At 41.7% G+C, this 129,071-nt stretch overlaps 5 protein-coding genes across 13 annotated transcripts; 4 read left to right on the forward strand and 1 right to left on the reverse strand.

Annotated features, from left to right (window-relative positions):
- Positions 1-4,786: 4,786 nt before the first annotated feature.
- On the forward strand, positions 4,787-40,360 carry N4BP2 (NEDD4 binding protein 2). Of its 8 annotated transcripts, none has more exons than XM_032108516.1 (19): positions 4,787-4,813; positions 9,048-9,162; positions 9,452-9,624; positions 12,273-12,615; positions 14,415-15,645; positions 16,465-16,589; positions 17,739-17,827; positions 18,811-18,887; positions 20,672-20,827; positions 22,102-24,407; positions 25,795-25,880; positions 26,592-26,634; positions 27,638-27,873; positions 29,259-29,377; positions 30,697-30,835; positions 30,941-31,123; positions 33,305-33,473; positions 35,285-35,408; positions 36,185-40,360. In XM_032108516.1, exons 4-19 carry the CDS (start codon positions 12,396-12,398, stop codon positions 36,228-36,230), a joined length of 5,349 nt encoding a protein of 1,782 aa, XP_031964407.1. In that variant the 5' UTR covers positions 4,787-4,813; positions 9,048-9,162; positions 9,452-9,624; positions 12,273-12,395; the 3' UTR covers positions 36,231-40,360. The 8 variants fall into 8 exon arrangements, 7 of the variants coding, with proteins under 7 accessions (XP_031964407.1, XP_031964408.1, XP_031964406.1 ...); XM_032108517.1 differs by lacking the exon at positions 4,787-4,813 and adding an exon at positions 5,242-5,648; XM_032108515.1 differs by lacking the exon at positions 4,787-4,813 and adding an exon at positions 5,379-8,472.
- Positions 40,361-46,231: 5,871 nt separating this feature from the next.
- On the forward strand, positions 46,232-69,247 carry RHOH (ras homolog family member H). 2 transcript variants are annotated; one of them, XM_032109967.1, is made up of 3 exons: positions 46,232-47,165; positions 47,675-47,766; positions 64,589-69,247. In XM_032109967.1, the coding sequence occupies exon 3, from the start codon at positions 64,808-64,810 to the stop codon at positions 65,381-65,383; it is 576 nt and encodes a 191-aa protein (XP_031965858.1). In that variant the 5' UTR covers positions 46,232-47,165; positions 47,675-47,766; positions 64,589-64,807; the 3' UTR covers positions 65,384-69,247. The 2 variants fall into 2 exon arrangements, with proteins under 2 accessions (XP_031965858.1, XP_031965857.1); XM_032109966.1 differs by lacking the exons at positions 46,232-47,165; positions 47,675-47,766 and adding an exon at positions 48,644-50,607.
- Positions 69,248-81,818: 12,571 nt separating this feature from the next.
- On the reverse strand, positions 81,819-85,272 carry LOC116444675. Its single transcript, XM_032110317.1, has 2 exons — positions 85,088-85,272; positions 81,819-84,623 (listed from the first exon to the last, which is right to left on the reverse strand). The coding sequence occupies exons 1-2, from the start codon at positions 85,254-85,256 to the stop codon at positions 83,746-83,748; spliced, it is 1,047 nt and encodes a 348-aa protein (XP_031966208.1). The 5' UTR covers positions 85,257-85,272; the 3' UTR covers positions 81,819-83,745.
- Positions 85,273-86,140: 868 nt separating this feature from the next.
- On the forward strand, positions 86,141-88,115 carry LOC116444676. Its single transcript, XM_032110319.1, has 2 exons — positions 86,141-86,481; positions 86,923-88,115. The coding sequence occupies exons 1-2, from the start codon at positions 86,352-86,354 to the stop codon at positions 87,837-87,839; spliced, it is 1,047 nt and encodes a 348-aa protein (XP_031966210.1). The 5' UTR covers positions 86,141-86,351; the 3' UTR covers positions 87,840-88,115.
- An 8,665-nt stretch (positions 88,116-96,780) lies between these two features.
- Positions 96,781-105,740, forward strand: CHRNA9 (cholinergic receptor nicotinic alpha 9 subunit). The gene is made up of 5 exons (XM_032109209.1): positions 96,781-96,839; positions 99,988-100,147; positions 100,956-101,110; positions 101,769-102,301; positions 103,615-105,740. The coding sequence occupies exons 1-5, from the start codon at positions 96,781-96,783 to the stop codon at positions 104,169-104,171; spliced, it is 1,464 nt and encodes a 487-aa protein (XP_031965100.1). The 3' UTR covers positions 104,172-105,740.
- The last annotated feature ends 23,331 nt before the right edge of the window (positions 105,741-129,071 follow it).

Raw genomic sequence — 129,071 nt, forward strand, 5'->3', positions numbered from 1 at the left:
TACTGCAGTGATACCAACCTGTTATTTCAGTTAACTATGGAATCGATAGCTATATGGAACAGAAGATCAATATCCTGCAAGTATAGAAGCCAGATATGGAGCTTCTTAATGGAGATAAAAACCAGTATTCACTATGCATTTGACTTGAGGAGGAGAAGAGATAGGTATGTGAGTTACTCGGCACACATTTCTTTTTATAAAATTTCTCCCTCCCTTTTTTTTTTTTTTTTCCTTAAGAAATTAAATTTCTACTTCAGAAATCACATCCTAGCAGAGAAGAGTTATCTTCTGTAGAAACACAAACTCTAAGATCATGGACAAAGTAATATTAACAGGAGACACAGGCATTCCAAGAAGCCAAGTTAAACATCTTAAATCAGCATTAAGGTAAATCAATTTTAAAAACTGGGAGGAGTAGCTAACACTCTTTAGTTTCTGCAATGGTAAATGCAACCTAAAGCTGGCAGCAGATTGTGGAAGGCTCCTTAGGAAGAGGGTTACAGCATGGAGGGACTGGATCAACTTTTATGAAAATGATTTCTGCAGTGACTAGATGAGGGCTATTTTCATCTCTCCTTTCTGAAGGAAGGAAAAATCTGTGACGGTTTGGGGCTTTAATTACATATATTAACGGTCCAAAGTAAAGTTCTGAATAATGATAAAAACTTTAGCTCCTGGAAAGATAACTTATTTCAGATTTACTGCAGCAGGCATTAATTTTTAATGCACACTTATTCCTCAGGCCTTTTCCTACAGTATTTATTATTGTATATTCAACATATTACTGTAAGTAATAACAAACCTTTAAACCTGGCAAAGTTAAACATCTTTCTTGCCACACCACTACACTCTTCAAGCCAAAAGTTTAGTGGCAAATTGTTCTTGCAAATCAAAACCTTTTTTTTTTTTTTAACTATAAAGACACTTTGAATGTACAAGAAAGGAAATCACAATTTTCTGAGTAGACGTAGGCTGTATATAATTAGAAACATTATAAGGGTCTGACATTTCCTTGTTTTATGGCTCAACTCCAGTAATATTAATATTTTAATGTGATTTATAATAAAAGCAAAAACATACTAAAGTATTTTTACTTTAAGAAGGCAGCACTGAAAAAACTAAAATGGAAAATCTGTTGTTAAAGTATTCAGCGAAGACCAGACTGAACACTTTAGCCAAACAGCACAGATTACATGCTGTATGTTCAAGCCACTCCAAGTAAAAACAAGCCAAGTGTAGACATAAGGAGAGGCAAAGGAATGGAAAAAAAAAAAACCCAACCCAAACCAACAGCATATATAATAGGTGATTATGGTGTTGTTTGAAAAAGTTGTGTGAAAAATCAAAAAAAAAGGACACAAATACTTGAAAGAGCCTCTACTACAGTGATTATGATTTTCTAATCAAAAATCCCTCCTATTTAAATGAAATCCCTCCTATTTACAGTGTTAACTGTGGTAGTGAGAAATCTGCCAGTGCCCAAATTAGTATCGGTATTTTCATGGTGTCAAATACTGTAATATGTACAACTGCCAAACAACAACATAGTTTCATGCATCAAGTGCCAGCAGCAACACCCCTCTAGCAGTGCAGTTTAATGGAGGCTATCACACTAGAGCATACTGCAAACCTCTCTCTTCCTCTTTTTTTGGCAACCTTAAAAATATAAAGACACAGTCATTACACTGGCATTTACATGACCTATTTTTCCAAATGTATGATTAACACATTACCAGCATCACACCCTTAAAGAAAAACTATTTTGTTTCTGATACTTGTCCAGACACTGAACACATGAAGTAAGGAAACAGCTCCTTGAACTGTCACTTGACACCACACGCACACACAAATTCCAATCAAGGCAAATTTTCCTCCAGACTTTTTGACACGTACAATAGCAGTGTAGTGAGTAATTCTTTCTTTTGCTTTTGTGAGCCATGGCAAGAGACAGCTTTTTTGAGGCTTACGAGCACATCCTTTGGATGAGTATGTATAGGCTTTATGTATTGTATTAGAAGTATAAATGTTCTTGTTTATTTAAATATTGCACACTATATAGCTACAAGGTAAGTACTGAAGTGGCAAAGTCACAGGCAAACTAGCCATGCCTAGATCAATTTATTTCCTAAAACATTAAATGTTTTGAATACGAATTTCAAATTTTTTTACATTACTTTTATTGAGGAATACATACATTGAGTAATCCTACATAAAAAACTAATTTACCTTTCTGTTGCTGTGCTACCAAATAGCCAGCACTTTGGGATTGTGATCGCTACGAGCTCTAGACAAATTACCCCAAGCAGCCTTCTGCAGTTTTCACAGGACAACTATGGTGGGCTACCCATACGTACGTAGCTCACCCTAAAACTAGCTATTATTTTTGCACCTGCTTATTCATTATTGGCATTAAAATTAAAAATTACATCTATAATGGAAACAGTTAGGTCCTGGTGGCAGGAGGAGGCTTTCCAGGCCCTTAAGAAACCAGAATGGGAATACCTGTAATTGAGACACCAAGCTGGCTGTGACTTCTTGGTCTTTCTTGTGAAGCATCTAAGATAAGGTGCTAAATAAGCAGAACTTTACTAGTCTGCTGAAGGCCACGTCTTCCATGTTTCCCTCTTTGAAAGAAAATGAAGGACAAATGAGTCTCAGGGATGCCACCTCCTCTGAATGGGATGAATCACACTATGAGGGATCTGTGGGATGGGAGACAACCTTGCTCCCCTTGTGGAGGACCAGACATAAGCATGTAAGCATGTTTTGCCTCAAACATTCTGACTGTTTTGACAGGAAAGTTATGACTATAAAAGAGGGTCCTTTGGAGGTGGGGCTGTGCTGTACAGAGACAACTTTCTTTTCTGACTTGAGACTCATGCTCAGTGTGCCTGCATCAAGACGGGGGTTGAGTATCTCACTACAGGGCACCTCACTACAAGGAGCTCCAGGATCACCACAGACCTCATTTCCTGGAGGGCTCTAAAGGGCTGACTATTGCATGCATGAACGAAATGGTGCAAAAATCTGTTTTACATAAGACATGTGTACAAGATAAACTATAAAAAGAAGTGGATTAGTCTGTCTCTCCCTCCTCTCTTACCCCCAGGGAACTCTTTCCCCTCTCTTACCAGGGAACCTGAAATGTTGTTAGGACTGGGAGCATATTAAATTGTGACCTTGTTAGCCCTGAAGTTTGTTGTGGGAGTTAGCAGCTTGTTGAAGTTTGTTGTAAAAGTAAAGGACTCGTTAGCCGACACTTTTGAGACTAAATAGTGGACTATTTGATGGAGTTAAGATGATTATACAATAAGACATAAGAGTTCCCTGACACATGAATTGGTGTTTGAATTTGGTGATGAATTTGTTCATCGTGATGAGAAGTTATAAAGAACTTTTCCAAGTGGGTCATGACATCCTGTCAGGAGGGAAAATGCTTCTCCCCTTTCACGGGAGTGTCCCATTTCTGTTCCCTAGGAGGTTCACAGCAGGACACCCCCAGCAAATGTCCTTCTGAGGCGTTGTGCCCTGATGGGAGGTGGCTGCCTCCATCTGGCAGGGAGGTATCTCAAGACAATGGGGCATAGAAGTCCATCTCCTGAGAATTGGATGTACAAGCATGAAGTAGTGGAGACCCTGCCTCTTATCTTGCTGGGACAGGCAGGGAGACAGAGCTGACAAGGATGCCTATGGCAATGTAATGAAGTCCTATTCTCAGACACCAGTAACGCATAAACTTCATATGTAATTTTCCAACTATATTCTAAAGCCCATTTGGTGACTGTGAAATTTCTCAGATCAACGAACTTCTATAAAAACTACAGAAAAATTCTCCCAGTTAGAACCATCTTGAGTGTTGTTTGGGTTTTTTGTTATTTTTAATAATTTTATTTGAAGAGCTCTGCCCCTAAAACTCTTTTGCACCTTGTGTATCAACACGTGTCAATAAATTCAAAACTCTTGTTCAGATACTTAGTCACCTTTCATGGTGACTTCACAGCAGTTCTAATTCAGGGCTACTTATCATCATCTCAGTCCGTCAAGAGCAGATCTCTTTTCTTTCTGCCTATAATCTTCCACTGTCCATCTCCACATCAAGTGTCCATTGCTTGTTGCAGATAATGAAGACCTCTCCTCCTAATCAGCTGCTCCGTTGCAGTTAATAACTTCCACAGCAATCATTGATGCCAGATCCCAGCAGACAGTCCTCAGTTTCCTTAAAACTCTCAGTCTCGTCCGCCGTTTACATGCCAGTTCCCCTTCAGTATCAGCCTACAGACCCACGGGATCATTCCAGACTATGGGACCTATCTCTCCTCAACGCTAAAAATTGCTTAGTAAAACAGGGCAGCAGCAGCAGAAACTAAACACTGATGCTTTCTGTTACAAGTGTGAAACCTCTCACTACACAGCTGAGACACATCACCCTGCTAGCTTTCGGGGACCCCCCGCTGTTCCTGACCTCACCCCCCGTACCATATCCAGCACTGCAGCTCCCACCGCCGCTCTGCCCTCCCTCCCACGCTAGTTTCCAGCCGGCTTCCGGGGCGGAGCTGCCCTCAGCCCTCAGCCCTCAGCCCTCAGCCCTCAGCCGGCTGGGGCGGGACCGTGGGCCCCGGGCGGGCAGGGGAAGGGGTGGGGGCGGTGCGGCACCTCCTCCCGGGCTGCGCTCCCTTGGACGGCCGGTGAGCGGCGCTGTGTGCCCGCGGCGCACGCCCCACCCGAGCCTCCCCTTCCCGCGCCCACAGCCCCGCGGCCGCAGCCCCGCGCCCGCCGCCGGCGGCAGCGAGCGAGCCGAGCCGAGCCGAGCGAGGTAACGGCCGGCGGGGTCTGGCGGCGGGGCTGGGGAGGAGCTTCGCCCTCCCCCCGCTGCCGATAGGGCGCGGACCTGTTCGCCGCGGTCTCCCGGGGGCGGGAAGCGGGCGGCCCCCGCGGCGCGTCCCGTATGGCAGCGGGGCCGGGGGGCCCGTCCCCGGCGTCACTGCAGAGGAGTTGCCTGCGGGTCGGAGGGGAGGCGGCGGGGAGGGGGCTGCGCGGCTTGACCGCCCGCCCGCGGCCGGGCCGTGGGCTCGGGTTGTCGCTGGCGAGAAGCGGCCGGGGCAGTGTGGTCGCGGGCGGGCCCCTCCGCCGCCGGGCTGGTGCCGCCGCTCGGGCCTGCTCTTCCTGTGGCCTTCCCCGCCGCTGTGATGAGCGCCGCGGTGCTGGCGGCCTGTCCCCTCCACCCGCGGCGCCTCCTCGCCCGTCACCGAATTGGTGGCCGGCCTTCTGCAGAAATCCCAACTTCTGCCCTGCCGGCAGCTGTGGCCGCTGAAGGAAGGGTCAGGGCTAGCGAGTCGGTGGAAATGCTTCGGCCGCCTGCCCTGCAGCAGACAGTGTGGAGTGCTCGTGAGCTTCATCTCGTGAAGAATAGAGCCCCGCGAGATAAATTCGCCCCGTTCAAAATGAAGTCAAAAGATTCTAAGTACTCTAAGAGCTTGTTCGTTCTTAACAGCCGAGAACCGCTGAAACGTGTTTATCGTGAGGTTGTTTGTGATCTCCTGAAGCATAGTATCTCTTCGTTCTTTGGACAGGATTTGCAGTTTTGTTGATCAAGTACCATAAGGTCACTGGGGCTTTGGAGGAGCCTGACTTCAAAAGCGGGCAAAAAAGTACATATTTACTAGTACTTTTCTTAACTCCTGTACTGAAAGACTAAGGATGGTGTGACTGTTAAGAGATACTTAAATGCTGTTTTATACAGTGCCTTGACAAAGTTTAGTCTGTATCTTAGTCTTGCAGTAGAACCTTACAGTGAAAAGTTGAGAATAACTCATATAGAACTTAATCAAAAGAACTCCAAAAGGAGCAAAATTTTAGATAACTTGTCTTTAGTTGTGATTTGAGAGCCAACGATTGAAATATAAACGGAGAAAATTACAGAAAGGCAGAAAAGTTAAATATGGTATAGGCTTGTAACGTTGAAAGTTTTAACCCTCATTCTTCCCGGCACAGTCACCCTGACTAGGACAGGGCTTGCTGTGTCACAACCAGTGTCACATGGTTGCAGCACGTGTTAGCAGTTTGGGTTCCTCTAGACTATGTGAAGAGCTAGTGAGGGAAATTTAACAGCATCAGAGCACATCTTAAAATCCTGTATTTTATTTTTTAATAGGCTTTTTCTTACTGTGTCTTGGTTTTTGTTTCGTTTTAGCTGTGGAGTTGCCCTCTATTTCTTGTTGCCTTGTTTGCACTTTAAAAAAAAAAACTTTAAGATTAATGCATTTCATCTGGGGAAGCCACTGATACAGAGGGAATATAAAAATGTTGCATTAGGGACTTAGGGGGTTGTTGGTCTGAGGTGTTGCGCAGTCTGTTGTCTTTCACTCCTACCTGTGTACTGATCTGTAGTCTGTGCTAAGTGGCTGACATAGTCAAATTATTATTTCAGGAATGTTTACAGAGCTAAATTCACATGCAGAAGAACTCCATTAAAAATAATAGTCCTTTAATTTTAAGAAGTTGCTGCCTTTGTTTTTCATCACAGAGGCTCTGCTACTCTAAAAGCGTCAGTAGGGCATTAATTAGCTGTCAGTTATCCTGCCTGTCAGAATTGAGTAGGGCTGAGTTTTGAGTAGTCTCTGGAAGCATGGTGTGGGCAAGTTGCAGCTCCAGGGCTGCCGGACTTTTCTTTCCTCTTTCCAAATACCTCTCTGTGATTTATAATGCGGAGTATGAATAAAATCTTAAGCAGTAGTACTAATGTTAGGTGTGGAATTGCAGAAGCTTCAGCATTACCACAAGTTTCATCTTCGTTTCAGCCTGCGGCATTGCTCTGGAGGTCGGGCATAGGTCACAGCAACACAGCTGGGCTGTGTGGAGTCTTCACTGGGGGACAGCCCAGGTAGCCCAAGAGCTCTGCATCCTGGAAGGTCTCTCCTCAAAGCTGAATTTGCCATGGGAAACCCTTTCTTCAGCATGCTTTAGAGGGCTGTGAGTTGTATGGGAGAAGGATGTAGGAGGGAAGCTATTAAAGGATCAAATATCTCTAAACTTCCCTAGAGGTGGAAAGACATTTTGCAGATACTGTTCTGAAAAAAGCCCACAAATGCAAAACAAAAAAACCCCAAAACCCCCCAAACAAAAACAAACAAAAAACCAGAAAACACCCAAGCAACAACCTTTCCACCTAAACAAGGAGAAAAACTGGTTGTTTATTTTTTTTCTAGTTTGTCATGCTGCATATCACACTCTTCATAATACTATGTCCTCTTGGGTTTTTTTGCCAAAATCCAAGCTTTGTCCTTCAGCACACAGCAAAAGGAAGGTGGCTACAAAAGTAGTTCCTTTCAAGCAGACCTGGTGGTGGAGAATGCACTCACTGGTGGCTTTCCTCCTCCTGCATCACTGCTTTAATCATGTACATCCAGCAGATTTGCCTGTCTGTTTCTGGGAGGTTGTGCTCTGTGGAGGGCCTCTAGCAAGATCAGCTTCATGGCTTGAAAGGAAACTCCGTGATGTGGAGTTTGACAGCTTCTGTCACCTGTCAAGCACTAGCTGACTGCCACTGCAGGTTGACTTCTCCTCCTGACGTGGCATGTGCAGAACAGGTTTTGAGTCCTTCCTAGCAAACAGGGCTCTCTTCTTCCTGCAGGTTGTGTTTGCTTCATAAGCATCTACTTCAGATGAATTTGTGCTGGTTTTGTGCTCTTGAGTGGTGTGTGTAGTTGGATGAAGTTTTTGTTTTGTACTCAAAGGAATACTTACTTTTTGCAGCAGCTTCAAAAGTGTCTGTATGACCTGGGCCAGACTTAAAAATCACAAAAGTGGAAAAAAATCCTGGCAGAACAGATTGAATAAAGCAACCATATGCAAGTTAATTAGGAATCAGACCTATTTGTCAGTGTTTTGCACTTCAGCTGAATTTGATATGAAAAAGGAGGACCTGTGTTAAAGCTGTTGAACTAGCACAAGACCTTGGAGCAACCAGTAGGAATAACATGGAGTGGAAGAAGGAAAGAGTAGAAGAGATCCTTGAAGTATTTCCAGAAGCACTGTCTTTAGCTGGCTATAGATTTTCACTTTGAATAACAAAGTGCCCTGTTCATTGTTGACTGCTGGCAGAAATGGAAGAATGCAAAAGGCTCCCAAACCATCTCCTTTGCTACTCCTACACTTACTAAGAAAAATCTGCTAGAAGACATTTCCTTTTTTACCTTCTGGTTTTTAGAAGGGGGACTCAAACATTGTCCAAAAAAGAAAAGCTTCTTGTTTTATAAATGCAGCTAGAAAGTCAAATGAATTGGTCTCAGTTTGATTTCATTGGCTGCTTTTCCTCTTGTGCTTGTATTTAAATACTTGTTTTCCTCTGTTCAGGAAACCTCAAAGTGCAAATGAACAAATGTGGAAATGACCTTTAAAAGGTTGTTCTCTAAAATCATTGAATGGCTTTTCAGGTTTTTTTGGCATGGTTTTTCTGAAGTCACTTTTTTTCAGGTGAATAATTTTCTATGTCTGCAGCATGTCCTTTATTTTGTAAATTTGGTTTCTCACTATCAAGTTCTTGCTTAAGTGAAGTGTGGTTTGTATATTTTGACAGTTTTTAATGCTTTGGAGCAGTGGAATGAGGTTAGATGTAAAATGTGAGATGGGTATCTCCATTTCTTTTGAAGATTATTTGAACCATCAACTTGTCATGTTAGGAATGTGACAGAATAGTTGTTCCAAATTCTTTACGTAATTTAGGTGTACATGTTCCTTTTGGTTTTGGTTTTGGTGGTTTTTTGTGGGGGGGTTTTCGTTGTTGTTGTTGTTTTATTTTGTTTAGTGGTTTTATTGCTGTTTGTTTGGGATTTAAGTTTGTTTGGAAGCACAAGACTTGTGGAGAGTGAGCTGTAGGTTAATATGTACACTGGAATTAAGTCACACTGAGTAGAACTAACATCTTTGGTATGTACACAATGGGTTAGGAGTTGGCAGATGGTTTGATGAACGGAAGTGCAGTTCTTTAGCATCAGTAGAGCATTACAAATAAGTGGTGTAAGTAACATAATCTTATTTTGATGTACCAGGTTTTATTTGCCTAATTTCCCACATGATGGAATGAATCTAGTCTTGACCAGCATGGATATGTAGACCTTTTCAAGATGGTTAAGAACTGTGGTGAAGAACCAAGTGGAATGACAAGTGAGGAAATTTATGTTTATTTCTAACTAATTCTGCTGCTGTGTTATTTCTTTACCTGATGAAGTCAGCTTTTTTAGATAGGAAATCATCTAAAACTGAAATCAAGTAGGTGTTCTTATCCTTAGGAAAATTTACAGTTGTGCTTAGCTTGATATGTTGGGTACTTATTTAAGATGTTAGCTGTCCTTAATCTACTCAAACCAATTAAATGTATTACTCAGTGTTAAAACTTTGCTTAAAGTAAGCAAAATACAAATTTTGATTTGTATTCTGGTTATTCCTTTGTCAGGAGGACACATCCACTTCTGCTGACATCCAGTCTGTATGTTAGAAAGTATGGTTTCCTGACAGAAGAGTGTATTATAGTTTTTAACAGCAGATCTTTATTAAATATGCCATCAGTGGTGGTTTTGGAAAGATGAGAAAGGACATACTGTGGGGCAACTCAGTGAAGCTAAAAATGTAAGTTCTATGCCATTGCTATTTTATATGTATTACAAATAGATTTTTTCCAGTCCCAGCACGTAAGTATAAATGTACATGTGTTGGTTTGGTTTTTTTTTTAAAGCGAGAAGATTCTCGTGGACATTATGTGATAAATATTTTATATAGTTTGAAATTAAGAAATTGTTCAAAAACCCCAAAAGCAAACTAAACTAAAAAGCTGTTGCCACCCCCAACCAACCAAAACCAAATCAACGTCTTTTATATGTATGGAGTTAACTACCTTAAAGTATTCAGAGAAATTTAAAAACATATATGGATCGGGCAGCTTTGTTCATATTGTTTGACTCCTGCATTGTGTCAAGGCTGGAGACTTCCTCTGTCCTTAAAAAAATGAAGAGAAGTAATACTGATTCAAATTTGCCATTTGAACTTGGTCACAGTTAAACCAGAAGTCTTACGCTGCTTAATGTCTTTAGTAAACATTGAGTATTGGTTAGAATACTTCTCTGGTCTGTTTGCTTAAAAAATAACGCCTTGTAATGACTTGGAAAACTTATATTTGCTGCTGATGGTTTCCTAATGCAATCTCTTTGATTTAAAGAGTTTTGTGAATACTTTTTTTATTATTATGAATATGACAGTCATTTAGTATTTTTCTTCCAGTGTTATGTGTGTTCTGCCTCCTCTTGAATACTACCTGTTTGCTTCTCTTCCTATACTTGAGATGTTATGTGTAATAGGACTTGCAGTCAGACCACATATTTCAGCATGTCCTTACAGGATTGATCATTATAAGAGAGCTGGATTCAAACACTGACAACACTCGAAGTGTTCTGCTTAAAGTCTATTGCTGCACGGTAATGTCAAGGTGCATGAACAACTTTTCTCTCTTGCAGGATTTTTCCTTTGTCACTGAACCTCTTTTACTGAGGAACAATCACAGTTTTTAGCACTGTCAACATTGTTTAAGTTAGGACAACCTTTTCTACTGGCTAGAGGATGAATCAATTAGATACAGAAGTTTGAAAAACAAGACTTGCTGTAACTTTTATTTTGATTGTTGGATAATACTTCATGACAGTAAAGAATGATGTAAGGATGGCTAATCAGAGAGGTGAACCAAAATAAGTGTGAAGAAAAAACCAGCTGCACTTGTCAGTCTGCATTTTCCACTATGTTTTCTCCTTTATTTTTGGAAGTCTGCTTCTTCCTTTTCCTGTGTATTGTTTTCATAGTCATGCATTTCAGACTTCCTTGACCTCTTCATTGTTTCAGACATCCGTCTCGTTTGTCTGTTTAAAGTACATATACACATGATAGAAACTCCTGGGATCCTAGAGTTGTCTGATTTGCTTTCATAAATTTCTATGACTTGAGAACATAACAATCCACATTCTGCTGAATGTTCCATCTCTTGCTTGCTGGAAGAGATTGATAGAGGATAATGGAGAAGTGCTGTTTGAATCTGGCATTGTCGTTTGTGTGCCAGTGATCCAGGGAGGGAAGGAGTAAGTGAAAATGGAAGTGCTGCCATTGATCTATCTGCACACGTTGAATTGATCATCACTGGCACAATACCTGTTTTACGTAAAAACAGGTATTTTATGGCCTGCTCAGTAACTGTTATTGGTAAATAGTGACTCTTTGCTGTAATTAATTCCAGATTTCTGAGCCTTACTAAGGTTTTCTAGTCTTCTGAATAATTATTGGTAAGAAATATAATTTGGTTTATTATGATCATCACTAGAACTCAACAGAGCTTTGATATTGATATAAGGAAAAAAGGGAGACCATGCCCCACTCCATGCCTGTATTTCAATTAATAATTTCTTTCCTTTTCTCTACAAGATTAATGCAGTATTAATTCTCTAAAAGATTAATGCAGTTATTGTAAGTGGCATAATGTTTCAACTCAATGTATTCAAAGGCTTCATGGCGTAAGTGTGGACACTTCTGGACAGAAGCCTCTTCTTGCTTTATGGTTTATACAGCTGTAAAATGTTTTTAACAATTAAAAAAAACTCCACACAAGCTGAGGCACTTCTGGATGTCACTTGGTTCAACCCAGCAATCAAGTCACGCAGGAGTGCCTGAAGTAGGTTACCCAAGCTCCGAAACAGCCCGGTTCAAGCAGGGCTGTTTGACCAGGTTTTGAGAATATGTGGGGTTGCAGACTCCACAACCTCTCTGCCAGTGTTTGAACACTGAAGAACTCCTGTTTATTCTTAAAATATTGTGGATGGGGGGAAGTCATGAAAGACTTGGAAGATTTGGCAACTGTTAATGTCTTCCAGTACTTTTGTAAGAGGAGTCCTTTCTGAATGTTAACAGAATGTCAATGGTCCATAATGTTAACTGGTCATCAGTAGCAGAGAATTATTTGTGAACTGGCTGCCTGGCACTGCAAACTTTACCTTTCTGGATTTCTCTTTTAAGCTACATTTTATTTGTCCTCTCTTCCAGATGCAGATTCAGTGTCTAGTTAACTGGAAAATAAGGCTGCTCTAGCTGTCAGCCATTTGAAAAGATAAAAGACAGACATCTAGAAAATGCTTTCCTGTATGCTTCTGGGTTTTTTTTTTATCTTTCAGCTATCTAAATAGAAGACACAAAAATGTGGTTGTGTATTTTATTAAAATTTTGTTGTTTCTTTTTTATTCCAGGTCTGCTATTTCTGTTTGGTCTACCCCAGTCAGGAGAGCTTTTTTTTGTGATTTTTAAGCTTGGTGCTGTCAGCCCCATGTGAACAAACCAGAACAAAAGCACGCTGGGTATTAGAAAACAAAATGCCACGGAAAAGGAAAACTGGTGGGAGTCCTTCTCAGAAGAATGGCAATTCTGACGGAACTGCTGCTGTTGCTGTATCCCAAGGGGACCCAAGCCACTTAGTGGCACAAGCAGTGCATTATGTCAATAAGGAAGAGCTCTTCAATAACATGTCAGAGATGTTTTCTGACCTAGATCCTAGTGTGGTTTATATGGTTCTGTCTGAATGTGATTTTAAAGGTAAATAATGTACAGCTGACAGTTAAGTTTTGTTTCATGTGCAGATAGTTCTTAACTAGTGTAACTCCAGGAAAGTTGGTGTGGGTGTTGCAAGCATATTTGTGAGTTTAATGAGTAGGTGAGTAATAACATTTTGAAATTTTACAACCATGTAAGATTCTCCAAGTTTAACAATGTTTCTGTGAGGCTGGTAAATGGAGAAGTGTGCTCCATACATGGAGGTGCTGTTTAGAGTGGATTGTTCTGTGACACAGAGCAGGTAGTGGTGGAGTTGTGAGGAGAATCTGGTTTTTCCAATTAGTTTCTGTGCCATATCTGCAAGATACCTAAGCTGTTTCTGCAGGAGGGTATTTTATGTTCTAGATCACAATTTTTTGATGGTATGCCGTATATGGCCCTGGCAGCATTTGCTTTTCCTTAAATACTTGAACTGAGCTTTTGTTTCGCTTTTATTTTGCATTGTCATCTTGTCGTGTCCACTGAGGATTAGTTTCTGCAGGATAAATTCTGTTTGCCGTATTGACTTCTCTGCAGGCTTGCTTGAACTGTGTTTCTTTCTCTGCATTCTGCTGACCTACATATCCACCTCTGCTGGCAGACTATTTTCATATTTATGCCCAGTCCCTCCCATTCTTTTGTGGTTTTAAAATTCTTCTATATGCAAGTTCACTTGCTTATGATAAAAGTACCGCATGAGGTACTGGATAGCAGTGTCTGAGGAGTTACTTGTCGGGGAATAAGCCATATATGGAGCATTTTAACCAATCTGTATTCATATGATCAGGTGTGATTAATTGAGATTATTGTAAGAATATTTGCGAAGAAGGTAGATTTTGGCATTTTTTTATATGTATGAAAGCTAGGTAGCCATTAAAAGGACTCTTTTTATTGCCTAAATTGTACAGAGTTTATAACTTCATAACAAATGTGGAAGTGCTGTTACGATTGTTGCTCATTTTGAAATTAAATTTGATGGAATTACTGATTCATGCTTCAAACTCTTAATAAGATTCACCTTTATCATCATAACAGTTTTATCTAAAGCTTATTGGAGAATTCAGTAAACAGGTAGAGTTCATAGTCTTGTACTGTTAACAGTAGTTTAAAAATGGGAAAGTTAGCATGTTTGAGTGCTAGTAAGTTGTTTTCATACAGTAGAGAAGCTGGAAGGATGACAAAGGTTTTGTTTAATACGTGCAGACAGAGTCATACTTAAATGAATTTTTTGGTACACTGTCTTTGAGGAAAACAAGCTTAGCTTTAGGGCTCAGATGATGTTTCTGCCAGCTTTTCATTTTTTTCAAGTTGATCCCTGGTACCCTCTGCTCCATTTAGTGGCTTTACGAAGAATTAATGCAGATACTGGATTTTTCAGGCTCTATTAGATAGGACATTTTTTAGTGGGCCCTAGTGAACATACTTTGCATACTTCTATCTCTCATCCTTTGTAGAGTTTTTTGTTCATTTTACACTATTTCACCTATATGAGATAGATTAGAAATAAGTATCCATTTAAACATGCAGTTCTGATATCTTTTCCAGTTAAAATTAGTATTAGACAGTATTTCCTTAGTAATTTTTAAGTTTACTAGGTTGTTATTTTTCAATATGTCTGTATTGAGTTCTGCCCTTACTTCTAATGAGAAATGGATCAAGGGAGTTTCAGAAGCTGTGTTTAAAGATGAATTGCTGAACTGTTTTTGGTTGTTTCTTTAGTTGTAATAAATGCTTTTCAAGTAAAAAAATTGCATGTATGTCATTAGCTGACCATGCTGTATTCTGTTTATCTTACCCAACAGTAGAAAATGCTATGGATCATCTTCTAGAGCTGTCCACCCACGCCAAAGGAGTAGCATCTTCAAAAACCTTGGGTTTTGATTTAGCATCATCATCATTACCTCTTGTAAATCAGCAAAGATCTGTTGCAAATGAAAGAATGGGGGAAAGTACTGCAGCACATAGTAGTTCTGGAGCAGCAATAGAAACTATTCTGTCACCTGGTGTGCAGCTGACTGAAGAACTGAATTCCTTAATAGAAACTGCCTTTCAGAGTTACAGTTTGAGCAATGAATTGCCTAATTCTGCAAATGACCAAATAGTACATGAGCACCCTGTGGAACATGATGGTTTTACCGAATTTCCCGAGTGGGAAAAATCTGATTCGGTTTGCAATGTCCTACTTTTTCCACAGCAAGCAGAGACAAATAATGAGGTTTTAGAAAACTTCTGCTGTTCCCAGCTGCCAGTGAGGCAGCTGAGCATCCAGACAAGCTCACCATCTGCATCAGACACTTTTGCACAGATACTGGAAGATCCTGGTTTGTTGGAAATACATGCTGAACATGATGTAGCTTCAGAAGTATATAAACAATCAAATGGAGAAATATCATGTGAAAATTCTGATCAGACACAAGATACTGTTTTAGATCAAAGTAGTGTGACTGCTGCTTTTGGTGGGTCCTCCCAAAGATCTATGGAACTTGGAGTAGCTGTTACAGGAGATTCTAATTCAAGGTGCATGGAGCAACACGAAGATGCAGTGACTGCCTTTAGCAGCTACCAGACTGCTTCTCTTCCAGAGGCATATATCTCTCCTGAAACATCCAGTTTCAAAACACAAAAACCTGCAGATACTCAGCAAACTCAGCAGGGTTATAAATTAAATTTTTCTACACCATCAGGTCAATCTCAGCGACACTGGAATCTCATGGCTCCTGTGTTTTATCCATCCAGTGGAAGTCACAGCTTTGTAATTCCTGTGGCTGCCAGTCCAGGGCAGTGGAGACCTATTTCTGACTGTAGAACTTCGGAAAAAGGACTTTTTCTTTCCTCCCCAGTGGTTGCAAATGCCTGGGATGGCAACCCTTCTCTGAAGGTATGGGGAAATCAAGATAGAAACTCAAAATTGAGCCTCTCGCAAGCACAGCAACCACGTGTTTGTCACATGATGAGAAAAAAGATGCATCTTATAGGTCAAGTACTTGTTCTTCTCAGAGGTGTTCCAGGATCAGGAAAATCATATTTGGCAAGGTAGAACATTTATATTGTGAGCTTCTAAAAAAATTAATCATGTACAGGATTTAGCACAGGCAGAGAATTTTCTGACACTTGTAAATAGTTAGTGTAAACCCAAATTGCCAGGTACACAGTACATGCAGTGTAATGAGTAATAATAATTGCTAAGAGCCGAGCTGCTTGCAGGTCCTTGACCTCTAGTGGAAATTGAAATAGAAGTGATGAGCTTTAACTTCTATCACTGAACAAAGGAGTTTGTCAGCAGAGCATCATTGCTGTAGTGTTAGGTCTGCTGTATTCAGTCACAGTTCATTTCTACTGTTTCCTCTGAATAACATTAATGGAAATATGCCAGCTCTTTACAGGCAGAAATTCCCCTTTCACTGTGTGACTTCTTTTGTATATGTGAAGCTTCTTGGGGGGAATTCTTGATTTCTTTCCTTACTCTCTAAAAGTCTAAACTGAACTTTGACTCCTTTGACTGACACCTGAAACATTTGATGCGACTAAAACAGGGTATTTGTCAGTGAGAAAGTATGTCACTACATGTAGATGGAAAAATACCTCCCTTGTTTTGAAATGAGAGACTTGTAGGGAAACTATATCAGGTCTCTCCTCTAGATAATCTTCAGCCTTTGGAAAAAAAGGAAGGAGATTATTATAGATCATATTTGCTTGGAGGTTGATTTTTATTTTCTCTTACCTAAATTTGCTGCTTCCATTCTAAATAATTTTGGTTTTGTGCAAGAGACTAAAAAAAAGTATGTATGGTAGTAGATATTGGAGCCTGGGATGAGAAGGGGAAAAAGCTGTTTATTTCTTGATCTTTCACAGGAATTTGCTTGAGGATAATCCAGGTGGAATCATTCTCAGTACTGATGATTACTTTTACAAACATGGACAATACCATTATGATCCTGATTGCTTAGGGGAAGCACATGACTGGAACAGGAAACGAGGTGAGATACAAATAATGTACAGTTCAGTGCTTGTGTGCTGTTTAAAAATCTGCCTGTCTTGTAATGCCTGTGTTACATGATACGCATTTATGCCATCACTGAAGTAGTTTTTAATATGTATGGAAAAAGAATATGTGCATAAACTCAGAAGTCATCTGTTCATTGTGTGTTTTGCAATTAGAAATGCCAGTGTCTTTGTTAAGAGTATGTTTTGTCCTCAGGTTTTATCATGGTATGTATTTTGGGTAGTGACCCATTTCTGGAGTGGTTACCTACACCATCTCCCAGAAATACTTCTTCTGAGATGATCCATAATATGCATATGCAGTAAACAGATAATACACAGATAACTTCCTGCTCTTCATTATCTTTTTTTTCTCTTGTACACTAAATTGTTGTTGAATTTAAACAAAATGCAGAATAGAATAAATGATTTTTTTCCCCTTTTCAAAATCAGGTGGGGTTTTTTTTGACAGTGACTTGTGCTAAACTCACCATAGAACAATTCTTTTTAAGCTTTTACTTGCTAAATTTGAACCATGATCCCTTTTCTGCTGTCAAATTCCTACCAGTGGAGAAATGAATTAATAAATGTGGGATTCAACAAGAACTGTGATTGTTCAGACACATTGTAACATGGCTACAGAAACATGGTGCTGTGTCTCAAAGCTAGTGATTCTATACATTTCATTACTGTGTATTTAAATTACAATAATTCTTTCGGTTTTTCATATTTTATACAGTTTACAGAGTGGACTAATCTTAAGACTGTTATAAAGCCAAGAATTTTGTATGCAACAAAGAAGTCCACTTTAAGGTGATCATGTAGTTTTTTTAGTTTAATTTACTGATTGATTAGTCATCTTGGTGCATTTTACATCTGCATTTTCATTCCTTGATTATCATACATACATTAATTCAAAAGCTAATGCCATACCTCAGTAGCTTTACATGTGAGGGGGGGATTTCTGAAATAGAGGGCCTTGAAAGAGATCAAGCTATGGCAAGAGTTCTTCACACAGTGGTTAATCATTATGGATTATCTATGTAAAAATATAACAAATTCAGAGAATGAGTATTAATATTATGTTCATCCTATTGTAATGAAATTAATTGTATCACACTGTTTTGTACATGTATATTTTTCAGCCAAAGAAGCATTTGAAATGAGAATCTCTCCTATAATAATAGACAACACAAACATACAAGCATGGGAGATGAAGCCTTATGTTACTCTGGTTAGTATTACAATTTGACCAATGTGAAGAGATTATTGGCTTGGCATGGCAACAACATATGTTTTAAAATGGGAATGTCTGTCTCAGTCTAGCTGCTATTCCAGAAGGAAGTCTGGAGTAAAAAAAAAAAAGTGTTTCATGGAATCATGTTACCCAGTGTCATGTTGTGTGGGTATCTGAGCATTAACCTGGCCTAGTTACCAAAAGCCAAAGCCAAGTTTTTTGTCCTTGGAGCCAAAAGTTAATACTGTTGAGCAAACGGAATTTTGTTCCTCTTCTATATGATCAGTTATATTAGAAACTATTTAAAAAATGTAATCAACGCTAATGAATGAGTGATGTGTGATGCTCTGTGAAACTCAAAAATTCAGCTTCATCCTAAATATGACGTAGAGGCCCATACCAGTTGGAGGCTAGAGTTACCGAATATTGCTAGCTTGCTTGAAGTTCTGCAGATTTACTTAATACTTTTTGTTGAAGTGATCACAGCTTTTCACTTAATAGTTTCTAAATGGGCATCAGCACTTTCAGAGTCTAGAGCATATTTTGCTATTGATCATTGACCATATTGGTTGGTTGTTAGAGCAGCATTATTTCATGAAATTGGTTCTGATTAACTGAAATAATATGTTGGAAAAAGTATTATAATGTAGATCTGGGACTTCTCCTTACCTGTTAAAGAAACACAGCAGAGAGTGTAGTACATATAACTGACAGCTTTTGAGCAGATACTCTACAGAGAAGACACATCATGGCACACATATTTAATTTTACAGTAAGAGATACATATACATGTTTTAAAAAATCTCAGTTTATATAAACTAAATTAAACACTGAACAAAAATGTTATTCCAAATGCTTAATAGGTATCAAAAAATACAAAAAACAGCTTTGAAGAAGCAAGCTATGCATATTGTGTGCTTTGTCATAGAAATAAGAAATGGGTGATGTGGCTTGTTCTGTTTCGTGTCTCTTTTACTCAGGCTCAGCAGTTCAAATACAAAGTAATGTTCCGAGAACCAGACACATGGTGGAAGTTCAAACCAAAAGAACTTGAAAGGTAAGAATGTAAAGGAAAATAATATATGAGACAGTATAAGCTATGATTTTAAAAAAGGTATCGCTTATTACAACGGCTAGTGAAGTAGCAAGATATCTGTCAAAATTTTTGTGATAATAAGTAGCTTCTGAGTTTGGTTTTTTTGATGATATTTTGCGGACTTTCGTATGTATTACAAGATCTTTTGTCACTTTAGTTACATGCAAAAGGTGCTGTTAGCAATAGACATTGTGACATTTTCATTATTAGAGTTCTTTGCATTTAAAGTATAGTGACTGCTCCTTTGGGTTCCTGAGGTTGCAAAAATTATGTCAGGCTGGGGCTGGTTTTGCATCCCGGTCTGTTGCTTTAGTTGAAGTGTTTCTCCTGTCTCTGAATTTAGGGCAATCAATACCTCATGGCCTGAGAGAGACAAACCTCTGTGCATCATCATTGTTGCTTAGCTCTTCTTTAGCAGGACCTTTTATTACGTAGGACTGAAATAGGCAAGACATAAACTCTACGTAAGTGAATAATAAAACACAGGAAAATAGAATGAGAAAATTGGCTAGATGCCAGGTTCAAATGTTATGATCACTGTCCAAAGTGAAGGTTTATGTCTCTCTGGGGAGGGACTGCAGCTATTTAATGTCCTTTTTATGACTTGGATGCTGGGACAGAGTGCACTCGTATCAAATTTGCATGTGATACAGAACTGAGCAAGAGTAGTTTATTCAGGCTTAAGAAGAGATAATTGAAGAAGAATGATACTGTTGTTTTCAGCTACCTTTTGAAAGGTTATAGAGAAGATTAAAAAGAATTGTGCAGGGATAGGACAAGACAAACATCATCAAGTTGGAACTTTTGATTATATAAAAGAAAAAAACCCAGCATTTACTTTGAAGTGGTTAGGTACTGCAAGAGTTTGCCCAGGGAGCTTGTAGACTTTCAGTCATTTTGGATATTCAGAATCGGACATGACAAAGCTCTGGGCAACCTGATCTGGCTGTACTTCCTCTGAGTAGGAGACTGAAGTATGTGACTTCCAGTTGTCCCTTTCAACAGAAGTTATTTTGTGCTTTTATAGTATCTGTTGTCATCTGAATTTGCATGTTTAGTTTAAGGTTGGCTGCTTTTTAAGTGAGGTAAGGTAGATTATTTTCCTTCTTAAAATAAAAGTCAAACCTTTTCTTCTGTATTTTCAATTTCTGTTTCACTATGCTTAGCAGGATTCACTTGTTCTAGGTGGAACTGCAGCAGAACACAGTGCTAACTGGTGCTTAACAGAGTTAGTGAAAGTTTCTGGCCAAAGGGTGTCAGGAATAATAGGTAAATAGGTTTTCTTCAAGGCTCAACGAGTTCTTAGTTTAGCAAAATCAAAGAAAGAAGACTGAATTCAGAAGCCTTCTGTACCCAGTTAAATATCCTGCGTCGCTGTCAGGATCTGATACAGTGTGTTTTCTGAAACTTACTTGAAGAAGATACGTTAAGAACACTTAGATTTTAGTATTATGCAAAACATCCAACTGCAGTACAGGGAGACCAGGTGGGGTGGAGAAGTGGAGCAGCAATTTTTCTGATGTATCCTGTTTGGAACTCCTTAGTGCACTGATTCAGAAAGAATTGCTGTTTCAGAGCTTCTCTTCTGGCTCCCTGAATTCTTTGGTTAGTCTTGCTATAAATGTATTAAATTATTATTACATTATTATTAAATTATTCTCTTTTGTCATTGTACTACACAAAACTGAGATGTCTCTTCTTTTTTTTTTCCTTTTTTTTTTTTTTTTTTTGTTTTCAATTCATAGGAGAAACATTCATGGTGTGTCTAAAGAAAAGATCATAAGAATGTTGGAACGGTATGAGCGCTGCCTTACTGTTAGAACAATATTGGATTCTTCAGTTCCAGACAAATCAGAAGCTGCTGGTTGGAGTGAAGATCCTTGTCAGGAGGAAAGCCAAAGGTTAGATTCTTTCACTGGCTTTGTAGCATCAAATAAAAGGGTAAATATTTAGCCTTTTAGCTTCTTAGAAACAAAACCTGGGTAATAGTGTCAGACTGTGAATGCATTAAAAAAGATAGTTAAGTAACAAAAAAATCCCTACATAGTTTTCTTAATTTTTAAGAATTTCAGGATTTTCAGAAATGAGCAGTCAAGGGATCTAGTCAACTTTCCAATGCTTTTGAAAGCCTCCCATTATGGCTGTGTTACTTTTCAAGAAGCCAATCTTGACTTACTTTCTGTTGTTTTAGAAATGTGTTGTTGGATGTGTGTTATGGATACAAAGCACTAAAATCTATAAGTTGCTTTTTAAAAAAATGTAGTCCCAAATAAAAGCAAATTACTGTTTCCAAATTTCTATGTTGATACTAGATTATATCTTTGTGGTTGAAGGTGGATTCTTTGTGCAGTAGTAACAGGTTACCTACTTGCTCTTCAGTCTTCAATTTAAACTTGTCTAGGTTTCCGTTGGTTGTATCCACAACTGTTTTGTAGTTGCCAGTCTGGATCGTGCTGTGTATTGTAATGCAGTGTTGTGGCTCAGGAATGGTACTCCCCAGTTCAGTGCTCCCACTGAGACTCTCCCAAACCACACGCTGCTCGTTCGCGCCCCCTTCCTCTTCCCATTCCTGCTTCAGCAAAGACATGAGGTAGTATAGAATAACCTCCGGGTTCTGGCCAAAACTAGGGCACATAGGAAGTCAGATTTTATTTCAGTTATTATTTCATTTGGGTTTTGCATGTGTGATGTATTTGAAATGATAATTAATGGAACGTAGTTGATTGTGAAAAACGGTTTGACAAGAAAAGGCACATTCTCTCCTAGTTAATGTCTAGAGTGTCTTTAGCATCAAGCCAACAGGAGAGAGCAGCAGTCATTAGATAGAAGTATATTTACCAGACTTGCTGATCTGAATGAGGAAATGTCTGGCAGCAGACGGCTTTCATACAAAACCCTGGAAATGGGATGAGGGGGGAGATTGATTCCAGAGAAAGTGTTCTTAGCCCTTTGCTCTAGTAAGAAGGGATACTTACGAAAGAAAGTTCATCTTCTCTCCTTTTTTTATTGAGGAGTGTTGGAGTTACAGCTAAGTCATAAATTTGTTTTTCTCTCACTAGAAGTAACTAGAAGTAACGAGATTAAGCTCTCTAGTTCTAACTGGAGTTAAAAATGTGGACAAATGCTTTAAGAAGGTTTGAAATGGGTTTATTTTTCATTCCAATTTGTCTTTCAGAAAGAGAGAGGGACATTCTGATGTAAAGGAAGAAGAATGTTTTGCTTCTGAGGTGGAGCCTTTTGAGTTAGCTGAAGTTGATAAAACTTCTCCCAGTACTTCTGTAACATTAGAAAGTAGTTCTGATCCTGAGCATTTTCAGAAAGAGGAAAAAGAAATGGAAAACAACTCAGTGGAACATAATTCTGAGAACAGCACTGTTCAAGATGACTTGGAAGTTAATTTATCAGATTGCATCAAAAAAGAGCTGCCCTTGGAGAAGAAAGAAGAAAAGGGATTCAAAACAGAAAAAAATACTGAAACAGAAATGGATGAGGTTGATGTGATCCCAGTTGAAGAGACTGTGAACTTACACACAGGTGGAGCTGAGGAACACAGTGATAACAACATTCTCAAAGTTCAAACTGCAGTTGAACAGTCGGGCAAAATATGTACGGAACCAGAACCAACACAAACTACTAACACAGTGGAACCAAGCAGTTTGGCTTTTGACACATCAGGAAAACCAGAACTACTAAACTTCCTGGGTGACTGGCCTGTGGAACAAACAATGGGACAGAGAGTCAAAAGATCTAGAAGACTAGAAAAATCTCCTCTGAAGAGTGATAAGGGAGGTGAAACTCCCAGTCAGCAGCATTCTGAGATAGGTAAAGAGCAAGTAAGCCTCCCTAAGACACGTGCTGTTGAGAAAGGACATGAGGAAGAAAATCCGCCCTATAGCTGTGACTCTGTTAGTTCAGATAAAGTTACACCAGAATTGCAAATGTTAGGACATTGGCCTGTCTCAGCCTCATTAGAACAGAGACAACAAAGGTCAAGGAGAATGAGAAAGACACATTTAAATCAGTCTGATGAAGATAGAAATACTGAAGGTGACATTAATATGAATGCTCTTGAAACTGTTCATGTGATTCATGGGTCACCTGTGAACACTGAAGAGCAACAAGATACAAGGAGTTTGCCTATGCACCAAGAGGAAAGAGTAGCTAGTGAAACAGTAAGTGAGGAAAAAACCCAGGAAAGTAAGAGAACAAGGAAACATCACAAATTAGCCCTCACTTTTACAAACAGCAGCTTGCCACATCCCAGAGAAGAGGACCACTTGTCTAAACTTGATGCAGCAGAAGAAAAACAGGACACAAACTTACGTAGGCAAAAAAGTAGCCATTCACAGACTGAATCGCAGGACTTTGCTCTCCTGTGGAGATTAGAAAATAAAATGCTTTTTCCTGAGACAGCAAAAGTGTTGCATGGCAGGCTAGATGGTTTCAAACCCAAAGACATAGATAATGCCTCAGATTCCCAGGAAAAAATACCCTATCGAGTTACATATGATAAAAGTACATTCGTGGAGGAAAGTGAGCTTATCAATATTGATGAGTCTGAAGAACTAGATACGCTCTGTAAGCTCTTTGAGTCTGTTTCATTTGAAGCTCTGAAAGATCTGTATGAAAGATGTAACAAAGACATAGACTGGGCCACAGGTCTGCTGTTAGACTCTGATGAAAAGTTACGTAAAGCTGTTGATACTGAATGCTTTCAGGTAAGTGAAGCTGAGCCAGTGGTTGCAGACCTTGATTTCAAGGCAGGTACAAATGATGATGAGAATCTCAAAGACTGCAAGCAAACCCCACAAGTACTTGGGACTGGTGATAGCTTTGAGGTTTCAGAAGGCAAGAACTCATCACTCAGCACTGCAGAAAGTAGGGCTACCAAGACAACTGTGACAAGTGCTGGTGCATCTGAGTCATTCACTGCAACCTCATTGGATAATTCAGCGGAACTGAAAAATTCTGTGGATTCAGCCCCTAGAACTGACACGAGCAACTCAGCAGCAGGTGTCATTGAGCTGTCCATTTCAGGAAAGCAAAAGGGAGAGAGTGAGAGTCCTCTTGAAAATAAGCCATCACTTTCACAACTTGATGCAGGTTTGCCTCTTGATCCTAACACAACTTCTACCAATTTAAAATTTGAATTAAATAATGAAAGTGACAATAACCCTTCAGAAAGCAATGCAGAAAATTCCAAAGGGACTGGTTTGTTACTGGAAATGGATTGTGCACCTCTGGTTGGTCCTAGAAGCAATAAAGAACTGGAGACTGATAAAGAAACTCAGGAGAGTTCCAGGGAGATATGTGATACAGAAGAAATTGAAACTCCAAGTTGGGCTGCAACTAAAGCCAAGAGACAAAGCCCTATACCAGCATCACATGCAGCCTTAAGTATAGATTGCCTAGAACTAACACTGCCTCCTGAACTGGCACTCCAGCTGAAAGAGATATTTGGACCTGTTGGCATTGATGCAGGTATGATGTAGTTATATACATGTTTTTATGAAAAAAAACTTATTTGGGTAGGAAGCCTTTCTTTCTTTGCCTGTGCTTTTTTCCCTTCATGCTTGATTTTTAGGGAATAGATTCTCATAATTCTTTATGGTATTCTTGGTTGTTGTTGTAAAGGCAGAAGTGAAATTGAACATGGCATAAAATATAAGTGCAGTAGTGCTACCTTCTGCCTTTGTCTTTTTGTACATGCACATACTTCAAAATAAAAAGAAGATATGTTGACTTACTTGCATTCTGAGCAACAGGCCTTTGAGCTTATAGTCAAACTCTGAAGAGATATTTATGTAATAAGGAATATGCCAATTGTGGCTGATTAGGAAAGAAGAAAGGGGAGAAAACCTTTTGGCATCAGTTAAGTTGGGGAACAAGAAAATGAATGGTTAAGGGAGATGAAGTGTGGCTGTATACTTAAAAGATGACAACAGACCAGTCTGCTGCCAAATTATGGTTAAGGAAGCCATAAGCAGCTTGAATATGCATCTCAGAAGTTAAAGAATGATAGAAAAAGGAAAAAAGAAAATAGAAGGAATATACAGCTTGATGTTTTTTCTATTTTTCCCCACACTTTTCCCTTTTTTTCTTGTTTCCATCTTTGATCTTGAAGATTACTTGAGGTGAAACCCTGGATACCTGACTTATTGGTGGGTTTGACTGCAGGCCTCTTTGCCTTACATGCCTACCTCCTCAAGAAAAGTGTGGGTTTTATAGCAGGAAAGTGTTATATTGTGTCTGAAATATGCCCTATATTTTTATTTGATGTGTACATACTTCTTGCTTTTTTTATTTTTGAAAGGGTGAGAAACACCCTTTTTAGGAAAAAGAGCTTTTATTATGATACCATCATAATTTTTGCCCTTTCCTTTAGAGTTAGGGGGATGCTTGGAGTTTGTTTCTCTGAGTCTGTGTGTTGGAAAGGAGGGATGTGACTGTTGTTGGGCTATGGTGGGTATGTTGTAAAGGAAAGCAGTTGCCGTGTGGATTGCAATGGAATAGGGGGAATCACAAGTTTGTGGATGAACCTGTTGTTTTCAATTAACAATGGCTTTGTAAAAGAAGGGTCTGCTAGAAAAACAGAAAACTGGAGGAAAAATACAGTCATCCAGGTAGTCATATTTCAAGAATATACGGTTAATGTTAACTTGTTTCTTTCCTATGTTTTCGGAGCATCTGAACACCCAAAAACAATTTCTGTAGAATGCTTTTTTTGTTCAGAATTTTTTTTTCACGCATGACAAGTTTATGTAGAATCTCCAGAGTTAAAATTAATGAGTCTAGGCTACTGTACTTTAATTGCTTACATCAGTTTTATAGAATGCTTTTAATGAATATATTCTCTTTGTTCCACAAGGATCACTAACTGTTGAGGATTGTGTGGTTCATATTGATCTGAATTTGGCAAAAGTGATTCATGAAAAATGGAAAGAATCTATTCTGGTCAGTAGATTTCTTGCTTATGATATGGTGTGGCATGCCTGTATTTTGTCAGACCATTTGTCTCTGTATGTCTTGGTCTAAAGATGTTATCTTTGCAAGAACAATGATAAAATATAATAGTAGTTTGTAAAATGTGTGGAATATATCGGTATGTTGTAAACATTGGAGCTATTGAAAGACATTTTAAGAGATGTCATGAGTGCCTCATCTTGGAAACAAGATTCTTTAAAAAGAGGGATCGTAGTGCACAATTTCACTACAAGATTGATGAAAAATTCCACTGGCCAAAAATCCTTATTGTTTTGTTAACCTGTAAAAAGAATTAGTTTATGAATTATTCTCTATACAAAACATCTCCGTGTGCAGTAATTGAGATGAGTTCTCTAACCTGTGTTCCTTCCCTTCACAGCTTTCTGAAATTTGGAATGCCTTTTGGCAAAATTTTTGTTTGGTTTATATAATTAAGGCTATGAAGTCTTAGCAGCGGGGCACGTTTCTCTGGTTTGATGTGTTTTAATCTGGCATAATTCTACCTTACATATTTCACTTCATAATTATTTTTCCTAAATATATTTCTTTTAAAATATTTAATCTTTGAGAAGTGCTATGAGACCTTATTTTGAAACTGCTTTAATTAGATGCTAACATTTGCAAAGTTTTCCTGCAAAATTCAAAACGTACAACATTCATGATTTTACTGTTTTTATTTAGAAGCGTCAGAGGAGAGATGAATCATGTAAGTTGTCTGCAGAAGGTATGTTGTGTATTTCTCTTAATTGTAAAAATACTTAATTTTCCATTATAAAAATATTTAATTATTTGAAACTTAAGGTTGCAAATACTCCATCTGTTGAAAAATTATGGACTTATTTATTAAGCTAAACTTTATTGCCTTTGGATCCATTTACCAATCTCTTATGGAGGTGTGGGGGAGGGGAGGGAAGTTAATTATAAGCAGACTCACTAGTTCCAGATAAAGCCTATAATTTTGTGTCATTCAGAAAATTTAAGAGAAGCTCTAGCTGAAGCAGACAGCTGTTTGGTAGGACTTCTGTAATCTTTGTGGCAAGAAAAGGAGCAGGCAGGAAATTACTAGCAGAGTAAGATTTCTGCAGGTGAATAAGGGAGGTCAAGAATACAACATTCACATGTTGGTCTTGTCAGAGATTATTTTAGCAGGAAGGTGGAGGCCTTGTTCAAAAAGTGTTAACATCTTTCGCAGTCTGGTTTTCATTCGGCTCCCAGAAGAAATGACCCTCTGGCAGAACCCCACTGCAGATTTGGATTGCAATGTGGGTGCAAACTCTTCACTCAGTGACCAAACAGTGCTGTTGCCATTAACTCGTAGAGGCACAGAACCAGACTGTTCAGCATCTGTCCTTAAGTTGTAGAAGAAAGGCAGGTAAACATAATATGAGTCAATGATTCTTTTATGAAGGCAAACACCCCCCCACTTAATGTATGTGCAAGGTAGTTTACAGCTGTAAGGAATGTCTTAGCACTTGAAAATTTGGTGAGGAAGTCTGATCGTTTTGTTTCACAAAATAGATAAAGATGATCAGACAGTCTTTGGAAAATGGAAGTGAAGAAGGTGAAAGCAATGTGTTGGTTTCTGTTTTAGCATTAATAATCTTGTTTTAACAAAACTCAAACTGTATAGGTTGAAGAACTTGTCTTAATTATTTTGGCATTACATGTATATATATGCTAATAAATGTTTTGTCACCCTACTTTTATTGCTTTTGAATGTCCTACAGTGATTCAGCAGATAGATACAGATGACTCAGAAGCGCTGTTATCTCAGAATGCAGACAGTAAAATACAGAAGAAAAAAACGAGCTGGGCTGCAGACACATCTGATGATATACAGACGAAAACCACAGCAGCATCAGACGTTTTTCCGTTTATGGATCATTGGAATGCTCAGATTCAGAAAGTTTCTCTCAGGCAAATAATTTCTGAAGAAATGGCGATGCAGGAGAGACAGGACCTGGTATGGATAGCACCAGTTTGTTATTGTTGTTTAGATTGATTACTGTTAGTGAAATAGAGTATGTCTTATTTGGTGACTCAACCCTGTGCTGCTAATAAGAGCTTGAATTTGTGAGACAAATGCATGCCAGTTAGTATTGTTGATTACTGTGATACAGGAGTTTGCTTGTGGTTGATGGTCCTTTTGATTGTTTCACAAACAGACTGTGCTGCATTTCACTATGCAGGTTAGCATTTGTGTTTGGTTGAATTGTTTTTTGATTGCTCAGCTAAAACCAAAGATCAGTGTGATCTTCCATGCTTTTTATTGTGACTGCAATACCAAAAAAAAGTTCTTGGTTTCATGCCTTGTTTGTTTAGAAGTGTACTGAATTGGTTTTAATATTTTTTTTTGTAAGGAGAACCCACAACATGCCTAAGAGATGAGACATTAAAATAAGTACTGGAGGTTAATCTCAAACAAGTCTCTGTACCCACTTCTCAGAAAACAGTAAATCTTTAATAGACTTTTACTAGTTCTTTGTTTTCCACACAGAGTTCCCATACCCTGCCTGTTTGGCTTGTGCCTGATACTTCCCTATACTGCCCCACCGATGTTCAGAACAGGCGTTCTTATTTGTAAAAGTCTCCGATAAGCAGCTGTCCTAAAGTAGAAGAGCTTTGAACTGGTGTAGAAAGTTGGATGCATTAGCCTGTACTTTGAAAATGGCTTGTGGATTCTTTCTTTGAACTGCATGTATGTGCCCTACTGATAACAACTACTGTCATGTCCACAGCTTTATTTTCAATTTCGATTGATGGAGCTTGACTGTATTTTGACCACTTTTTTCCTTTTTTAAAAAAAATCTAAATAATTTGAATGATCAGTCCAATTTATTCTAAGCTATAATTATGTCATCTTCTCAGATGACTTCACAAATTAGAATAGTTATTACAGACACAGCTTCAGATACACCAGACCAAAATTGTTTATGCTGCTTAATAATAAAGTGTTGTTTCAAACCCTGGCCCTCAGTATAGAGAAAAGAGGTGGACTTTGCACAAGCTTAGTACTGGACTAGATGGACTAGCAGGGAATAAATTCCAAAACTTAAATCCCTCCTAAAAACTTCTTCTTTTACTTTGTCCAAGTTATGAGGGAGCTCCAGCTGCATTACTTCAAAAGACTGCAGAGTACTGCAGTGGCGTATAATACAAGTCACCTGTCCGTACTTTATGCTGATCAGTGTGGCAGGCTGATATGGCATGTTGTCATTGCTGTGGGTGCATACTGAGTAGATACTTTTTAAATCGTAACAAATAATGGTAAAGTTAGATTGGCTCCACCTTTACTGTATTTTGTTTTAATAGAGAACTTGTAATATATTTCTTTTGTCTTCTGGGTAGAATCGTGTTCCTTCTACAGCTAGAAAAGACTGTGCTGCTAAACTAAAGGAGAAGCAACTTTTTGAGATGTTTCCAACTATTAATCAAAATTTCTTAATGGATGTCTTCAGGGACAACAAGTAAGAAATCTTTTTACTTCTTTGTAAAAATGGTACTCAGTAACAGTTACAGTCGTAAATATTGAGAGTTAAGATACTACTAAAAAATGGCTTTTTCCAAACTAGCACTTTTTGTTAGCCTAAATAAAGGCAAAACTAGCTGGTCTTAAAGGTAAAAAGGGTATAAAAACTCTCAGTTTAGACTCATTTCTTTTTAAAGGGGAATAGGCATTGTCTTTCACTGGGAGAAGAATATCTCTGGCTACTGACCACTGACTCACTGTCAGTGGAACTGCGTATTTTCTCTAGAGCTGAGGTTTAAATCTAGTGGGAGAAATTAGTGGGTGTGGTAATAGTCAATTCACAGAAAATGGCATCTGCCCAAGAGGAAAACACTACCATCACCTGATGTTACCTGTGAGTACTTTCCTGATTACTACAGCAGCTCTGAAGGAATGAGCCATCTCTCCATCTCTTCCTGCTGACTTTCTCCTTCTCTCTCCTGAATTATATTTCTGGGATATTTGTCTGCCTTCTTAAATCCAAGTTTCTGAGAAGTGAACTTTTTTTTTCGAGAGAAACATCTTTTTTCATCCTTGGCCATTTGAATGCCAGTCTCTACATGCGGGTTTGCCTACCTACTTGTCAGTCATGCTGCTTGTTCAAGTTGTTATAAAAATCTTTCCTGTTTTAAATATATCCTTCATCCATTTCTATAACTCAAACATTTAACCATCTCGTTTTTCACATTATAAATTGTCTTCATAGTATTGCCTTTCCCAAAGTCTGTCTTTACTTTTGATCAGTCTCCTCTTGTTACCTGACTAAACAGCAAGGATAAAGAAGAAAAAGGGCTTATTAGAAAGGTGATGGCAGCTGATGTCTTACTTAATTAAATTTGATAACAAAATTTGAGTAAAAATACAAGGATTCATTAGGGTTTCAGGAAACTGAGCTAGCTTTAAATTAGTTTGAACTATCTAACCCTGACCAGAGAAGATTTAAGATGAACTGTATTATCCAGCCCAAAGAGCAGCATTTATTAATGTGTCTTTGATTAAGGTAGGATGCAATTTACTTTAGTATGTCATCTTGCTTTTAATGTTCAAGTGCTCCTCAGTTATGTTTCAGTCAACCAAGACTGCATGTGTGTTGATGCCGGTAATGCCCTACTGCAAGGAGTCTGCAAGCCTTTCTGCAATAAGCTGAAATATTCCATTCCAGTGTTTATTTTCATTGTAATCTATTTCTGTAACAATATCAAGGTTTGTAATAATTTAGATAAATATAGCAGCTGTTAATATATTTCTAAAGTCACAGATTTTATTTATCCCTTACAGCTACTCTTTAGAACAAACTGAACAGTTTCTGAACTGCGTTCTGGAGGCAGATCCTGTAAAAACAGTTATAGCTCAAGAAAATGTTCAGCAAAATGAAATTGTTTCTTCCAACAATGCTGCAAAGAACCGTGAGAAGAAGGTATTGATATATTTTTTTAAGCCATAGTTACAAACATAGCCAAAACTGTGCTAATGAAAACACCCTACAATGCATCCGTAACATCAACAATGCAAATTCCTACAGGCAAAAAGTAAGGAAGAGGATGAGCCTTTAAATGAAATGTTTCAAGACTTTGAGTATCCACAATATGATGATTTAAGAGCAGAAGCTTTTTGTCACCAGCAAAAGAGACAGGAATGTTTGAAGAAGGCTGGGGAGGCCTATCGCATGGGTATGAAGCCTGTGGCAGCATTTTATGCGCATCAGGTAAACAATAATACTGTGCTTTTTGTCTGAATTTAGGGAGGTGCTTAAACACTGAATTGGAACTGATAAGGAAAACATCATGCCTACTAGAGTTGCTGAATTTGGTCGCTGTTCCCTGTGTGTTACACTGTAAATAACCACAAGTAAATTCTCTTTCACTAGTAATGATATTGGCACAGGAAGCTAACATAACCAAATTTGGTGCAAGATGTCATGAAAGGTCTAGTGCTTAGTCACACATGCTCCTTTGTCCTAGATCTCTCTCACATCACATCACATACTTGTAAACACCAAGATTTGTGTCCAAGTGGTCTGGCCAGGTTCACTGGAGTGTAACATGCACTGCTACAAACAACGTTTTTTTTGAATCATCTGTGTATGTTGGTGCTGAACTGTTTTTAGACACATCTTCTGTACTTTATAGGAGTCAGACAGGTATTAAGATGTCATCTTTTGCTTCATCCTCCATAAATCTTGGGCAAGATTGCTGCCTGCTGTCTTCGCTTCTTCATTCTGACTATCTTTATGGCTACAGTCTGTCTTGGGTTGGGATAAATGAGGTGTGTATGTCATGCTTTTCACGATACATCTGGTTATGGAGTGTAGATGTGCTGCTGATCAGTCTTGTGTGCTCTGGCCTTGGAGCACAGGCTCTCTGGTCTGCATTCAGGCACATTTCTTAGTATGTACCCGTTTGAATACTGCTGATCACTGCTGTTGATCATACTCTTGGTTTTAAGTATCAACTGTTCTTGTAATCAAAGTTCCTCTACATTGGTTTCTTGGTGCCTTCACAGGAGACTCCTCCATTGACACCACTCTTAAAAATTCTGTTACAAATATCTTCAAAGGCTGTAGTTTTTCCCTGATCTAATAGCATATAAAAATTTCATAAGAATTCACATTGTAGAAGCATCTAATTCTAAACTTGAATTGTATTATGACAGAACAAAAATGTAATAATAAATAACTTGAATTTGCTTATTAAAAAAGTTTTCTTGCAAGTGGTATAACTCTAAATGTTTAGATTGTTACTGTGCATGTAGGAAATACTGATTATCAATCTTTATAATGAACCTTTTATGTTCTATATTCATATATTCTTGAGGTTTTGAGAGATTCAAAACAAAGGTGTGCAGGATTTTAAATAGAAATATAATTTCAAGTCCTGTCTTACTTTTGTTCTTATCCATAAGAACAAATACAATCTATTGTAAATAAATTGAAATTTATTTATTATATACTTTCTTTTAGGTAATAAAAAGGCAAACCAAGCTACCTTTATTCATAAAAAATACTTTATGCTTGATGGCCTTTGTCTTGGGAATCCTTTGCAAGTGAGTTACAGAGCTGCTGTCTTTGGTCTGACACTAATGCACTTCAGATAATCCATTTTAAGAAAGTTTAAGACAGACTGTCACTTTTGTTCTCTTGAGCCTTTGTCAGTCCAATACCTGGAGTTAAAACTTCCATTCCTTTTCAGACTGTGCCTACAGATCTTCAACGACATAATTTGTTGCTTCAGTCTCTCAGATACTATCATTGCAAGGTTCACAGGAAGGAGTTGGTACTTGTTCACTCTGTAAGGTGACCGTACTGCTCTTTGCCCTCATTCCAGAATGGACTTACTGACCTTGTCAGTCATAAAAGATGCCGAAAGTATTAGAAGAGATTATAGGCAACTATTAAAAATGTTTACCCTTGTCTTGACTGAAATTTCGGGAATGCATTCGGGAGAATTAACCTCAAATAAAACAGTCAGCAGGTTTATCTGTTGGGCAGTTTCTCTGACACTGTTTCACGATAATTTTAGCAAAATACTTGCAGAAAATAAATATATTGTTAGGAAAATAAATCTGCAAGTCAGCATGGAGTGTAACTTTTTAGCTTTTGTAAAGACCTTACGATTTTTTTGCCTTTTCTGCCTTTTGTTTCTCCTTGTAAGGCTTTTGTTAAAATGTCGTCTTTGTGCCAGCTTTGAGTAGTTTCTCACAAACAGATTTCATGAAATCTTCTTGTGAGTAGGTCTTACTGAGCCTCTTGCAGAAGTTCTGCTAGAATTATAAATTTTACTGCTTCAAACTTGAACTAAAAGCACCCTGCCAGTGCTGTCATTTTGAAACCAGTGTGGAGCTTAGATTATTTCTCGGTGTATAATAGTCACTGTGCTTATGAATAAAGGGTCGGCTTCATGAGCAGAAGATGAAAGAAGCCAACCATGCTGCTGCTGTGCAAATTTTTGAGAGAATAAATACTTCCTTGCTGCCTATGAATGTGCTGGATTTGCATGGTCTCCACGTGGATGAAGCTGTGAATCAGTTGTCCAGAGTGCTGCAGGAAAAAAGTGAAGGTAGGGTTTAGGTAATAATTCTTGCCTCCTAAAAATTATTCTCATTTTCTATTAAGAAATCATGATACATGGCAATATTAGAGGGAATGAATGTACTTTAATAACATGTATGTTAAAAACAACTAGGCTTTGTGTTGTCTTGTTTTCAAAGTACCCCAGTGGAATTATTTTTCTTTGACATGACAATGATTCTTGTTGCTTTCTGTCCTCCCCTCTCCCCCTACTTCTTTGTAAGTCGTCTTCTTCCTTCTGTTTTATCTTTTTTATTATTATTATTCTTATTGAATACTTGGGCTATCCTTCCAAACATTTTTAACTGAGGTAATGATGCAAACATATGTGTCACCATTGCACTGCTTTGTCACAACTGTGTTGCTTTTATAATCTTAAAAGAAAATTTACTGTGTTGGAATTTTAACCACAATGATATTGTCTTCAACTTCTACATGAAAGTGTGTGATTTGAGCTACCTTGCAGAAACTTCAGTATCAGTTTGTTCACAACATCTCTTGAGATCAGAATACTGCTGCTTCCAGAAATGTCACTTCATGCAGTTTTGCTTGAGGGCTCATTTTTTCTCATAGTGTAGTGTTCAAGTACTTCATGACTGTTCATGCTGTAAAAAGAGACATTTTCTGCATTACTAGTTTACCCTCTAAATTTAAGCACACTGGGAATGCTTTAATAAGAAATTTTTCTTATGCAAGGTACTGCTGCACAAACCTGATTTTTTGAATCAGCTACTCCACAGAGTATAAATAAAAATGTTCAGTGAGGCCTTAGATAACTCTTTCTTTCAATATGCATCAGAGAGAATTAAATTCCATTATCTCATGCTATTCCTACAATGACATTTGTGTAATTTAAACTGTAGCCTAATGCTTTTTAGAACTAAATTTCCAGAGCTGCACTTAAAGCAGGAATCCTCAAATTGATAGTAGGGGCTCTCTGTTTAGTCCATTCACCTAAATTTAAAAAAAATTAAGTTAATGTCACTGTACATACATGGGAAAAGGATCAATACTGGGAACTTTTTTGCAGGCAGAATTAAAAGTAAATAAATATAAAACCTAAATAAAGTTATGGTGGGGGGAGAGTAGTTGAAGAAAGATGTCATGTGAACTGATAATTCCAAACTGGCAAATCTTGACTTGTTGTGAGAATTCAATTTAGTTTATTTTTTTCCTCTTTTTCAAACTCTTCATCAGTTTAGGTTGCTGTTATCTCTGGGAAGATAGCTGTTTCTTTTGTTAGCAGGGCTAGGTGCTCTAATAAAACTCATGGAATGTGTTGATCTGTTGATTTCCATGCTTCAGCATAGCAGAAGATAGTCCAAACAATGTGACATAAGTGTCAAAAACTGGATTTATATTTTCTTTCTTGTTCATTTCTTTATTCAATAAAATCTTATTTCTTTATTCACATTAATTTAAGATAAAACATGAAACAATACAGAAATACCACTTAAAAATTCAGTATATTACACCCACCTCTTTTAATTTTGCAATTTATATCACAGGATGTAAATTCCAATTGAATATTAGATGACAGAAACAGTAAAGCTTCTATGAAATTAGAAGGATTTTGTGATGATCACAATATGTGTATTGCAAGCAATCTAGATTTGAAGAGTTTGACTTTTTCAAAATGGGGGAAAATTGCTATTTGTCTCTAAAATATACATACCAGCACAGGAAAACAAAGCTCTAAATGACTAGTGAGAGTTTTCAGAAGAATGCATGGAAGGGTTATACTGAATGCCAAGTCTCTGCTGAGGAAAATTTTAACCGTTACAATTCCTGCTGTTGCAGAGTACCAGCAGACTGGTGGTAAACCCTATCTCAGTGTTATCACGGGAAGAGGAAGCCATAGTCAGGGAGGAGTCGCTCGCATCAGACCAGCAGCTATCAGATACCTCACAAGCCACAACTTCAGGTGAGTTTAGATTTTTGTTACTGATAAATTTTTTTCTTAACCCACATTTAACTAACTGAAAATTGAAGTTTAGTTTTAGAATACTGTTAAACTACTACATAGATTAGGGCAGGTCCGTTGTTTCGCAAATCCACTGCAGTTGTGTAGCACCTATTAAAGGTTAGATCTTTTCCTCTGAGATAGTTTAATTATTTATTTAATTATATTATTTAATTAATTATTTCCATTCAAGATGGCTAGCTTTACTGTGAAAAGTTGTTAATCCTGCTTTTTGTTGGTTCCCAATACTTGCATTTGTGCTCAGTTTATGAGGGATAGCAATTTAGCACATCTAGGCTGGCATCAGTGTGTTTGCTGCTTTTTATATAGAGCAGTGTAGGAAGGTGAGCATGAAGGTGAGACTCAGAAATAGCAATGACTTCCCATTTCCTTGTTACCTTCTACAGAATACAAGGGTGAAAATCCATTTTGAAACAAGAGGGAATGAAAGGGGAGCAGGAGTAGAGGAACAGAATGAATATAACCAAGAATATTGAGCAGCTTTTTTTTTTTCTCAAATCTTCATCTTCATCACCTGTTGTCAGATCTTCGTAACTCCAGACCCTGTAAAATCCTCCTTCAGAGTCACATCCGAGGACATAATGCTGATTCCCTGACTCTCACATGCACACATACTTGACTGAGAACCTTACCATTTTCCATAAGTTTGATGAGAATTGAAGGTGATGGAATTGCATATAGTTTACGTGTTCAAGCTTCCTTTTCTTGTTTCATAGGTTCACAGAAATAAAACCAGGCTGCTTGAAAGTCATGCTGAATTGAGGAGTTGTGGAAAGAGGAATATAGAAACTGAGGTGTCAGATGACTGCCAGATAACAGAAAAACCCCACGTTTTGAACAACTGCACTGGTATTTTGTAATCTGTTTTAAAGGATGCTATTTTATTAGAAGTAGTCTCAATTTACAGCAAGTGGTTTTGTCAGTACGTTTCCAATAAATTTTTGTGTGGAATAGATCCTTTTTTGAACCTGCAAAAGGAAGACACTTGAAAGGATTTGAAGTCTCAGAAATGCAGATTAAGAATTTCACTGAGAAATACTGATGTTTTTAAGGGAAGTTAGGGTACAGTTTTTAGTATAACTGTCTTCTTAGCATACCCAATCTGTCTTCTGACCTTCAGACATTTTGACTGCTGTGGCTTCTGTATTTTTAAAACATATAACTTGTACAAAGTTATTTTGTAATTCAGAACTTTGTGCTAAACCCTTCAGAAGAGCAAAAGAGACGTTGAAACTGGGCAACATCTGAGTGCTGAGTATTTGCAGGTTTCTTCTTCTGGTGTCTTTTTAGTGGTTATGTTATGATAGGTTGACCAGTTCTATTATCCTTACTCCATTCTAAACTTCTCCAGACATTGAAGGAAGGTGCATGTAAGGCCTGTGCATTAGGGCCAGCTGTGTGTTTGGTAATTTGGCAGATTAAGTGTGATCAGTTAAAGGGAAAGACACAATACTGTAGTTCAGTCTCTTGGAGATCCACCTACTGGATTAAAATAGTTGCTTACTTTGTGGCTTTTTAAATGCAGCAAATGCAGTACCGTTTCACTTTACAAATGTCTAATAGTGATGTTTTCATTCTCTGTGTATTGTTTGGTGATTTCCTTGTAGAAAATACGATCATGAGACATTTCTAATGTATTTTTAATATCAAAGTGAATGCTAATATTGCCGTAGTAATTTCCTAACTGGACAATCTGGGAGTACAAAAGTTACTCTGATTTTGGTGGTGTTGCATCGCCATCTAGAAATATCTGTGTAAAAAACCAAAACAACACTAAAAAAACCCCAAACAAAACCCTTCAAAAACGAAATATAAACATCTGTATTTAGGCAAGTGTTTCCAGTAAACAATCAGAACACATTTTTAATAGAAATTATCTTCTAGAATGCATTGCTATTTTTATTTACATCTTTGCCTCCTGAAAGGCATATGAATTTTTGTTGTAAGAATTTTTCAGAACAGGTGTGAGTTGTGTATTAGGAATAATATTAATAGATTAAGGATTAATGTGAGAAGTTTTTTAATTTTTAACCACTTTTCAGTAAATTTAATCCAGGAACTACATGCACATAGAGTTTGTTTATGAATCCATATGTGTGTGCAAGTTCTGCAATTTGTATGCATGAATACTAATAAACAAAGAACTTCTGTGAGAAAAGCTGTCCACAGAAATAGGTTTCACATGAAAATGTGTCCGTATAAGTTGCTGACAAGCTGAAAGACATGATGTTTCCTGAATGTATCTGTATTTACTCTTAATACATATACAGTGACTATGATGCATGGTAGACTTAAAAATGAGTTTGTCATGCTTCAACAGATACAACAATCATTTCCTGGTGATTTCAAGTGGAAGAATAGCTTGAATAATACTTAATCAAAGGGACTCTTTCTATAATAATAGACTGCCATAATAAGTTTTATATTTTTAAATAGTTAGCTCATCTGAATTGTGTCCTTTCTCTGTTTCCTTCTCTCTGCGCTGCTCTGGTAACCACTGGGTGAAATACAAAAGATCTGTGGTCCCCAAACAGCACTAGCAGAGCTGTTTCTGCTACTGCATGATGTCCTGTGTGGTGAAGCCCACACTCCATCCTCTGTGACAGTGCCTACAGTGGGCCGAGATGCCATTTAGGCACTTGACCTCAAGACAGTAGTTCAGACTATCAGCTGTACAGGGTTGCAAATGCTAGAATTGTCTCAGCGGAGCCAAGATCTTTGTTTTGGACCAAGGAACTTCCTTCTGCTCCTGAACAGGTTTTCCTTAGTGCTGCTGTTTGTAACAAATGGAGTTACAGCTCTCTGGGACAGCTCTTTGCAGTATCATCCCTGTTGGTTGGCGTGAGTGGCTGTTGTGTATTGAGCTGCTTGGGTGCCCAAGCCCTACAGAGATGTGCCTGTAAACAAGGAAGTGCCAACACTTCTGGTTGTTTTGGGAGGCAGCCTGATTCACTCAGCATATTCACACCATTCCCAACATGGACAAAGACAGCTTACGTTTTAGTTCAAAAGACAAGCAGAAAAAGTTGTCGCCTTGCCCATCTGTTCATCATAATCTAGTTGACAGCTTTACCCTGGAGATATGAAACACAGCTTTTTGCCTTCTTCTGGCTTAGCAAGTGGATGATGTTGATGATGGCACTTGACTCTCACTTCCCAGAAAATGTTCTGACCAATGTGCACAGGAGTATTTTTGAAGTCGCCACTTCCTGAGCCTCTGTCAAAATTACCACTGCAAGCTAAAAGTGCAAGCTTAAAGGGACAAAAGAGATTAAAGAATTCAAAATGCATAAACAGTCTCTGGAAGTAGGCTAGGACTTTTCAGAAAGGAGCTGTTCCTGGTGAGCTTCAGTGTCCTTCTGTATTATTTTTTCATCTCTTAGTCCTGTTTGGATAAATACATTAAAAATGTTCAGGGTAAAATCGGCTCTACCCAGTGCTAGGAGAATTTTCTTCACTCTGTCAAAGTCAGCAGAGAAATACACAGCTCAAGAGCAGTTTGGAATACTTTTCTCTCTTCTCCATTTCATTCACCTTTGGGGTACAGGTTGAGGTTCACAAACACAGTCTGAATACCCTGCCTGGTATAGATTGGTCATTCACCTAGCATACATTGTTTGACTACCAGCTGAACTTTGATGGCGATGGTGGCTTAAAATCATAACGCTGGCAGAACCAATCTTGCCTCTATTGAAAATAGTGACAGAGCCTCTATCAGTTTCAGCAACTCAAAATGAGGCATTGCAGTTCCAACTCAGAAAAATAGAATGATCCTCTGAAGGATCTCAAGCATGTGCTTAAAAGCTGTGCTGAGCTGGATACAGAATAGATCAGAAGATCAGTGCACAGAGTGGAAATAAGTAGAGTTTTATTAGTAAGGATCTTCATGCCTTCAGCTACTTGCCAGTATTCCAGAAAAACAACACTGGAGTTCTTGTATTTCTCTGACTGGTTTTATAATGTATTCTGGGATTAATTCTTTGAAATATAATTACTTCAAAATGGTATTTCGAAGTAGGTTACATTTTAGAAGTTCCAGCCTTCTGTTGTCTCTTGCAGTTACATTGGTGAGAATCCATGAGAATCTTGAGGTATCGTGTAAATTCTGTATTTTAAGATACTTAAAATAGCAGTATTGCCACCAGCACTCTGAAATAATGTGCAACTCTTAAAATACCTATTTTGTGTACCACTTTCTATTCTATTCTATTCTATTCTTCAACAGCATGTGATTTGTGACAAATGGTAGCCTTTAATATGTGACTTTTGGTGTCTTCTTTTACAAAACATTTTAATAGTTATCCCAGGTTTTAATTTAGGAGAATTATCATTTTTTAATGTACAAAATTAATGCTTGTGTAACATCGATGAGTGATCTTAGAGTAAAAAAAAGGCCAGAGGTGCAATGAAGAAAGTTGTCTGAAGTAATGTGACTGCTGAAAAGCATTTCAGTTGATTGTGAAAGTAGTAGGGCAAAAATGTTATTTTCAAAAATATTTCAGGATACCTTAACAATAGCTTAATGACTTTGGCTTTTGCTTTTAATATCATGTGGTACATCCCCCCTCAAAACCCAACCAAAGGCCAACTGTTCATGCTATTTCAGCTAAATAAACTGCAGAGGATTAAATTACTATATGTGAATATGCATGTGAAAAAACCTAGTATTGCACCTACCAATTGTAAAAGCTGTTAGGACCAGTACATTGGAAGATACAAATTTCTATTTTTAAATTAAAATTTAAAAATGATTTTTTATTTGTATAAAGTTGTACTTTTGCTGTTAACTATAATTTTGTTTTTTACTGAAATAGTTTTGTAATTTGCATTTAGAATTTCTAATGTGAAAAGGAATTTACAAAATCTAGTTTAATAAAGGACTTTTGCCACAAGTATAGCCTTCTGTCTTTCCTTGGAAAATTATGTTTCAGCTTGTATCAAATTTTTTCAAATAGTAGTCTTGAGTTTTGCATGAAAGCCACTTGCTTGGCTTCAGGATACCATCTGTAGGGAGATGAAGCAACCATCTGCAAGCATAAAAAGGAACAGATTTGTGGCCTGAATTTCAGTGTTGCAAGTGGGAGCTGAATGCTCAAATTACTGAAAATGAGGGTCATGGTTTCAGATTTTTTTTGGCCTGAAGTAGCTGAAGAGATGCTCTTCTAGGCCAGCTTACTCGTGAGAGAGTGAGAGCAGTGGTGTATGTCAAGGGGAGGGGCCAGTCTGACCACTGGAACAATGGGAGTTTGGGGGAGGGAAGTGTTCTGGATAGACCTCATTTAGCAAGAGCCCTTAGGTCAGGGGCAGTTAGAGGCCAGATCCTGAGGAAGCACAGTGTTGTACCGTGGTGGATACAGAGCTAGGAATCCTGGCTTTTCCTAAGCCTGCCCTGTTCTGGTCAGGTGCGGGTTGTTTCCTGTGCATTGTCCTGGAAGTGTGGAATGACACCCAAGACCAAAGTGCTGGCTGAAGTCTAACCTATTTTATTAGCTCAGTTTCAGGACAACTTGCTGTGACCCGAGATGACTCGGGCAAAATCATTCCTGTGGCTTCATTGCCTTGCAGCTTGGCTTGACTGCAGAAACAAGTCAGGCTTGTGCATTTCCACAGCAAAGCCGTAACTCATAAGCTGTTCAAGAGAGCAGGGAAAACAGGTTTTGGGAACACATGAAAGCTTGGCAGATGCTGGTTTAGATCTGACATGGCTAATCCTGAACCACAGTTATTAGGCCACAGCACTGGTAAATGTCTGGTTGGTTGTGTGCTCCTTACGTAGAGGACTGCCTGCTCTGGCAGTGTGGCTGAAGGTCCAGCTTGGACCAGATTGGTCTCTCAAATTGTGATGTTTTAAAGTGGAGGTGCCATTGCTGGACTTGCCTTCTGTCTGGTGCAGCTTAACTCCTACCCTTGCTAAACAATCCATCCTGACTTACCAGCTTCTGTTTCAGTTCATGCCCTTTTTTCCTGAGTGCTGGGATAGTCTTGAGCACCCTTCTGCTTTTAGCTGGGAGTTTGCTCTTCAAAAGCACCCTGGGGATTTCTCCCTATTTAAATAAGAGCAATAGGATACTGTAGTCTGTCCTTACTTAGGAAGATTATTTTAATTTAAGACCGAAAACTGTAGTGTGGTAAAATAAAAATATGGCTTGAGACTAACAGGTTTTTAGCTCAAATTAATCAAGCATAATTAAATGTGTCTGCTGGTGGAACATGTCAGGTAGCTTGACATTAGGTGGTGCCCTTGCCAATGGCACAGAGTGATAGTGGCAGCAATTCTTACTGTGCCCCTACCAGAGCAGAGTTGTTTCTCTGTATGACAGGTGCTAAAGGATGTTATTACACATCACGTGCTGTTCGTTTCTTCCTCAGAGGGAAAATACTGTATTTGGAGTATTATTTTGGTGATTTTTTTCTTCTTTACAGATGGGTGGGGTAGAGTAAGTTTTCAAAATGTACTTACTGCTCTGTGCTAGAGATGGGCAAGACAAGTTCATTTTTGCACACAGGTTTGAAGATGGTATGTCGAGGTTTCTCCATCAGCTACCCTGGGTTGTTTTTTGTAGATTGGATGCTTGGACAGATCAGTCTGTTCAAAGACTGACACAAAGGCATTGTGCTGTCTGGTGAAGTTCACTGCCACCGTGGATGTTGCTGGTGGCACAGTCTTCTTGAAAACCCTGATGGGGAAGGACCCCCTTGATGTTGGTTGACTTTCTCATCATGGGGGCCTGGCTGTGCTAGCAGTGGCTTTTCATTAGTTGCCATGATTAAGTTTCCTTTTTCCTACTGACTTAAGTGGCTTCTACATGGCAAGGATCAGGGAAGCAGTGTCTTTGAGGAGAAGCTCAGAGAACCTTTCTGATGAACACTGCCTGTGTTTGTCCTGAATGACAGTTAGGAACTTCAGAGGATCCAAGAGTCTTCATCACTCTGGGCCAGCCTGCCCTGTGTCCGGGACTGCTGGAGAGCCTTTAGGTGCTGAATCTGGTCTGCAGCCTTCCTCTCCCACACCTCAACTGAAAATTCATTAGGGAGAGATGGTGAGGGAGCCTAGAGAGCATGAAGATAATCTGTAAACTGTAAGAACATTGGGAAGATCTATGGAGGCATGTGGATGGGCCATGCCTGAGAGGCCATACTGCCAGGTGCAGGCACAGGCCCTGAAAGAGCTGTGGGGGAGGCTGGCTGCTGGATCCAGGCAGTGCCAAGAGACTGCTGTGATGAAGAAGAAAGGCCTGTTATAGCATGAGGGACTTTATGCTGGAGGATGGACGGTAGCACAGAGTAAGGGCCTGGCAGTGAATTGAGAGGATGGCAAACAGTAGAATGGAGCTGCAAAACCTGATAGGAAAAGTTGTTGAGTGGTGAGTGGGTAGTGCAGAGGTGTCCAGAGACCCTGAAGGGCTGCAGGACCATGTTACAAGGAGCCCTGCATGGGTGGGGCCCTACTGCTGGGGCAGCCCGTTTCCCTCAGCTCCAGCAGGGCAGTGCTATCTATCCGAACCAGCCTCTCAAAGCAGCCTGTCACTGGCATACACCATTCAGAGGTCTTGCTGAATTAAATGTAGTAGATAGGGCTCAGCATCCTTGTTTTGTACCGTTCAGTTCTTTTAGCTTTACTTATGTAGCTTTCATATTTTAAGAGTGCTATGCAGATCTTTGTCTTGACTGAGAAAAAAACTCTGTTGCAGACTTTGTGGGTGGGGTGAGGAAGACTTGCAGTTTTGGTGATTTTTGGTGAACAAATAAGGGACTTTTAACATCCATTCCACAATGGACATTCTGAAAATCCCTGCCTCTTCAAAGGCTGAGAAAAGCAGCTACATATGCCCAGTGCCACCAGAGGCCTGAGACTCTTATGCTATCATGCTGTGTGATCTTTAACTCAAGCTGTGGCGGAGGAGGACCACAGGATAAAAGCCACCAACTTGCTTTCTTTCCTTCCTATTGTCTTAAGCTGCTTTGTGTCTTCTGTGTTGTGTTGGGTCTAAAACTTGATTTGGTACTCCTTGTGAGTAGGGAACATTTTTTCATATGGCCCAGAAAAAAACTTACATGACTTGAGGAATGCTAAAGTAATAGCAAAATATTAAATGCTGATGCATTTCCTTGGTGTGATTAGGATGTGATATCTCTAATTTTTTGGGGCAGTAAAACATTTGAGTGTGGCAGTGCTGCAATGATAGTTGTTCTTTCTACAAGCTTGATAAGCAACTGCATGGATTGGTGTTATTTTTGTGTTATCTTGAGAAACAGGACTCTCCTTCATAGACATCTGTGGCTAGTCATACACACTGGCCAGGAAAGCAAGCAGTGGAATCCTCTGCCAATGCCACAGATTTAATCAGTTTGGTCTGTAAATAGAGAAATGGTAGCTCCATGAAGTTGGTCTGTGGGGAAGCTCTCCATAATAGTGTTTGCTCCATGTCAGCTAACTCACAAGGCATTTGCTTGGATTCCTGCCTCTAAAATCAGGGTAATAGTAGTCTTCCTTCCCGTGTGCCCCTTCTTGCCTTTTCAGATTATCTCCTTTTACTGTCTTGCAGTGCCATATAGACAAGTTTGGGCATTTATCAAGATAGCCATGTAAAGTAGCTACTTTGATATGCTGTAGAGAGAAGAACATCCTCGGAGGGATGATGAACTCTGCCTGGCAGGGGGGCTTCCCCAAGACAGTGCTTTGGGAGCAGGTCAGGGCACCTATGTCAGGCCTTATTCTGAGCCTTATTTTGGGGTGACATTTTCATGTTTATGGACTGGAAAGGAGAAACTGGCTGGTGAAGCAGAGAGCCTGAGACTGAGCAGTATAAGTATCCCTATCTCCTTCTTCGAAGCAGGAGCAAGTGTGAAAAGCACATTCAAAACAAAACTGGCTGCTACCTTCAGATTGCTGAGTTTTCCAAGGGGAACTCAAATGGCTTCTGCCATAGCTGGGCCAGGAGGCCTGGTTTGTTTTCTTTCCTGACAAGACGATTGCACACTCAGCAGCACCAATGGGCAGGGCGAGGCCGCGGGCGCGGGGCTGGGGCTGGAGCAGGCGCTGGGGAGCAGGCAGCGGGGAGCAGGGTGTCCGCTCCCGCCGTGGGTGTGGGCGGTGTGTGCTTGGCGATTCCTCCGGGCCCGGAGCCGGGAGCTGTCCGGAGCGGCCGCTTCCCGGGGCGCGGAGCCACCGGCGCTGAGCGGGGGCTGCGGGAGCAGGGGAGAGGGAGCCTCGGGGCGGCTGCAGCGGGGCTGCTGAGAGAAGAGGCTCCCTCCGCCACTTCCCTGCTGCGACACAGCGCAGCCCGGCGTCTCCTGGGCAGAGCCAAAGGAGGAACCTGCGTTTCCCTCGGCGCTGGTTCCCGGCGCCAGCGTCTGCTGGCCCGGGCAGCCGCCCTGGGAGCCCCTTGGCGGCTCTGAGCCCTGGGCCAGGCCGCAGGCTGGTCCTGCAGCCGGGGCAGCCTCAGGTGGAGGGTGGCTTCACAGAGAAAACAACTGGAGCCTCCTCCACGGTTACAGCAAAGCCATTGGCGTTAGTTTTGCATTAGATCCAGGTGGGGGAAGGAAGTGTGAATGTCCCCCGGGAGAGAGAGAACTGCAAAAGTTAGACAGTTTAGAGAAACACATGTGGGTTTGCATGTTCTGCATGTTCTCCCTTTAAAAATAAAATAAATATTAAAAATTAGGCTTTTTTTTTCACAAAGTAAGCACACTTCCTATGTGTTGTTTATAACTCTGGTGCTAGACATAAGCAACAATTATCTTTATAATTATCATCTAGGACAGGAGAAGGGCTTGTAGGGTTAAATACAGTGGGTATCAAGAGTGTCATGGTTTACTTTCTGAGCACTGCACACACCATACTATTTGAGGCAGACCAAAATCAGAGCTGAGCGAATCTGAGAACAAAAAGGAACAGTGGGTATCAAGAGTGTCATGGTTTACTTTCTGAGCACTGCACACACCATACTATTTGAGGCAGACCAAAATCAGAGCTGAGCGAATCTGAGAACAAAAAGGAAATCAGGCAGTGGGGACAGGAACAGCTTCTGCCAATTGGAGAGGTCTGCCCTCAACCCCAGGGCTGCCCTGTGAGGTGGCAAATGTCTTCCTAAAGTGCCAGCAAAAAAAAACCACAACCAGGCAAACACAGAAAGAATCTTGTTCCTTCAGTAGGGCAGATGGGTGTTTTGGAATTAGGACCTGATTTGGGGGAAGAAGAATGAATTAGTTCTTAGACGTTGAAACAGGTTGCCAGGGAGGCTGTGGACACCCCAACACTGGCACTGTTCAAAGCCAGGTTGGCTAAGGCCTGGAGCAAGCTGGTCTAGTGGGAGGTGTCCCTCCTCATGGGCTGGGGGGTTGGGACTGGATGATCTTTAAGGTCCATTCCAACCCTTAAACATTCTATGATTATATGATGTGACTGCTTTTATGCTAGGCTGTCCCAGAATGAGAAACAGGGTAGTTAAGTAACCCTCAGTGCAGTTCCTAAGCACGCTTCACTTTCAAGAAAGGGGATGTAGGTTTTCATGTTGCTCTGGAGGAAAGCTCTTCCTGTACATTGTCCACCTGTTCTGCGCTGACATCACAGGAGGAATTGTACTAGGAAGTTAGGACACTGGATTCTGTGTATCAGATTCCAAGAAATCATAAAGTATGTAAGTGTTAGTTTTGTCACAGAGCACATGTTGCTGACAACCTAATCTCAAGAGAAATATCCCAGAGAAAGAGCTAATTAGTAACCTCTACACAGTGGGGAAACATAAAAGTAATAAAGAATAGTTCTGTAGTTGAGATAGCAGAAAGCTGTGGTCTCAGAAAGTGGGGAAATCTCTGCCTGCCTTCCCTCAGAAGTGTATGGGTTTAATGTATGGAGCTGCATCAGTCTTGAAAAGAGGCTGAAAGAATGGTGATGACCACACCCAAATCTTGGTGCCAAACCCATGTTTGATCATTGTTTGCACAACTCAGGGTTCTCTATTTTAGGCCTGAGAGGTCTGTGCTGCTCAGGCATGCCCAGGTCTGAGTCGCCCCATGCCTTGCACCCACCTCAGCGCTGCACCCAGAAGCTGGGCAGCTCAGGGCCAAATCCCGCAGAGGACTAGTAGCTGGAGGGCTGCTCTGTGGCCACCTGAAGCCTAGGGCAAGCCTGTCACTGAAGGGGAAGAGGCAATGGTGCGGGAAGGGGCTCAAGAGCTGAGCTGAGTTGGAAGTTGAACTTTGTAACTCAGGAGGGAGGCAGGAGAGTCCACAGGGAGAGGGTGGCATTTCAGGCATGTTTCTTCATTTAGGCTTCCGTGTCAGGCCTGCTCCACTGTGAGTATTCTGGAGGGCTTTGACTCACCCTCTGAAGGCCTCTAGTCCTGCCCACACAATGTGTCAGGAACCTGCCTCATGCTAGATTTTGAGTTCTGTTTTATTACCACAGACTTCAGTTTGTGCCACTTCACTACCAAACCTGAGGAGTATCTAACCCACAGCATTAGGTTGCTGAGGAACCAAAGCCTAAGCTCATCAAGGCGTAGTAAATAGTGTGTGAGAGTTTTACCAAAATCCATATAGGAAGTGCTTGTGAGACTGCGTTTTCATTTCCTCTTTCAGATTGAGTGCTCTTGCAATGAGTAATGCTGCAGAAGTTACTGTGCCTGGTCTGCTTTAGAGACTCTCTTAGCCATGCTCTCTGCCATGCTGTGAGGAAGCCTCCTTTTTGCTCAGGTATCTGTTCCTGGGAAGGGAATGGCTTCACCTCCAGGTTGAAATGTGTCTGGGCAACCTACCTGATTTCCCCTGTACTGCCTAGGAACTTGGGGCAAAGCAAATAGGCACATCCCCGTTTTCCTAACACACAGCTGGCATCTTGACCGCATAGATTTTTCCTGCTTCTGTTTGAAAATGATACCAAAAAGGAATTAGGCTCTTTTTTCACAAAATAAGCATACTTCTTCTTGTGTGTTGTTTATATATCTGGAGCAGTGGCAAGATATAAGCAATGATTAACTTTATTTTGTGTAATTTAATGATCATCTATAACAGGAGAAAGGTTTGTGGGGTTAAATACAGTGGGTATCAAGAGTGCCATGGTTTACTTCCTGAGCACTGCACATACCATACTATTTGAGGCAGACCAAAATCAGAGCTGAACGAATCTGAGAACAAAAAGGAAATCAGGCAGTGGGGACAGGAACAGCTTCCTTCCTTAATCTCAACTCCCTTCCTACCATCAGCAGCTGTCTTGTTTCTCCAAGAGGGACAGAAAGCAGTGGATTAAGAAGAAATACGACCTTTCATTGAAGATTAACCCATGTCAAGACCCTGGGTAATGTCATTTTATAATTTCTTATAAACCCTTAGTTACCTGTGGTTTGAGACTTTATTTTTTGCTGTCAGCCTACTTCTCAATGCAAAAATAAATTGCAAGCCTTAATTCCGCCCCCATAAATATTTTCCACAACAAAGTGCTTGTTTCTGGAAGTCCCAGATAATGACTCATAATGAGTTTTTTAAAAAGGAGAAGCAATGTATTTTTTAATGTATTAACTATTCTCTCATAGCCAGATGTTCCCCTTCATTGCACAGCATGAAGAGGTGAAAAGAAGCAGAAAAACTGCAGTAAGAAAGACAAAAAAAATCCCCAAAAGCCAACCCAACAAATAACCAAATATCAAGAGAAACAGGTCAGGTGTCAATTTTACACCTAACTTTGGAATTACCTACATGTGCAGAGTGCATGGAGCTGAGGGTCTTTTGTTGGAGTTCCAGGTCTCTTGGAAGTGAAATGATGGATCAAATGCGTGAAGCATGTGTATTACTAAGAAAGGTCTCAAATAAATAAAATTCAACTATTTTTGGGAAGTTATTGGGTCAAGATCATTCAGAAAATGTACTGGAGGGACATGGGTGGAAATCAAGACATGTTAGAACATGTTTCTTACTGTATGGTTTTGTTTCTTTGCTGAGTTCACTCAGTTCAATAGTTGTTTATGAAGTATTTTACAGATGGATGCACTCTTTTTCCAAAATGCAAACTACTTAGCCAGATGGCTTCACATCTGGATTAATCTCAGCACAAAACAGAGAAGAGTAGTTGCATTTTTAAGTATCTGCTCTCTGTAGCAGACCTAAAATTGGTGATGATCATGAAAGGCATTTATATCGGTATAATTTGCAAATAGTATTTATTTCTCTACTTCTGACAGTTCTGAATGTTTCTGATGGAAACATTTAAAAATGTTTGGGTGTCTCATTTGCTTTATCACAATTGCAATGGAAACTTACTGCCTGATTGCTTACGCTGGTATTGGGAAACCCAAACCCTGTTAAAAACGGACAAATACATATTTAATGTGAAAATGAAGAAACAGAAGTTCTCACATAAACTGGTGATGCACTGAAGCCCCTTATTCAAAATCCTGTCTCAAACTAAAAGGAAGTTTGAAGATTTTAAGAAGATAGGATTCCCAAAATGCCTTCTGTGAGCCTTCCTTACCTTCATCACTGTTGATAATTAACTGAATTAATTTCATTTTATAGGGAAATGAAACAAAGTGATTCCCCAGCCTAACTGTGCAGCACTGCTCTGCAAGCTTTGCATCAGCAGGTTTACAGCATGTTTACACAGGCTATATTCTTTTTATATTTTTGGCACAAACTGCCTTTCATCTACACATAAATTATCTTTTTGTTTCCTTTTTGCTTTATCTTGTAAATTATTCTGTTGGTTTTTAATCTTTCTTGGAAGCAATATGACTTCATCTTGGAATGCATTGTACTGTCATAATGTTAATGTGGACCAATTAATTAGCTGTCTTCAGAGAGTTTCCAGCCTGCAAGGAACATAAAATGCATGGCTTTAGATCTGGATCAGGCAGTCTGTTCCTACTGATTCATGGCTGGAGATGGTCTGAGATAACTTCACTGAGCCCAAAATATTTGCTGAAAAGGACTTGGTTTCCACTTCTGTGCTTCTGGGTTTCAAGGCTGCTTGGGAAGCCAGTGCTCATGCCTCTGCCCCCGAGCTCTCCTGCTATGCCGGTGAGCTTGGGCTGCTTCAGCAGAATGGGACAGGAGTGCCCTCCCTGCATTCTGATTGCCTGATCATACACAGTGGACAACCTCTTCTGCTGATGGCTCCTAAAGTATAGACCATAGACTCTTGAAATCCTGAAACTACCATCACAGCTTTGCTTTCAGTGTTGTGGTAGTAGTTGTGGTAACTGGAAGTGGTGAGAATCTGGCCAGCTCAGTTTGTCTGTGCTGGGAAAGGTGGAAGTCTCAATGTCTGTGGTCCCTCCACCTGCTCAGCCTCCTTATGCTGGTAAAAAAGAGGACATATATGCTGATAAAATGATATTACTGATCAGTCTTGACCAGTGCTTCAGAGGAATCCTCATTGAATGACAACAAAACCGTGTACACCTATGTTGAAGTAGCCCAAAGTGCCTGCCTTGGGTTTTTGCACAAAGTCAGCTAAACATGCATACTCTGCAGGCAGGGCCGTATTCCAGGCTCCAGAAGAATATCCCAGGTGTTGTTCCTGCTACCGGAGAGTAAATTGCACGTAGCCGTGCTGGGCCGTTGTTGATCTCCTTTTCTGCTCGCATGTATTGAGCTGCTGGGCTGTGCTGTGCCATTATTCCCTGAAGCAGGGAGGAGGGAGCTGGAGGAGCAGCGGAGTGCAAAGAGAAAGCTTCCTGCAGCCTGGAGGGTTTGCCTCCCTCCCCCGTCTTCAAGGTTTTTACATCTGCTCCCATAGTCACCAAAGAGAGAAAGATATACCAACTCATACACCAACCCACAACAAACCCACACAGGCAGAGCTGCGAAGCTCTCACCAGGAAGCTGACTTACGCTAAACCTCTTCACTCTTTCTCGTCACGCTGCATCTGGGTCTGCTGTCACTGCTGCCTCCAGATGAGCTAGACCCAGTTGCCAGGACTACTCTGGCCTGTATGCACAGGGGTCTCTGGTTGCCTCGAGAGCTTTTGGGTTTTTTGTCCTCTCAATAATACAGTTGTTCTAATCTGCTAAAAAAGAAGTCTATCTGAAAAAGCCAAGAACACAGAATACCACTCTTCTTTTTTTCTTCCCCTGTCTCATCCAGGATAGTTGACTTTCGTAACGTTTATTTTCAACAGCCTCTTTCAGCTTCCTGCCTCTGGTGAGTTCATTGCATTTTCTTTTTTTCTAGGAGTCTTAATGTGAATTGATATTCTGAATCAAATTCAGTATACTTTTTTTTACTTTTGTTAATTGCTTTTATTAATAAGTTTGTGAAATTGGTTTACATAATCAGTTTTACTTTTCTGTTAAATACCATCTGTTAAATGCTCGTATTGAGATAAACAATTAAACCCTGGTCTAGATCTTGCATTTTGTGGATTTTCATTTGTTCCCGAGGTTTTTCTTCACTCCAGCGTAAAAAGGCCTTATATAAAGTAGAAAGAGGGGTGTGATGGGCTGTGCCATGACAGTTTCTTCCATGTTAACTGATATAAGAAAAAAGAAAAAATCGGAATTGCTCTCAAGATGGTGGATCTGATTCTGATGCTCTTTTCTGTTGTACGAACTATGAACCCAGGAGTGATAGATGTGTAAATCTGCAGCACTTCAAGGGATGGTCTTCTTCCACTTCTGTGAAGTACATCATGCTTATGAGGAAACTGTTCTGCTTCATCTTAAATATTCCCAAGCAAATTTAGGTGAAGACTTTATTGTGAAAATTTGAGAAATAGGTTTTTAGGACTGGAGTGAGATTAAAAATATTTTTAATTTGCTGACATATCTGTGGCTGGCTCTGGCTCCAGCAGCTGCCTGGTCCTGCTAGGTCTAGTAAATGACTGTGCCACATTCTGAGATGGAAGGTTTCCATCTAAATGGCCACGTCTGTAACAACTTGTGTTCAGGTCACTCCCACGGCTTCTTTGCTTTCTGAGCCTACTGTGGCATGCTTATGGTGTGGGGTCCCCTTACAGAGCAGTGTGTGTGTGTGTGTGTGTGTGCATGCGTGCACATTTCTGCACACCCATTTCCAGATTCTGCTCACAAAACCTGCATCTTATGATGTTCTTGTGGTGATGGAATGGTCTTGTCACATTGCCCATGAGATGCAGTTAATCTGAAAGGTGAATGAGGATAGAGCACGCTGAGGCTGGAACAGTCTCTCTGACACAGGTCCCCGCAAAAAAATCTGAATGTGGATTTAAGATTTTCTAACTTCTCCTTTAAGCTGTGTTTCTACCTGTGGATAGGACAGGAGTTGAGCTGTGGCATCTGGCAGAGGCCAGCTTTAATGAGGGGTTTATCCTGAAGAAAATACTTGCAGAAGAAAAAGGTAGGGTAAATGAGATAAGTTAGTTGTGAACAGGCACATATGTCAGCAAATTTTGGTGTCTGTTGCTGTTGGAATAAGGTGGGATAGTGCTTTATATGTTCCTGCTTCAAATTTCACATTTTCAACCCCACCATTTAGATCAGTGTGTGGTGTGTTTGTGATTTTCCAGTAGGAAGGACCATATGTGTACACTTACTTGACTTTAGAATGGGGTTCGATGTAATTTTTCAGAGATCGATCTGAAGATCTATCATACAAATGAAGTCAAATCTACTGGAGAAAGTGGGTACTGACTTCATGTGAATACCACGTTTGAGACTTGGGCAGTAACCGCGGGGTCGAAAAGCCACGTGTGCACTTGCTTCCGGCTAAGTTTAGAGAGCAGGCCTTAGTGAGGCATAATACCAGGTTTTACATTCCCTAGATTAGGTGCTGCAAACCAGGAAAAACTGTAGGTTTGTAGTTATAGAGAATTGGTGTTTTTATAAGTAATCTGTACTCACTAAGTTCCAGAGCAAAGAATTAAATTTTAAAATGTGTTTGATTTTCATGTATAGCAAGACAGAAATTCATAGCCCATCAGCAAGGCAACATGGCTGTAAATTACTGTCATTTAATCCCATTTTAAGATAAATTTACTGTGCCAAAGCAGTGTGAAATCAACTCATAGCAGAAGAGCATCAGGCCTCAAAATTGATGGTAAAGTCTCATTGCTGGTAATGGCTGCTAGTGCCAGTGATTTTAGGGAAGTGATCGCTTCTACAGTGAGGGGCGAGCCATATAAATCCTCAAAGAGGTAAGTGGGTGATCTGCAGCATACCCAGAGCACACAGGAAATGAGCAGCCAGCATGGTGGCGGTCTCGCAGGCTGTGCCCGTTTTGTACAGCAGTGGGTCTGCACCAGCGGAAGCTCCTGAGGAGCTTTTCTCAGTGATGCTTTCTGATAATCAGCCAGGAGGATACCCAGGCAAGGAGATGAAATTCTGCTGTTTCTCCTCTTGCTTTTGCTGTGCAGTTCTAGATGTATAGCAGTAGGTGGATTAGGCACTTTAGTGTTAACGATTTTCTGTGAAAATTACCTCTTCACCCCCCTTTTTCTTTGTGAAATGTTGATGCTGTGATTCTATAGTTTTCCCTAAGAAACAGTAGAATGTTACTGAATGCACCATTCAAGTGATTAATTTGACATTGACCATAAAATGAAAAATTGCAGCTTTTTCTATAGTGCTTTTGATTATTGTTTGAAAAGAGATAAAAGAAGTAACTGTAAAACGTAGCTTTTTCAAAGTCTTGATGTAACATTTTAGACATCACACCACACAGCTTAACATCATTCCCAAATTAGGTTCTCACTTTCTGGCTAGTGGTGTGTGGTTTTATTAAATTCACGGTTTTCAAATGTTTCCAAGCTATGATACAGCTTATAGCTGAAAGATATTTTGAGATAACCCCAGCATACCAATTAAGAAAGGAAGTTGGCTGCAGCTGTCTCAAGCCCACTATTAAAGCATTATGGCCTTAAAATACTGGACAGGATCACACAAACACAACAAAGCAATGTAGCAACAAAATTTTTGTGCTGTAGCCTACCATTAGCTCTTCTCCACAAAACCAAGTAGAATTTCATATTTGCTTAGCAGAAGTTAGTTGTCCTTCAGTTTTTATGTCAGTGAAGGACTAGAAAAGGTTCCCAATCCAGCAGAAGGATCAGTGGACAGTGGAAGGGGGAGACTTTTGGAGCTTGTGAAACCTCTGTAATGCAGCAGTGAGAGTACTGGAAGTCATGGCTATAAAAGCTTGGCATATCAGGTCTAATATGAGCAGCTGGCAAAGTGTCAAGGAGCAATAATCCCAGCAGTCCCAGTCTATCACTGCTGACAGGGTGGCTGAAGGTTAGCTGGGAACATGGTCTGAGCACTTAGTGCATGCATGTATTCCTGACAGAGCAGATACAGGAATGGTTTGTGCCCAGCCTTGCTTGTGGCCGTGCGCTGTGTTTATCACAGACCCTTATCATTCCCCTCCTGCACAGTTGCCTGCTGCTGTGTCTGTGCTGTATTGCTTTCACACGAGGAATTGCATTTGGTCTTTGGTTACAGAAGGCAAGGAGAAGTGTAAATTCCTGAGGGATGAGGGTGGGGCTGAACTTGACATGCTTGTCTTTACCTGACAAAATGCATGAATCTGCTGGAAACCACACAAGGATTCTGCTATGGTTTGGAGATTTCCCTACGGGGAGCCATGGTGACCTGTCACATGGGAAAGACACAGCATGTGCTGGAAAAGGAGCAAACACCTCTCCTGGCAGAAGCTGGCACAGTGGGCTGTGGTTACGTACTGTGCATGATTTCGCTTCTCACACACAAGTGTGAGCGTGGAGTACCAGTAACTGACACTTGCCAGCTTGAGGTTGTTGTACCATCTGGTCACAGCTCTTCTCCTCATGAGTGACAATGTGTTGCTTTTGAAAGTTAGACTGATTTAAGTCAAAATATAGATAGAACTGGATCTCCTAATATAAAAGCGTGAGACCAAGACCCCATGGTAGGTAGGCATCTCTTTTGGTTGTCTCCTGTGCCATGGTCATTGAAAAAATATGAAACCTCTCAAACTTACAGGAAAACTGTTCTTTCCTTTCATTGATACGCATGCCAGTGGACACACAGTCTTCAGCTTGCCTTTTTTTTTTCCATCAAATGACTGTGCGTAAAAACTGGTAAAGACTTTGGAGTTCAAAATTACTGAGGTACTGATATACTTAAATTAATTTATCTATTAATTATATATCTAATTATCTATGGGCTTTCATTTTTCTCAATATAAACATATATTATGAAACAGCTGTCATAAAAACCCTGCATGTTATTTCTTTAGTTTCCATCAATTTAAATGCAAGTTTTTAAATTCCCATCTCTTTCAGTGGAGTTTTAATTCTGGATGAAAACCTGTTGGATAAATTATCTCTGAGTTTGAATCAAGTCCACCAGGATTCAAAAATAAAGCATGGGAAATGTTCTCATAATGTTCAAACATCTTTCTCCTAAAATATCTTTCTTTTCATATGTGTGATCATTTTCATTCAAAATATGTAAAAATCAAGAAAATCAAGGAAAGCTTTCTATGCTTCCCACTGAAGAATTCTGCATTAAGATTTACCGTATTGTGGGGATTTGCATGATCTTTAAACCAACTGAAAGCCAAGTAGATGTCAGCTATAAATATATGAAATGGCTTCTCAAAATACTCAGCTGAAGAATGAGTGAGAAGGATTTATGTATTAGTTTTGGTTGTACAGTCTTTTCTCCTCTTAACCTATTCCATATGACCCGCTGCTGTCTGCAGTATTATATGTTTTATATAAAGGTGGCAAGAGATCAAGGTCGTAATGGAATCAGAGAAAAGTAAAGAAAAACAGGCACTAAAATATATATTCTGCTCTGGCATGTGGTTGGTGTAAGATATAAACCAGTGTAAAATCTGAGCTACCAGGTGTAACTTGTGCTAATTCTAGAAAAAATAAAAGGGAAGAAAGCATGTTCCTTTGAAATTGGCTTTTAATCATAACTATGCATGGAACGTAGGCAGTTTGATGAAGGCAAGTATGCATGCCCATTTATTTTATCTAATTTAATCTGCTACAATTAAGGAATTCTAGAGAGGCTGCATGGTGAGAAAAAAAAATTCCTGCTTGTACTGTAGATATGTATTATCTCTTATTTTATCTGTGTGCTGGATATAGTGCATGAATACTGAGTCATGGCATAGATTGTGAAAAGCAACTCCTTTTTTTTTAATTTATAAAACAAAAAGATAAAAATCATAAATCAACAAATGCAGGATAAGTTATGATCATTTTATGTTTTATGTCGCACCTGCTACTTGAAAAGTAATTGAAATTATTTCTAAGCAAGCTCTTCAAATTTTTAACATTTTAATGTACATGTGTGCATACAAAATTTAAGGATGATATTAAAGATGGCAGTTTTCCACTGTGTGAAATCTAGACTATGATTTTAAACACTTGGATATATACAGAGATAAGAAAAAGGGGTTTGTTGCTGGCAGTCTTAAGGGGGAAAAGCTAAAATTATCAGGGAGTTTCTGTGTTATAAAATAAATAACCAACCAAATTATTGTTGCTTCCTTTGCTAGCTTTGCTCATTAACTTCAGAAGTTTAATATTCGTCACAGCAAAACAAACAGCGACATGCAGTAAATATGAGTTCTTCCTAAATTAAAAATAAATCAGTACGTTTTAGCAAGAGGTCATTATTGTGAACTGTTTGATCAACTGAAATATCATTATTACTACTCAAAACACCTGTACATCCAACACTTTATTCTTATCACAAAATATACAAAAATAATCTTCCATGGAACACTGGCTAATTCTATTCTAACTAACATTTTCCTCCTCCACCTTTACCTCCCACTGAAATCAAACCTGTGCAAATACATAACCTAATGATTAACATGGAGAACCTCCTTCTTCTCCCACTGATACTAGGGGGAGAAGATCTAGACTTGAGAATCTCCTTATTTTGTGCTAGGTATTTTAGAAAATCAGAGCAAAGTTAAACCTGAAGAGACTTCTGAAAGTAATGTTGGAGATCTTGCAAGGGGTCTGTTGAAGAAAATGTACAAGTGGTAGGCCAATTTTTTAAAGACCTTTTAACACTGAGGAGAATGTTACATCGCCTGTATCATTCATGTATTAGCTTTTAGCGGGACTGTTACTATTGATTACTTTGAAGTGTTTAAGAGAGCCAGTCAAGATGATCAGGTAGTGTGCAAACAAGGGAGAGAAGTGCAGTCCTACCCCAGGTTAGAGCCAAAGCACACAGAAGTCAGCCTTCTCCTCTGCAATGGGCTCGGCACAGGCTCTGAAAGAGGGGAAGCCTTTTTGCCTGCAAATGCAAGTGCATATATAGAGTTGCCAGTTTATTTTAACAATTTATTATGTTACACATCTGCAGGATTTAATATAAATCCACGCATCTCCTTAACGGCAAAGCACTGTAACATATTGCAAAGGTATGTCTAATAAATGTAATGGCTGCATACACAGCAGAAATGTAATAGTTTACAATGGGTGACTATGTAATTTTGTATGTAAAACTCTTATCCACTAGATACTTAGGTTATTGCAAATCCCCATTTAGCGCAGCAGTAATCTCTGCTTATGTGCGTACAAATACACGTATACCTGTATGTAGACCGCGGTCAATTCAATAATGCATCCGTTTGATGCAAAATACGTATGCAGGTTTTCAAATGATGGTAACATATCTTGCCCACAATTTGTTGTTTCCTACAGCAATCTGTAGCAATGTGTTTTGCAATGAATTAGTATCAATGTGTCCATATATATATGTATATGGACATACATGCATGTACGTAAGGATGCAATTTTTTTTGTACATGGATGTATCGATTCATTATTGAAATAGTTAGATTTTAAATATACACTGATATATTTTCAATATTTTTGTGTATCTATATGTGTACATATACAGTTCTATGCATCCAGTCTAGCAAATAATGCATCATTCTCTGAGAAATTACAAATTATTATTTAAAACTAAGAGATGTTAGTTGTGTATGAAAGAGAAATGGATACTTCATGATGATTATGCCCATGTCTGCAGATGGTAAAACAAGAACAAGCAGAAATAGAGAGTTTCTGGAAAGAAATCACAATCATTGTTGAAGGTTGTAAATAAAAGAGTACTTCAACAGCCAAAGAGTATTTCAACACCAAAAAACATTTTGGGAGATTTCGAAGAGCTAAATCTGTAAAAAAAAATCCTACAAAAATATGTTGTAAATGTGTTTTTGATTTGTCTCAAACTGTTTTAAAAGAGGATGTGGCATGAAAAATTTGAAGCGGTTTGAGGCCCAAAGCTGCAAACATTTCCCCATGTCAGTAATTCTACACACACAGTAGTCTGATTGAAGTCAATTAATGAAATTTTGTATTTTGTATTATCAAGGCTTCAGTTTGGCTACAATGCAGTTAGACTTGCTGAAAATTTGCTTTTGACCTCTAAGTTATTCTTAATAGAAAAACTGTTCATAGGTACGTGTGATAGCACTGCAGTCAGCACCCAGCACTTTATCCATGTTCATCTGCAAGTGTATCTGTATCCCCATCTGGACCCAGAAGCAGTTCTATGTCAGTGGTGAATATATATGTACATATATATGTGTGTGTGTATGTGTGTGTGTATATGTGTGTGTACGGAAACAGCTACTATGAGGGAAGGCAGATGGACAGATGGTTGATGAACTTCTGTGCTCGAACGTACACGTGTGACATTTGCACACCAGCTGCTCCGTGTATGGCTGTATCTGTAGGGAAACTCAAGAATTTCTTCTCTGTTTAAGAGCAGAGGAGAAAAATTAGCACAGAAAAGGGTGGGAAAGAGAGGTGACGTATCCAGTATCTTGCAGAAGGAAAACACTAGGCTTACCTAACTTCAGGCATGACATGCCACTCCATTTCTGATGACTTTGAGGATATTGGATCAGACTGAGAATGTTTTATGAGCTGGTTCCTCTGTGAAAGGATTACTTTCCTACACTTGATTTACCCAAATTTTAATTTGGAGATAATATTTATACATGGATCCCTTTTGAAAATGCCCCATAATGCCATGAATGCCACGAAGTCTGTAATTTACCATGTCACTCCATAAACATATGAAGAAAAATTACTTCAGACTAATGGCTTGAATCTTAAAGTGGGTACTTAGCATTGCCAGATCTCACTGAGTTCTATTTAGAGATTTAGGATCTCAGATCAGTACATGAGAGTCTTACAGGCTTCTCGTTGATTTTTGGAGTGGTTCTGATAATCTGTGCTCATGTTTAATTTGTAAATTGCTGAATCAAGGTGTGATTAGCCACAGCAAGAGGGTTCTTGAAGATAAAATAAATATTTCTTTTGTCTAACTGGATAATTAGAATGAGAGTTAAATAGTTTTTCTCAGCGACTATAGTAAATTGAATAGATCTTTAGTTGTGTCATAATCCATTGTTTATATATAGATATTATTATAGGTACTATTACTGAAGCAATGAAAGCAATTTTTTAAAATTTAAGATAGCTCATTAAGCAGTTTTCTGTGTATAAATAAATATGCAGTATAAATAAATGTGCAGTGTGTGAGCATGTGTGTAAATATGTACATTTTGATATATGAAAAGCTTTCATCCCTTTACTAGGACTTCACATCTCATTTAATCTTGTAAATAACATTGGTCTGTGTTTGTTGTTGTTTTATATCAAGATTTCACATTCTCAATATGAGGGAATTTCCTTTAAATCTGATAACGTGAGTTCCCTTGCTAATAATAAAGTCGACAAGATTACTGAATATTTGATCATAAATCCTTCTCTTCATTTGCAGTTATTAAAACTGCCAGAGAAAGAAACTGAGGTATTTTCAGGTGTTGTCTTGATCCTGAAGTGATTTTTTGCAAAGGCTTCTAAGAAAGTGGTTCTCCATTTTCTCAAAATTTCATAAATTAGAAATTAAACCCAAAATTTAGTTTTGTATTTTTTTCAAAACAAAATGCAGAAATTTGAAAACATGGACAGGATTTCAGTTTTGTGAATAAGGGAGTGAAAGAAAAGAATTCCAAGTTTTTATGTCTGCAAATTTTTTTTTTTTAAATTGTGGAAGGAGATTGTTTTTGAGATGACGAGACATCCTGGCTTTGATGTTGTTTGCTTTTCTAACTTTAGAAGGGCATTGCAGAAATTATTGTACTTAAGGATAAAACATCCATGTAAAAGCTCTCATCCAAGCTTCTGAGCATCCTTTCAATTCTTTTAAATATAAAAGCACATTGAAAGATAATCTGGCAGTTAATCTGTCAGTATTATAAATATATCAGTCAGCTGAAGTATTCTGCCAGTGAGTAACCTGCCATCTTGCTCTTGGGCCAAGGAATAGAGATGGCCCCTGTGGTAGCTGGCTTGGGAAGTGAATGAGTTGAATGGAGATTTTTTGGTGGAGTAGTTTGGGGAAAAGATGCAGCACCTTGCAAAGGTACAGGCTGTGAGCCAGTTCTCCTTCATGGCAGTGGTACCACCACTGAATGCCACTATGGACTGGAAAGCTGACAGTCTCTGAGGTGGTGGGAGGCTGATTGTCAAGACAGGGCTATAGATCAAATTTGTCTTAAAAGAAGTTAAAAACCAAGAGACAGCTAATGCAAATGTCAGAGAATCAGCTTAATGGATGCATGACGGGTACAGCAAGGGGCCATTTGCTTGCAGACCAGCTGTAGTCTCCAGCCGGACTGCAGCTGATGGATTAATTTTCAGGAGACCTATGCTTTGGAAGTAGTCTGGAGGTTTGTATCTGAATGGAGCAAGTACACCTCATCCACAGAGCTGAAAACAAGGTAGTGTGACCTTGACAACCTGGTGATCTAGCAGAGCGTCCAGACTGGAGTCACAACAGTCATGGTTTCTGTGTCACAGCGGCTGTATCTTCTGGGTGCTGTCACTAACCAGGCAACAGCATCTCTGCCCTGTCTTGATTCCTGCCAGCTTTCCTCCTCCTCCCTCTCCTTCTGCTTGCAGGAGTTGTTCCCAGGCCCTGTCTGTGCCCTGCAGTGCCCACTGTGCCCATGGAGGTGAAGGTGTAAAGCTGCACACTGTTCTGGTCAGTGAGGGTAGTCTTTGTGCCTCCTTCCTCTCCTCGAGGGCCTATAACTAAGGGATGCAAGGAGAGTTCTTATGTATCTGTGATGCAATTGGAAGGAGCAGTGATTACAATCAGCACACTGGAGAAGAACTGTAGGCACTGTTTTGCAGACCCCACTTCTGTGTGAGGTGGGACTTAGAAGAGTAGGTAGGCAAAGACAGCATGTACATTCAAGCATTGCACAGCAAGTGGAAGTCTCTCCAGTGGTTTTCAACCTTTTCTATTAGTATAAATGTTTTTGTTTCCTCGCCATGTCAGATCTCTTCAAGAACTAGTATACACAGTGCTCAAACTGAAATACTAGCCTGCTGTTATCCTAATATAAACAGGAACTCCACTGAGATGTAACTGAGGTAGGGAGTGGATAATAGCAATAATAGTTAGCATGCTAACTGCTTTAACTCTCTGAAGCTTTTTGTGATTGCCTGATCTAAAAAGATGGCTGTTTGCCTGCATGGTTTGTTTACATATGAGCTAATTCTGTTCAAATTCCAGCCTACCTAAGGGTGCACTATCAGTATCTAAGATAGGTTTTGAAATTAGAAGTTCCTGACTGTTTTTATTTTCCCCTATCATAAGACACTGTCCATCCTCTGGAGATCTTTAGCCATAGTGAGTCATGCTCACAATGATTTTATAGTAGATGCCAGAGATATTCTTGGCATAAATGAAAATCCCATTTGGTTCAGTTGATAAACTTACCCTTTTTGATACACCAGTCTGGCTTTCCTTTGTTGGTAGAGCTCTTTCAGCAAATACCATACTAGTTTTTCATGGGATGTATATTCACTTGAATCCTCTACCTGGAAAGGGCTCAGTGCTGCTGTGCCCTACTTCCCATCCCATCACATTGCGGGTTGGTAACCTCACTCACCTTCTCCGTATTGTATTCAGCCATGATCAAGTGTGAGGCATTTTACCTGCCTGAAGATTGCTGAGGTGCAGGTCAGACACTGCCAGAGAGTGACTGTTGTAGGGCTTCTTGTGCTAGCATCATCAGTGAATCCACACTCTGTAACCACACACTAGTGCCAGGGTTCTGTATTCCAAAGACAGAGGGAACCAAACCTGCAGTTTGCTAAAGATCACTATTCAGCATGACCACACAAGAATAAGACATACATTCTTACACCTAATGATTTTATAAAAGGTCTTACCTCATTATTCAAATAATATCTTCAAATATTCAAAAATTCAAATAAAGTTGTTATGAATGATGAAAGCATAAACCAAAAAAAGCATAAAAGAAGATACAGGTTTATATATTGAATTCCAGATACAAATTGAACTTAATAAAGTCGGTAAATTTTTGAAAATCAAATTGTTGGAAGAAAAAAACAATCCCTCAGCAGCTTAGACTCCATCTCTGATCTGTGATCAGAAGGTTTTCTGCAGTCTTGTAATGGGTGTAGCACACTGCACTGTTGGACCAAGACAGAATATGAGAGAAAGGGACCAAAACTTTTGCAAATATTTATAAAACTGGTTGTATGCTGCAGCACAGAAGTGCCCAGTACTGTCTTTATAGGACACTGCTTTTTGTTGATGTTTAATCAAGCTTTTTCTGTCCATTGAGGTGAACTTGCATAATTATTTTAATACTATAATACTGCTCTTACTGTGAGGCTGCCACAAGGACCAGCTATGTGCCTAATTAAAGGCACATATTTAGTCCCACTTGTATATGGAGACACACGAATGGTTGTGAACAAATGCAAGATCAAGGCCACTGAGGGCAATTTGTCCACAGGATCACAATATGGGCCTTGTTATATACCAGGGTTTTTTTATTATTCATTGGTGGAATGTAGAACAATATCATTTGCTTTGAAAACAATTCTGCACTGTCACAATGGAATATTTCAGCTTTTGTTACTGTCTGTCAACTAGCCATATTCACTAGTCCTTAATATCTCTTTCAGTCTTTAATCATTTATATTCTTTCTTTCAAAATAGCAAGTATAATTGGACCTGGTAATCAACAAGTTGAGTGCCAGAACAATCCTTTTATCCATTTTTCTTTGTTTTTGGCATTGATGAAATTGCAGAAGTCATGCTTTGGACATCCTTATTTTCTCCCACATTCCAATATGCACAAAATAATGAACCTGAAGGCACTAAGGACTGCTTGCACCAAAGAAATGTTTGTTCTTAAAAAGATGCTTGGTACATGGAAACTTTCTCCTGAGAGTATGCAGCTTTATCTGAATAGGGTGCTATTGTCTTTTGGTGAATTGAGGTGTTTTCAAAATGTATTGCTGACCCAATTTTGAAGTAGAATACTCTGAAAGAGAGATTAGGATTCATATAAGTAATAGGAATGTTCATCATACATATGCTTTTTTAATTTTTCATAGATGTGTTTTGTAAATGTCTCATTTAATTCCCTTGAGAGCTTGTTTGGAGAACAGAGAAGGCGAGAGAGTGGAGTTAGACCTAATGAATCTTTAAAAGCAAATTTTCAGCTGCTGCCACTAAAACTTAAATTAATGGAACAGCTTGTTTCCCGGCAGCCAGGAATGTTGTGAAGCAGCTTAGCCTCCATCCCACTTCCTAGAAGTGAGCGGTGATGGTGAGAGCGCGGTCTCGCTGGCAGGCCAGGAAGCGCCGTCTGTTGCAATGACTCCCGTAGATACCGTAACTCAAGTACGCACAGGCCCGGCCCTGCAGACTCAGGGCCACCTCTATAAAGCAGCGTGCTCCGGCCACACATGTTCTTTCAGCCGGGCATCTGGTGGGAGAGATGCAGGTGTGCCAGCAGCACAAGAGGAGGTAGGGCACGGCCTCACTACAAAATGAAAGCAGGGCAAATAGCAGTTGTCAGTGCCTGTAAAATGTTCTCTCTAAGCTCAGCTAGCACTTTTCCTTTGTTTTCCCCCCTTTGTGGAGTAAGCCAAAGCTTGGAGTGTACTAGAAATAAAGGGGGGGGGGGGCGGTGTTTGTGGTGTGTTAGGGTACTGAAAGTGGAGAGTGTTACAGTAAAATATAGTACATGTGTTTTGTGGCCATCATTAATTTCTGTGCAAATAGCCTTCAGCTGTGATGTCTCCCTACATATATGAAGGAAACAGAAATATATTATTTATGTAACAAACACATGACATTTTGATATTATGCAGTGATACTTTTTTTTAATTACTCTTGTTCATCAGAACTAATTTGTCTTCAGTTTTGCCGTTAGTGATTTTCGGAGCATCTTGTGTGTCACCCTGTGTGAGCAGTGAATCTTGCACACAGCTAGTGGGGAAGAAACAAATGCTTTCAAAATAGGAAAATTTGACTGAATGCTGGCAGGAGCTCAAAAGCAATTACATACTCTGAAGAGTACTCTTGGTTCAGTTTTACAAGAGAGTAAATGCCAGGACAGTTATATCCCCTTCAAATGAAATTTTGACTGGGGCAAGCATCAGTAGTGGGGCTTTCTTTGGCTTGTGCTTCTCGATTGTTGAAAGCAATTTGTAAGGAAAAAATTAAATTAAACTCTTTTTGGGTATTTTTGCTGTGAATCCCTTCATTGCTTTTGAAAATTGTTCGGGTTCAGCTGACTTGAGATTCACACCTGAAGTCTTTGCTTTCTCGTTGTCACAAGTGGTTCTGTGTTACTGTTCCATATAGGATTGTTTAAATAGTCAAATTGGTTAGCAAAGAGCTTTTTTTCTCTTGAGTACCTCTAGAGAGCATGGGTATATTTTCAAGGGAATCTGAACTGATCATTTAAGGATTCAGGATTCTGTCAGTCTTCGTGAAAGTCAGAGGCAGGGAATATCTCACAGCATATTAGTAGCGGTTATACCAAAGTTAAATTAATTTTATCAGTCTTTAGACAATTGGAGGGAAAAAATAGTTTGTGTCAGTGGAAAATGGCAGTGGTGGTAAGACTGTTAGCTCCTGTAGAGCAGCAAGAAGGTTATTTACATGAATGGCTGTTGCACACACAGCCATCTGGGAGGAAATGGCAAAGTTCATCATCCTCAGTAAGGGACACTTGCCATGGCTGTCCAAAGATGTGTCCAGGCATCTTTATCTTGATGAGGAATGGTTTATTCTCTGTGGGTTATAAATGTTATATTTTATTTTTACTCTTCCAGAAACATCATTTGACTTACTGAAGATTTGAAACCAACAGAGTCATGTGGGAGAAAATGGAATTTTAGTCTCAAGTGACAGAATCAAGTCATAAGAAGCAAAGAGATTTGTATGGTTTCTCACTAAATGGAAGTTATATAGAAGGCCTCTAAGACCACTGCATCTCTTCATCCCACTCCTGCTGCACAGAGACGGTGCTCTTGGCCTTGGACGTTAATAAAATGCTGGATTCAATCAAGTGTGTTCTGGTGGGAGACTCTGCAGTTGGGAAAACATCTCTCTTGGTACGTTTCACCTCTGAGACTTTTCCAGATGACTACAGACCCACCGTGTATGAAAATACCGGAGTGGATGTCTTCATGGATGGTGTACAGATTAGCTTAGGTCTTTGGGACACATCTGGCAGTGATGCCTTTAAAGGCATTCGCCCCCTCTCCTACCAACAGGCAGATGTGGTATTAATGTGCTACTCGGTAGCAAACCACAATTCCTTTCTGAACCTGAGGAACAAATGGATCAGCGAGATCCGCAGCCATTTGCCCCGCATCCCCGTCTTGGTGGTGGCCACTCAGACTGACCAGCGTGACACGGGTCCCTACCGTTCCTCCTGCATCAGCCCGATAGATGGAAAGCGGCTCGCCCAGGACGTGCGAGCCAAAGGCTATTTGGAGTGCTCTGCCCTCAGCAACAGGGGGGTGCAGCAGGTGTTTGAATATGCTGTGCGGACAGCGGTCAATCAAGCCAAAAGGCAGAACAGGCGGAAGCTCTTCTCCTTTAATGAGTGCAAGATCTTTTGAGGACTGTCAGCAGTGGTTTTGCTTATGTTTGTTCTTTCTGTTTTCTCACAAAGATACTGCAGCAGAGAGAATGGGAGGTGAATCAAAGGAGGGCTTCTGGCAGGACCACAGTGCAGGTGCCTCTTGTGAGACAGATGTGCTCTTTATCTGATCCTCTCCCCTCCAAAACACATGGGCGCTATCTTGAAAAATGAAAGGTGCATATCCTTATTCACAAGCCTGTGTTTGGACTTTGCTAGCCTGGACTGGAGCAGGCCTAGTCTGGAGATCTGCAGATAACAGCTGTACTGATTTTGTTTTTGTTTCTGTCAGTGTTCCTCAGTTGTTGATTTGTCTGCATCTGCATTTATTTAATGACAAACTTCTGCCTGAATCAACCCCCACCTCTGTCCATGTGGATTTTTTTTACTTAAGAACTTCGTATATAAAACCTAACCAATGTGTATTTTATTTAGACGACTCTTGTATATATTGTTGTAAAATCCCAAAAGTTTGGTTTAATATTTTGGAGGTTCTCCCTTTAGCTAACCACAGAAATGAATTGTGCTATCCATGTAATAAATGGCCTGCAGGCAAGCCTAGCACTTCTTAGACATGCGTCGGTCATTGTGTAACAGCCATCAGTATGTCCAGCATAGGAGTGATCAAAACTTAATGACTTTTGACAGCTGTCCTGCAGTTTTGTGAGATCTGTTACCTTAGTATGTTCCTCACCAACGTGCTCAAAGATGGGAAATTAATCTGATTCTTCCTAGACTTCAGTGGGTTGCATCCTCCGCAGGGCTTGCAGACAGGGTTGGTTTAGACATATGGTTGGGCTGGCAGGAATTAATCTGTGCTACCATCACCTCTGTTGTCCCTGCTGTAATTCTGGAGGCAAAAGATTTCAGTCTCCAGAGATGGAAGGTATTTTTTCATGAGCACTTAAATTCTCACATATTTTTAGCCCACTTTTTTTTGAAGCAGTGGTTTTAGTGAAACCAGTCACCTACATTCGTAAAAGATTGTATACAGAACAAGGTTGCATGGGTGTCTTTAGAATAGCTAAATGACTTTTTTTTTTTGAGTTTGCATGCTAAGTATAACTGCCTAGGTTGTATCCAAGTAAGACTGAAACAGGTTTTACATCCTGGGGAGCCTGTCACGTCTAAGAGTCAAATCCTGATGTATGTACTGGGGCCAAGTTACCCTCCTGCACAGAAAGGCAGGCTAAGGAGATGTGAACTTCAGGTGTGTAGGAGAACTCTGCTAGAAGATGTAGTGGGCTCAAGACACAATGCTGTACATTCTTTGTGAATTGCGGCGGTTCCCTCTTCCTTGGATTATCTGTCCCCTCTGTCCTGCACCCTCTCTCAGGTCTTGCAGATCTGTCTCATCCCAAGAGAATTTCTTAGTCCAGCAGGATTTCCTTTGTCCCTTTCCCTGTCCTTCAGCTAGCTCGTAAATAACCTTTGAGGGGCTTATAGCGTGGTGCCATAAAAGATGCCACATAGCACAGTAGGATTATCTCACCTGTGATGTAGTGAGCAAGTATTTACATTGTGGGCACCTTGAATACCAGTGGGGCATGGAATACCTGGTGCTGTGATTGTTCCACCAGCTTCTAGACTGTTGAATATTTACCACTCATCGACCTGATTGTAAGGGAGGCTTCTGATCATAAAAATATCCTGGTCTCATATGAAGTTTTTATATCTTTAAATCTTTATTTATTTAAATCTAGCCTTAAATCTTTACAAACTTCTGTACCTGAGCACACAAGACAAGGACTTCTGTCATCATCCATCTTTCCTGAATTCTTCTCTTTCCTACTTCTCTTTCTGCTCAAGTGTTGATTTGTTCCTGAAACACTAAAACTGACATATTTGTAAAAGAATCTGAATGGCATTGTACTTGTGCAGAGTTACGCAAGTGGCCAGGTGTTTGCGGTCCTCGGTTAAAAATCTTTTGGCTTTTGGGAGAAATGCTTCTACATGTCAACTCTTGCAGCGCCTCTTCTCTGGAAGTCTTGGGTTTTGTAACCCTATTTAAAAGTAGCTATTGTTACTGTTTGAACATTAAAGATTGCATGCAAATGTCATGTTATGAATTTTCCGATCTGTTACAACTGGAGACATTTTTGTTATGTTCCCCACTCCACTAATGGATTTAATACCTGGTTTCAACTATTTTTAAGCCATATTTTTTCCAGAATGCTCTATTCAATTGTCTTTTTTTTCCCTCAGTGGGTTAAAGTTTGTTTACAGCAGCTCATGCTGACATTTTTATGTGCTGAAGAGCAGTAATCTCCAGATGAGAATGCTGTGTTGTGGTATTTGCCACAAAGTGCCACATTCAGGCACCAAAAGGCTCCACAGAATTGTTATCACAGACGAAGCCAGATAAAGATGTGCTCCAGAATCACACTGTAACTGAAAATCTCATCTCATCTGTCTTAGATTCCCGAAGCTTGTTACTGTATGTTACAAAATGAAGAAATCGATGTCTGCTGCAATTCAATGAAGCCAAGTGGATAGGCTTCCTTGAGATGCCTGAACTGACAATACAGGGCACACATGAAATTTAGGGATGGCTTGATATATTCTTGATTGTTCATTCTAGAGCCAGTGCAAGGTGTGAGGCCACTGAAAGCCAGCTGATTTTTAAAATCAATTTGGAAAGAGTATAAAGTAATGGGGATTTTGGTTTGGTGCTCTGTGAAAAAAGGGTTCAGATTTTCACAGCGTGGTTATTTTCAGACTCTCAACGCTAAAAGGCACTTTTCACTAGGAACAAACTGTGAAGCACAGATATTTTAGTGTCTGTAATTATGCAGTTTCCCCTGAGCTATAGAACTGATGTGCTCAAAAAGTGTGGCAACCCCAATACAGAGGTTGAAATCTAGACACACCAGAACTCAGATGAAGATTTGGCCAAATGGTATATTGGGGTTTGCAGCTTGCACAACTGCAGTCCTGTTGTCTGTAGTGGGAAAAATGAGGGACTGCCGAGGTCTCCTGTGAAACCCTTCCAGAGTGGTTTTCCTTGTGTTTACTTGGGTAACAGGGTCCCTGGGTACTGTTTAAAGGTTAAAACCTGGTTCTGGTATTTAAAGTACATTAAAAATGACACATGTGAAATTTCAACTTCTTCTGCTCTGAAAAACAGCAAAACTAAAAAGTGTACAGCCTTGTCTCAGTTGGGTCAAGCTTTCAGCTGAGGGAAGAGACCTTGTTCAAATATTGTCCTTCTATCTTCTCAAACTGGTCCCTTCCAGTTTGTTATTCTGTTGCTAATCTTATTTTTGCTTGCTATTAAAATAGATGTTTTTTTAAAAGAAGGATTATTTTAAACACAGATTTCCCAGGCTTTTAAACTTACTTGATACGTAACATACAATATAAATACTTTCTACAAGTAAATAGAAAAAATATGTTTCAAATCATTACTCTTGCCCCTCTAATTTTTCAGATGGAAAATTATTCAAGCTTACTAGATATAATTGATATTGTTTTTCCTGATTTTTGCAATTAACAGTTCGCAATTTTTTGTGCAATTTTTGTGGGTACTCTGCGATTACTAAAGTCTGTGAACACAGACTAGCTGATGCTTGTGTTAATAAAGAAAATGTGTTTAAGGGACTCTATATATGGCACCATTATGAAGGAAGCCACCAGAGGGATCAGACATGAAGGAAAAGGAAATGTCAGCACTCTTGATATCTCAGCCTTTCCTGTGTTACTATGGCATTTGAGTGAATACAGCCATTAGAATAATTTCTAATAAATGGGGCAATCCATGTCTTTTTAGCACTTTTCTCATAGTGCTTTGGTTGCACACAGCTCAGGTTACTATAAAAGAAATAAAAAGCTTCATTTCATAACATCAGAACACTTGTCTGCTCTTGCCTTTGTGAGCAAGTTAACTACCTTAATTAACTTAATTAAAAGTCAGATCAGCCTCTTCAACAAGCCAGATATGACCACACTGGGTTAGCCAAACTGCCTTGCTCTGAAACGACAGTAATGAATTTTTGTCTCTGGATGTTAGGAAACATATTTTATGTCTCAGAGATTTCCTTTACAATGGTAAGAGCAAAACATCCTGACTAGTTACCAGTGTGTACCTGTCCTAGATGACCTATATGCCCTTTACCTTGTGCTCTAAGCAGCCAGCTATTGAAAACAAAATTCAGAGAGAAAACAACTTTTGTGTGTATCTAGGTGTTTATATTATATAGCTGCTTAACAACAGCTGTGGTGGCCTTTCCACTGGCGTGGACCTCTCGCTCCATTGTGATGTGACACTGCAGCTGCTGTGTGTCAGCGAGGTCCGTGTCACTTGTGAGGCAGGAGAGCATCACCACGAAGCTGCCCTGTGTTTTCAGCAGGACAGAAGAGATGCTCCTCGGGACTCGTTTTACCTGCATCATAGGCAATTGCCTTGCTCTGCAAACAGACCTGGCCCTGCCTCAGTCAGACTTCTCTCACTTGCAGGTGGCCTTGCAGTAACACATTTATTTTATGTGCCATTTCTAAAGTCAGTGTCAGTGTCCAAGTCATTGCTGAGGCCTGGTTTCTGCAGCCACTGTTGGACTGGTAGCTGGGCTGGTAGTTTGGAGGGGGGAGGAGGGGGGATGTCTCAAAGCACTGCGCTAAACCCTATGGCACTTGCCTTCCTGAGTGTGGGTAGCTGGCCTCCAGCCTTGCATGAGCTGTGAGTCAGTTACTAGTGAACAAAATAATAGCTATTGCTGCCTTTCTGGTTATGAAGGGAATGAGCGACACATCTGTCTCAGGTCTTTCACAACCGCCCTACAAGGCTGGCAGGGGGGTTTCTGTCGTTGCTCCTCTCACCCTGGGTATGATTCATACAGGGGCGGAGCAGCAGGGCAGGGGCCTCTGTGTGGTGGTAGTTGTTTCTGTCTCTGGAAAAGAGGAAGGAAACGACGATTGGTGTCTTCACTTGGTGTGAGGTGCTCACTTGCCTGCGTCCGCAATGTTTCTGAGAAGTCTCCAGTGGGCACCGGCTCCCACAGGCACCCCAGCAGCTCTGGACTGTGCCTCAGAGGATGCAAGCTGATCTGGGACAACTCTCACGCCAAGACCTGGGCATCTTCCCTCGCCCCCTTGGCTGCCTTCCCAAAATGCTCCATTGCTGTTCAGGTACCACAGAAGGGTGAGACTTTCAAAAGAGACAGCTTTGCTTTGAAAACCAAGATCCCTTGCAAATGTCAGCTGCCCAGGATGTGGCTGTGTCTGCTAGCTGTCTGCTAGCCATAGACAGGGCAGTGGTGGCCGAAGCTGCACAGCCAGTCTCAGGGTGTGAAAGGAGAGACCCAAGGCTGATACTTCTCAACCTGGCGGATGAATTAAGTAGAAGCAGCTGGAGGGAGATGTGTCTTATATGCCAAACCTCTTGTAACACATAAGCACTGCTGCATTTTCTCTTTCTTCGAAAACTCAGGTTTTTTTAATATATAAAATGCTTAGTGTCTTTCTGGCTATTACCTTATCACTTCCATTTATCTGTCACTGTGACGCCAGATCTGCTGCTTAAAGGCCAGTGTTGCAGTGTTCAACACAGCATATGTCTGAGGAAGCATTAAAGGTCACAGGATTCCACAAGAGCCTAATCTAGAACTTCTTATGAATCCTGGGCATTAAAATGTATACAGATATTTTAAATTATTATCTTGTATGTGGAATTAGTGCTGGTATCTAATCCATCATAGAATTATTGACCAACTAAACCAGAGCTGCAGCCTTGGCTCATAATTAGGGCTTTGGCTTAGACAATGAACTTTGCTGTTCAGTCCCACCCCATTTGGGCAGTGTTTGGCCAAAGCACGATCAGGTCAGTGGGGAGCTTGTAAATTTAACCAGGCTCTGGGCCAAGCCTGTGTCTGCAGCTGGGTGACATCTGGGCAAGCCAACAGCTCCAGTGGTCCCCTGCATGAGATGGACACATGGCAGTGACCTTTTTTTAAAGTGCTTTCAGATTGTGGTGCTGGTGGGTACTTTTGCATTTGTCAGGCTTGTCAGATGTTCCTGCTGGCAGGTTTGACCTGCAGAGTTTGCTCTGAATGGGTCTGTAATGCATGTTACGGGACTAGGGCTTTCCAGCATTTCAGTTCACTGAAGCCACAGGGAGCAGGTAAGCATAAGGGACAGAAGGAGAAGGGACAAGATATAACAAAGAAGTAATTGCTTTACTACTTTAACAGCTTGTAATTAACATAATGCCCTTTTTAATTTTACAGAACATCAGTATGGGATGAGCTAACATCTCATTCATCAGTGATATGTTTAGAAATTCAAATTCTTCCTGAGAGGAGTTGTGCTGAATGCTGGGAAGGTAAGTAGAGAGAATGTCCCTCCACAGTTATTCCTATCCCTCTTTTGGAGCATGCTCTTACATTCCCTGTAGTGACTGGACTCTGGGCTGGATTGATCTCAGTGTGTGCAACAGGAACAATTCTTACAGCCCTTTGTGATGGTAAAGATTTTTTTCTGTAGAGGGAGCAGTCAAGGGTACTCATAACAGTCTCAGGCTTACAATGCAGTACAAGACACAACTTAAGGAGATTAACTCAAGGAGAGGAGCATGTGAGTCTGCTCCATGTCCTTCCACAACTTTCCACCTGGCTGCCAAGAAAAACCGATGCACTGCCCTTGATTTGGAGCATTCTCAAGCTTTTGGCTCTCTATTGTGCAGCAAATATATCGCTGTTATTTTTCCCTGAATATCCACAGACATTCAAATAAATGGGGCATCTTTACTGCAGATATTTCCCTCTTTCATAGCTGACACATGCTTTTGGCTCCACTACAGATATGTCACAATGTAAACTTTTAGTTTACCGATGAAGAAATCCCATGAGTCTTGCCTAGCAAAAAATTGCAACTTTCCCAACCACACCCCATGAAGAATAGCTACTTCTGGTGCAGTTGATCTTTGCGATAGGTGACAGCCAATGCTGGTGAGTTAAGTCTTTGTGAAAACTGCACAGAAGAGACTGGAGGAATATCACTGCATTGTATATTAAATATATGAGTGAAATGACTTTGAGCTGAGAGCAGAAATAGCATATGTATAGCATTTGCTATAACAAATAGCAAAAGAGAGAACGTTAGGAAAGATCCAAGCCAGAAGGGGTCGGTTAACTGAGTTAAAAAGACTAAGCCCTGACTGTGGATCTGGGACAAATCACTCAGGGAATGCAATTGAACAATCCAGAATTAACAGGGCATTCACCAAGCATAGAATCTTAGATGTGTGCAAGGTAGTGCTCTGTATGGTGCCTATGACAGAAGAATCAAAACAATAGGAAAACTGAAGCTGAGACAGGATGCATGAAAAACCCCTGCCTTTAACTTCACAAAAGCAGTCTGCCGAGCTGCATGTACCATGACAAACATGAGAAGACTATTGGAATTGCCAGGCACGATGAGTGAAATATAGGACAGCAGTGAACCATGTCATGTCATTGGAGTCTGCAAGCACTGAGAGAGAGACCCTGGCATGGGAAGAGGAGGAAAGCAAAAGCCTGGAGCTCAGAGATGCTTTCACAAGAGCAGTGAACAAAGCTGCAGGCAGGGAGATGGGCTGAGTCAGCATGAATGTGAATGGAAATTACATTCATTTCTGTACAGTGCAGAGGTATGTAAGCAACTGTAGTGCTAAAGTAACCCCTGAAAAAATCCCTGGCCTGTGGAAAAAAGTGTTATGCCAGGGCCTCTGAGGACTTGCAGGTGCTAAGAATATAGGAAATAAAAGTCTTTGACTGGATATGGGGGTCCAGAGCTGCTAGTGCTCTGTTAAAGTGATGCTTGTATTTTCTGGTGGGAAATATGGACAGCGAGACTCTGAAGCACGACCCTGTTTCTGGTCTTGCCCTTGAGCAGACACAGGTTTACGGAGAATGGAGCCACACTTTCTCTGAAGCCCAAAGAGAAGGAGGTGATAAATCAGCCATTTTGCTGGAAAGGTCTCCCAGAAGCAGCAGCCTGAGAAAGCCAAGCTACAACCAAAAACAAAGTAGAGGAACTGTGTCAATATCCAAGGCGGCAGCAATGGGTCCACAAGGCCTTGTGACATCCCAGGGGCCTGTGGCAAGACCATGTCTGATGGCAAGGCTAACAGCTTACTGTTCCCTGTCTTGGCTGGGATGGTGGGAGTGGGCTGAGAATGAGGGGTGTAGAATTACAGGCCTTTGAGGGACATCATGTGGCCCATGTGGACAGAGGGTGCCTGAGCTAAAGCCACTAGTCCTGAAGCAGGAAGCTTGTGCCTCTATTATATGGTACTAAGAGATGGGTTCACCTCAGTAGCAGGTCCCACTTTGACCTGGTTTTAACAGGGTACGATGGGCTTTGGGACTGGGCTGCACTCAGTGGAGTGTGGCTGGAGCACCAAAATTTTCAAGAGAAGCTTGCCAGGATAATACAGCAATCACAACAAGAGGTAAAAAAAAAAAAAATTGAAGTAAAATAATGACAAGTTCATTGCGTGCCTCCATTGTGTGCACACCTTTACATGAAAGCAAGCAGCTGTGAGGAACTTTGCATCCCTGCAAGCATCTTAATGATTTGGTGCTTCCCATTGGGATGTGAGTGAAGGAGCCACAGCTGGATCAGGCAGTGACTGTGGTGGACTGAAGTCTGTTCAATCCTTGTCCTCACAGGTATTGTGCAGGACAGAGGGAAAAACGAGAGACAGAATCAAAGACCAGCAGGGTCAGACTCAAGTCTGCACAAATAGGTTTTCTGTCACTACTTTTATTTACTGGCTGTGTAACTGAAGGGAACTGGAAACAGCGTCAAAACATCAGCTAGGTAGATAGGATTGTCACTTATGGAGAGCAGTGCAGGAACTCCGTTTTTCTCTGTGGATTGAGGACCAGGGCACGGTGGCTCGTGCCAGACCTATTTGTACTCAGCTAAGAAGCGGAGATGTGGAAAGTTGTCATGTGCCTCATCACACCAGCTGGAGTGTGAAAACATCCATTGCATTGGACAACGCAGTCATATTGCTGCTTCTCTGTGAGGAATGAAGCTTGGCCTAGGGAGCCAGCCTGTAATACCATGCTTCCCACTGACCATGGCCAAGATGCTTGGAGAGCCAAACACTCCCTTATGAATTTCCTCTGCATTCAACTCCTGAAGGTTTGTTTGGGACAAAGACCTACAGGACTGAGGTGTCTCCTGCTTATGTGGTGACAACATTCTGGGTTTGAACCCATTAGCAACATAATGTCAAAAGAGCAATATGCCTTTCTTCTTGCTCCCTGTCTGGCCAGTTAAGCACAGCAGGTTCCCCCATCTGTTTCAGTCCAGAGGCCTCCGCTGTTGATCTTCCAACATGTGCAGTACAACCCTTGCAAAAACATTTTCCCTTCGCAGGCTGAATGTGTGAAACAGATCACTAAGAAGCAGGCCTGCATCTTGTGCCTCAGTGTGCTCCAGGTCAGTGAGAAAGCTCCCTCTTGATGTAGCAAATATTGATCAAATTGCAAAACCAATTTAATCTGTCAGAGGTGCTGCTTGGACATAGCAAGGCTACTCCCTTAAGACAAATATAAACTCAGACACTTCTACAGTGCAAAGAGGGTTAGGGTCACAGAATGAAAAATATCATCAAGCTGAAGGATAGAGATGATGCAGTCTGCTTAAGCTGACACAAGATGGATTTTGTGATCCTTCTCCACGCCCTTTGTAGGGAAACTGCAATACCGCTGGCAGTGTAATGAGAATTCAGTCACCTACCTGTGCTTCTGGGAGCTCAAGTCTGAGTCAATTCCTGGATGATCCAACAATGCACAGATTTAGCATCAATGGCCACAAAATTAAGCCCAGAGTAAATGGCACAAACAGGAATAATAATTTTTTCTTTCATTGAAGTGTCCAGCAGTTTGTTTAGCAAACTGTTTTTACTGGGACTGAGTACTTTTAACCTGCACTGAGTTTCAAATTCATGGACAGCTTGCACTTATTGCAAGGAATAATTTAGAGTTTTGAGGTGTATATGGTGTACTTAAGGGGAACTTAGTTCAAACATATGTAAAATAAGCTTACTGGGATTGTCTAGCACACCCTGCAGATGGGAACATCTGAAGAGCATTAGGTTCATAGCTGTGCCAAGACCACTTTATCAAAAAGTAGTGAAGAAACAATAACAGCAGCAGTGGGTGAAGGCTCTAACAATGAGAGGAATGTAAGGATGTGGTTTGCTCTCAAGAAGGTCTTCAAAGAAGGTAGGAGAGGGAAGGAGAGGAGAAAGGTGGGCTGCTGTAAGCAGAATGGTAGGAGCTAAAGTGTAGCGAAAGGAAATAGCTGAGGCTGTAAGAAGTGAAAAAAGTTACTGAGAACTGAAGAAAGCAGAGAAGAAACCATGTGGGCTGAAGGGATCTTTTCCTCAGCCCTGCAGTCCTGTTTCAACAAGGTGTGTCATGGTGTGGCTTGCAGCGCAAGAAGGTATTTGAGCCAATTTATTATGATGTTCCTGCTAGGAGAAGACCAATGTGATATCCCAACTAGGAAAACATTTGAAAAAAAGGGGCAACATAAGGAACAACCTGCATTTGCTGGTCAATTTGAAGGACTCTTCAGTGAGGTCAGTCTGCCACGCAGGAGAGTGCAGAAGGACATCTAAGGCCACCCCCAACCCAGCACTCCCAGGCAGAGTTAAAGGCAAAGTTTAATATGCTCCCTTAAAAAAGCAAAATTTGCTTTTTACCTGCACTGCAGCAGGCTGAGACACTCATGCATGGCCCCTATGCTGACCTCCCTACCTGCTCCTCTCCCAAACCTTGTCTAGGCTCAGGGCACGTGGCCTTGGCTCAGGGGACTGTGGTACAGGGGATGGGAGGAAGCGCCCCTTGCCCTGTGCAGCTCTGCCCGGGGGCCAGGAGCTTGGACCTGTGCCCACAAGAAGAAAGACTGAGCTCAGGAGCGTGTGGGGTGGCTGTTTCGGTGGTGCTGGGTCAGGAGGGCTGTAGAGAGAGGACAGAAGAACATCTGTGAATGCCCTGGGATGTGGGGAGGTGCCAGAGCTATGACAGCCAGTGACACCAAGTGGCAGCAGCCACAGCACAGTTGTGTTTGTGGCCGTGAAATTGCTGATATTTTCCTTGGTGCTTTGGAGCCTGCGTATTTAATACAAACATTATGGAACTGATAGGGAAGCCCAAGGCTTAGTGGCCTTGGGTTGCTAAAGGAAAGGTCTCCAAGATACAACCTCACCCAAAGCAAGTTTTACTTGCTTACATCTTACTTAGAAGCTTTTCACTCTGCTGGGACTGGAGCTACGGGTTTGCTGCCTGGGTTTGCTGAGGAGCAGCCTGCCAAGCATGCAACCATCTCATTTGTTGAGTGATCAGACTAAAAATCACCTTGTGCCTAACATAAAGTGACACAGAAAGCAAGCCTTCAGAGCATGTGCTGTAGGACTGGCACTCTCCTATGAAGTCCTGCAGATGTTAAAGTGACCAAGTGGCTTGTGGTGGCACAGGGTCCCCTTGGAATATGAGCTCTACATACCAATGGGGTTTTTGCAGGGTTTGCTTTGGCACAACATTACTCTGAGCATAGCTTAGAGCAGAGCTGCTGGCCCAACAGGTGGTGTTTCAGCATGTTTCAGATCCATGTGCCCAACTGTGTAGCACTGCAGAAGTATTGTCAGGAAAGAAGCATTTGCAGAATTGAAGAAACGTAAGATTAGCAATCAGCAGCTGTAGGCAACGTGGTCATGGGCTAGTGTTCTATCCTCGGCTTGCAGAAGTGGTCTCATGGGCTCTATCAACACCAGCCGTTTGCAGATGTGCAGCAGCGTGGGCAGGAGTCTGCTTCTGCCTCCCACCACTCCTCCAAAAAGCAAACCCAGAGGAGTAGCAGAGATAAATAGGTACTTTCTGACATACGATTCCTTTGGTCTGTTCCAGACATTGGTAAGGTGAACCATGCCCCAGAAAAGCATGCTGCTCAGCTGTAAAAAGAGTCTAACAACTTGCTCAGCACATCGGTGTCCATACTGTGATATCTGAAGGTGGGGAGATTCATTCCACCCTTGTCTACAGGACACTGGTGCACAGACCACAGCACAGCTTCTGGGACCCTCCCTGCCTTTTCTGACATGGGTCTGGTGAGTCCTGACCACAGCTACTGCTGCTGTGGTGCCTCTGTGTTGCAGTAGAATGAGTGAAGCTGTGTTTCCCAGGGATAAGTGTCTCAGAGGTGGATGAGTCCAACTCAGATCATAGCTTTTCACATTTCCATTATATTTTAAAGATCTGAGTATCTCTGAGGTCTTTTTGTTGCTCCGTTGAATTTAATTGAAATTTGCCAACGCATGAACAGGTTATTGGAGAGAAAACAAGCAGAAAGCAATTACATCAGCCTTGTTTTCCTATGAATTGAGGTGAGTAGAGTGATCACCTTATTTTTGTGCTTAGTCTGATCCCTAGGGAAAAATCTTTTCAAACACATTATTCTGCAACATAATACATGATTGAGACACTGCTATTGAAACTGTGAGCAGACATATAACAGATTTCTGCTTGCATTTACACCTTATTTTATGTTACAATGCCATCAAGAGGAATGGAGGCACTCGTCAGTTACTGTTTGTCTTTCTGAAGTTAATTGCGCTTTAAAGGGTTTTTTTTCCCCACCAGAGGCAGAACTATAACCTGCCAGGAATGACTTTGTGAAAGAAAGCAGCATAAAGGTATGATCATCTGTATTTGATGTAGGATCAAATAAAACTTGTCCTAGGTTACAAAGTAAGATGTAACCAATAGTATGTATTCTATGATCATCTTCACAAGCTGTTAAAGCAGGTGGGGCAGCGTTTGTTATCTCTCACCATGACTCATCCCTGATAACTCCCTCCAGGGGGGCTGTCTCTGTTTAATGGGCAATCAAGGCCCCACTGCAGGATTCATAGAATTGCATCATCCCACTGTGGGATACTGTGCCCAGGGGGAGCAGCCAAGCATTCCCACCTGGATATAATCCGGGGTTTTGGAACAGCCCAAGTAGCCCTTACCTGCTGCATTCCTAGAGGGCAAGAGCTACCACTGGACCTTCAAGTGAAGACCAGAGCCTTCTACAGGATCACTGCTTTCAACAGGGACCACTTCATCTGCACTGCTACCACCACCTTGACTAATGGGGTGTCAGCTTTTATCCTGATTCTGTCAGTGTTCTTGAACTATTGCATTTATTTTAATTTTCCTATTAAATTATAATTCTGATTTGCGATCTCCCATTGGTTTGTTTTCAACCTAGTACAAAACTCAGAGGAATTAGAGACAAAGATATGTATGTGGGCCTTTGGAGTATAAATCTTTGGAGTTCAACTTCTGCATCAAGATCACAACAGGGATATTCTGCCCTGTAGATTTGAGGCATTTAATCTCACAGCAGCCACTTCAGAGCTTTCCTGTCACACGGGGTATAAAGCTAGTTGTGATGACTTGATGTCAGATTTACGATTTAGTGAGACAGGGATGGGGTGTGAGAGATGTGCAGTGTGAAGGCACAGCCTGATGCTAATGCAATGAGTAGAGCCCTCCCTATTTAGCTATTCTCCCTCATAAAATGGTCCCTGTTAACTTTGCAGCTGGAATTACACCTAGAGAGAAACCCAGAGTTCATTTTAGCACTGAATTAACAGTGACATTTGTCTGCTCTTGGATTTTTAGCCATGATGTTTTTCTGCCAAAGCAGATGTGTTATAAGTCTAACCATTTAAATGAAGAATTGTTCATCAATTACTCATTAAGGTTAAGACTTTAAAATCTTTCACTACATGGTGCGGAGTGTTTGGGCAATCACCCTTGAGTATGTCCTTCTCTCTCAAAGGGAATGGAAATTATTAAACTCGGCACAGGTTTAGTGAGCTGCAGCATGGAAAGAGAGAGGCTCTGACACATCTACTCTGCAAACAACCGCATGAGACTGCAGTTTCACTTTTTGATGTGGTCTCATTACAGAAGAGTGTGCCAGCTGAAATATCAAAATGAAATACTATTCCTTTTACCTGGCTAAGCACTTGGTAATTTTACTTGAAGTTCTGAGGGAGGACAGCTGAAGCTGCTGCAGTGGGCATGATACCCACAGTTCAAGCAGTACTTTAGTCCATAGTACCTTCACGGAGGAGCTGAGGTCTTGCACCTGGTGTCCTTATCCCCTTCGTGGTGGAGAAAGAGAGGACAAGACCTAGATTTAGGAAGGACTAGGTCTTGTCCTCTGTGGTCCACACACATAAGAAACTGCAGTGAAATAGGGAGGCCTCTGCAGTCTGTGTGCCAGATAATGTTTGCTATATAAAATCTTCGGCGAGATTAGGGTGTGCTTCTATGCTTTTATCAGAAGGCTATAATGAGAGAAGAAGGGGCAGCTCTCAGATGCAGAGTCCCTCTTTTGATAGCAGAGGAACTTCCCTTTCCCTTACTGTGTGCATCTGTAAACCATTATGCTGAGCTGCTGCTAGGATGTGAGAATGGTTTTTATTATAAGTATGCCTAGTATGCACTTATAAATTATATTAATTTTGGCATCTTTCTTACCTATACTAAAAGTTACTAACAGCAGTCACAGGACTCTGGCTGCTGAACAGCTTCCCTGTTCTGTGGTCTCCAGCATATCCTCTTACTGCAAATTGTATTCTCCACTTTAACATTCACTAGTCCTTACATTAACCTTCTCCTGGAGTATTTCCTGGATGATAATTTCAGAACAAAAAGTATTTCACTGAAAAATTTTTTGTTGCCATTCTCAGCATGTGTCACCCCTCCTTCACAGATAAATACCATTGGGAAGGTGGTGAGATGTCACTGGGTTCAAGGTGATGAAAAATCATCTGTTTGACATAAATTAAAGTGACCTGGAAGTTTCTGACTTAGCCTGATCAATTGCAAGTGTACATCTCCAAGTCTGAAGATAAGACTCTTGGCTCAAGAGCCAAGACTGTGTAATCTTACTCCTCGTTTGAATTTTAAGTGCTGGTTCTTACCTAGGATGAGAAGAAACACCATCATATAAATGGATATCATATAAATGGATAGCTCTGTGAAAGTCTGAGTTCTGCACTAAAAAATAGTTGGCTACTGGGTCCTTTTATCTCCCACTTAACAGGAGATAATAGATCCTATTCAGTGGGAGCCTGACCATTTAAAAAGGAGTTAAGGTATTATTCTATACCACAGAACAGAGATAAGGTACCCCAAAATAGAGACAGGTAATTCGATTAAAGGATGTGTGAAAGTTTTATCTTTGCCAGGGAGCTAACCGCCTCAAAGGACTCAATCTCCATTGGATTAGACCACTAGTAAAACAAAGTTTACTTTGGAGTAAACTGCTTGGTTACAAACCTCTGGGTAAATGCTCTTGCTCTTTGATGAAGTGTGAAATCATTTACACCTTTTTGCCCTATATTTTGCTGAGTAGGAGTGTGTATGCATGGGTAGTTACCATGGAATAAATGACATGCTGTAAAGTCACACTGTCAATTAAATTTATTTACATGCCCATGCTTTTAGCCAGAGAAACACCCTGTTTCTGGATGGTGGGTGAGGAGAGGTGTGAGGAAGATGCCTTGTCAAAACAAAGCTGCTTCTGTGCACACGTACTAGGAAAATCAAGTGGGTTTGAAACATTATGGTCACAAATCGTGTGCCTGCAGGCTTCCCCATGGTCTTGGCTGTCTCAGTCTGCCTCAAAGGCAGCACGTGGGGTCAGCCAAGGAGAACGGGAAAGGGAAGAGACTGCTGGCAGAAATGGGAGATCAGGTGTTCAAGGTGATATCTTCAATTCAGGTGCCAACACCCCAATTAAAATTGATAGACACCCGGATCCCTTCTTCAGGGTTTGTAAACACAAAAAGAACAATAAAAAATATTATTGCTGGCTTCTGCAGGACAAGGTGGGGAAATCTTGTGAAAAAAGAAAAAATCTGGGCTCACATCAGTGCTTACAGTATGGTTAAAGGTGTAGTGGTAGGCATGCTCCTGAATCTTTGGGCCAGGAAAGATTCTTTCTTTGTTTTCTGCACTCACACTGGGCTTGGCTGTGCTCTGCCTGTGGGAGTATTACCATGTGTTGCAACACTAGATTTTTCAGCTTAATTTTGCTGCTTAGTTTTCCTCCAGCAGTCTTCAGAAATCTTAATTTTTCCTGACTCCCTGATTGAAACGAGACAGGTAGTGACACTTCTGCTCAGGTTAGTATGAGCAAGCCCAGCAATGGGGATGTGCTCAAGGGGCTGAGGAAGGCTGGGAAGCTTTTCCTGGTTAATGAGAGCTGCTGGCAGCACCCGATGCACCACCGCCCTAGCCCAGCTTTTGCAGCCACTGTCACAGAAAACTAAGTAAATGAATTGTGGGTTTGGGTTTTTTTCAGCTACCTTCTTTGGGTGACATTAAATACAGGGGTTAGTGGTGGGTGTTAAAATACTCTCCTGGTTCTGGAGCTTTTTCACAGGGGCTCAGATAAGGTGGGTGAGTTTCTTGTGTTCGGTGCCGATTGGTGAATAAACTCAAGTATACTATGTGGCTTAACCACAGGGACCTGTTTTCTTTCTCTGCCGGAAACACCTGCCAAAAAGGCTGTGTTCACTTGGGCTGTACAAAGAAAAGCCCCAAATGAAACTTCCAGCCTTATAGCAACAGGTCAGGAGGTGATACTCAGTACACTGGTTTAAGGTCAAAGCATCTCACTGTGCCAGCTGGATATGAAAAAATTATGGCTGTTAATTAAAACAGAATATCAATATAAAGGAGCTATTGATGCTTTCCTTTGCATAATTACCAAAGAAATACCCTTTACTCTTACTGAATTGGCTAAATTACAAAAGAATACCGTTGCACTCAGAAAGAGTACATATTTATTATCTCTCATATTTAGAGAAACTAAATATGTGTGGAGAGTCTCCCTTACATGAGGAGAGTGATTTATGCTAACAGAAACAGAACCTGAGGGTAACTGGGGACCTGGGTGGGGTTTTCTTAACCACAGGAAGTAAGAGCTCCCTGGTCCCTCACCCAAAAAGCCACCTATTGGTCTGTGGGGTTGAGTCCCCTGGAGACAGGCGATCCAATTGCCATAGTAACTTCTAAGGATCAGTTGACTGAAAGTGTACAAAAGGCTGCTGGTCCCCCAGTAGTGCATCAACACATTCTGGAACCTGATCAAGGCTCCCTGATGACCGTACTGGTGGATCCAGAATCACATTCATGAATATGAGCGAGATGACTGAGACTCAGCATCACAGTGTGCTAATTCTGCAACAGCTTGTAGTAAAGCTGTAGAAGGGGAGCTACCAAATGTATGCCAGGGAATTAACAGATTGTTGTCTACTGTCACAGCTCTGTTTCTGCAGAGTGAGCTTCCTCTAAGTAAAGATCCTCTTGGAAACTAGCTGGAGGACTGAGGAGTGCAGTATGATGCTGGCTGTTTTCTGAATACCTAGTTGTCACCTAGGTAGCTCCTGAACATGCTGATGTGAAGCACTACACAGGATGCCATTACTTCAAACACCCTTATGTATGAAAGGTGACACTCAACCTTGTTATGATTGTGCTTCTCAGATACTAGTCATTTAATCAGTGTTAAAAGTCTAGCAAATGCATCAATTACAGAGTGAGGGTTTTTTGTGTTAGCTATGTCTTTATGTCCTCTGCCACTTTTGAACTGAGAAGGGCCAACTTTGATATGTTAGCCATGCTTCAATTAAAGGCTACTTTTGATCAGTATCCAGGTTTGATACATCCTTTCAAGAGGGATTAGTGAAGGATCCTAACAATTGTCAAGGGGAAGGCTTCTGTAGGTAAGGAGACTGAGACTGCAGCAGCAACAGGTGAGGTTGGATGCAGCTGCTATGGAGCTGCAATTTGGACAACAGAGTTCACTGCTGGTGTCACATTATCACCAGCTGTCAGTTAGCTTTACTTCTCATCACACTAGACAGTAAAAAGAGTGCAGGGTTGTAGCAAGTTACATTGTCACCACTGCAATGAATGGCCTTTGACCAGGGGGTAAAAAAAAAAAACCAACCTAGAGAAGTTCTTGAAAGAAAACACCATTTAATGTAAGATTACACAAGGTCAAAATTCAATCAGAACAAACATGCTGAATACCATATGCACTGCCCCATAAGTCCCAGTTTTAGAACCATGACACTTCATTCTCAATACCACCACAGGTGTGAAGTCACCCTCCACTTATTCCTCCCCTTCTCTCTAACTTTACAGAGCACTGAAAATTTAGTCTGTGAAAAGCATAAAATTTGTGAATTGCAGAAGATACCCCCTACTATGAAAGTGCAACAGATAGACAGAAGTATGTCTTTTTCAGAATCTTCACCACCACCTTGCCATTCTATTAATCACTTTGTGGGGATGCCCATGAGATACTGCTGTTATGGTTCCCCAGCCAGAAGGAATGCACGCCATACTGGTTTGGAGGAAGTCCAGCAACCCTAAGACCACGGCGGAAGACAGCGAGGAACTCCCTCTTTGTCACAGCCAGACTATTTGAGTGCACAAAGAGAGGGCCCTCTCCCTGTGGCCGTGCTGCCACATAGATACGGAGAGCTTCAACGGGACATAACCACATCTCTTTACATAATCTTAGTTGGACCAAATACCTCTGCTGGCCCATTTGAGATGTATGCAGAAAAAGGTTTGCACTCCCTTCCATCAGCTGGAGGTCACTCAAGTACAGGAGCTCTGGCTGTGCTATGTTTTGCTGATTTGCCACCATCTCTTCTATATGGAGTACACCAAAAAAAGCTACAGTAAAAATGGCACGGAACAACATACACTCATAAGGAGAGCTACACACAGACTCCAGAGTTCCCAGGAGAAATCGTAACACTTCAACTGTTACAGGAGAGTATTCATCATTTGAACAGCGAGTCCTGCGTTTCAACCTTGACATCATGGAACAGATAACAGGATCTGGAAGAGGATCAGGATGATCTACCATTCTGGAGATGAAAGACAGTCCTTTCATGTACATTATTATTTTTGTGGGAGGCACATTCTGGGACTCCATGGCAACCAGAAACTCTCTCAGTTGTTCGACTGGAATTGGCCAGACTGCAGACAGAGCCATGCCTTCTCTAAAAGAAAGAAAGTTTTTCAGGCCTTCATGGTAGACTTGCCATAAGTGGTTGTCTCCCGAATCCTCCAGTAACAGCAGAGCCTTCAGGGGCCAAGGGCCAAAGGAATGCTTATCAGGAACCTGGCTGAGCTTATCTGCTGAAAGAAAACCATGTTAACAATGGCAAACAGAAGCAGATAGAAGTTCCCTCCCTTTCAACATGCTTCAGCCTTTACTTGAACTTTTCTGAAAAAAGCCTGCCCATGCATTCTTATGACTCTCATGAGCAGTTTCCAGAGCCAGAGCACAGAAGGATTACATTCTCAAAACCCATAAACCCCCACCCATTTGTCTCTTTATAGGAACATCTCAAGCCTGGTGACAGATCTGACACCCTGTTGCAAGGTTTCTGTGACCTCAGACCTCCATCAGTGGGCGCAAGTGGCTGGGAGTGACAAAGCCACCGCAAGGTAACAATATATTCAGGAGTGCACAGAGGTCTCAGAAGTCTTCCAACAGTGTGGTCAGACCCCATGGAAGAACCTGGCAGGACTCTACCCACCTCCTCCACCACTCAGCCGCCCCCCGGCCCTCCCTGCCCTGCCAAGGGCACACTCACCAGCTCCTTCCCCACCGCCAGCCTCCAGTCTACTGGGACCCCGTGACGTGGTGCAGCCATCTGGACCACACGGCAGCCACCCCATACCGGGCTCCTGCCGCAGCAGTGCCAGCAGTGCCCAGAAGGGTGAAGGGGAAGCAAGCAGATCGATCCTTCTTCTCTGCATCATGAACAAAACAGCAGCCACGCAGTGAGAAGCACAAAACAGCAACTCCTCAGTGGTGCCACTGTGCTGCCCTTTTATACCTTGGCCTTTTTATCCAAATTGGAACGCCCCCTTTATGTGCCCTTCTGCGACTCACCCCGAGCCTGTGCCTGAGGGTCCATGCAGGGGTCCTCCTATCCTGCTTCCTCCACTCTCTGCCCACAGGTGTGCGGGGGAGTTACCTGGAAGATGGGGCGTCCAATAGCTGGACACTGCCTAAGTGGCCTGTTATCGCCTCCACTGTGCTGCAGCTGAGGGCTAAGGAAGGAGTAGAGGGTGTGTCTGCAGAGGGTCTGTTTGTCCTTGGCCCTGTTCTTCTCCCCTGCCAAAAACCTGTGCCATTTTGTTACTAAAATGAGAGAGCTGGCAGCAGGGGAAGGTACAAACACATTACAGGTCTCTATGATGGCCAGGAGTAATGGTCAAATCCTGAGGGAGCGGGAGCTCCCCGGAAAGGCGGTTGCTGGGGTCCCTGTACAGCTGTCTTCAGAGGGAGACCAAAAGCTCAAGCTGTCGGCTTGAAAAATCTTAGGATTTTTCAGGGATAGCTACTGTGGAAAGACAGCTGTCTCGTTAAACTGTGCAGAAGCATCTCAGTGCATTGCCTGTACTTCTCAGCGAAGGAGGGCTGATGAGTAAATCAGAACGGAGCCAGCTGCCCTGAGCTGTTCTCTACCAAAGCTTGAAACCAAGTCTTGCTGAGTCCAGGAGAACAACTGGGAGGTAACACAAGTACTTATCTCTCCTCTTTCCTTATCTCTAAATCCAGTCACATTCCAGACTCTGGCGGAAGACGTAATAAACGACTGGACGTTTCACACCTTCCAGTTCTCAGGCCACTCCCGGCTTCGCACCCTCTTCTCGCATCGCCCAGGGCAGCGCTCCGGACCTCCGGGGCTGTTCTCAGAGGAGGACGCTGCGGGCGGCCCCGGGCCTTGAAAGGGCCCGTAGGGCTCAGCTCTGGCAGTCCTCGTTCGGGGCAGCCGCTGCTCGTCCTCCTGCCATGGCCTGCGCTGCCCGCGCTCCGGCCGCGGCCTGCCGCCCGCGCTCTTCTGGGAGATGCTGGCGCTGCTGGCCCGGGAGCCGGGTATGGAGTGGCTGGAGCTGAGCCTTGCTGGGCAGGTAGTCACCTCCCCGCCTCGCAGACGGGAAGCACCGCGGAGCGGCGGGGGCGGAGCGGCGGGGGCCGGTAGGTGCGGGCCGGGGCCGGGCCGCTGCCGAGGGGCACCGCATCGCCGGCGGCCGTGCCTGCTACCGGGCAGGGAAGGATGTCTCAGGGGAGTTTTCCCTCCTGGGCTGGGAAATAATGTTACCTACTGGCGGGAGTGTGCTGTGTGAGCTTTGTTGTTGTAATTTCTGTGAGCCGTCTCTTGGTTTAAAAACTGATTTTTATTTGTCTTCTCTATTACTACTCTGCAACCACGGAGTGTTACCACATCCAGTGCCTGATATCTTGCTTGCTTCTCATTTGAAAAATATCTCCGGTGCAGCTGTGTGTGAGTTGTCTATCAGATAAACTCACAGCATTGTCTGGAGGTGTAATGCGCTCAGGAGTACTGTCTTTATTGCTGCTTAAGTAGTGTGCTTGTGCCTCTTGTCACCATATGCTAATGTGGATCTTCTCTTGTAGGAAGCGAGATCAGTTGTCATCAAAAGCATTTATTGGGACCTTGTCCTCTGAAGACTTTGTCGTTGCTGGAGCACTCAGGGGATAATAGGCTTTGGCAGGACTACCTCGAAGGACTGAAGAAATTCCTCGTCTTTAGGGAAAGCATGGGAATGCCTGCAGCCTGGCCAATTCCAACGGAGCAAATTAGAGGATTTTTGGCTGTGGAATCTAATTATTCCTCTTCGAAGACACTCATATACATGGCAGCACTCTCTTATTTATCAAAATTGACCGGTAACTCTGATCCTCTGGAAGATCCTATAACCTGTTGCATGGTGACAGGGTTGAAACGTCGAGCGGGTATCCTGAGGGATAAATACTTGCCTGTAACAATTGAGATGTTGCGATCTCTCTTAGGAGCTCTGGAGTCTGTGTGCATAACTCATTATGAATGCTTACTGTTTCGTGCTTTATTTACTGTAGCTTTTTTTGGAGCACTTCGAATAGGAGAGATGGTGGCAAAGCACCGTAATGTACTACAGCCTGAGCTGTTGTACCTGAGTGATCTCCAGCTGATGGAGAGGAAAGTGTTGCTTTTTCTGCCTTATTCTCCTGTGGATCAGGAGAGACATGTCATCAGCCTGGCGCTGTCTGGAGAGCCATGGGTGTGCCCTGTTTTGGCCCTCCGGAGCTATTTGACAGCTCGTTCACAGCTGGAAGGGCCACTCTTTGTGCACTCCAGCTTTAGGACTGTAACGAAGAGAGAGTTCCTGGCCGTTCTCCGATGTGCCCTGCGCCTGCTGGGGCTGTGTCCGGAGCAGTACGGCGTGCATTCCTTCTGGCTGGGGACTGCTGTCACTGCTGCGCGCTGCGGGTATCGCGGGGAAGATGTCACTCGCCTGGCAAGATGGCCCTGTATGACCCCAGGAAGATTCTAACCGTGGAGACCAACAGGAAGATAGAAGCTTATCTTCTAAATCGTCTCCTTTATGTAGAGTCAGCTTTTAGTTATATAGTTTCTAGCCTTTGACAGGACTTTAATATTAACACCTGAAATTAATTTTGTACCTCACAGTTGGGTGATCCTAAGTTCACTCAGAACTTGCTTGTTCTGTCTGTATTTTAAGGTGGGGGAGAGTGTCAAACCTTTGTGCATAGACTGCATTTTTGTCTTGTATGGTATGAGATAATAAAATACTGCCTTTTAAAAAACAGTTTCTGCCTACTAGTACTATTGTTGCTCTTTACTCAGAGGAAATCATAATCTTGGCTTTGAGAGCAAAGAATGTCAAGCAGACTCTGAAGTTTTGAAGAAAAACTTCTGAGCTTTTAAGGTAATAGTTGTAAAGAAGAAATAGTTAAATGGTGTTATCTTTTGGCATAGCTGTACATTTTTAACACTAACATGACACTTAGGTCAAAGGAAAGCTACATTATTAGCCAAATAACAGACACCAAAAGATGATCTTTTTAAAATGTTGATCATCATAAGATGTTCAAAATGATACCTTTTACTGTTTAAATGGATGACAGCAACTTCTAATCAAACTCTGCCTCTGAAAAGATTTCATTTAATCCTCTAGACTCAATTCCCTCTGAGCATAATTAGCTTAATCAGTATTTTAAATAACAAAAATAGCACATGGTTCACCTAACAGTTAATGATTTCCTTAGGATGTGATACTTACTGTCTTTAATTTGACCTTCTTTTTTCCTGAATTTAAAGTTACTTTTTAAAATTGAATTTTCAGCCATAACCATAAAGTACAATGGCTTGAGTATTTCTAATTTTGGTGTTAATAGCATTTGTAACACTTTGATAGCCTGTGGTGGAATATATTTTTCACCGTATGGCTGGACTGGGACAGGAGTTGGTGAGTCAGTCAGTCAGTCCTCTCTCTGAAGACTGTGGTGAGCAAGCCTTTTTTGATCACCCTTATTACTACCGCTGCTTCAAACCTGGACTATGATTATCACTCAACAGGCTGGTTTTGTGTCTTGCTCTGCCCTATACCCTTTTCTAACAAAATTCTGGGCAACAGAAAGATGGGACCTAGATGAAATTTAATGCTAGCTTGACCTCCATGTGGATAATTAGCCATGATGTCTGAGACTTCTTGTTTTAGTTGAAATACACCCTGTCCATGCAGGGCAGCACCTATCTACTACTGACTACTGTGCATGGTGTTGAGTTCACTGTGGGAGTTAACTACAGTGCAGCAACACTTCTGTGGTTATGCTGATATCAGAGATATCAGCTAAAAGGTCAGCTAAAATCTATCTTTTTCATTACTTCGCTTTGTTCACTTGAATTGCTTGCTTGTACAGTAATTTCTATTTCTGTGCATGAATTCTAAGTGTAAATAGAGCTAAAGTAATGCAAATGTCGCATCTCCCCAGGAGTTATTCTGAGGTGCCCACCAGCTGCTGCTGCTTGTTAGACTGAGCCGATACTTAGAACATACCTACAGAAAGAAGTGTTTTGTGCTCTGTGGAACCTGGGTTTTTGCTGTCCCACGTGTTTGTGATGTGTCTGCTCACTGGCTTGTGCTGTATCTAGGCAGGCCAGTTTCTAGCACTGTCTGTTGCCTTCTGTGAAAGGTCTGTGTATTGGCTGTATGTGGCACGGGTTTAGTACTGGTGGGAGGGGGCACTACGAGGGTGGCCTCTGTAGAAAGAGGTAAAAGGGGCTGGCCCGTTCATATTTTTGTTTCCCAGTACCCAAATATTTTAACAGTGAATGTGCCTGACCATTTAACTACCTGCTAGGACTATTCAATTTAATTGATTTCAGCAATAAATTGTGCTTCCCAAATGGGGATACAGGAAAGTTTTTTTGCAAGTATTTTAGGAGTGCAAATAGTTGTCCTAGCAGACAGGAATGGCTGTATTAGTGCTTGCACCTTTAACATAGGTGCTGTTTTGAAAGCTTTTAGGTAAGTCTGTCTTCTGGGGAAGCTGGTATTTGGCAAATAAATGCCATGATGATCAGGAATACCGGGAAAACGAATGCCTGTCTTATCTGTAATTTCTATGTCTCTGATACATGAAGCAGAAAAGAGAATTACCTTTGTTCTTATTTCTGCCTACATTCTGTAGCTATAGCCAGAGCTTTTGATCTTGTACCCCTCCTATGTGGAAGTAAAACCTCAGAAGTAGCACCTCCTGCCCCTCCTCCACTGTCCTGGGTGTCTGCAGAGTTGTTCCTTTCACGTATTCTCACCCTTCTTTTCTCTGGCTGCAATTACATCTGCACAATAACTTTCTTCCTTCTTAGATATGTTATCACAGAGTCGTTACCGTCATTTCTAATTGGCCCAGGCTTGGCCAGCAGCACGGCTGTCCTGGAGCCATTTGGCATTGGCTCTGCTGGACATGGGGGAAGCTTCTGGCAGCTTCTCACAGAAGCCACACCTTTAGCCCCCTGCTACCAAAACCTGTCCATGCAAACCCAATATACTAGTTGTTTTCATTTAGCTGTTCTAAAGAATAGAAACAGAATAGATAATAAGAAGGGTATTATACTTTAAGTTGTAAAATGGGGAACTATTCCAACTCACATTTTTGCCTAACATGTTAGTTAATGGTTTCATGCATTTTTATCATGTTAGCAGTGAAAAGCTAAGCATACTTACTCCAGAAAGAGCTGAAAAACTCCAGTAATACTGATGACTCTCTGCTGTGGGAATTCACTGTATTACATGCAGATACTGGTGAATCATTCATATGGAAGCTTGAACTCTTAAAATTTCTAGAATTTATAATTGTTGAATTTAAGTAGTTAGACTCTTCAAGAATAAAGGGGAAGCAATAGAATCATAGAATCACAGAACTGTTTGTGTTGAGACCTTAAAGACCCTCTTGTTCCAACCCGCCTGCCATGGGCAGGGACACCTTTCACTTGACCAGGTTACTCAGAGCTCCATCCAGCCTGGCCTTGAACACATCCAGGAATGGGGCATCCACAACTTCTCTGGTGAAACTCTGGGAGTACCTTACCACTCTCAAAGTAAACAATTTTTTCCTAATATCTAATCTAAACCTACTGTCTTTTAGTTTGGATCCATTCCCCATTGTCCTGTCACTACATGCTCCTGTAAAAAATCCCTCTCAATCTTTATTTTAGCCTCCATCTGGGTACTGGAAGGACACAATTAGGTCACCCCTAAGCCTTCTCTTTTCCAGGCTCAACAAACCCAGTTCTCTCAGCCTTTCCTCACAGGAGACGTGCTCCATCCCTCTAATCAACTTGGTAGCCTCCTCTGGACTCACTCCAACAGGTCCATGTCCTTCCTGTGCTGGGACCCCAGAGCTTGATGCAGGGTTCCAGGTGGGGTCTCACCAGAGCAGAGCAGAGGGACAGAATCCCCTCCCTGGCCCTGCTGCCCACGGTGCTCTGGATGCAGCCCAGGACATGTTTGGCTTTCTGGGCTGTGAGTGCACATGGCTGGACCATGTCCAGCCTCTCACCCACCAGCAACCCCAATATATTGCCTTGAAATACTGGCAGAAGAGAAAGAATGATAGAACTATGTGTGTCACAAGTCCCATGCTTTTTTCCTTATGTATAGCTTCCCACAAAGAACAAGTCAATTATCCATCAGTCCAGCGTAGACTGTACCTCAGTCATTACAACCACTGGATAAGGAGCAGCTGTCTTGCATGGCAATGTAATATGCTCCTTTTGTTAGAGCCCAGGAGTAAAGCCAATATGGAATTTGTTGTTATAATTGTTCCATGTTCTAGCAATGCTCTTATACTAGCTCTTTTCTACTGGCTTGAGGAACTGGTTCTTGTACTTTTATATACATTTCCCAAAAGCTGCAATAACTGCAGGATGACTGTAGGATAGTCTGACTTCTCATAGTTCTGTTATAGCTATAAACTACACTAATCCCTCTTGCATTTTGTCCAACATCTTGGTTCTGTTTCAGAATAAAATGCACTTCCTTAAGCTAAAGGCAGCTGAGCAATTGGCAAAACTACTTCACAGCCCCCTGCCAATTGTTGGCAGGCAAGGAGCAAATGTTTTCCAAAGCACACAAACCAATCAGATAATATGTAGTTACAGTAGTAATTTAATGTTAAAGCACTTTTTTTTGGCCTTAACATCTTTTATACCTCATATCACCTTCCACAGTACTTGAAAAATAGCAGCTACTTAAGCCTGTAAGATTCAGGTCAGTGTTGTAGGCTAACACTTGTAGATGGCAAATCTTATGTCTTTATTGGCAAAATAATTTTTTTCAGCCCACTCAACCAATGAAAAGATGTTCCTTGATGGTGGCTCCCTGTATTACCACTTTAGCTTCTTTTTTTCCCTTGGAAGAACTTAATTTCAATACATTCGTTATGAGTTGAAAAGAAGAAAACAATATCATGTCTTTGGACTATTGCTTGGAATTTTGCAAGTTAAAACCAACAGTATGAATACAGCCTCTCTTCACTGAGCCACTGTGTTTACATAGACTTAAGAAAAGGGTTGCTGTCTTCAGCTGAAATGACGGTGCTTTGTTCCCAAGATATAAATGACACTCCTGTGCCAGAGTGAGTGTAGCTGCAGAGTTTGAACAAATCAGAGATTTACTACAATATTTTGCTCAAGAGGAAGTATTTTTGCTTAAACCACAGCGTAATGTAGGTGTGTTCATGCTAGGACATTTTAAGGAATGTCAGTACCCATGTGCCATAAGATGTGTCAGTAGCTAAACCCATGATTCATCAAAAGTTCTTTTCCCTCAGAGATGAGTAGTTGCTGCTGGCTTTATCCCACAGGGAGGTTTATTTGGGCCTAAATGCATTGTGCTAATTTAGAGTTGTGACCCCCGCCACGTAGTTGTGCCATATTTTGTGTTGCAGGGTGGATGTGAGCTTACCAGGAAAGCATATGTTTTCTGGAAGTGCTAAACCCTCTATGCAGATACTCCTGTGGATGTGATGAGTTTTAAAGAGATGTTCCCATCCACCTCTAAATTTTGGAGAGAGATGAAACTTTAGTTTTGAGTTAGTGTCTAAACTGTTGCCTTTCAATCTTTCCTCTTCAGATAGTGGTTTAATCTCTGGGGTTTTTTGTGATATGCATACAAGCTGGGGCACCTAGAGCTGTCTTCAGTCTGCAGTGGTAGCTGGGAGGCTTCCCTCTACTCCAAAAGCTGAGGTAGCGGTGCTGCCTTCCATGGCTCAAAAGTGATCATCAAGAGGAAGATGTTTGACTCTGTCAGCACACTTGTAACTGTGCGTAGGAAGTCTTCTCTAATTCAGTTTATTTTGGAGCATCAGGCTGCCTATCAGAGCAAAGTAGTGATTTGTGTCTAGGCCCAAAGGTAGTCTTTTTGTAGAGCACAGATTCTGCAATTGGCCATTCAAAGGCATGCTACGAATCCGGACATTATCCCAATGAGAAAGAGATGTGTATAAAATAGCTTTCTGATACCTAAAATTATAAACTAGCTTTGTCCTTAACCCTGCCAGGTACTGATGAACAAAATGCTAATGAGCTTGTAAGCATTGTGGTGAAAAAGGAGTAACCTGCTGCATTTTAGACCACATTAAATAATGCCAGACTTCTAGATTCAAAAAGTTTCTCTTCAGGGGCTGGGAGGTGGTCAGCCGAGCTGCCTGTGTAAGTGCACCCAAATAATTTATATTCAGAAAACTCCACAACTGTAACGTGCAAATGAGGATTTCCCACCTGTGGAAAATGTGGCTAACATTCCACATTATCTCATGACATAGAATTGTGAACACTTCCTGATGTATTTCCTATCTTCTGTGTGTACAGCAGGGTGGAAGAAAATATGAATGAGTATGTTGGTTTTGGGTGGTAGGGGATTTTTAGAGAGAAGGAAGGAAGAGGCAGTAGGTGGGTAAGAAAAAATGAGGTGGAGAGAAACATGTTGCATCTAAATGAAGTGCTGTGCTCTCTAGAGCAGGCACGGTGAGGCTGTTCTGCTGGCAACAAGAGCTGCTGTTACCCGTGCTGTTATGACCAGTTAGTCTAAGGAGAGAAGTTTGACTCTGAACAGTTAGTGTGCTGCTTGACCCTATCACGAGATAATATTCAGTAGCAAATGCTGTGAAGAAAGTGAATGTAACAGCTTCTGTGGGGAAAAATTGGCAGGAAGGCAACTAGAAGCAGACTGTGAGACACTTCTTACAAACTGTGCTTAGAAACCAATCTGTTCTTCTTTATTGTTCTCTGATGAAGGGATGGATTATAAATCTGTCTATAAAGCCTTGAGGCCTGTGATAGTACAGTATCTGCAGCTTTTCCAGTTGAAGGTTTAAAAACTCTTAATGTTTTTTATGCAAAAAAGGGTAAGAATCTATTAAAAAATTCTGAAAATGTACATATAAAAAACCTTAGGCTCAGGCTCATAAAATTATTATTTTATGCAGAAGAAAGATTGAAACAACAATATTCTAAATATGTTTTTACACTTCTTACCTACAATGCTTATAGTTTGGCTAAGATAATTATCTAACTTTGGAAGTTTTAATACAAAAGAGATCTATGTCATCTGCACTTCAGTCTGTCCTTAGAGCACATGCAGAGTCAAACTTCCCTTACAGGGCAGTACACTGAATTTAGTTTTTTTTATGATGCCTTGGTAATAGTGTATGTGTGTGTCTAGAACCATAAAAGGTTACATGTGTTATGTGAGCGGTGTACAAGCTCAGTGCTCCAATGAATGGTCCACTCTTGTCCCGCTGAATGTGCACATAAACACAGTGTTCTGCTGTGTTAACAGCCCATACTCATTCCCACGAAGTCAAATGTCTGAACAAAATACGTGGAAGCCGGGTTGGATATTGTGCCATGGGCCTTAATCACTCTCCGCATCAACAGAAGCCGTCTGTGCTCCAAACACGGTTTTGTATCGCCTCACAGTTGACGACAATGGCTTGAATTCGCTCCCTTGAAACCACCCCGTGACTGGTCTCAGGTCTGTAGGTCCTGTCCGAGAAGGAAGCCCGGAAAGACCCCGGATTCGGCCACGAAACGCTTTTGTTCCTTCTGCTTATCTTTCTCTTTAAAAGAACATCTTGTTTCACCATGTCTTACATCAAAGGTAAGGCGAATAATCTGCGAAACTGATCGAAGTAGACTATAATGCGATGCGATTTTTGTGTGATAAAGCGCCTCGTCTCTGCGGGTGGATCAGGAGGCTGGGTGACAGGGCCATCTGCTGGCAGCGGGACTCCGACAGCATCCCTGTGAATTCCGCTGGGAACGACTCTAGTTCTGGGAGTGGTTAACAGCTTCATTCTAACTTCCCAGCACCCGTGACTCTTCTTAAATTATCTTTTGTAAGCGGCTTAGTATCTTATATATTAATTTCTGACTTGGTAGCAGAACTTTTTACTGTAAAGAAAGAAAACTCTTTAACTGTAAATTTAGCCTGCATTCAAAAATTAAATGGGATGTTTGATCTGGGACCAGTATTACCATAGATTATGCCGAAATTTAAAACTATATTCTGAGGAAGTGCGGGTTTGTAGATTAATATCTCAGATCAATGAGAAATTAATGTTAATGCTCAGTCTTCACATAAAATGTCTACATTAGGGACATTTTGATTAAAAATACAAATCAGATATCTTGTGAAGAAATAGAAAGAAGCCAAATGGTCTGTCATACTAACATTGTTAAATTTCTTGTGTCTTCCATATTGAAAAGACTTTTGGATGTATTTTCATTTTACTTTTGCAAGCACCGTGCAATCAATGCAGCATCTCAAACATAACAAGCATGTCTAATACATGTATGCTCATGTTTACCTGTCTGTATGTCTAGTGTGATGACTGAAAATATTATAGGTAATAAATCAGAGCTTATGATCTATCCCTTTGCAAGTTGATAATTAGTATCATGGAATTGTATATGCATATAAGAATAAATTGGGTAAGCAACATGTAAACATGCTTTATGGTTTTGTCTTTTGAGAACCTGCAGTTTCCCTTCAAGAAGACTTTGTGACAATAAATGTGCATAGTTCTTTAATATATGTGATCTTATGCAAATTAAAGTACATCAGTCCACACTACTTGACATGTGTGTATTGCTGGTGTAACAGGTCACACCGTTGTCTCAAGCCTGTGGCAGAGCAAGGCTAGTCCTGGTTCCAGTAGTGTTTATAGCAGGTCTCTTAAAGCAGTACCCCTGATCACTCTTGTAATTGCAGTAAGAGATGTGATGCAGTAGCTCCTTGCTGACAGAATGGCAATTTATTGTAGACTAAAATTATCCCCTGAGAATGCAGTGATCTGACTGTATCCAAAAATCTTTCCTCTCCGATTTTTGTTGTCTCTAGCATCATATAACTTCATCCCACAGAGAAAGCAGGTTATTATATACTGTCTAGGGGCTGTTCTGACCTTTTTGACTTCTAAACTGTTTTCCACTTTTTTACAATTTGACAATTCAGCAAATGAAATGACAGAGATGGATTTCATTACAGGAGCTTTGACCAAAACTATTTATTGCTTACCTAGTAAACCTGACCATAAATGTAATTGATTTATACATCCCACAAAAAGCACAAACATTAGCCAGTGGCTGCTTGTAGTGCTGCCGTGTAGAAATTATGTGTATGGAGGGATAATTTTTCTTCTAGCCAAAAGACAGTGCAAGAGTAAAGCAACAGTGTTTTATGTTTTCTGTGGATCAGGACCGATTTTTTTCCCCTAGTAGTTCACTCTGCATTTTCACTTTCTGTTTTAGTGACTGTTCTCTGTTATCTGTTCCAAAAGGATGGCAAAAGGGACTGCAGTATATCAGAAAGGATGGATTGGACTGTGGGGAGGAGGAAGTAATCTCCTCTTGCCTGAGAAACTTGAAAGAGAATGTCTGTGGTACTAGGAAGCTAACTTGACAGCATGAGCAATATAGACAGAGCTATTCAAGTTCTGACCATCGGGCTGAGATGGAAGGCCAGGTGAGGTGTTGTTTCATGTTCATATTTTTTCCTGAAACTCTTTTGGCTGAATGTAAGTGCTGTCCAGTAACTGTAATTTTTTTGTCAAGTTCACCTGTGAAAAATTGTACTGTATAAGGGAAATGGCATTTTACCTGCAAAGTGCAGTTTTGCTCCTGGTTTACTGTGCTGAGTACTGGTCTCCAAGTTGTCTACACCTGCTGAAGTTCTTGTTTGCACAGTGATATTGAGCAAATATTGGATTTGTTGTCTGACTGGTGCAACTGCATCTCTTCCATGTGGCAACACCTTGGTAATGAAAACCTTGTTTTGTCAGCATGGAAGTAAGTAGGCTGTGGCTGTGGTTATTGGATTTTTTCCGTGTGATATTGGCTGTGTGATGTACAGTGTAACTATTCCTATTAAAGTACTGAGTCAGATCACTTTTTTGTGAAGGTCCACAAATTCCATAGGACCGGTTCTGAGCAGGCCATTGCAGAATATAAGTGCAGTAAAGCATAGCCCTCAAAAAAACTGTAAAAGGATTTGTCATAAATTGGACGAAATCTTACATTTGTAGCAAAAAACGGAATGGAATACCATTTTCGCACTGATACCCAATCTGTTGGTTTTCTGTCTCAGCATCAGCTTGAGACCAGGCAGCGCTCAGGTTACCAAGACAGGGAGGGTTCAGCAGAGCCCCAGGCGGTGGCACGGACAAAGCCCATCGATCGCTGCAGGACTCTGACAGCTGCGGAGGGAGGACCGAGCTGCTTCTAGAAGCGCATCAGTGTGTCAGAACCTTGATGCTGCTGTGCACCTTGATTTACGTTTTTGGATAGTTTTGGATAGTGGTAAACAGTTCTGTGACCTTGGGTGAACAGTTTTATTTAAGGTCCAGAAATGAAGATAAGGAGCCTCTCTTCCTTTTACGTCTCTCTATGGTTGCTGTTCACAGCAGTGAGACTCAAAGGTGAGAATCCTGCTTGCTAGCTAAATGTTGCATTGAGGTTTATTTTATTCAGATAGGATCTTGTGACCTGATGTACCCTACATGGCTGAGCCCCAGAAGTATTTAATCTCTTTAGTTTTACGTTGTCTCACTGATGCATTGACAAAATGATCAGGTACGACCAGAACTGCAGTGCTCTTCGGGAATACCTTTTTAGTCAGGAAGATTTGTTTTGAACTCTTAATTAGTCCAGGAAATCGGTGTGAATCACCAGGGAGAGATGTACTCCAAAGCACTTGTTCCCTACGTATTGCCGCCTGGCATTTGCGCAAGTGCTGCGAGTGTGTGAGGGGCTGAAATGCTGAAGTGATAATGACTCAAACAATTGGCCATTTGCAAAAGCAGCGGGTGCTCTGATGAGGCCGGATTTGTGCCCCACGACCGAAGGGGAGGGGGAGAGCTTTTGAAGCTGCGTAAGATCGCGCCAGGTGCAGAGGGGGTGAGCACCCATCACCAGAGATCACCACGACAAATCAACCTTTGTTTAGCAACAAGATGAGTTTTGAACCAGATAAGGGAGAAGACCGATAAGAAGCAGATCTTGTGAGATGGGATAATACTTTTTATCCTGTATGGTGATACCTGTCCTCTCCATTTTCTACTCTTATCCTTTATTCCTCTTTCTTTCTTTTTCTTCTGTATTTTCTTTCGTGTAATCTTGATGCTTTTATATTGTTTCATTCCTATAGATAATAACCGATACGGCTACATACCTCTTTCCCACTGTTGAAATTGATACAACTTTAAAAAATTTTTTTGTAGCTTTGGTCAGGGGTTTGTTCGCCTTTGCCCAGGGGGAGGGGAATTGAAGTTTCTCTTCAAAAGACCCTGTTCACCGGCTGAGGTCTGATGAGTTTAACATCTACAGATTGGGAGTAGCCAGAAGATGCACAGGAAATAAACGAACATTAAGGGGCATTACCCCCCTGGTGCTGTCGGAGACACCTGGTCTGGGAAAAGATTGATAAGAGAACCAAGGAATGAGGACCTGATTAGCATCGAAGGGGAAGGGATCAATAACCAATAGGAGATTGAGCACTGAGAACTGTGTAATTTGAGTGAATGTGAATTTCTTTGGGTTTTTTTTCTGTGTAAATAGGTGAAAAGTCTGGTAAAGAACCGTATATGATGGAATGATTTTCACTGCACAACCCGGACATGTGTGGATGAAATAATTTCTATTGCACATCTGACTCAGAATAACACCCTGCCCAGAATAAAGTAATGCCTAATTCTCTAACACTGAAAAGATGTTGTTGGAGAGTTTCTGGTTTTCCCATAGTTTCAGTGACACCACTGCAACCAAATTGTTCTAAAATAAACCTGCCACACATAAATATATGTATTTATACATAACCAGTCATTCGGTGTCATTTCACTCTAATCCGTCCCAAGGGATCTATTAACAAGAACCTCAGTTACCTCACCTTCAGGGGTGGGTTGTAACAGAGTGGTCCTGTTGTCCTTGCCCTTTGCTTTAAGAAATTTGTGAATCTATATAAAGATGATACAGAGGCTGCCTAGAGAAACTGTGACATACAAAACAGTATGAAACAGCAAAAATACCATTTAAAACCTCAAGTTTCAGTGAATTATCCTTAGTATCTAAGTCTGGATAGCAAGAAGCATCTCCAAATACATGGTTTGGAAAAGATGTTGGTGCTAAGATGTATTCACACATCATGCAATTGCCAGCTTGTGAAGAAAAGCAGCTCAGATTTTTACAGGTGGTAGTTTGAAAAGAAAAAGACTGAATTCTGGAAGTAGCAGGAATCTTACCAGTGCTGGATTTGAGGAGATACCAGAAGCCATTATCCTGTGAGTAGGTGTGATTTCAGACCTTGCTGACTGGAAGTCAGTAAACTCTGCCTGTGAAAGTCATTGGTAAAATAAAAGTAATTATATTTACTTTCAAAAAATGTAGGAATTGGTGTATACAGAGTGTTTTTCAGTGAAAAGCTTGAATTAGCTGTTCATTTACTCCAGGTGAATGCTGTCTTTATTTGAATAGCTTCATCAGGTGCACTTCTGTAGCTGAACTCATGGTATTCTACAATATATGAATGATAAATATATTTATAGCAAATACTGCTTGAAGCAGTAGAAAGAGGGTGTTTTCTGATGCTGCTCGGTGCTTAATCTATTGTACTGAACAAGTCCATGTTATCTAGCTGTAGAATCAGCCAAAGGAAAATATGCTCACATGCTGTTTAATGAACTGTTTGAAGACTACTCCAATGCTCTGAGACCAGTGGAAGACACAGATAAAGTACTGAATGTCACCCTTCAGATCACATTGTCCCAAATTAAAGACATGGTGAGTAAAAGCACAGTTCTGTTTTTCTAAAATTATGCAGAAATATACTAGGTGTAAGCCTTTTGTTTGGAATAGGAAGAGCAGCCTTCATTTTGTTGTCACAGCTTCAGAAATGCTTCCTCACGGGCGGGGGAGGGGGGTGTGTCCTGTTCCCCGTTTTTTTGTAGATTCCACTCTGGTTGCAACACTTAAGGCTTCCATTATAAGTCTGGAAACTTAGAGCTGCTGAATTTTTAAGACTTCTTTTGTAGTTAGGTGCTGGTATCACACCCTCCAGGCAACCATTGCTGAGTTTTAAATACAGCAAATGCTTTTTCTAAGACGCAATTAATTTCTTCATAAAATCCCTAAAATTAGCCTTCAGTAATTTTTATAAATATGGTTCTCTAGATATACTTTTAAGGCAAAAAAAATGTGTCTGCAGGGAGAAGGGAAGATTATTTTTGTGACTTCGGAATTATAATTTCAAGGCCTCGCCAAGCTTTCAAAGGATTTCTTAGCCTGAATCTGTTAGATGTTTGCTATTCTGAAACTTGCAAAAGGAAATTAGGAAGATACTGGGAGCCTTAGACACTGATTAAAACTAGGGAGGGTGCTGAGGGAAGAAGGTTTGCACAAGCAAAAGTCCAAACCAGTGATTTCCCTGTACAGTGTATGGGCCTAGATGCCTGTCTGAGAATTATTTTGTGGCCTGTCAGTATTCTGGCCTGTTTTGAGCACTACATCAAAGCCATATCACAAATGCTGTCTGCGTCTAAGATGTCATTTTGTCACCTTCAGCTAGAAATATCTCTACATTCTTATGCAGGATGAAAGGAACCAGATTTTGTCAGCTTACTTATGGATTCGACAAAGCTGGTATGATGCATACCTCAGATGGGACAAAGATAAATATGATGGGTTGGATTCTATCAGGATTCCAAGCAATTTGGTTTGGAGACCAGATATTGTCCTATATAACAAGTGAGTGTGGCTGGAGAAAATCAGCTTGCATATTTGAGGGAGGGAGGGGGTTAAAGGAGCAACTGGCCCACAGGGTCTAAACTTTCATCACTACCTTACCTTAGCAAGGGGTATGTTTGTTGCCTTAACACTTGTTGTTGATAATCTAAATATTTTGCAATAAAGCTATAGACAAGATCTGAAAATTATGCTACACAACAAAGCTATTCTGAATTTCTCTGCACTGAGAATTGAATACCCTGGCTGTCTGTGGTGCTTTCTGCTGAGGCTCCTAGGAAGTTCTGGAAGATTGTCCACAAAAAACTGATACACAAAGGCTGCACTCCTTGTCTGCTCTCCCAGGCCAATAATGACCAGCAGATTGTTTTCATTTTTAATGGACTCTTATCCTACTGTATCCCGTTTGAGGTCAAGTTGGAAGAAGCTATGGCCAACGAATACAACATAATTTAGCAGCACTGACGTTTGGCATTCATGGTCACTCATATCTGTAAATAATCGTTAATAGTAGGTTCCTACTAAAATTCAGTGTAAATATGATTTCAGAAGCATGCTTTTAATGGTGCGAAAGGAGGGTCTTCCCCCTTGCTCACCTTCTCTGGCCCACACTCTTAAGTTGTTGTGTCTCAATCCTGATTGTCATTTTTCTGTCTTTTAGGGCTGATGATGACTTTTCAGAACCAGTAAATACTAATGTAGTGCTGAGATATGATGGAAAAATCACTTGGGATGCACCTGCTATCACAAAGAGTTCATGTGTAGTGGATGTGTCTTATTTTCCTTTTGACAGCCAGCAGTGCAACCTTACCTTTGGGTCCTGGACCTATAATGGTAATCAGGTAGACATCATCAATTCTCTTGATAGTGGTGACCTCTCTGACTTCATAGAAGATGTGGAATGGGAGATTCATGGTATGCCAGCAGTTAAGAATGTTATCACTTATGGCTGCTGCTCTGAGCCTTATCCAGATGTGACCTTCACACTGATTTTGAAAAGGAAGTCCTCTTTCTATATATTTAATCTGTTGCTTCCCTGTATTTTGATCTCTTTCCTGGCCCCACTGGGATTTTATCTCCCTGCAGACTCTGGTGAGAAAGTGTCTCTGGGTGTTACAGTTCTTCTTGCTCTGACTGTGTTCCAGCTGATGGTTGCAGAGATCATGCCCCCATCTGAAAATGTACCTTTGATAGGTGAGCTTTACAAGCTTTGTCTTTAAGCATGACTCACTAACAGCAGGGCTGTACGTCAGGGAATCTGTATGTAATTTGTGATTTCTGGGAAGATTTTTGAAACATAGTGAAGTACTTAAAATGTGTGTGGAATTTGTATACGTATGCTGCAGTTTTTAAAAGTTATTTTGTGTTTATTTTAAATTATACATTAACTAGCTATTTTATATTTATTAAATATAGCTAGATGTTTAGAATTATGGTATCACATCTTGAAATAAAGCTAGTAATGGAAGACAATTTTAGAACTAACACATTAAATGTAATCAAGACCTATAAGCATGAGGTCAGACTGTTTCAAGATATGTTTCTGTCAGATCCAGATGGTTGGATGGCCTAACTGGCATATTCACAGTTGACTTAATATCTGACAATTGCTACATTGGATTATAGTTCCTGGTAATCCATTATGCTGAAATTTAATTTATGTCTAGGAGTTCAGAAAACTTCATGTGTAATGAAAGGCACCTAGCTTCAGTCTGTTTTCTCTATTCTCACACTCTCCCTTGCCATCCTTTCCAATCCCTTCGAAAATGGGCTCAGATCACACTTGTCTGTGTCATGTCCTGTGTCATTGCTGTCAGCCCTCGCTTTTCCTGTGGAGGCTGCAGAGCAGGGCGGGGAGCTGCCTCTCTGCGTAGGTTGGCTGGGTGGTCAGCTGTGTACTTCAGTTGCCAAAAGCAAGGGCAGAGGAGCACAGCTTGTATTCACTTCAGCTTGCCACCCTTCAGCTCTGACCTCTGAGCTGGCAGCACACTGGTTGTGGATACCAGCAAGGTCTGGATATTCACTGATGTGTGTGAGTGTGGAAGAATGGATCTGCTGGTGTGGGGTGCACCAATAGCTCAAACAAAGTGTTGTCATCACTGTTGTTAATACATGAGGAAGTGGGATTTCCAAGGTGCCATGTGAAGCCATTGGCATGGGGATTTTGCAGACACTAGGAAAAGAGCAAGGCTCTTGAGAAACATTTTTGAGCTGCTTTCTGAATGGATGTGTTTCAAGAAATCAGAGGGTTTAGTTGCAAATATTTATCATGCTCATGCAGTAGTCACTTACTCATCTGATAAAGACAAGCCAGTAATGAGAATGAGATTTTATTTTAATGGCTTTGATCTTTGCTTTTAAATGGTAAATTATGATCTAAGAGAATTGGGGTGATTAAAAATGTTTCACTTGCATTTATGCTTAACACTAAGTTGTCACACTGTTACTTCTCATTGAATTTTTTTATTAGGGTAGCATCTTTAATATGATTTTATTTTGTGTTCCAGGAAAGTACTACATAGCAACCATGACCATGATCACAGCTTCCACTGCATTGACAATCATTATAATGAATCTCCATCATTGTGGCTCAGAAGCAAAGCCTGTTCCACAATGGGCCAAGGTGGTTATTTTGGACTATATGTCAAAAATCTTTTTTGTTTATGATGTGGGTGAAAATTGCACAAGTCCAAAAAGAGAGGAGGAAGAAGAACGTAGGTTAGAGGAGGATGATGGGTGTCAGAGGAGGCACAAAGAGGTAAGGAGTCCTCTTTCCAATAGGAATGATGACTGTAATCTCAAGGAGAAGCTCAATGGAAATTGGAATAAAAGCTATGGAGTTCATGATGAAAATGTTAGGGAGACTGTTAATTGCTGTTCTTGTTACAAAATGCTGATTAAAAATATCGAGTATATTGCTAATTGTGTTAGAGACCATAAAGCAAACCGGGCCAAAGGAATTGAGTGGAAAAAAGTTGCAAAAGTGATGGATAGGTTTTTCATGTGGATTTTCTTTATCATGGTGTTCTTTATGAGTGTGCTGATCATTGGGAAGGCTGCTTAACTGAAAATGAATATGTTCCTTTTGTAAATCTGAATATTCTCTGTTTGTTTAGGTGGAGTTCTGTGACAGGGGTGCTTCTGAGATCTTTGTCTTGCATTCTGTAACAATAAAGAAATTGATTCTGTAGGCTGTGACAGTGAGTCCAGACACTGCATAACTGAGGACTTTGCTGGTGACTGTCCTTGCCTTTTAGCATGGGTGTGCTGATGAGGCTGCAGGATAAGCTGTCAGTGTTCCACCTTGGTGAGCGGTGGCCATGACTTCAGGCTGTCTAGGCCAGAGCATTGCAGCAGTGGAGCAGACAGCCTAGCAGGGAGCACTGTATTCACAGGGCTGCATCTCTGCACCTTGTAATTTGATCAGCCCTTTCTCTCTTCCAGGGGGGAAAAAAAAGTGTATTTGTGACATGGTGACATTTTCTGGAGATCATCCCTTCATGGCATTACCTTTTTTCCTTTTGTTTTTAGTTTGTCTTGAAAACTTACATTTTTTGTTACAGCTCACTGATCACTGTTCCTATCATTTCATAGGCTCTACGTCTATCTGCTGTGCCTTTAGCTTCCAATATGGTTGAGCTTAACTGAATATGACCTTCCTCTTTTTCGTTTCCTGCTGCTGAGTGTTACTGTATTGTCACCATGGCTTCAGTAAGCCAGAGAGCCAGGGTTTCTGCTCACTGAGTCAGAGGGCCTCTCTTCAATTCTTTCTCTTGAGCCTAATAATTGGAAGAACTTCTCCCATCCTTCCTACATGTCTCATTGCCCTGGGCACTTGTGTAAGATGTGCCTTTAAATGTTACTTGAGACTGCTAAAATAGGAGGCTGTGACTTCTGTCTTCGCTCATTGTATTTACTACCAGTGTTCACCCTTTGTGTCCCTTGTCCACTCTTACATGCTCCTTAATACTTAAATTTTAAACAGTTTACAGGAATGCCAAGGTTGCTCTGTGCATTACTTAGCACAAAATCATGATCTTACAGACTAATTAAAGTAGTGCCATAATCAACACTCCTTGCTCAACCCCTTAGTACTTACATGTATGGGAAAACGTTTGTTGCTTACAACACCAAAAACCCCTCTTCTGTGTGTTAATTTCTGTTAACCCTCTCACACTGATAGAGCTCTGGAGGATGTCTCTTGTAGTAAAGTAAGAAACCAGTATCCCGGGCATGCCCATGGCAAATAAATTGCTTTTGCAAAGCACCCTGAACTTTGAAACCATGATATTCTAGATGCAGTGGGAGAGGCAGAATGGCATTGTAATGGATCCCAGTCAAAAGTTCATGTGATAAAACTCACTTTCATAATTGTTGGAGTTAACAGGAGCATACCTGTGAATCAATAACTTAAGAGCAAGGAGCTGAACTGGTAAAGTGATGCAGTTGTTATGCCCAAATTTACTGGAAGAGAGGGAATTGTTCTTTTAATTTTGATGATGTAAATGATGCATTGAATTGCTAATGGCAGGTTTTCTTTTGTGTGGAATAATTAACACTGTAAACTTATCTGGATTCTCATACATAATGCAAGCCTTAAAGTCCAGGTTTTAGTGTAAAGCTAAACTGGTTGTCTAGCCAAGAATAAACTCAGTATGTGGAAAAAGTCTCAAGTGTGTTCCCCGTGTATTATCAGTTCCCACTCAACCAGGGTAACTTTGAGTAGCTCCTTTAGAAGACAAGCTGTTCATTTTCATTCACTGTGCAGAAAAAAGATTGCATCAATTTGCCACGTAGTTCAGGGTTTGGCACTTACACTGCCTGCTTGAGGAAACTGGTTTGCTCATTGTTGTGGAAAAATTATTGTCTGTAAAGCTGAGGGAGCAAGGTATTTAAAGATAAGGGTAAAATATTCAGAACAAGAGTCTTCAGCACGGAAAACTGACGACCAAGGGTTTTTTTAAGGCTTATGGGTGGCATAAAGAGTTACTGTTCACAGGAACTGGGTACATGAAATGTACACAGTGTGTGGCAGTGGAGGAGTCTGTACAACATATGAGAAGGCTGAGGAGCTCTTTGCAACAGGATTGGTGAATGCCAAAAGATCATATGGATTTAAAGACTTAAGGGAAAAAGTAGAAAAATCTATTGGCATACTTCTAAATACAGTCACCAAGTGTTGAAAGGAAGAGCAATGTTTTAGGAATTCATGACTACAAGCTCTTCACTGCTCTTCATCCTGCTGGTGGCACCCACTGGAGGCAGCCTCGGGGTTTAGACAGCTCTTTAGTCTGACTCAGAGTATCTTTCTTAGAAATTCAGGTATTGTCCATGTCATTCTGTTCAAAACAAGCTGCCGCAGTTGTGGGCTTCCCATGTGTAATGGAAAATTTGCAATCATAGGTGGATTGTGGGAGTCTATCATGCTGGTGCTTTTCAGTACTCTGCACGCTTGGATGATGATGTTGAAATCATGATTTGCAATTCCCTAGTATTTTTATGTGAATATGTGATGGTATTGAAGAAATATCTTTCTTGCACAAATATGATTTGAAAAATAGTTCTAACTATTTGAACCAATTAACTATTAAACTTTCTTTTTAGTTGTTATCTTTTTCTTTGGATCACCAGACATTCTCAAGTGGGTTTTCTGCCCTTTATTTACATATGGTGATTTTTCTTGATCTTGTAAGAAAAACTTTTCCATTTTTAGTTCATAAGAGCCCTGGATTTGATAAAGATTGTGAGCAACAGATGATGAGTGCCAGTAGAAGCTGGTCCTTGAATTTTTGTGATGCTAGGACCTTCGAGTCACATCTTTGGACTTGATCATATTTCAGGGTAAAAAGCAAAATGTGACACTGCATGGCCATGATTCTGGTGACAGGGCTGACCCAAGGCCCATGCTACTGCCATACAAGGGCTACCTGTTTAAAGCTAGCTCAGGAGTTTCCAGCTAAATGGTAGGGACAGTAGCTTAGGTCTTAATGTTTGCAGAATCACAGAATCATTTAGGTTGGAAAAGACCTCTGAGATCATCGAGTCCAACCTTTGACTGATCACCAGCCTTGTCAACTACTCCATGGCACCAAGTGTAATGTACAGTGGTTGAACACCTCCAGAGAGGGTGACTGCGCCACCTCCCAGGGCAGTTCATGTCAGTGCTTGGCAACCCTTTCCATGAAGAAATTTTGTCAAGAAAAAACTTGCTCTAAATCAACCTTGTGTGTTAGTAGGCAGAACTGTACATGACAGCTCTAGTGCTAAGTGAGGCAGGAGTGTTTAATCTATTTGTCTTTGTCTCTTCCTCTTTCCTTTGTGTGCCTAGTGCTTAGATCCAGTAATTTTTGAGGAAGATTAAATCCAGAAATTATTAATAACTATGATTATAGTAATAGAAAATTAGCTATTTATGCAGAGTAACTCTGCTTACCATGAAGGCAGTGGGGTGACTTTATATTTACTGAGGAAGACAATGATTCTGCAAAAATACTGTTTTTGATCTGTGTGCTGCAGAGGCCTTTCAGGGATGAGCTGACAGATTCTTTTGTTGCACCACCTCTTGGCAGAGAGATCAACTCTCCTTTCTTGTATTGAGTCGCTGCAGTGTTGAAATGAGGAAAAAATATAAGCTGTCTCTTGTGATGCCTTCACTGCTCTTTTCACAAGCAGAATTGCAGAGCTGAAGTGTAATGGGGTGTTGGGATGTTGAATTTTCAGTGGTGCAGAAAGGTAGAAGATGGCCTTTCCTAACCTAGGAAACACCATTGTGTTCATGGAAATTGAAGTGTGAGGATTCAGACTAAACCAAAAAGGATCATCCTGAACCATAAATGACATCCTGAGACACAGAAGAGGTTTTTCCAATGTTTCAAGAATTCAGATGTCACATTCTGAGCATCTACATGTTTTGTCCACTGGTTAGCAATGCTTGGTTCTCTGACACTGCCAGGATTATGGTAAGTGTTTCAAGAGTCATTTCCCAAGAAATGCAGGAGTGTGGCAAGAATTCCTGATTGTGCATCAGTCCCAATATGAGAAGCTGAAGACCTGAATGTGATTGTTTTGGAGACGGAAAAAGGAGACTATGGGGTGAAAGGCAACTCCTCTCATTCTGTTTATAGAACTGGGAAGAATCCATCTTTTCTTACAAAGTTCTGTTACTCTTTGAGGAAAAGAATATATTGACTCTTGTTTTCTTTCTTAAAATCTTTTCATCAGTGACAGTATATAGGACCAAAGGTGACCTTTGGAGTTTGTGTGCAGCCACCTCCATTGTACTTGCAGGCAGAGTGAGTGAACTAGAGCTCAATTAAAGGAGGAGAGAAAGCTGAACATCTCTTTTCTCACTGTTCTCTGAAGTCTACTAAAAAGGAGAAATCTTTCTTCTGTGTTAGAGACAAGTCCAACTCTGTGGTAGGGACCAGAGGTAGTGGAGGTGTTTGTATTCAGTTTGTGCTGTGCAAATTAGGGCTTCATTGTCTCCAGACACCTTGTAAGAGCTCCATTCTTACCCTTGCAGTAAGGAATGACAGAGATAGCAAGTACCTAGCTCAGTTTTGTTCTTATGTCTGTCTTTCTAAATACTTCTGTGCATTTGATTCCTAGTCTGTAGGCCACAGACCTCTGAAGATCTGCAAGGCCACCAGGAATACACTGCACCACAAAGGTGAGTGTCTCGGGTGGTGCCTTCTGGTTACCTGGGGTGCAGGGATGGACCTTGGTAGTGAACTAAGACATGCCTAAGTCACATGAGTTTCTTTGTCTGCCCATGACAGTGCTGTATGTTCTGTCAGGTGTAGTTCTGGCCATTGTGTTTGAGAAGGCAATCCTGAGGTACCTTTGCAGCAGGATGAAATACAAATCTAACTGTAGAGGGTGGGATGTAAGCTGATGGGGAGCATAGCAGGGTGGAGAACATGGTCTGTGCAAAAGCTGGCATCTGGAACTGCCTTGGTCTCTTCTTGGGTACTCCTGCTTCAGAGTATAAGTCCATCTAGTGAACTTCCAGAAACGCAAATCGAGATTAAAAAAGGGGCATCTGCAATTTCAAATAGGGTTTTTATTCTACTTTCTGAAGACATTTATTTAAAATGTGATTCAGTACTGCCTTGTAAGTAACCCATGTAGGATTATGGGTTTTTCTGGGGAGCAGGTATTGCTGTTTGTTTCCTCTACCATTATCGTGTTCTGTGTCTTGACATTCACACAGCTACTCACAATAAATCTTTACCTTTATTTTAAAAGAACTTGAAACATATTTATATGTCATTATTTTTATTCCTATCACTCTTCATCGAACAAGATTTTATCTATGGTGTTGGGAATTGCTGGGGAGACTGCACACCACAGTCTTTCCTCGTTTTCACTTTGGTTTGAGGAATGCACTAGTTTTGATTAATTTAAATGCAGTGACAGAGATGGCAAAAGTTGAGCAAAAAATCACATGCTTCTAAAAAAATTACTTAAACCTAACCCAGATTATTGTAGGCAGAGTGTTTCAGTGAATAAAATGATTAGACTGGGATTCACTGGGTGTTTGCTTGTTATGTGTCTGTCACCACTAACAGACAAGTTGATTAATAGTGGTCTTAAATACTGTATAATCACATCATGTTCTGGTTTTGTTTGCTTTTGAATTCTCCATTAGCATGCTTAACAACAAGTTAGCAGAAAATTTTTGAGACAATATAATGTGAACAAGTAAAGAATGATAGCATCATTAATGTGCACATCTGCATGGTTCTGTTGTTAGCGTGCCATAGATAACTAATAGATCTGGCTCTTTTATTCATTCTGTATTTTCAGTTCTAGCTGAGCCCTACCAAGCTGCTCACTACATTTCAGTGATAGGAGTGCCTTTTGTTAGTGTTTCACTGTAGCAGAAGTGGACTCTAACAATAAAGTTCAATAGATGGTAAAGTCATCTGAAGTAGCCTCCAGAAGTTAGAAAAGACCTTTACAGATAAAGCATTTGGCTAGAATGTAGAGTCCATGTTCAATGGGGATGAAAGGGATGGTTTGACTTCCATAGGGCCACAGCTGTTTAGAGGATGGCAGCAGACACAGCTGTGTTGCAAAATAATGCTACATAATGATAGCAAAATGAAGGTGACAAAAGACACGGGAAAAAATCACTAAACATGAGGTGGAAAATATAAAACCACTGAGACTATTGTTCAGCACCTGTGAGTTCACTAGAGCATGCTCAAGCTGTGGGATAGCTACTTTCATTTTACATCCCATTCACTGGCCAGCCTGTGTCCAGGGGTGGACTGTCAGCAACCCGTGGGTTGTACCGCAGCAGTGGGTCTGTTGTGGGGTAGGGGGTTACTGTCTCAGTCAAGGACAAGAGTGCCAGCTTATCCTGAATTGCAATGATGTGTCCAAGCCTTCACTAGCTTGATGAATAGGTGGGACCCTGAGGACCCACTGTCATCACCTACTGGTAAAGTGGTTCCACTTCATCTCCCTGCTCAGTTCCCAAAGGTAAGTGTCTGGTGGCCTTCAGTATGAAGATTATGACTTGCATGGTCCGGGATCTTGGCTTTCTCTGGGCTACTTCATAGCACTAAGTTCCTTCTGGCACCATGATTATTCAAATAATTTTCTGTCCAGCTCACCCACTTTCTCACAGAAAGTTGCTAGCTTCCTCCACAGGAGGCCTGACATGGTTCACAGCTGCTTTAACTGTATTGTCCTGTCTTGCAGGTTGTGCCGACTTTTGATTAGCATTTTAATATTCTAGGTGAATGCCAGCAAGGTATCTGTGGTGAATTAAATTTCTGTTGCTTTTATCTACTGTTTTTAACATAGCTGAAAACAGAATGGTGGTCACTATATAATCTCTTTCCTCATAGATAAAGGATGAGAGTTTATGAAAAACTTTATGAAAAAGACGTAACACAAACATCCCAAACCCAAGGGTGAACTGGCTTCTCCCCCCCTTGCACTGAAACACTAGTGGAGTGCAAATGACCTCAGGGGTATGTTGCTCAGGTATGGGCAAAACTCAGCCACCTTTAGGGTACACTGCCTCAGTTCTGCTTTGGAATGCCATGTTCACTACCCTGCAGAGGTTGTTTGAACTGCAACAAATAGTATTCTCAGCACCATGGTTTGAAGTGGAGTGGGCTGGGTAAGTGTGTTACTTGGGGTCAGTACCCTTGAGCTCCATGAATTCTCAGCAGTGCTTCAAGCAAGCAAGTTTTGTGTCTCTAGGAGCATTATACTGGGACCCTAGATTCTTGAGGCACCAGCAGCAAACCAGTCTGGGGGTCCTGCCCTCAGGGGAATGGTGGAGAGGTGAAGCGTGTTGGAAAGAATGAGTCCAGGGCCCAAGTACCTCAGCTGTGAAAGCACCTTGCAAAAGTTCCTTCTGAGGACTTAGTTCCTTACCTAAATTCTGAGACCTCTAGGGGTCATACAAGTGCTGTTCTTGTTGCTGGGGTGCCGCTCTTAACCCTGAATGTGCTGTTTTCTCCGAGACGCAGCAAGTGAGGTAGCCTTGTTAGCACAGCTGACCCTGTTAATCCTTTATTGAGGACTAAGTAAATGGAGAATTCTAGCCTATGGGCAAGTGCAAAGACTGCTATTCTGGAAGGCTGCTTCATTACTTCCTCAGAAGCCATGCTTTAATTTATAGTGCGATTCAGGGGCTAATAGCCTTAGGAATAGATCTGATTTGAGGCAGGCTGTTAGTCCTCGAAGTACTGCAGGTTGAAGGTCTCATGAGCAGTGGAGGTTGGTCAGAATAGTCTGGTATATTGCTGGGACCAAGGGAGAATGGCTGCTGGAGGCATTGGGAGCTATGGCAGGAGGAACCTGAGCCCCTGGCAAGGTTGTGGAGTTAATTTTCCCCATATGAAATTAATTTTCCTCACAAAGCTGTGCTTTGCATTGGTAGCTAGAAAAGTGTGGATAACACCCCAGAGTTTTGGCTGCTGCTGAGCAGCACTTCACTGCATCAAGGCCGTCTCTCCAACATTCACCTTGCCCAGGAGGCTGGAGCTGGGCATGATTTTGGAAAGGACAAAGCCAGGGCCGCTGACCTACTGACCAAAGGATATTCCATAATGTAAGACATCTGCTCATCTATAAAAGCAATGAGAAAGGAGGAAGGCAGGGTGATGGTTGGGAGGGGGTGGGGGATTTTTCTTCCATAGCAACTGCTACACGCACTGAAGCCTTACTTCCCAGGAAAAAGCTGGACATCACCTCCTGATGGGACGTAGTGGATAAATCTTTTTTCTCCTTTGCTTCCATGCATAGCCTTATTAACCGGCTGTTATCCTGGTCTATGGGGGGTTTTGTTTCCATCTTATTTTCTCCCTCCCTGTTCTGCTGAGGAGGGGAATGATAAGAGTGACTTAGTGGGCACTTAGTGGGCAAGGGTCAATCCACCATACCAACTTAAACTTTCACTGTTGCATCAGACTACCATCCTCCGGAGGATTCCTGGAGTGTAGAGACTCTGCAACTGCTCTTGTGAGGTAATAAATGTAATAAGACAGCGTTGGAGGTAATTTGGTCCAGTTCAAGAGACCCAGAGCACTTTAACTGGTGCCTGGTTTATTCTCTAACCTTCCCCCATGATGCTGTTTCCATTGTAGCTGCTTATGTGCTTTGTAGGTGGTCCTCCTGAGCCCAGCCAGGCAGGTGACTCCTTCCCCTTCCCTCTCCATCCCAGAGGGACTCATATCTGAAGCTTTCCCTGCACATGGCAGAGGGGAGGAGGCAGTGCTGCTGAGCAGGCAGGATGGCTGCAGACACTACCAGACTCTGTCATCAGTCTAGCTGTATTTGCTTGAATGGTGATATGACCTGCTTGGGGGGAAGGACTTAATCTTGTGCAGCAGCAAAACATCACTTCCACTGTGCTGCAGCTGTGACTGTTACATTGCTCTTCTGTAACTTGTATTTTCTTTTAAAAACCCACAAACAGAAAAAATAGCTGGAACAAGAAAGTAAATGTTAATCAGATCTGTATCAATATTGTCTTAAATCCATTAATTACACAAAGCCCTGCCTATAGAGAAGGAGCATGGCACAATTATTGATTTCAGAAATTCCTGTCCTTACAGGACATCAGAAAAGTTACAAGCAATGAGCTCAAATGAAGGAAACCTTGTGGGGGTGCAGTGGGACCTAAAATTGCAGGTTTTGTACGTAGGTGATGGGGCTTTATCACAGACTGGAGAGAACCAATGGGCAGATCTGCAGTGGTATGGCACCTAGTTCTAATGAGATGCTTATTTAAAGATGAGACATCAAAGTATGATTATAGCTCTGGGCCATGGTCCTGCTGCTGCTGGCCTTGCTGTGACTGAGGCCTGCTCTTGTGGCTTGTGTAGCAGCAAGCACCCAAAGTTTTTTCTTTAGCAGGATGTATGAATAAATTGCTCTAGATGGGGGTGAATACAGGACAGAACAGAATGATACTGTTTTTTTTTCATTTCCTGCTTCACTGTGTTTAGTGGAGGTACTTAGCTAGGACACTGTGTATTGGCAGTGATTTCCCAACTCCTTTTACTTAACAACCACAGCTTTTTTTCTTTCAAGATTAAGCATCTCTTGACAAGTTTAGAGATCACATTTGTAGAAATAGAGCATCATGCTAGAATAGCTGCTTTGGTTAAGCTCTGGGTCCTGCTGAGGTGCTTCATGCCCTGGTAGCAGGACCATCACTTTGAAGGTATCCCACAAGTGTGTCAGGCTTACCTACAGCTCTGCAGTTCTCAGCGTTGACCCTTCAGGTGCACCCAGCATTATTGCTGAATAAACAAACACAGGCAATTTCTATTACAGAGATAAAGATTACTCTTAAAATGGATTAAATCTGTAGGGAAAGGGAATAGAGACTTCATTTAATCCAGGAAGAGCTGTGGTAGGGAGGGTGTGCTCAACAAAACACAGCTTTGTTAGAATTTTCTGGCTTTTTTACCTGGTACGTGAGCCTCCCTTCTTTTTATTGCTCCTATGGATCAAGGTGTCTCACTGTAAGTAAGATCTCTCCAAAGAGCAGCTTTATCTATACCAGGTAATTCACCTAATTGCATGCTATTGAAAGAATAGGGTTTTACTTCGGTAGGGAGCTAGAAGTTCCAAGGTTCATTGCAAAACTAAGAGAAAAAATATCTTATCAAGGATCTATACAATCACTTGTAATTTGCTTTTGTTCTCTTAAACACTGTCCAACAACTCTGGATCCCATGTGAAATAAGTGGGTTTACTTTTATGACCTCTGTATATAACAACTGATGTTTTGCATACCTCTCCTGAGAAGATCAATGCTAATTCCTTTTACTGCTGTTGGTGGCTGTAGCACAGCCTAGCTTCTGTCTTGGCTTTTTTGCTTCAACCTCACTGAGTTAAATGCCAGAGGTTTATTGCATGCTCTCTATCAGGGTTAATTTTTTTGGCCTCTGAATCTACTAATTGCCATTTGTAAATTTTCCTGGTGGTAAAGGTCACAAAGATAACTTGGTCCCCATAGCTTAACCTCTTGGCACATCTCAGGTTATGAAAGGTGGTGTTGAAGTCCGCTGATTAAATTAATTACTCTTCTTAGGTTTAATAATAAAAAAAGCCTCTTTTGCCTTTGTAGTTCACTTCCATCAAATTTTTGCATCATAGAGTTGAGTTAGGAACCTCTAATTTTACTGGAGCACAATCAGATGGTAGGAGGAGTTTATGTTTGTCAAACATAAACCTGATCCTGAACTGTGTTGCAGAGATGCTTTCCTCTGCTTCATGAGACTGGAAGGCATGCTGCTGGTTTTGTTTTCCCTCTAAACTTTCTGCCTTTGCTAGGATCATCCCCAGGCTGATGAAACTGGAACAAAGCCTGAGAATAAAACAACAGTGTTTTGGTGTCTAAAGGCACACAAACCAGCACTCAATGTTCACTCTAGCCCCTGCAGAAAACTCACTCATGGAAGTGTGTGCTTCTGAGGGTAAGATACACATTCCAAAGCTATGCCTGAGTGCAAATAGGGGATCCAGTGCCCTAAACTAACCTATTCTTGTTTGAGGGGACCAGGAGCAAGCTAGTACCAGGATGTCTTCATAGAAAGCTGGTCTCTCCCTGTTCCTTGCAGCCAGCACTCCTGCTTAGCCTTTGCTCTCTTGCACTGAAACGCACAGGGCCATCTGCACTGCTGTTCCTGACAGTCGCACTGCCAGAGTCCAGCAGGGCAGGTACAGCTGAGTTAATACCAAATCATGCAGAATGGCCCTTGATGTGAGCTGTTGGGGAGGATGTGTAGGAGTGAATGCCCCTGTCCCTTCTGCATGCTGTCCCCTCCCACTTTTCTTTGCTGAGGTGGTCCTTACTGTTTTTTATCACTGGGTACAGCACTGCAAAAGTGGCATCACAGCTTTTCTGGAGTTGTTGGAGTATAGCTGATTGTGGTGATGCGCTGACACTTACTGAAGCTTAGAAAGCTCCCCAGAGCCACTGCAGCAGAGGGACACTACCTGCAGAGGTAATCAGCCCAGGGACATCTCAAATAACTCTTTGTTATGGTCTGGGGTCCCTATGGGCTAGCATTGGAGCCTTGCCTTTCCAGCCAAGTTCATCTCCAAGGCAGTTCCAGCAAAGCTACTGTGGTACCTGTAAAATGTACATGGTAAGTTTAAAAATAGGCAATAAAGTATAGTTGTGGTTATATGAATCACAAGGCAAGGTGTAATCATTGCATTTATAGAATTATAGAATGGTTTGGGTTGGAAAGGACATAAAGATCATCTAGTTCCAAGACCCTGTCATGGGTAGAGGTACCTTCCCCTAGACTAGGTTGCTCAAGTCCCTATCCGACCTGTCCTTGAACATTTCCTGGGATGGGTCATTCACAAGTTCCCTGGGGAACCTGTTTCAGTGCCTCACCACCCTCCCAGTGAAGAATTTCTTCCCAATACCTTATTTAAATCTGCCCTTTCTCAGTTCAAAGCCATTCCCTCTTTTCCTGTCACTACAAGCCCTTGTGAGAAGTCCCTCTCCAGCCCTCTTGCAGGCCCCCGGTAGGTACTGGAAGGTGTTATAAGGTCTCCTGGGAACCTTCTCTTCTCCAGGCTGAACAACCTCATCTCTCACAGACTGTCTTCACAGGAGAGGTGCTCTAGCCTTCTGTTCATGTCAGTGGCTCTCCTCTGGACTTGCTCCAGCAGGTCCACGGCCTTCTTATTTTGGGGGCTATAGAGGTGGATGCAGTACATTAAATAGGAGAATCCTGAAATGCTTATGGGAGTTCATAGAAAATAAGTAACATGAATTTTTTGACCTTCAAAGCACTTTGTAGGTACTTCTGTACCTGTGTTAGTGAATCAGCTAGAGACTCATCTGATTCCCAGTGCTGAACCCCAGCTCAGGCAGTGGGGCTGGGGTCAGGGTGCTGCAGCTGCCTGACCACCCCTGGCTGCTCTTCTCCATGCAAGTCCAAGCCTTTGGGGGTTTTGCAAAGTGTTTGGAGAAGAAACATAGAGTATAACATCTGTGTCTGTTGCAGTGGGGATACTGCAACACGCATATATCAAACCAGGAGTCCCGTGGAAAGGAAATATATACGGACAGACAGATTCTTGATAGCTGTTTCAGAGAGATGTTTATTTCTCCAGCCGCATGGCCGGGGCTGTGCCGAGGAACTGTTCCAGTCACAGGACCAAGGGTCCTTCTGCCCGCGCAGGGAACACAAACCAACCCATGGGAACGAGGCTGAGCAGGGGCAGGGAAGCCCCGTGTCTGTGCCCTCAGGGCCCCTCTCCCAGGGCTACACGGCGGGGGAGGGACCCCAACACCTCACCCGTTTTATTTTAATAAAAGGAGAATGACAACAACTGGATAAACATAACAAGAACAGTTTCAAAACAAAACAAGCCACCCTCCTGAGTCTTTAAATGTCCAAACAGATTCTCTGGAACATCTTAGGGCTGACAGAAGGGAGACAGAATTCTCTGAGCATGCTTTGTGGGGAAACTGAGGCAGGAGAGGGTTTAACTTCTTCCCTTCCCCTTTTCATCCCCCACTCGGCATTGGAAAGGGATTTTTGGGGAAACAATTGGCAAAAGCATGGTTTTGTGAGGGAAACCATGGATGAAAAAACGGATTGGGAATACACTGGGGGTAATAGGACATAGGGTAAAAAGGAAAGGTGGGATTAGGAAAGGGAGACTGTAGGGGGGGCTTACAATGGAGATATTGTCTAACATGACTACGGTTTTTAGCATATATACTGCCTTTTACAGGAACACCATCAGGCCCAGTGACCTGCGATGCTTGTAACCCTTTTCTCCCTTGTGTAATTTTGAATTGCACCACCTCTCCATCTCCCAAGCTTGGGATGCATTTTTCAGGGTTATTCTTTTTAATAGCAGTTCTATGCACGAATATGTCTTGCTGGTTGTCACACCTTGTTATAAAACCATAATTTTGCTTAACATTATACCATTTTACTATCCCTAAGATCTTAGTTTCTATGATCTTTTCCTTTTTCCGAGTGGCTGTTGTTTTCTGTCTCGCTGCGTCTTTGCTCTCTCCTTCGGTCGCTCCCGTGTTGGAATTGTCGGGGCTGCTGGTGCCTGCGCGCTCTTCCCGGGGTCGCGTTCGGGGCTGCGCGGGCCGGGCCGGGCCGCGCCGCTCAGTTCTCCGTGCGTCGCCTCCTCTGGTCGCAGCTTCGCTGCCGATGCCGGGCGCTGCATCCACGTCTCGGCCAGGCCCCCGGGCGACGACCCCCCCGCGCCCTGCTCCAGCGCGTGTTTCGGTTCGGCGCGGCTCCGTTCCACCGCCGCTGCCGCCCGTGCGCCGCCCCTCTCGGTCGGGCGTTCCCGGGGCTCGCTCCACCACGCGCTGCGCAGGGCCGGGCAGACACTGCCGGGTCCCGCCGCTCCCGCCGCTCCTCGCTCCGCCGCCGACACTGCGGCTCGCGTGGCTCCGCCCGCGCGCGGGAACTGCCTCGCTGCTGCTCGCAGAGCGCTCGGTGCACGTGGCCTGGGCCGCACGGTCCCTGCGCCAGGCTTCCCTTCGCCAGGACACAGCTGACACTGCTCAACAGTCTCGATAATTAAATAATATTCACGAAAATATTCTTCCATCGGCATATATTTTGACTCCAGTATTAACCGTGTCCAAACGGTTTTCCAAAAGCCCTTGGTAAGAATTAAATCCCAAGAAACATAGAAAAAGTTCTTAAACAACCATGCCAGGAAGTGTTTCAGTTCTTTTTGAGCTTGAATCAAGCTAAAATTTACAAATCGTTGTTCAAGAATCATTTTAAGTTTAAGATAAATGTCCATATGCGGCTCGGAGAGCCAAGAGTCTTCCCACTGTTCCTCCATAGTTTAGATATGGAATAGCAAAGCAAAACCAAGAAGAGGAATCCAAAGTTTCCAGAGTTTACTCACACAAATCAGTCGCTTAGGGATCGGGGATCGTTCTGCCCGCATTCTCCACCATTTGTTGCAGTGGGGATACTGCAACACGCATATATCAAACCAGGAGTCCCGTGGAAAGGAAATATATACGGACAGACAGATTCTTGATAGCTGTTTCAGAGAGATGTTTATTTCTCCAGCCGCATGGCCGGGGCTGTGCCGAGGAACTGTTCCAGTCACCGGACCAAGGGTCCTTCTGCCCGCGCAGGGAACACAAACCAACCCATGGGAACGAGGCTGAGCAGGGGCAGGGAAGCCCCGTGTCTGTGCCCTCAGGGCCCCTCTCCCAGGGCTACACGGCGGGGGAGGGACCCCAACATGTGTCCTGTTGTGCTGGGGAAAAACTGATTTCAGCTGTTTCCAGTGCCTTTGCTGGATTATGCTTTAACACAGTATTTATGAATGCAATGATTAAATGTACTTTTGAAGCAGCTTTTCAGGCAGCATGTAGTGAAAGTAAGGGCAGCTTTAGGAAAAAAGGCTCTCCAAGCAAGATCTAAAGGCAACATTCAAAATAATTCTTAAGAGGCATTTGCCTTCTCTTTCCAGAACATCCAGTCCTCATGTCTCCTCCTTTTTTACTTAGTCACTGCACATCATTTTTCCAAAGCCAACCTTCACAGCTTCTGTGCTCCATCACTTCCCAACTTGGAAATAATTTGCAGCATGTCCTTGTATTTGGATATATGAGACTCCCAGCTGGAGCCAGTCTTTGTTGCCCCTTGTGCACAGGACATACTTGATACATGAGTACTATGCCCTGTATGTCCATTACATCTGCATTTCTGCCAGATGTCTGGCCATATTCCTAACCATTACAGTGTTTGGGCATGATCTGAATAGCCTGAACACCTATGGCAACCCCTGGCACTGAAGCTGCCACCTACCTGCCAACACAAATTGCTTTCTGCAATATTGGGGATGTTGTATTTGTTCTTGTGGACAGAGTGTGTCTGCTATTTCTCAATATGCTTATCTTGAATTGCCTTGTGGAAAGTAGCTCTTTCATCCATAACTCCTTCATCCATAACTCCTTCCTTAAAATCAATTATAGCAAATACCAACATTTTCAGAAAAGCTCAAGATGAGATTTTCAAGGGCACATTGCTCTAAACTGAGTTTAGTGTCTCAAAAACCAAGACAGAATGAGGGCTAAATATTCAGAACTGCAGAGGAACTGCTGCTAGATGGGTAAGCATGTCAGAGTAACTACCATAGTCTCAAAAGGTGAATGTTCCTTCCCACCTTCTCCACAATGAGACATTATTCTCCTTCTATATCTCAGGCCCAGGAAAGTCGTGCATAGCTTAAATGGAAACTATGACAGGATGGTAGAGGGAGTGTACAAAGTACCTATGCAAAATAAAAAGAAACAATATCTGGTTGAGCTTCCATCCGTTTTACTTGAGAGGCAGAGTACTTGTGTGTCGACAGTTACTAAAAAAACAGAAAACATGTTCATCTGCAGAAATCTAAGCTGGAACTGCCTGGAGGCTGAAGGGATGCTGGGGAACAGTAGATAATCTTGTCCTGTTCTTTCTTTTCCCTGGTTATTGACTTCTGCCAGTGCTGGACACTAAATCTTGGGCTAAATGGATCCTGCATCAGACTCAGCACAGACACCTGTAAATTCTAACTGTGCAGGTGCTAAAGAGATGGAAAGATCTTCCCGGGGAATGAATGTATTTCCTCTTAGGTTGTAAATGGTGTGGAAGCAAATCCATCACTCTGCTTCTTCTCCACCATTCATCTTGGGCTGCTTTGAAATATCATCTTCTCTCTTAGCATTCCTTTTAGTATCAAGCACGCGGAGTAAATTCAATTTGGCTTTGCAATTTGGCCTGAGCAAGTGTAGAAATGAGAGTTTAAAGTAGTCACAGTTGTCTCTGTTCTGACAGAGAACCCCCATAGCACACTGGACCAGAACAGCCATTGCATGGGGCTCCTTATAGTGGGAATGTCCAACCAAAAATCAAAATTTCACATGTTTTGGCAACAGCCTGCTAGCAAGCTGTCATCTAGCAATCTGCCAGGGTAAGTCTTTACCAAGTGGGGAGGTGTTGGCAGCTGAAACCCATGGGAGCAGAAGTGATGGGTCAGGGCTGCAGTACGGGGGCTGACACTACGGCTGCCCAATGCAGCACTGCTCACTCATCCTGTGTGTATCTGTCCTGTTTGGGATGCAGCTCAAATGCTTCTGAACAGCTTTTTGGCAGAAATTTTACAATTATTTGCCCAGCTTTATCATTTGTATCATAGTTCCTGTATCAGCTCATCCTTGTTATTGAGCTTTTTATGTCAATTTAGAAGTATCTATTTCTAGCTTTCATCAGTTTGAGCCTCTTATGCCATCTGCTAGATGTCCAAAAGTTGCTTTCTTACTAGAAAATTGTGATCTGCTATATTTACCCTTCAATCAAAGATAAAAAACAGGTCCAAATGAGTTAATATTAACTCATTTGGACCTGTTTTTTATCTTTGATCAATAGACCCTATAACAGTCACCAAAAGCTTTTGTTCCGTCTGATCAAAGTGGAAAAGTAAAATGTAAAGAATCACCTCCATTTTCCTTAGCATTCCTCTGCTTTTTGAGAAGAGCCTTATTCCATGTCTATTTTCTCTCTTCTCCACCCTCTTAAGCCTCATCTACTATTAAATCTTATATTTTGGGTTGCTATTATCTTCTTGGAACAAGCAAAGCCCTAATTACCCTGAATTTCTATATTATAAACACTGGGTAGCTGTTCCCTAGCCGGCCCTGCCATTTCTGGAGTAAAATAGCTGCTTGCATAAAGCTGCTCTTTGTTTTCCTTGTTGACCTCTTGCAGGTTTTTCCACTCTGCCTTCACTTTTTTTCTTCCCCCTTCTGATTTCATTAAAAGAGTAGCTTTCATTTTTTGTTTTGGGAGGTGTGTGTTTCCATGCACACTCATGTGCTGGCCCTTTTGTGCTGCTTTCACATCAAACTCAACAAAAGTGGAAAACTTACAGGGAGCAAGACCTGAGACCTCCAAGCCCCATCCAACCCCATGACATTGTCCTGCTCATTGCGCTGAAGTTGTAATGTCAGACTGCAAGGAAAAGCATTCTGGAAGTGCACATAGATACAATTTTGTCAAATGATGACTATAATCCCATCTCTTCTACTCATTTTGGGGCTTATTGATTAGCCAATTAATAAATAGCCAGGTAACAACTAATTAAAAAAAAAAAGAAAAATGACTGCTCTGGTAAGACTGGAATCGACAATGGGAAAATATGGAGAGTCTCTAAGAAAGCTTGTCAAGCTTAATTTATAATAATGCTTTTAAGTTTATAATTGAAGTATCAGAAAGCTGTTCTGAAATATCTTTCTGGCAGGCATGTTCTCTTTTTTTCCCAGAATAATGTGGTGCTAGGATGTCTTAGTAATCTCTTCCTAAAGAATTGTCATGAAATAAACAAAGTCACTGAGTTATGAGTATATAAGACTGTTACATGTGATCCCTTATCTCATACAGTCTGTTTCAGGGTGTTCCTAAGTTTTGTCAAAGTCAAATCCTGAAATGCTTCTTGGTAGGAATTTTCCATGGTTGTGGTAAGATGAGAAGAATACACCTCTGTGCAGGTGCAGTCTGATATACCAGTCAAATCAGACCCACAGAGGAGTGATGCCACAGGAAGCCTGTTCATCCTTTATTTTTCATTAACATTTTTGTCTGTTCCCTATTACAGGGAATGCAGCCTCTGTGGCTCACAACAGCCAGGTCAGCTCTCCCCACAGCTTTCCATGTTTGCAGACATGAAAATCCATTTCTCAAGCGAACCGGAGGTGAACCTCTAAAGGTGCGTGGTGATTGTGGTGTGTGTGGGAGCACTGCCATCGTTAGCTTGCTGAGACCATGGCAGGAGTAAGCTGGGGAGAGTAGCAGCCGGGGCAGCGCTCACGTGTGGAAAAGCTACTGGTGCCTGATCCTTCTCTCACTGATGGCTCTTGCTGCTGGCCCCTCCTAAGCCCTGAGGAGATGCGTAATGCCATTGTGCAAGCAGCGGGAGAGAGTCGGGAGAAGAGATGAGAGGAGGCTGGTGGAGTAAGCCCCCGGGAAAACACAGTTGTCAGGGAATGGGGGTGTGTTGGGCCCAAGAATTATCTTAGTAATAAACCTACTCACAAGAATAAATGGGAACAGGAGAGCTGCCAGTTAATAAAAAATGGCTCATAGCAGAAAATGAGGGCTGAGCATCAGAAGCAGCCTGACAGCCAGAGTCACAGTGCATTGTGGCACTGCCCAATTTCATGTACAAGATGTTTTCTGTGCCAAAGGTGGGGCTTTCACATTGCTCTGCTGTGCCGTGCTTACCTGCCAGGGCATTGCTAGGTGTGCTTCTGCTGCTGTGCCCTCACCATCGCCCTGTGGATGCAGGCAGGCTGAGACGGGAGCAGCTGCTGGGCTGATCCTGCACAACTGCCTTGGGCTGCACAGCTCACCCCCCTGCCTCCTGCCTGTGCCAGTGCAAAGGTTCCTGTGGGGACGTGGCAGACTGCACCAGGAAGCTGAGCCTGGTTAAACACAAGCCCTCGCTCCTCTCCTTTGTCTGTCCTAGCCGGTGGGGGCTGGTGGAGCCAGACTGGGGCTGGCAGCAGCGGTTCTCCAGGGATGGTTACAGGTACTTGGGGTGTGTGGCTCACCTGCCACTGCTCTGGGCTGGTCAAAGCTGAGCCAGCTCCAGTCTGGAAACCTGTCATTCCCTCACAGCACCTGAGATTAAAAGCTCTGCTTAGCCTCTCCAGCTGGCATGTTCCAGGAGACTGCAGCAGTGCCTTTACAAAGGTACTTTTCATCTTTAGCTGTTATCGTGCTTAGGCCAACATTTCCATGGATTGAGCAGACTGCAACAAAAAGCTGTTTAAATAATGGGACTAATGTCGCCCTAAAGAAGATATTGGTATGTGTTAGCATGTGGGAGTGAAGCCAAACAAACAAACAAACAAAAAACCAAAAGCAAAAAGCTGCAGTTCTCAGGAGTCAGCAGACATGCCACCCTTGGTGCTGAAGAAGACAATCTCCAGCGCCTGGCACTCTGACAACTGCTATTGCACCCGTCAGTCATTTGCGGTCAGTTCTCTGTGCTAACAGGAAAATCAGTGTGTACCCTCCGGACTGCGCCAGGAGCAGGTCATGGGCACAGTCTGCAGTTTCTTGAACATCTTCTGTCCCCATTAAGATTTTCCCAGCCCGTGTCCTCATCTCAGCTGACAATGCTGACTAAGCACTGCCTTGCCAAGGATGGTACCCTACTCATGACCTCATCTGCTGTGTCTCAGGGGCCAAGACTGCCCTTGTCCCTTCAGGGCTGCATGCTGGTCCCTGGGGATGCTCCATCAGGAGGGACTTGCTGAGTGTACCCTGGCATCTCCACACATTCTTGGAGCATGCTCCTGATCCAGGGTGGTGGCAAACCTATGCCTCTGGTTGGTCTGAATCAGCTTTCTCTATCACAGTACAACAGAGTGTGCAGCTCACCAAAGACCCAGCTGTCATTTCAACAGTTGATGATATTCTGGAGACAAAGCACAAATTGTAGTAATTGCTGCTGCTTTATCTCAAAATGCAATTGGCTTTTCGGAAGTTGTTATTCATACTCTGGTTGCAAAAGCAAACGGTGGGCAATTCTCACCTGCAATGAGCTGACATGTCCCTAAATGCCACAACCAGGGAGAAATAGTGAAGCTCACTGAGAGTTTTCAAGCTAGGACAAACTTTGTGACCAAGTATTTGGTCACAAACAGCTGCCCGGTCCCAGCCTTACCCGTGTTAAACCACTCTATAATGTTTTTTTTTCTCTCTTGTGGGCAAATCATTTACGGTAATTTAATGATCACAACCACATGAAATTCACTTCCTTGTGTTGAAAAAAAAAAAAGAGACTAGAAAAATAGGATTAAATGTCTCAGTTTATCTTTCCACATAGGTCACATGGCCAAAACTGATTGTAAAATGTTGAAATACTAGTTTGAGGTGTAGCCAGTGCCAAGTGCTGTACATTTCCGTGTTCTCCCTCCCCTCCTATTGCTCACAAAGATGTCACAGAAAGACAAGGAAGTTCATTTTCTCAGGAAGCAGATTTTTTTTTTTAAAACGTAAATTTAAAGTACCATTTATTATCCTTAAATCCAATCCTTTTAGACCATGGTTCTGTCCTAGTCCCAAATCCAAAAGGAACAGCCTCAAAAAAACTGGTACAAAAGCCAAAGCGTGTAACAAAGTCACTTAATGAGAGAGTGTCTCAAAACCCCACGCAGGATGCAAGGAGTGGGTCCAGAAATGCGAGGTGAGACCCTCATGCACCATGCAGATTTTTGTGAAGAGAGCAGTGCAGGTCCCTGTGTTTTTTGGGTGTCTACACAGCCAGGCAGGGGGCTCAGGCAAAGGTGAGGTGGCTGAACCTGGTGAACACCTGCCTGGCAGGAACACTGAGGAAATTGGTGGTTTGAATCAGCATTTGGGAATTTGGCTCCTAAGGGTGATGGGTGTAAAGGAATTTGGGACTCAGAGACAGTACGGTGCCATACAAGGCTCAATTTTTCTTCTCAGCTACAAATTGTAGCAGACTTCCATGATTTCTTTTTCCATGAGCAGCAGCTTATGTTTGCTGTGGTGGAAGCAGCTTCAGTGCTCTGCCAAGCTCCCGGCAGCTGCCCCATTGCTGCTTGGATGCCAACATTGCAGCTGCAGATTAGGATTATGTCCCTCTGTGTCCTGCACAAAGGCTGGTGAGCCAAGGGATCCATCTACTGGAGTGAAGCCAAGCTTTAAGAGAATACTTAGCTTATCCATGTGGCCAGAAAGCCTCCTGCAAGGGTCAGCATCTGAAAAGTCAAAGACTCCGGAAACTAAGGACGCCCTGTGTACAGCCAGTGCATGCATAACAAGTTTAGTAAGTAATCTCCTGTCATTGCATGCCCTTTTGAGTAAGACACCTTGGTCCATAACCTATGGATTTGTTACACGAGTGAGAATTGCTTATTGTAGTTATTGCTTCAAAGTTTTGGAACAAAGGACCTGCTCTAAGGGTAGGCTGTTTTGCTCTGACTTACTTAAATGCATTTTTCTTTCTGCTGGTTAACTTGAGGTCACTCCTGTGGCTTGTGTAGGCTGTTTGCAGGGGTTTATTTCATGCTTCATGAAGGTCTTTGGGTTTACCTGTGGCTTCCTGCTTCCCACCAGTGCACAGATTGCAGGCAGTGGCTGAGCTAATGCTGAACTTCTGTGATATTGCAAAAACATGCAAGGATGGTTTCAGAGTGCAACCTGGCTGGCAAAAATTACATGTGTGTGCTTGGAAAGAGGTAAAAAAAGTAAAGAACAGAAGCATATTTTTTGTCACAGTAGAAGTACCATGGCGTCAGCCAAAACAGGAGAAGTGACCCAGCTTCCTCCAGGGCAGCCACCATGCTACAAATCAGCTTGCATGCAGAAGCACAGGAACAGCCAGGGTGGGCACCAGCCCACAGCCGAGGTTTGTGCTTGTATGTCTCCAAATTCCCTGGGGATAGGCGGCTGTGGGGAGCCCTGGGCAGATGGAGGTGAAGCCCCAGGGCCCACTGTGGGGCAGAGTTTTAGCTTTCACAGTATGTTAGATGGAGATGTCTGACAACAGACACAGCTTGTTTAGACAAAGACACAAAGACGTGACAATATGTTGGGAAGACACAGGCATGTGGTATATGTGGGACAAACCTGAGCACACCTGAGCATTTTTCCCTGTAAAGTTTTCTGGTGCAGACTAGTCACCTCCCACATTCAGGATTTGCAGTTTTGCCTGAGTGAGGACTGTGAGACAGAGCTTCTGTCTTCTTTGATTAGGAAGTGAACTCCAGCTCTGGTCTTCTGGCTGGAGGAAAAAAAATCTGATCTATTCATCAGCTTGACAGAAAATAATTCATGTGGAAGTACTTATACAGTACCAAATTTCTAAAACTTTTCACAATCTCTTTCCTCTTTGGCAACTTGAACAATCATAATTGCATGGCATAGCCTGTCTTTGTGCCGAAAGGGAAGGACTTGGTGCCACGAAACTACCTTTTTTTATTCCCTAGCTTGCAGCTTCTCCCTGCAACACTGTTCTGACCATTTTGTTGCCAGGCAGGACTTGGCTTTAAAACTCAGTCAAGTATGATTCAGCATTTAATTGACACACTGGAGCATAAAACCTGACTTTTGCTGGTTTTAGATGCACAGCAGAGGTAGTTTCTCTTGTTACAATGTAGGTCTTGAGTTTATTTATTTTACAGGTCAGCATGATGGGCCAGTTTTGTGGCTGACTGGCATCCGGGGAGCAGAGAGTTCTGTAAGTGCTCAGGTCTCATTCAGACCAGAAGTGTTAGGGGTGTAACACGAGCCACAGAGAAGGAGATGAAGTACTGTGTCTACCTTTTCGTATGTATGAAAAATGCATTTTGCATATACTCTGAGCTCTAGTGTTTTTATAAATGAGATGTTGCCATATCAGAGTGGTGCACTTGAGTTTCTTCTAAATCTCTTCACATAATTCTTGTATCACAGTTGTGCTACTGGATGGTGTTTCCCAAAGAAAGCTAAAGCTGTTTTTTAGCATGCTTTTCAGGATGATACCAGCCAGGGAAGGGCCTGTCTGCTCTTCGAGATCATCAAGAAAGACATTCAGAAAGGGAATGGGATCACCTTGGCAGCATTTTGAGTTGTCACAGTGCCCAAGGGCTCAGCAGAGCTCCTGACATTCTCAAGGCAGCAAGGTCATCTTGAAAGTACAATTGCATTTCTCCGGCTTTGTTTATGTTAATATCCTGGGAATGACTTGCATATTTCAACCTTACGATGAGTTAATCATTAATTAAGATCTTACAAAACTGAAGTCAGAAATCAGCAATCTAGAAAAAGAAAGAAATTATCTTGTAAAGTGTATGTTTAGAAAAAGCTGTGTAGGTTAATTTTAATTTGGGATAGCTTAGATAAAGGGAAAAAGGGAAGAGCAGAAACACATTCCATTGTGGCACAGTTCATCTCATTGGACAACGCTGCTTTTTGTGAAGGTCATGCCTCACATTTAAACATCTGTAAAGGGCTGTGGTTTGCTGGTGGTTTCTTTCTCATCCAAGTGAATTATAGAATCATTAAGGTTGGAAAATACTTTTAAAAATCATTGAATCCCACTAACCTAGCACTGCAATATTCACTGGTAAACCATGCCCCCGGCTGCCACACTCATATGCTTTTTTAACACTTCCAGGGAATGGTGGTTCCACCACTTCCTTGGGCAGTCTTTCCTATGCTTCACCACCCTTCCAGCGAGGAAAGTTTTCCTGATATCCTATCTAAATCTCACCTGGCACATCTTCAGGCCATTTCCTCTTGTCCTGTCACTTGTTACTTGGGAGAAGAGACCAACCCTCACCTGGTTACACCCTCTCAGGCAGTTGTAGAGAGTGATCAGGTCTCCTGTGAGCCTTCTTTTCCTCAGGCTAAACAACTCCATCTTCCTCAGGTGCTCCTCATAAGCCTTGTGCTACAGACCCTTCACCAGCTCCGTTGCCCTTCTTTGGACATGCTTCAGCCCCTCAATGTCCTTCCTGGAACTGAGTGGCCCAGAATCAGAAACAGAATTCAAGGTGTGGCCTCGCCAGTGCTGGGTACAGGGGGACAGTCACTGCCCTGGTCCTGCTGGCCACACTATTGCTGACACAGGCCAGGTGCCATTGGCCTTCTTGGCCACCTGGGCACAGCTGGCTCATGTTCAGCAGCTGTTCACCAGCACCCCCAGGTCCTTTTCCTCTGGGCCACATTCCAGCCACTCTGCCCCAGTCTGTAGCACTGCCTGGGGTTGTTGTGACCCAAGTGCAGGACCTGGCAGTGGGCCTTGTTGAACCCCATAACTTTGGCTTTGGCCCATTGATCCATCCTGTCCAGATCCCTCTGCAGAGCCTTCTGCCCTCCAACAGATCAACCCTCCCACCTGACTTGGTGTCGTCTGTGAACTGACCAAGGGGGTACTCAATGCCCTCTTTCAGGTTGTCAGCAAAGACATTAAACAGGACTGGCCCCAGTACTGAGCCCTGGAGAACACTGCTCGTGACTGGCTGTCAGCTGGATGTAACTCCATGCACCACCACACTCTGGGCCATTCAGACAGATTTTACCCAGTGAACAGTATGTTTCTTCATGCCATGGGAAACCAGTTTCTCCACGAGAATGTTGTGGGAGACAGTGTCAAAGGCTTTACTAAAATAAAGTTAGACAACATCCACAGCCTTTCCCTCACCAGCTAAGTGGGTGACTCCTGATAGTTCCCTGGTTTCTCCTTCCCCTGCTTCTTGTAGATGGATGTCAGATTTGATACCTTCCAGCAACTGGGACCTCTCTGGTTAGCCAGGACTACTCCCTCAGATTGCTCTTCTCCACAAAGTTTGCATTTGCAGCAAATTTTCTCCAGGTGTACTTACACCATGGAAACAGCCAGGCAGTCTAGAGCACTGCAAATGAAGTGCACCGTAGCTTTCTGTGTGTTTGAAGCATGAAGC

The sequence above is a fragment of the Corvus moneduloides genome, chromosome 5, assembly GCF_009650955.1.
Source record: "Corvus moneduloides isolate bCorMon1 chromosome 5, bCorMon1.pri, whole genome shotgun sequence".
Taxonomy (NCBI): Eukaryota; Metazoa; Chordata; class Aves; order Passeriformes; family Corvidae; genus Corvus; species Corvus moneduloides.

Coding starts and splice junctions, on each gene's coding strand:
- N4BP2 (XM_032108516.1), top strand. CDS start 12,396: ATGCCACGGAAAAGGAAAACTGGTGGGAGTCCTTCTCAGAAGAATGGC. Junction 20,828..22,101: donor TGTCAGGAGGAAAGCCAAAG/GTTAGATTCTTT, acceptor TTTGTCTTTCAG/AAAGAGAGAGGGACATTCTG. Junction 24,408..25,794: donor ACCTGTTGGCATTGATGCAG/GTATGATGTAGT, acceptor TTGTTCCACAAG/GATCACTAACTGTTGAGGAT.
- RHOH (XM_032109967.1), top strand. CDS start 64,808: ATGCTGGATTCAATCAAGTGTGTTCTGGTGGGAGACTCTGCAGTTGGG.
- LOC116444675 (XM_032110317.1), bottom strand. CDS start 85,256: ATGATGCAGAGAAGAAGGATCGATCTGCTTGCTTCCCCTTCACCCTTC. Junction 84,624..85,087: donor TGGCGGTGGGGAAGGAGCTG/GTGAGTGTGCCC, acceptor TTCTTTCAGCAG/ATAAGCTCAGCCAGGTTCCT.
- LOC116444676 (XM_032110319.1), top strand. CDS start 86,352: ATGCTGGCGCTGCTGGCCCGGGAGCCGGGTATGGAGTGGCTGGAGCTG. Junction 86,482..86,922: donor GGGCGGAGCGGCGGGGGCCG/GTAGGTGCGGGC, acceptor CTTCTCTTGTAG/GAAGCGAGATCAGTTGTCAT.
- CHRNA9 (XM_032109209.1), top strand. CDS start 96,781: ATGAGCAATATAGACAGAGCTATTCAAGTTCTGACCATCGGGCTGAGA. Junction 96,840..99,987: donor GGGCTGAGATGGAAGGCCAG/GTGAGGTGTTGT, acceptor GTACTGAACAAG/TCCATGTTATCTAGCTGTAG. Junction 100,148..100,955: donor TGTCCCAAATTAAAGACATG/GTGAGTAAAAGC, acceptor ATTCTTATGCAG/GATGAAAGGAACCAGATTTT.